We start from the raw sequence: 144,179 nt of genomic DNA, 5'->3' as shown, positions 1-144,179 counted from the left end.
CTTATACATGTAAAGCTTTACAACATGAACACACTCACATTACAACATTTCTGAATCATATTTTTTATTAAAATTATTTACGTGTTTTCTTCCTGATACAGTATAATCTTCTAGAAAGATGAGCATGTCTCTTTTTTTATGTCTCTCAGAAATAATTGGGAAAATACCCTGCATATGTCACTATAAATGACTTGCTTGTTGACTAAATATTGTAAAGATTGCAAAGATTTAACTTGGATGAATGTGTAGCTGTTACTTACAACTTGAAAAAAAATAATTTTTAAAGAAAACTACTATTACACATATTTTAAATAATTACACAAAAGACACTGGACTCAATTATAATCAAGACAAAGTTACATATAGTCTTGACAAGATTACATTAAGTTTGTGAATAATAGTTCTATAGCAATTTATAACGAAAATCTGGACTGTAGTATGTCATGGAAACTGAAGATGTTCTTTCCCAAAATATACTTCAAGGCATCTACTAGAGACAGACTGTGAGCATGAGTGCAACAGAATCTAATCCAAAATATCACTACCTCAGTTGTGATGAAGTACATTGTTTGTTGGATAAAAAAGAATTGGTGAACCAAATGTACATATAACCTCTTCACAGAGCAATGACTAAATGCTCAGTCTTCACTCATTATATACTAAGTGGAGGAGAAGATAGTCCTACTGGTTTTAGAGTCTGTTGACTCATCCACAAAAACTTCCAACCAATAATTCTATTTCTTTACAAATATATTGAAAGCAGATTGATAGTGGTTTCAGCAATGTAGTCAAAGCTCTGGCTATATGTCTTGAAATTTTCATGGATCATAACACCTCTGCAGAATTGTGACCAAATGATTATATCCACTGCATTTGCCAAAAATAAAATGACACATAAAATGTCCTCAGGAAAACTATTCTCTTAAAATATCTTTATAGTAATGTCTAGGAGGAAAAGTCTCTTCATTTAGCAAATGTACGCTTGGTAATTAGGAGGCTTTTTCTTTTTATGTCTAAAAATAAAATTATGATATTCATTTTAGCGCTCTGCACTGTTCTTAGCTTTTATATTTTATTTGGATGACAACAGAAACAAAAAAACTACAGATTTTCTTTAAAATGTTTTTGATGAAAGCTTAATATATTATCAAGAATCTAGATTTTATAAAGCTATTCATCTGATTGACTATACTGAAATATTATCCTTCTGTTTTAGCAATTGCTTTCTATCTAGCTGAACAAGCAACTAAAGAAACCATAAGAAAACAATGCCATGCATAATTGTTTTTTCATTCTTGTCTGTGTCCAGGCATAATCAGCAAACTTCTCAGACATAAATAATTAGATACTTCATAGTGTAATTGTAATTCATCAGTTTAGACTGTACCTTTCCAAAAGTTGCATTTTTTGTCTACTATGCTGTTTAGATTCCACTGGTGTGCTTCAAAAAATACTGTAAGCTTCAAAAAGAATTGATTATTTACTTTTGCACTTGCTTTCAAAATTGTATATCCAATGTATCATTCTGGTTTTATTTACAAAAGAAGCAGGAAAAGTGTGCAAGCAAATAGAGACATTTAATAAAATATCACGCAGTTATCTTCCATTTATTTTTCTTCTAGTGATTTGTAATTTAAGTAACAGTTTCTAACCAGTAGAGTTGTATACACCTTTCCTAATATTCAGAGGCAAGCTGCTACGTGACAAGCGTATAGATTATGAAACTAGATCATGTAACTTCAAGGTAAGTAAACTGTTTCTCGGGCTATATTGTTAGTGACCCTAATTAGCTACTCAGACATTTGCATAGATTATCCATTGTTTGATGTAAAAAAAGGATGATTATATATGACAATTTGTACATCTAGCCCTTTATCTGCAGACTATTATATTTGACACCGGGCTTTATTGAAACTAAAAACATTAGTTTTAAGTAATTATATCCAACATATTTCAAAAATATTTTTCTTCAGATAGATTCTGCTGGCATACGATAAGATATCATTTCTACTTGATCTTAGTTACAGAATGTGCACAAGCATGATTTCACATTGCAAGTAAGTCTTTAATGTGCCACATCGTCTTATATTGCTCTCAAATTAAATCATGGACATGTGGTGGTTTATGGATAAGTATCCAAGGGCACAGATTATTTCTAAAGATTACACACAGCTGGAAAAACTACTCTGAGAAACCGAAGTACTTTCTAAAATAAGTTTTACAATGTCTTCTTATATTTTCAGTCGGAATTATCAGAGAAAACTCATGAACAAATATGCTTCTTCCCTGTGGGGATTGAAAGAGGTCTGGAGGGTTTTATAAGCTTCTGAGATGTTCAGGTTTATATAAGAATTGCCAGACCCTAGACAGAGCTGTGATATCAAGTGCTTTTTAATATGGTGCAGTATATATATTAAAGAAATGTGATATCAGTTTCTGAACTGCCTGTGCATATCAGAATTGTGTTTTTGAAGTACAATCTAGCATGGCCACAAGTCCTACAGAAATAGAGTGGTTGTTGCCAGTTTGTTACTTGAAGATGTGATGATTATTTTTGAAATGATAGAAGTGCCTTCCTTGTTCTACAACTGTAAGTTTTGATGTTTTTCAGTAATTTATCCCTTGAACTCTTAAAAATTAAGTCAAGCTTACCAGAAGATCCAGATTTTCCTGTACTTGTGGTTGTACATATAACATTAATTTTGTAAACAAAGTAAATTCAATACAACATATTCCAGAGAATGCTGAAATACTGTATATTTCCCCAGTGTTTATATCATTATTTTGATATGAGAGTAATTTTCGGTTTTGGGAGAAGAGGGATAATGTGTTTATGTGGTAAAGTTCATTCTTCTTGATTTTTGTAGTTTTAGTCTAGAAACCAAAATATGAGTTCTAGATAATCTTCACTTTATGCACAACATGACAGATACATCTCTTTGTTCTCACTACTCAAAAATCATTTTAAAAAAGAATTTTTACCACCTTTTACTTTGAGCATTTTTCCATGTTTTCTATGCATTTGGCTAGTAAAAATGGACCCTCTTATTCATAAATTTTTGTTGGGCAATTTTATAGATATGGAAAATATTACTATTCAGTTTTCCAGTCACATGTGCTCTAGTATCATCTTTGCAATGGAAGAATCACTGGTAACAATCAACTTGTCAGACTTAAACAGTAGACAAAAATGGAAAAGATTAAAATAAGTCCAAAGCGGCTTTTATTTCTGAAGTTTGCCATTAGCAACCATTAGCATTTCCTGTATTTCATTATGTGTAAATGATATCTAAGAGCATAAAGTTCTTTCATGAATTTTCCTGAGACTTTTTTTTACTTTTATCTCATATGTTGTTTTAATCAATAAGAAAATTACTATACAACAGAATTCATTGTTGCTGTTGAAAACAGACTCACACAGCTGCACAGCTATATAGATTTTGCTTTGGAGGCCTTCAGCTTTCACTGTGCAGCTGTGAGACTTTGTTTGGAACCAGAAGGGTTCCACTCAGCATCCCCAAACTGTCTGGGACCTTTGGGTCATGGATCAGGTCCTGGTTGAGCTCTGCCCAGCAACCCTCAAATACCTGGGAGCCACTTAGTGTGAGTTTAAGGACTCCACAGTGAAATTTATCTGGCTTTGCAGCTACAGGACTTTGCCTGAAAGCTGGTAGGGCCAAACCCAGCATCCCCAAACAGTCCAGGATCTTTGGCTTGTCACTCAGGTCCTGGTTGGCACCGCCCAGTGATCACCAGGTAGCTGGGAGACACTGAGTGTTGACTGACCCTTAGCTATGAGCTGAGGGCCTCCACAGTGAAGGCCCCCTAGTTGTGCAGCCTTAGTATGTTGCTCAGAACCTGGTACGGCCCCACCCAAAGACCCCAAGAAGCCAGGGAGCTTTGCTGTGCCACATGGCATGAGCTGAAGGCCTTCCCAGTGTACTCCACATACCATTCAGCCTTACTACACCACTCAGAACCTGGTAGGGCCCTGACTAGTGACCTCAAGCAACCAGGGAGCTTTGGTGAGATGTGTGAGATGAGATGAAGGGCCACTCGGCACATCCTCCCCATATGGGGAATCTTGGAGTACCACCAGGGAGTGGTTAGAACTGCCTAACATCCCCACTCAACTGGGAAAACTCCTTTCAGGACAGACAGCCATCCTCAATCCAAAACACAACTGAGACTTTGCATTCACCTGTCCCAAAGGAATACCGAGAAATCACAAAACAAAAGAACAAAATGCAATCATAGACCTCCAGCCCATCCCAAATAAGCCTAGGAGACATGAACAGATATGAAAATGTAAGCCATACATCTGAAACTTCTGAAATGATAGCAACTGAATTAAAGAAACAACTCCATGAAGGCATAAATGAACTCAGATCAAAAATAATCTCCCAGGTAAAAGGAGAAATAATAAACATAATGAAAGAAATGCTGGACACATCTAAAGAAGATACAGTTTTTAGAAATAGAAGAAAACAGCAAAATGATTGAAACCTTGAATGAACAATATAAGAAAGAGCTAGAAAGCATGAAACAGATTCAAAGAGATAGCTAAGAAATCAAAAATTCCATCAAAAACTGGTAAAACTACATCAATGAATGCAAAGATAGACTTCTAGACCTCAAAGACAAGATTGCTGCTAGTGGGAACAGAAAAGGGAACATCTTTTAAAAACAACAAGGAATCAGAAAATGATAATTCAACAGTTTCAAGATGATGCAAGGAAAAATAATGATTGATACATGTAAATGAAAAAGGTGACAATACAAATGATATAAAAAGATTATTTACAGAAGCAATAGCCAAAAATTTCCCAAACATGGGAAAGGAAACTGATATATAGATAAGGGAAGCATATCAAACTCCAATCAGCCATAGCCAAAACAAATCTATACCCAGACATATAATAATCAACATCCCAAAAATTCAACTTAAGAACAGAATATTAAAAGGTGTTAAAGAGAAGATACAGATCACCTATAAAGGAAATCCCATCAGAATCACAGTAGATTTCTCAACAGAAACCATCATGTCAAGAAAAACATGGAGTTAAGTATTTCAAATCCTAAAGTAAAACGACTTCTAACCCAGACTGATGTACCCTGAAAAACTATCCTTCAAAATTGATGGAGAAATAAGATACTTCCACAATAAAGAACAGCTGAAGAGCTTTATGACCACCAAGCCAATCCTGCAAAGAATACTGAAAGATACTCTAGATAGACATAAAAATAACCATGACTTCAAGAACACCAACAAAAAGAAGCCACTAAGCAGCACAAACAATTAAACACAGGAGAAAGGTAAAGAACCAACAGCACAAACATAACATGACAAAAATAAGCCAATATCTGTCACTTATAACCTCAATTCACCAATTAAAAGAAAAAGACTGGCAGAATGAATCAAGAAACAATATCCAATCATATGCTGTATACAAGTAGCCCATCTAATACAAAAGGAAATTCATAGGCTGAAAGTCAAAGGATGGAAAACAATATTTCATGAAACAGGAACACCCAAAAAAGAAAGGATAGCTATTCTGTTTAAAGACAAAGTGAACTTTAAACCAAGAATGATTAAAAGGGATAAAGAAGGTTACTACATACTAGTTAGGGAAAACTTCAAAGGGAAAAGATAATAATCTTAAATATACATGCACCAAATATGGGAGCACCTAGCTATGTAAAGCAAATATTAATAGAAATGAAAAATCAAATAAGCAATAACATAGTTATAACAGGAGATCTTAACATCCCATTGACACAAAGAGACAGATCAACTAACAGAAACTCCACAAAGAAATAACAGAACTAAATCAAACTTGTGAACAAATGGACTTAGTAAACATGTACAGAGTGTTCCACCCAACAACAAGATGTAAATTCTTTTCAGCTTTACTTGAGACATTCTCTAATATAGACCATATACTACCCAATAGAACATGCCTAAGTAAATGCAAAAGAATTGAAATTATTCCATGCATATTACCTGATCATAGTGCCAGGAAATTAATGACAAAAGAAACTGGAAAAACTCCACAAATACATGAAATTAAAAATACATTTCTGAACAATCAATGGGTCACAGAGGAAATTAAAGAAGAAATTAAACAATATCTAAAAGCAAACAAAAATACAAACACAACTTACTGGAATCTGTGGGATGCAATGAAAAGAGTCCTTACAGGGAAATTCATAGCAGTGAATTCCCACATCAGGAAAACAGAACAAATACAAATAAGCAATTTGATACTACACCTCAAACATCTAGAAAAAGAAGAGCAAGTCAAGCCCAATGCCCAGGGAAGGGAGGAAATTATAAAGATCAGAGCAGAAATCAATACAATAAAGATGAAGAAAACAATGCAACGAATTAGCAAAACAAAGAGTTAGTTCTTTGAAAGAATAAATAAAATTGATAAGCCCCTAGCCAACCTTATTTTAAAAAGGAAAGAAAAAACATAAATTCATACAATAATGAATGAAAAGGGCAAAATCACTACAGACCCTATGGAAATACAGAAGATCATCAACAACTATCTTGCAAACCTTTACTCTAGAAGTTATATAACTGCTGAATAACCCAATTACAGTTAATGAAATTGAAAATGTAATTAGAACCTTACCAACAAAGAAAATCTCAGGTTCTGATGAATTCACTGCAGAATTCTACAAGAAATTCAAGGAAGACTTAATGCCAACACTCCTCAAAACCCTCAATGAAATTGAAAGGGAAGCAAGTCTCCTAACTCATTCCTAGAACCAAGTATGACCCTAATACCAAAACCAGAGACAGATACAATCAATAAAGAGAACTACAGGCCAATCTCCTTAATAAGCATTCATGCAAAAATCCTTAATAAAATGTTGGCAAATAAAATGCAACAAGTCATCAAGAAGATTATATATCATGATCAAGTAGTATTCATCCCAGGAATTCAGGAATGATTCAACATATGCAAATCAATAAACATAATACACCATATCAACAGAGACAAGGACAAGAACCACATGATCTTCTCAAAAAATATAGAAAAACTTTTGATAAAATTCAATACTCATTCATGATTTTAAAAACTCTACAAAAAATAGGAATAAATGGTCTCTATGTCAATCTGATAAAAGCCAGATATGATAAACCAACAGCCAACATCTTGCTAAATGGACAAAAACTGAAACGTTTCAATTTAAAGTCAGGAACAACACAAGGATGTCCATCACCATTCCTATTCAATATAGTGCTGGAAATATTAACCAGAGCAATTAGACAAGAGAGAGAAATAAAAGGAGTAAACATAGGGAAAAAAGAAGTTAAATTATCTTATTTGCAGATGACATGATACTCTACCATTGAAAGACTTCTAGATGTAATAACCAAATTCAGTAATGTAGCTGGATTATTTTTTAGCTGGACACTAAAAAATAAATAGTATTCCCATACAAAAACAACACATTCACTGAGGTAAAAATAAGAGAAACTACACACTTCACATTAGCATCCAAAGAAATGAAATACTTAGGAATTAATTTTACAAAGAAAGTAAAAGATTTATTCATAACTACAGTGCTCTGAAAAAAGAAATAAAAGAGAGGGGCTGGGGATTTAGCTCAGCGGCATAAGCGCCTGCCTTGCAAGCAGACAGTCGTGAGTTCGATCCCTGGTACCGATAAAAACGAAAAAGACAAAAAAAAAAAAAAAAAAAAAAAGAAATAAAAGAGGATCTCAACAAAACTGAAAGACATACCTTGTTTATAGATAGGAAGAACAAACATTATGAAAATGGCCATTTTCCCAAAATTGTTATACAGATTTAATGATATACCAATTAAAATACCATTAGTATACATCACAGATCTAGAGAAATCACTCCTAAAATTCATCTGGAACCAGAAGAGACCTAGAATAGCAAAGGCAATTCTGGGCAACAGAGGCAAAGCAGGAGGCATCACAACCCTGACTTGAAGTCATACCACAAAGGTTCTGTGATAAAATCAGCATGGTACTGGAATAAAAACAGACCTGAAGGTCAATGCAATATAACAGAAGATATAACCACAACTACAAGCACCTTATCTTATCAGCCACCTTATCTTTGACAAGGGGTCAAACACATTCACTGGAAGAAAGAGAGCCTCTTTAATATATTATGCTAGAAAAACAGGCTTGCCATATACTGAAAACTAAAACTAGACCCATGTCTATTACCATGCAATAAACTAAAGTCAAAATGGATCAAAGATCTACATATTAAAACAGAAACACTTAATCTTCGGAAGCCAAAATAGGTAGAAATCTTGAAGACATAGGAGTGTGCAGAGAATTCATGAACAAAAATCAAACTGCATAGGAAATATTTCAAAGAATCTACAACTGATATCTCATTTTATAAAAAGTTTTTGCCCATCAAAAGAAATCACAAATAGAGTGAAAAGAAAACCTATAAATTGGGAAAAAACCTTAGTCAATTGTTTCTTAGACAAATGACTTCTATCTAAAACATATAAAGAATTTTTTAAAAATCAGGCCCCCAAAATTCTAAGACCTAATCCAAAATTGGGCATCGGAGATGAATACACACTTCTCTAATGAAGAAATACAAATGGCAAATAAATACATGAAAAAATGTTCATTATCATTGGGCATTAGAGAAATGCAAATTAAAACCACACTGAGATGTCATCTCTCTCCAGAAAGAATAGCCAAGATCAAGAAAACCACCAATAACAAATGCTAGAGAGGCTGTTGGGATAAAGGAACACTTCTGCACCGTTGGTGGGAGTGTAGACTGGTGCAACCATTGTGGAAATGAGTCTGGAATTTCTTCAAAAACCTGAGATTGGAAGTCCAATGTGACCCAGCTATTCCACTTCTGGGCATATTTCCAGAAGAACTGAAAACATCATACCACAGTAATATATGTGCACCCATGTTTATAGCAGTACAATTTGTAATAGCTAAATCTTGGAAACAACACAAATGTCCATCAACAGAGGAATGGACAAAAAAAATATAGTATTTTTTTTATCAGTACCGGGGATCAAATAAATGTAGTATTTTTATACAATGGCATAGTACTCAGTTATAAAGAAAGACCACATTGCGGTTTTTATAAGTAAATGGATGTGACTTGAGACCATACTCATAAGTGAAACAAATCAAACTCACATGTGTAAATACTGTATTGTCTCCCTAGCATAAGAAACTGAAAGAGAAAATAAGCTAAAAAAAAAAAAAAAAAAAAAAAACTTCTGTAGATTTGCGAAGCACAAGAAACTGCTCAAAGAGGAAAAAATAACTCAGGTAAGGAAAAGGAAGGAAAAAAGAGAAAAGAAAAAAGATATAAATTTGTACACATACACTTAAGATTACTAAGATGATTGTACTATTAATTCTATTAGTTCTTGGAACAAAACAGTTAACATCTGTAGAATTAGATCAATTTTGCATGACTGTATCTGACAATTTGAGTAAGACTTTTGAAGATAGTTATGCAAAGCAACCAAATTTGTTATATTCTTACCACCTTGTTTTGAAAGCCTACATTGTTATTGTTTAGTGCTCTTTGTTATAGTCATTTATTTGACTCATTTCTTGTTTTTCCTTATACTTTGTTTTGTTTTTCCCTCTAATACAGAAATGATTAATGTACATATACAGCTTTATATATGCCTAGAACTTCACCTAAAGAGTTTACAAGAATTGATTTTATTATGTGTGATGGTATGAAGAAAGTCAGACATCATGGTAGCCACTGATAACTTCCTATCATTTTGCTTTGAAGTCCAATAGTGCTTTTATTCTTGGTTTTGATTGGTTTTAGTCTGTTTTCAAATAGTTGATTGCAATGTGTGTGAAGGTATGGACAGCTATTTTGTAAAAAACAAGAGACATTATGGTAGCCATTATTAATTTCCTAAGTCTGGTTTGAAGGCCAATAAGGTTCTCATTCTTTTTTGTTTTGATTGCTTTTATACTATTTTGATTTGTATTAACTTACTCTGTGTGATGGTATGGACAAATATTTCGATGAAAACAAGAGACATTATGATAACCACTGTTCATTTCCTGCTGTCTTTTCCTGAAATCCTGTGTTATTTGCATGGTTTTGCTCTGACATGCTTGGTTCTGCTGTTTTGCTTAGTTTTGTTTATTCTCTTTAAAATTAAAAAATGTGTTTAAAAAAACAATGTAAAGACACTGAAGATATAAACTCTTCAAAGACACGTGAATATAAATATCAAATATTTCCTAGTTAATTACAAGGATTAAATTTCAACAGAAAAAGAAAATGTGTTTTGCATAATACCAAGTGAGACCATGGTAAAGTTGTAACAACATTTTTGCTTCTCTGAAAGAGGGCTTCACAACATGAGCACTATTGATATTTGGGTCCAGTTCATTTTTGTTATGATAGTTGTCCTTTATACTGTAGCACATTTAGTAATATCTCTGACCTGTACTTACCAAGTGCCTTGGTCTGTGTATGTGACAAGTAAACGGATTGTCCTGATATTGACAAACATTCTCTTCAAAAAGTTGTCTCTGAAGTTACAAGTATGCAGTGTGGCATCAGGGGTGGGGGAAATCTCCTTGAGAGGGTGTCTCTAAGATCTTGTTTTGAAGTCCTATATCATTGTCAGTGTTTTTTATTGGGTTGGGTTTCATCTCTTTTGTTTGATTACGTTAAATCCAATGGCAGGCGCAGCTGTTTTAAAGATAGCAAGACATATTATGGTAGCCATTTTGGACTTACTATAGGCTTGTTTTGAAGCCCTTTATTGCATTCACTGTTTTGTTTTTATTGTTTCTATTCTATTTTGCTGTGTTTGATTTTTACTATGTCTGAAGTTATCTGCAGCTATTTTAAAGACATCAAAAGGCATTATGGTAACTATTATTGATTTTGTAATGTTTTGAAGTCCTGTATCTCTTACCCTGGTTTGCTTGATTGGTTTTATTCTGTTTTATCCTCCTCTTTCAAAAAAAATTCTTGAGAATTTCCATTTGTTTTAGTTTAGATGAATGTCCCCCAAAATCCACATATTAAAAGTTTGGCCCCTAGAAACTTTTACTGGCAGATACTATGCATCATTGGGAGGACAACCTTGTGAGAAGTCCATAGGTTTTTGGGAGCACACGCTCAAAGTTATTATGGACTTCTAGTCTTTTCCTTTTTCTCTGTCTTTGCTTCCTCCCTCATCAGATGAGTAGTTTCTTCCACCATGCACTCCCATCGTGAAGATTCATGTATGTCAGAGGCCTAAGTCAGAGGGCTACCTGATCTTTGACTGGATCCTCCAAAACCATAAAACTAAGCATTTTTCCTTTGTAAGTTAATTTTTTCTAGCATTTTACCTTAGTAATAGAATGCTGAGTAATACAATGATGTCTGACACTTCTAACATTAAGGAAAAAGAAATAATTAAGATCTAGGTTTTGAAAAATCCTAGCAGGTAGTGACATGTAAATGCTCTTTCAAATCATAATAGAAATGTCAATTTATTAAATTAATATATTTTCAAGCTTATCATTCAATGTATCTTCTTTGAAAGAACTGCTCAGAAGAAAACCCTATCTCATCAGCTTATTCCATATATCATGCAAGTCCTTTAGCCATCATCCTTACCAAAGACATGGTTCTATAGGTTAAAAAAAGATAAATTCATTATGTCTGGTCTTGCTTAATGTAATTCTGTCAAGGTCACTGATTAATCAGTAAATATTACTTCTCAGCCAGAAACTTCTAACCACATTCTCCAAAAAAAACCATGAACATATCAGGTCAGATAGACTAAAGTCATTCAGTTTAAGTTGGAACTCTTAGTCAACTCTAGTAAATCCATGTAACCCTATAACACAAGAAATTACTTCTAAACCTCACATACATTCTTGTAACATAATACAAAATAATTCCAAATCCTTTTCTAAAAAAAGTGTTTTCTAAATAGAAAGTGTTTTATTTATATAACTTTATTTTATGATGATATATATTTTAACAAGACTTTGAAATGCATTCATATGATAATAAAATTACTATTGGTGCAAGAGAGAAAAGGGAAAACCTACTCAGAATAGATTTAAAGCTTAGTCCCTTTTTAAAATTTTCATTATTGTCCAAGTTAGAATTTTAAAAATCCTATTTTACTTAAAAATCAGAATAAAATTCTATAAAAGTGTATTTTTAAATACTCTTTATGTCAAAGTGTGAACTACTAAAACAAGCGTGCTTTTAATAATATTGACTCTAATCTGAAATGTTTCTATATGGATATATGTTGTAACAATTATTTTCTAGCATTTATTGGATGTTCTGCTAAATATTTTACCTACAACACTTCATTTAATCTTCAGAATAACATTATGTTTTATTAATTTCATAATTAATTTGCCCAGTATCAGTGAGTAACTATTAGAGTTTAGAGCTGAATTTTCCCGGTCTTGGCTACTATTCTTAGAAAAAATTAATAAATTTATGTATTATATCCAAAGGCAGGTTAGAAAAGATAGAGTATTTTTTGGATCAAATCTCTATAGCTAGTTTATAGAACTAAAATGAAATTCTTAATTTCACTTATGTAAAGGACAACCAAGTATTTCCAAACATAGTAAAGTGCATCAGGCTTCATGTTAGGATACTCACATGATTTGTTAGGTTCTCATCACTTCATGCTGTTCTTTATTTTAGCCCTCATGAATGGTACTGCTTTGTGTTATTATATGAGACTGATTGAATTTTCTATCTAGGGCCAGGGATTTAGCTCAGTGGCATAAGCCTTGCCTAGAAAGTGTGAGGTCGTGAGTTCGATCATCGTTATAAAAAAAAAAAAAATCTATCCAAAATAACAAGAAAGAATTGCAAAGAAAATTATGAACTATTAACTTATACAAACAATATGATATGTAAGCACTTTTAAGAGTGTTTATGTTGGGGCTGGGGATTTAGCTCAGTGGCATAAGCGCCTGCCTTGCAAACGCGCGATTGTGAGTTTGCTCCCAGTACCGACAAAAAAGAGTGTTTATGCTTACCTTTGTAATTTTGGGTTCCCACCTCCTCAAATTATTTGCAATCCCATTTAAATGGAGTTTAAGAAAGTTAATATATAGGGCTAGAATTCAGAATAGTGACTTTCTTTAGGTGACGCAATGGGTATTAAACTGTAATAAAGAGAAAAGCAAAATGCTTGCATTCTTGAAAACATTATTTTAATCTGTACTGAAGCCACTTGGAAATATATATATTATGTTTTAAACTTGAGTATTTTGTTATATGTTTGTTCTCCTACAGCATAGTATAAGTAATTCCAGATTTCTTCTTAAACCTATATATACAGGCCCCTCAGGTCTATATTTTATAGTTGAAAATAAAATATATTGATGTGTTTATATCCATATTCATCATTATTCTATGTTCGATCACCTGATGAAGAAATCAGTCAAGAAAAGTAAAACCGTTTATTGCTTTTACTGGCATTGCTGACCTTTACTTCTTTAAGGGGGAGCCAGTTGCCAATCAAACTGTCTAATCTTAGTGCATAGTGGTAAAGACAGAGCTCAGACAAAATGAGTGCTTTTACTACAACTACAAAAACCTGTATAAATTGGAAAAGGCAATCTAAGTTTGAACTAATATGTTTAATTGAATGAATATGTTTACTTTGCAAACTAAAATTTAAACATAAAGTTGGCTGTTTTCCAAAGTAACTGAGAGTCAATAAATGACGTATCTGTGCTGACACATCCTTAAATTTACACGTAGGTGCAAAGAAACACAAGTAGTCAAGGTACTCCTTAATACCAGTAAGTTGTGAGATTGTACCTACTATCACGAACTTTTAAAAAACCTAAACTCAAATAGTGTCACAATACCAGTAGAGTTTTAAAAAAAAGAAGTACAATAAAAATTCAATCAAAACATCAATGCTTTACATAAGTTAACTTATGAAAAGGTATTCATGTAAAATAGTTTTATTAACAAATAGTGCTTTGTTCGTTGGATATTTCTATGGAAAAAAAATTTTTGAGCTTGACCACTACTGGATGGCATAATTAATAATTAACTTCATGGTTAAATGAGCCAGATGAAATCTCTGTTCTGGTCAGCCCCCCTATAGTATGTGTAGTTGAGTCTTCCTTACCACTGAATTGAAGCTGCAGCCTACCTACTTCAGGGTGACAGGAGTTTCAGGGCTCACTTCCATTTTCCTGAGCCCTGTACTGCAGAGAGATAGACACCCCTGGGCCACCCCTACAGAGTTGTGCTTAATGAAGGCATGTTGACTACTTGATATTATTAGGCAACCCTAATTATCCCTTGATTAATTTTAGCTTAGTGAAGAATCCGTGCCAGGAAGCTTCTGTACTACAGCTCCTTGGTGCACTCAGGTACTTGTATGTTGTCCCTCCAAATAAAAGGTAAAGTAATGATTGTATCTTTTACATGCCCCCCCCCCCGCTTTCTCTCTCTCTCTCTCTTTCTCTCTCTCTCTCTCTATCTCTCTCCCTGTGTGTGTGTGTATCCCTTGTCCCTCTAAAGAGACGTTTGCACAGTGGGTCATGTGTCCTTTTCCCTTTATGTGAGCTAGTCATTTTGTTTGTTTGTTTATTTAAGTTTATTGATATAATTTAGGTATACATAATGATCATCACATTCATCATTGGATATTTGTACCTGTACATGCTGTACATGATATAACTTGATTCGTTTTTTCCTTTCCCCTCCCCTCCCTTCACCCTTTTTCTCATCCTTATTTACAAAAGATTTATTTCCATTTTTCCTTGTTTTCTCATTTTTTTCACTTTTTCCTTCCTTTCCCATCCCCTGCCCTTGTTCCCCTTCCCATTTGAACATTTTCTTCCTATTTCACAATATCTTTTATCCATTTTGGCTGTTATTTACACTTTCAGTTTCTCATGCCAGAGAAATAACGCAGTGTTTACACATGAAGGAGTAATTATTTTCACTTAAGAGTACAGTCTCAAGGTGCCTCCATTTACTAGAAACGTCTCAAGCTTATCCTGCTTTGTGGCTGAGTAGTACTCCGTTGTGTAAGAAAAAGCCACACCTTCTTTATCCACTCACTACTTGATGAGCATTTGGACTGTTTCCAAGGTTTGGAGGTTAAAAACTGTGCTGCTATAAACATGGGTGTGAATATGGAGCTGTGATATAATACTTTTAATTCTTTCAGGAAGATATCAAGAAGGGGAACAGTTGGGGCAAATGGAACCTCTAGTCTAGCTTTGTGAGGACTCTCCACACTCATTTCCACAGTGGCCGCACCAGTCTACACTCCCACCAACAGTGGAGAAGGGTTTATTATTTCCCACAGCCCCACCACCATTTGTTACTGGTTAATTTCTTGATAATAGTTATTCTTGCTAGGATGAGATGGAATCTCTGTTGTTTTAATTTGCAAATGATTAATAATGTTGGACATTTTACAAATACCTTTCTCTACCATTTCTATTTCTTCGTTAGAAAAGTATCTATTCATTTCAGATGCCCATTTTTGGAGTAGGTGTTTAAATTTGAGGGATGTGATTTTTGTGTGTGTATGTTCTTTATATATTCTACATATTAGACCTTTGAGGAACAGCTGGAAAAAATTTTGTTGTTTCTTCAAATAAAAAACAAGCTTTTAAACACAGCACATCTGCTTTTCCCCATTCCAGTCCCCTCCTTTCAAACCCTCTTCCCCTCCGCAGTCACAATTTTTCATTTTCCGTTTATCTTTCTTTTCTCATTTTTTCCTACCCTTTCCTTGTTTTCTTTCTCCCTCTCCTAGTTCCTTTTCCTTTCGAACAGTTTCTTCCTATTTCACAATATCTATTGTACATTTTTGTTCTTATTTACATTTTCAGCTTATCACATAGAGATAATGTGATATTTATACATGTGTGTCCAATTTATTTTACTTATGATTACTGTCTTAAGATCCATCGAGTTAGCTACAAATGTCTCAGTTCTATCTTTTTTTTATGTCTCAGTAATACCCATTATATATATAAAAAAACTTTTATTCCATTGGCTGAGTCCCCTTATCTGAAGACTTCTTGCCCATTTTGGAGCAGACAAATTTCTTGCATGACTTCTCTGCTTTTAAAATTGAATATATAAGATCAAAATCACAATGTGAGAGAAAAATATTTTTACCAGAAAGTAGAGTGTGAAATAAGAGGCTGCAAACACCTCATATGAGGAAGAAAATTTTCAAATTCAGTATTGATGAAGTCCAGTATTGATGAAGTCCTTTTTATTTTTAATCTATTTATTGTAGTTTTGCACATAGATCTGCCATTAATCACCTATGTCCAATGTGTAGAAAAATTTCATTTTTCACACTTTAAGAGTTTGGGAATACAATCACCTATGTTTAATGTGTAGACAAATTCATTTTTTACACTTTAAGAGTTAGGAAGTACAACTGTCTTTAGAGATTGAAAGTTGTCACTGATATTACCTATAAAATAATAAAAATTAGAATGCTTTTACCATGTCTCTGACTTTACAGTCTGTGAATCAAAAACTGAAGACATCTGGATGAATTTAAGTAATTGTGAGACTTATGAAATACATCAATGAGGTTCATGAAGTGGGAAAACCAAGCACGTATCATTCTCATGTGAGAATCACAGCCCTTGCTGATGCTCAAACCGTACTGTATTAAATAGAAATCTGGTTCTCTCCAAATATTTGTGGTTTTTACTCAATCCAGATAGAAGTTTTTAAGTGCTTTGTATGAAAATAATGTGAATAACAAAAGGGACCAGGAAAGCAAAAGGGAAATAGTATAATAAAATTTTAGTGGGTTTGTATGTCAAAAATTAAAAAACAGTCTTTAAGCATTTGCACCAAGTTGGACACTAAGGAAAGAGAGGTTGCCTAGAGCACTTCAAGTACGTTTGCAGATGTGCCCTGCAGAAGCAGTGAGTAGACATGCCATCTTACATGAAAAATCAGAAAATATGTTTTTGAAAGCCCCAGTGTTTACAGTTCGGAGTAACTCAGGATGTTAGCTGGTAGATAATAACACAGCTATTTCAGTGACTTATTGCTGGCATCCATTCTAGTTAAGCCATGCTGGTACTGCCCTGGGTGGTGAAGACTGTGTCTCCTTAAGTGAGCAAAAGTGCATCCTCCTTATTCACATCACACATGTGCTAAATTTGCCTATGCACTATGATGCATCTGTAACCCCAAAATTAATACTCCTAGTGCTTTTCTGGTCATTCACGGACATGCACAGAGAGAGGCAGCTGGAGTTTCCTGTCAAATATTGCCAGAGGATGACAAGAAAGCCACTGCTCTCTTCCTGTTTAAACTCTCAGTCAGAGATGACCAGAGATCGGAGATGATTGGAGAAGGTTTAATGTAGTGCAGAGAGCTCAGCTGTGTGGCGAGGGCGCGTAAGATTTGAGTCCCATTTCAAATGATTAGAGGGTGGCCTCTGGCAAGTTGTAATCTTCTGGATCTCATTTTGTCTCTTGCAAAGTAAAATTGAAAAAATGCTAGAGAAAAAAACCCAGAAATGTACCACAGTACTTTATATAGGATTTAAAAAAAAATCAGTGTAAAATATGGGTACAGTATAATTCAATGATTCAACATTTGTTAATTCCATATTGGCAGCAATTATAAGAAACAAAACTACAGCAAGCGTCAACCAACTGTATAGAAATACATTTTTATAGTCATATCTGGCATATTTCCTTCTATTACACAATTGTTTATATTATATGTAATTATTTCACAAGGTTTTCTATAAACTATGTAAATTCAGATTGAAGAAAATATATAAAACTTTGTCCTATGAAAAACTATTCACCAAAATAATGCTAAATTATTTTACAGCAATGTAATTTCATAATTAATAAAATCAGATGGTTTGGTTTGTTTTTCTCAGTACTAATTTTTATTACTTTTTTATCCTTCCTCTTGTCTTACCAAAATACAAACAGAAATCAACCCAGAAGTGCATACATTAACAGGACTTCTAGAGAATATACCATCTTAAAATCGTGCTTTTCTGCTTGTCAATCTAGAAGAACTTTTCCTGGCAACTTTCCATTTGTGGTCTTTAACAGACTCTAAATCTTTGGAGCATTTTATTTAAAGTTGTTTATGACCAGCTTCCAAAAACAAAGAATGTCAATTGCACTACACTTGGAAAAGAAGTTATTTGTCACTATAGATTTCTTATCAGATCTAGCTTGCTTCAGAAGAAAAGCCTTTTATTTTATGTGAAAAATGACTTCTGATTTGATTTAGTGGCAAATTTTAATTTAGATTTGCGAGTTTCATTTTCTTCTCCTTTTCACTGATATGAAAAATATCCCAACAGTGCAAAAGTGCCTGTTTGCTATAAACAAAAGCAGAATCTAATACAGGACAAAGTTAAAAGCAATAAATGGGTAATTAAACCAGATGCGGTCATTTACCCCTGTAAACCTGGCACTAGGAAGGCCGAGACAGGAGGATCACCACAAGTTCAAGGACAGCTTGGACTACATAGCAAGACCCTGTTTCAATAACACCAAAAAAATTTTTTAAAGTAAATAAAATGAGTGATTAAGTTATAATTTTTAAATGGGAAAATGTTTATAAAATAAATCACATATAAAAATCTAATTTTCAGGTATTTCTATATATTCTCAATTCTACCTGGGTAATTTTAGTCACTCACTTTTCAAGATATGCACTATTCTTATGGTTAAGGCTTAAGTCAAAGGACTGTGATTCTAATTTTTATACTTAAAAAGTTATTGATAAAGATAATGCTCTACAATGGTCTAATGATCAGACATTTTCTGGTAGATACACAAATACAGAACAATAGTGGAAACAAAAAATGCCCAGCAGAGGAAAGAAATGGGATCTATGGAATGGATCCAAACAGAAATCCAAGAGATGAAAATCTCTACCGAAATTATCTGCAACAGACTGAACAAAGGAGAGGATAGAAGTTTAGATCTTGAAGACAGAATTGCAGCTCGTGATCATGAAAAGAAAGATATCTTAAAAATAGAGAAAGATTATGCAAAATTAATCCTATGGTTCCAAGACGAAGCAAAGAATAATAGAAGATTAATTGGAGTCAGTGAGAAAGCTGGAGCCAGCAAAAATGCCAGAAAATACTCTTCACAGCAATAATTGCAGAAAACTTCCCAGGCATGAATAAAGAATTTGACATCCAAATAAACGACACATATAGAACTCCAAACAACGTGACCAAAATAAAACTACTCCAAGATATACGACCATCAAGATTCTAGAAATATAGTACAAGAGCAAAACACTCAAAAGCTGTTACAGAAAACAAACAAATCACCAATAAAAGGAAAGCCCATCAGAATCATGCCAGACTGCCCAACACAAAATGAAGTAGAGAATAGCTTGGAGTGAAGTATTTCAAGTCCTGAAAGAAAACAACTTCCAATTCAGATTGATATATCCTGCAAAACTATCTTCCAAATTTAATGGCAAAATAAGATACTTTCATGACAAAGGACAAATGAAGAAATTTATGCCCACCAAACCAATAATTAAAAATATTCTAGACAGGGCTGGGGATTTAGCTCAGCAGCACAAACACCTGTCCAGTAAGCATGAGACAGTGAGTTCAATTCCTGGTACAAAAAAAAAAAAAAAATTCTAGCCAGGTAAAAATGACTGCAGTTTCAAGAACAACAGCAGAAAGAAATCACCAGCAGGGAAAGCAATTAGACAGAGGGAAAAGCAGGAAACCAACAGCAGGAAAGTATCATGGCAAATATAAGCCAATACTTAGCAGTTATAATCATCAATGTAGATAGCCTCAATTCACCAATCAAAAGAAACAGACCAACAGAATGGATCAAGAAACAAGATCCAACTCTATGCTCTGTACAAAAACATACATAATTCAAAAAGAAATTCACAGACTAAAAGTCAAAGGTTAGGAATCAATCTTCCATGCAACAAGAACCCAGAAGAAAACATGAGTAGCTATTCTGTTTACAGACAATATGAACTTCAAACCAAGAATGATTAAAAGAGATAAAGAAGATATGTACTTGTTAAGGAAAAATTTCAATAGAAGAGATCACAATCATAAATATGAATGCACCAAATAAAAGAGCACCCAATTATATAAGACATGAGAAATTATTATTAATATTATTATTAATTATTGGCAGTACACATAATTATTAACAGACATTAAAAATCAAATAAGCAAAAAAACAATTATAACAGGAGATCACAATACCCCATTATCATAAAAACATAGATAAACTAGACAAAAAATCAGCAAAGAACTATCAGAACTGAGCCAAGACTGTGAACAAATTGACTTAGATGTTTTCACAGTATTCTACCCAACATCGGAATACACATTCTTTTCAGCTGCAAATGTAATGTTCTCCAGAATATACAAATTACTAGCCCATAAAACATGATTAAATAAATGCAAAAGAACTGAAATTATCCCCTACATATTGTCTTATTATAGTGCAATGAAATTGGAAATTAATGGCAAGAGAAACTATAAAAACTCCACAAACACATGAAAATTAAATATCACCCTTCTAAGCAACCAGTGGATCACAAATGAAACAAGGAAAGAAATTAAACAATATCTACAAGCAAACAAAAATATAAATACAACTTACCGGACTCTGTGGCACGTAATGAAAGCAATCTTCAGAGGGAAATGCATAATGGTGAATTTTCACTTCAAAAAACAGAACAAGCACAAATAAACAACCTAATGTTAAACCTCAAGTTTCTAGAAAAAGAAGAGAAAGGCAAACCTAAAAGCCCTTGTAAGGGAGGAAAGTATGAAGACCAGACCAGAAATGAACTAAATGGAGATCAAGAAAATAAAGCAAAGAATAATAAAGAATTGGTTCTATGAAAGAATAAATAAAATTGATAAGCACTTAGACAACTTTATCAAAAAAGGTAAAGACTCATATTCATGTATTGAAGAATTAAAAGGGTGAAATCATTACAGATCCTGTGAAAATTCAAAAGGTCATTAATACCTACATTGAAAATCTTACTCTCATAGGATGGAAAACACAGAAGAAATGGACAGGTACCTTGATATATATGAATTGCTAAAGCTGAAACAAGAGATTATAAAAGTTCTGAATAACCCAATACTAGGTAACATGATTTAAAATGTAATTAAAAACTTACTAACAAAGAAACTCCCATGACTTGACAGATTCAATGCTGAATTTTACAAGAAATTTAGAGAAGATTTAATGCCAATACTCCTCAAACTCTTCAATGAAATTGAAAGGGAAGCAATATTCCCTTACTCATTCCTGGAGGCAAGTATTACTCAGATACCAAAACCAGAGAAAGACTCAACCAAAAAAGAGAACTACAGGTCAATCTCCTTAGTGAACATAGATGCAAAAAAAAAAAAATACACAATAAGATGCTAGCAAACAGAATGCAGTAAATCATCTCATGACCAAGTGGGATTCATCTCAGGAATACAGGGATGGTTCAACATACACAAATTTAAAAATGTAATACAACTTACCAACCGAGCCAAAGCAAAAATCACATGATCATCTCAGTAGATGCATAATCTTTTGATAACCTCTAGCACTTGTTCATGATAAAAAAAAACCTACAAAAAATCTGAGTAGATGATCTTTATCTCAATCTGATAAAAGCTATCTATGACAAACCAACAGCCCACATCACATTCAATGGACAAAAACTGAAAGCTTTAACTCTAAAATCTGAAACAAGACAAGATGTCCACTATCGCCACTCCTATTCAACATAGTTCTGGAAACATTAGCCAGAGAAATTAGATAAGAGAAAGAAAAAAAGGAGTAAGGATAGGAAAGGTAGAAATTAAATAATCATTATTTACAGATGACTTATATACCACAGAGAAGAGCCCAAAATTTCCAGCAAAAGATATCTAAATTTAATAATCAAATTCAGTAGTGTAGCTGGATATAAACTCAAAACTCAAAAATCAATAGGATTCCTGAACACAAATAACAAACTCATTAATAGAAAAATCAGGGAAACAAAACCCTTCCCAATAGCATCCAAAAAAAAAAGAAGTATTTAGGAATCAATCTAACAAAGGAAGTAAAATATCTATACATTGAAAATTTTAGTACTCTGAAAAAGGAAATTGAAGAAGATATCAGAAAATGGAAAGATATCCCTTGTTCATGGATAGAAAGGAACAACATAGTGGAAATGGCCATACTCCCAAAATTGTTATGTAGTTTAATGCAATCCCGATGAAAATATCATTAATATGCCTCTCAGAACTAGAGAAAACTTACCTAAAATTCATGTAGAGCCAGAAGACACCTAGAATAACAAAGGCAGTTCTGGGTAACAAAGGCAAGACAGGAGTCATCACAATCCCAGACTTGAGCTACTGTGATAATATCAGTGTGGTACTGACAAAGAAAAACAGACATGAGGACTGGTGAAACATTAAAAATTCAGGTAGAAGTACAAACAGTCTCAACAAAGCTTGTGTGGGTCTGGTTGAAAGCAATACCTTGCAAGTTTTCAGACCCAGCAGTTACAGTGTTGTGTCTGATGATCAAAATCCACCTCTGGTTCTATGTTGTGAGTACCTCTTTCCTGGACAATGAAAGAGCCACTAGAGTAACGAGTACAGCACCAAGATAGAAGTGGAAATCTCATGTAATTTAACTATGGAATGTTCTTTCTCTTCCTTTGTTATATTGTGCTATAAATGAGTCACTGGTCTCACTCATTTTTCCAAGGAGGGGACTCCAGGAAGATGTGACTGACAGGTGACAAAGTCATATTGGGGGCTTCCTTTGGCAAACCTGAGATAGTCTTTGATCACAGGTCAGGATTAGGATCCATGGCTATATATCAGTCATTCACTATGTCAGTCTAAAGTCACATTCTCAGACTCTTCCCCGCTCTCATATCCTGGCCCAGGAGCCCTGTGTCCCACCCCTTTCATATTAACTTATTACTTTCTAGCAAACCCCTTATTTTCCATCTATCATCCTTTGGTCCTACATCTATATCTACTACCTTTGGACTCCTGAATGCATTGACTGGACGGCTCTTCATGAATAGTTATTAATTACCCATTATTGAATATCTAGGCTTTTTGACAATTGTAAGATAACTATCTTAAAATTCTAATTGGCTTGTATTTTTAAGTGATGGTATTTGTACCACATCTGTAATGACCCCATAGACTAATTGCTTCTCAGGCCTAAGGTTTAGAAAATACATCTTTATACTGATTTCCTGAATAATAATTCCAATCTTACTCTCACATGACAGTGCAGTATTTGCTGGATTTTTTTTTTTTTGACTTTTCACGTCTGCTTGATTTGCTGGTGTACACTGTTATAAAGTGACTCATCCTGACAATGCTAACTAGCCATATGATCTGATACAAGTTAAATTGCTATCAATAAAAACTTTTCTTTCCCATAGATACTTCCCCAATTGAAGTTTCATATCTAATTATAATATTTATAAAACTCTCAGAAATTTCAAATACTCACTGAAGCACAAACCTATAATGACGGAGAAAAAAGGCTTTAAATCTAATAGGAATTTAAACCTAGAAATTTCAATTACTCTGGCAGTGGCAATTTTATACATAGGTCTGGAGGAAGAAAAGATAATTTTCTATAGAGTGCAAGATTGTTTTTAAAAGTAAAACTTTGTTTAAATCTTATGTTTCTGCTCCTTCCGTGTCTTTTAGATGTCAAAATCCCATCTGTATTTGGGATTAGTGCTCCCTCCTTGAAGCTCTTTCTAGTGCAGTAACCTAACATGCAGAGCAAACCTATCACGACCTCCTGAGGTTGTGTTGCTTACTCAATCCACTGCCATTAGCCAGAAAACTTATCTCTGTTCTCCTAACCCAAATATCTCATGCTTACATGGGAGTGTAATTGGAAGGCTGGCTTTTAGCTCTTAGCTCCCTTTGGGGGTTATTTTTGTTAAAAGCACATTGTTTTTCCCGAAGTCATGCCCCTTCCCAGAGCAGCTCACATGTAATAACTGACCACAAAAGGTATGAGGAGCAGCACACACATTGTTTGGGACAAAACTGAACATATGTCCAGCTTTGGAGTTTGGCACAATCCTTCTAAATAAATTGATCATATGATAGTTCTGTTTTTAATTTTTGAATTTTTTCATACGCTGTCTGAAGAGGCCACACCAATTCACATCCCAACCAGAAGTGTACAAGTCTTCTCTTCCCTCCACTACGTTTCTAACATTTGTTACTTCTTGATTTGTGTGTGTGTGTGTGTGTGTGTGTGTGTGTGTGTGATCCTTACACATGTGAGGTGAAATCTTGTGTTTTACATTTGCACTTCTATTCCAGTAATTTTAAAAAGAAGGGAAATTTATATGTGTGTCACCAAAGGATTATGCAGAACAATTGCAAAAAAAAAAATGTCTGCTTCTGAACACTCTATAAACAGTGCCTTTATTTTTGAAGCTAAAACTTACACTATCTTTACTGTATTTTCAGTTAAACAACTTAATTTTTCCAGACTTGTTATTATACCTTTGTATCACAGACTTTAGCATCAGGAACGTTGTGAGACAAAAAGCAGAGAGAACACCCATTAAATATAGATAATTTTAAACTTTATCAGACAATTTCTTGCCATAAAGAATTTATAACTTTCTCATTTCTAATCAAATTCCCTGCCATAAGAGCACATTCTAATTAGGAGTGTCTGCTCCTAGCAGGGTATTCATCCCAGACCAATGTGTGGTGAAACATCCTAATCCATTTTAAGCATGTAATTTGTTTCTGTGCTCAGATTCAAGGCAAAGAGCAGCTGGATGTCTTTGGAGAATTTTCTTACACAATGAGAGCGCATTAAGTCAAAATAGGAATTCGTTAGGTGAAACGAAAGATCTTTAATTAAGAAATATTAATCTAGGACATGCAGTGAGCAAGATGAAAGACCACCTGTTCTAATTGTGCTTATTAAAATGGTGCTTATTAAAATCTGCTACCATCTCTATCACATTTGTTTATAGGCTTAACAACTCTCCTTTCTGAAAATCAAAAGTCAGGGATTTGTTTGCCTATCTGTCCACTTACTTATTCATACTATGAATGGACATGTATTTATTAAATAAAGTAGACCTATTTACTCATTTATACTATAAATATTAACTATTTTTCAACAAGGCACTATACTTTTTTCTAGAGTACCAACAGATACAAGCCTTCAGTCTTGTTTTCAAAAGTTGATAGATGGTGTAAAATAAATTTCAGGGATTCTTTAAGGTCATTTTTTTTTGTTTCAGGAAAAAAAGAATAATTTATAGAATAGTCTAGCTTTATTCCTAAAATAAATATGGTAATCAAATATACCTACTACATTATTGTTGCCACAGTTTGTATATTGTTGTATAACCACAAGAACTGAGAAAATACAGACCATTTATGAAGCTTGTACATCTATGCCATAGTTGTCTGTGTTCCAAACTCAGTGTGAAAGAGTTCTGAATGGTCATTGGTGCTATAGGGGGAAAAAGGCACTATTCAAGTTATTTCAAAGGAAAAATGTAAAATAATAATTTAAATGTCAATAAATGACTCGTAGGAGACAGGTAACAGACGTGTACACACACACACACACACACACACATGCACACTAAGAGACATACACGTGGAGTTGAAAACCCCTTCCTGTAAGATCCATATTTTGACTTCATTTTATAACTTCCACTTCAAGTTACAATAAATCAGATCGCCTGTTCCTGAGTGCTTAATTGTTCATGATCTCGGCTGACTTTGCCCTTGTCCTCTCTACACCTTCACTTCATCTCCATGTTCCCAAATCTCCATGACGAAGCAAGAGCACACTCTGAGCTCGAAAATATCACTCTTGCCAAAGACAAAAAGGTGCATTCCAGTGACCCAAAGGAGACAATTTCTAAAAGGAAATGGGAGGGGAAACCTGGGGAAGTGAGAAGATGAAAGACAGGGAGGGAAGGGAGAGTAAAAAGTACCAAGATGCACTATGTATATGTATTAATACCCCATGATGAATATATTCATCCTGTATCCTAAATACATACTATTAATAAAAAATTTAAAACATGATGTACTGCCATTCTCAAACACACACCACACACACACATGCATGCACAATGTTCTCCATACTGAAGTGGGTATGGCCAGTTTCAGATTTTAAAATGAATGAAACTCCATACACCTTTCTACATACAAACATGTAATAGAAACTATTTACCTCAGTAAAGCATCATCAAAAGATACGGCTTGTGTTTTACAAGTATACTTTGTTAAATGCAGAAGTTAGATTAAACTTCTGAGAAAAGTCCCAGATTCAGAGTCTCTGCAGCAGCTGCTGACTACAGGTGACATAATTGGAGGGGTTCTACTATGACAGAGCCTCAGGTGTGGCCTGCTGAGCTGAAACACCCATGTGGGAACAGAAATGCTTTCTGTGGGCCCCAAAGAGATATAATCCAGCCATTTTAAATGCAAGTTTGTTCTGGAAACAAATCTCAGAACTGCAGTGATGACAAACCTGATACTAGTGTTACAACAAATGAGCAGCACCAAAGGAAGGCTGCTCTGCCACATGTCATCAGAGATGTTTATCCTTGATTACTGCTTAGCGACACCGTCAGCCTCATTCCGTCCCTCTGTTATAAAAGCCTTTGTTAAGAGATTTTTGCCTGTAAACAGTGTATTCTGAGCTCATTTTGAGTCAGCACAGCATAGGAGAAAGTTATAAATAATGCATGCAGTTATGCCACAAAATGGTTTGAGTGTGTGCAAAATGAATGGTCACATTACATAGAGTTTGCCAAAGGTTTGTTTACATTTGTTAACAACTGGGTGACTGCTAAACATAGACACATGTATAAATATTAACCGAGACTAGTCTTTCAACAGATCATACTAATTATGGTGCTGTAAAATAACTGAAAACCAAGAGACTGCTGTCTAGTTTACAGAGAAAGCATGAGCAGACTCTGAAGACAACGTACTTAGCATATTCATCATGCATGTAGACTCATACGAGTCTATCCCTTTAATGCTTAAAGCTGTGAAAATATTTCCTCAAATAAGAGGTTTCTGTTACCTTGATAGGAATGTGTGGTTTATTCTTCTGAAAACCTAGTAAAATATTTTAACATATTTCTTCACACTGAAGTTTGGGAGTTCCCATCACTAATACATGTTACGCTTTTGTTTTATGGTGAGATAATTATCATATTGTTGACTAGTCACAGTTATCTTACAAGTCAAATTTCTGCAGAATGTTAACAGATAATAGAAAGTTTGACAGGGAAAAATTCAAACCAAGAGAAATAGCACTTTAGCCTAACAACCATAACATTGTAGTAGATTTCGTTTATTTTATTTTTATTTTATTTCTTGGTTACCTTTGTCTAATTATAAGATATTAAATGATATAAACCCTTGTGTAAATTGTTACCTTTTAATAAAACTAAGGTAGAATTGTGGTAGATATACTTCATAGGTTATTAATGTCTAATCACTAATCATTTGACTAACACCCTCCAGACTGTCCGGTGCTTAGGTATGCATAACTTTTAGAACACAATTACAGGATAATCACATAAAGATAAGCATGGAAAAGAATCTATGTTATCTGGCTTGTTTCTCCTGTTGGACTGGCAAGGTACGTGCTAATCTTGATCATCTATTTTACAAAGTCTGGAAAAGCTTAATTATTTTCTTATTTTGAAGCCAGATCATTTTAAAGAAGTATCTCTTGAGATCACATAGATTAACGAAGGCAAAAAAGGTAACAATTTGTAAATCAAATTGGTTTTCTAGAAATTCTACCTTTGCCGACATTTCAGTTTAGCAAACTAAACAATAAATGTTTATCTTTTCCCACCAAAATCTTGATTTTCTTTGTCCTAGAGGAAAAGAATGATTCATTTTATTAAGAGTAATCCCTTTATGGGAATGTTATTAAAAATCATTTTTGATTCTTTATTGCTTTGTTTCCTTCTTTCCCCTTTTGGATATATTATACCTAAGGAAGTATATGATTTGAGCTATGATTTGGGCCTGTTCTAAGGACATACCCAAAGGTTCATGTGTGGAAACTTGGTCCTCAGTGTAGCAGTGTGAGAGATACTAGGGTCTTCAAGGCACAGAGTCTAGTGGAAGGAGTGTAGGTCACTGAAAGTGCTACCCTCAAAAGGGATTAAGGTACCCCAGTTAGTCATAACTGGGGTTTGTTACAAAAGAGCAAGACTGGCGCCTCCCTAGCTTCTGGTTTCCTACTTCTCCATGTGATGTTTTCTTCTCTCACATGCCCCCACCATAATGCTACTCTGCCATAAATGGCATTATGTCATGATGTGGCCACAAAGGTAGCCCCTCACCTAGAACTGACACCATGCTGTTCAGATTTTCAGCTTGCAAAATTTGAGCTAAATGAAACTTTTTGTTTACAAATTATTCATCTTTAATGCACTTAGTTTATCAAACTACTTGTCTATTTGGCCTAACACAGGCTATAAAATGTGAATAAAAACATGTATCATCCCCATATGATATAACATGCTGTAACAGATATGAGATTCTTTTTTTCTTTATCCAATTGGCAGAAGGTGGGTTATCATTTTCCAACTTCAGAAGTTCTAAAGTTAGGTTGGAAAAACAGTCATAGCCATGAAACAATTAATGCATGAAACAGTGCTGTTGCTGAGGTTTTTTTTTTTTTTTTTTTTTTTTTTGGAAGCAACGAAGTGGCTCTTCGAAAGAGTGAATTTGAGCGAGGCTAGGGATGTTTTATAGAAGATGGGTAGTTAGTCAGGATGAAGGACCAATCGATCTAGAGTCAGGAATACAGGCACAGAAAATGTTTTGTAATATGAAAATTTTAATCTACTTACAATGCTTGCATCCTTAAATATATAAAACTGTTTCATTAGACAAGATAAAAGATTCTTCCCAAGGTAAATAGAAATATTCCTATAATTTGATCTTAGTGTATTCTAAAATTTTTCAAGTTTTTCAATATTTTATTACATACTGATTGATTTTAAAAAGAAAGACAAATTGATTCTGACTGAGAAAAACCTTAACATTATTTTTCTTTTAGGGAACAATTATTTCCCAAATTATAAATATGTTTTTAGGTTCATAAAAGGGATATTACACTATCAGAAATATGCAAGTAGCAGTAGATTTTGTATTTAAAACATAATTAATTTGACATCATAATGAAAGCTAATTCAATTAAAGGTCAGTTTGGATGCTTGAGAGTACCACAAAGGCAAAATCAGTTTGTGCTTATTCCCTGTCACATCTTCAACCTCTTTCGTAGGTTCTGAAATACACATGTATCAGGTACTCCATGAATGCTGAAGGGATAAATATGTGATTACCATTATAAATAGCTTCAGGTAACAAGGAAAATTAAACAAGTACATGATCATTACCCAAAGTAACTTTGTGGAAAGAGAATAAAGCCTGCTTTCATGAGGTGTTCTTCAATTCAGGTGAGATTTTATGAAAAGGGAACAGGATGGGGAAAAAATATAGGAGCAAAAGGAAATTTTTATTTGTATAATGCCAAGATTTAAAGACTCTTCTGTCACTGGCTGACAAAATTTGCATTGTAGACCCTCAATTGATTTTACATTTTGGGTTCAAATTTTAGTGTGAAACTTGATGTGCAAACATAGAAATCATTGACTTTTACCTGTTCATATATTAGCAACAAAAAAAAATTTTTTTCCAAAGTTCAAATTGGTGGACTTCCAGGAGAACATGGCAGACAGATAGCAGCAGCTACTGAGGATCTCTGAAAGACCCAGCTTAGAATCCAGGAATGGTGCCAGTGAGGAATCCTAAGAAAGAGGAGATATACCCTGCTGACCCAAGAACAAACTGGGCTGAGAAAAACCAACTGGGAATGCAATCCTAGTGCTATAACAGGAACAGATAAAGCCTCAGTGTGGAAGTTGGAGCCCGCACCATTGGAAGACGCGATTTGGATTTCCTGCCACAGCTGCTGCGTCTGAATTGGCTCGGCAGGGAGAGAGACGCACAAAAGTTCTGAGAACGGGAATCAGAGAACAGAGTTGAGAGCAGGACAGGCGGGGAGCCGTGCATCGACCGGCGGTGAGTGAGGGAAACTGGGACTCTTCCACAGTCCAGGAGGCTCCAACAGAGGACATTCTGGGCCAGGCAGACTTGCCGGAACAGGGCGCTGTAGTGACCTCAGTCACATATCCCCCTCTCAGGCAGAATTGGTGAGCAGTGCCTAGCCTATGTGACGCTGCTGGCTGAGACCCAGTAGGCTAGCACAACCCAGGTCCCAGAGCCTGGAGGTGCATGCTAACAGTGAAGCCTTCAGTAGGTTGACCTGGAGGGGTGGGCCCACATAGGCTGCCCGGTCCGTAACTCCCTGGTGCAGTGAGGTGGGCGGGAACATCTAGCCGGCGCAATTCAATCAGACTGTGGCTGACAGGGAAGGAAGCTGGGCCTCCTATATACGCTTGCATATATAAGGAACAAAGAATATGGGAAGAGGCAGCAACAAGAAAGGGTCCTTGGCCTCCAATCCTGAGAAACAGGCAATAGCAGACACCGCACCAATAGACATAAAGCGCTATCTCCAGAGCCTCTTAGACGAGTTCAGGAATGAAGTTATTAATAACCTGAAGCTAGACATAAGCAGAATAGTTAGAAAAACACTAAGCACCACCTAAGAAAAAACAGATGGTGGAATGGAAAAACAGAAAAAGAGGGGAGAATTGTTTGATGGAGAAAATAGAGAAATCATAGAATATGTGAAGCAGGTTCAAAGAGATTACCAGGAAATTAAAAACTCTATTGAAAACTGGCATTACAGCTTGAAAGAAACTAAGGATAGATTATCTGAACTGGAGGACAGATTTGTAATATGGGAGCATGAAATGAAAAACTTCTTAAAAATAACAAAGAAACAAACAGCAATAATACAAAGACTAGAAGATGATAAGAGGATCTATAACTTAAGAATTAAGAACATAGAAGACAAGGTAGGGACACAAACAAATGAACTACAAAAGCAACTCACAGAAATAATCCAGGAGAATTTTCCTAATTTATCAACAGGTAAAGATACTAAGATGTATAAAGCATACAGGACCTCAGCCACCTACAACCCAAACAGAGCTACACCCAGGCATATAATAATCAAAATACCAGAAATCCAATATAAGAACAGAATATTAAAAGCCGTCAGAGACAAGAAACAGATCACTTACAAGGGAACACCCATCAGCATTATAGCAGACTTCTCGGCACAAACCATCAAGTCTCGAAGAGCGTGGGGGGAAATAATTCAAGCTTTGAAAAATAATAACCTCCAGCCAAGATTGATATATCCTGCACAACTATCCCAGGAAATTAATGGAAAAACAAGGTGCTTTCAGGATAAAGAGGAACTAGGGGAATATGCAACCACCAATCCAACTCTACAGAGAATACTGCAGGATATTCTAAAAAAGAAAAATAAGAAGAATCCAGAAATAGTGACAGAGAGGCCACAATGACTGGAGCAGAAAACAAAATGAAGAAGACAAACTGACAACTAATGACAGAAAAAGAGCTCAACAGAAATGAGGCAGAGAAGATTGGATGATAGGAACAGCTATTTTGGAGAAAATGATGACATAATAGGTAATGCTGATTTAGTATCATCTTGTTTTGAAGTCTCATCAAGCTTTTGTTCTTCTGTCTCCATTGGTCTTAACATGTTGTATCTTATTGGATTTTATTATATGTGATAGTAATAACAAAAACTTTTATAGACAAGGAGATTATAAAGAAACCATTGTTCATTTTCTGTTAGTTGATTCTAAATACCCTGTAATAGTGTCATTCTCTTGAATGGTTTTACATTGTTCTAATATATTTGATGCTACAGTATACAAAGTTATACTCAAAGATTTCAAGGAAAGAGACAATATGGTAACTACTTTTATGTCAGGATTATCTTGTGGTGAAACACTATTTTGCTTAAATGGTTATGTTTTGATCTGCGCTGTTTTGTTGTTATGCCCTCTTTTATAATCTCCATTTTATTATTTACTTTTTTATTTTTATCCTTTTAATTAAGGGAAAAATAAATAAAAATAGCAGGATATATTATAGTAACCCACTTTGATTTTCTATTAACTTGATTTGAAGCCCTGTATTGCTCTCACCATCTTGTTTTGGCTGATGTTCCTGTATTCTGTTTTGCTTGATAAGTACCAGGTTCGAAAGTTTAGGCAACAGCTGTGAAGATAGTGGGATTCATTATGACACCCATTCTGGTTGACTATTATCTACTTTTGAAGACCTATAATGTCTCTAATGTTTTGGTTTTGTTGGTTGCGTTCTTCACTGTTATGTTCAATTTTATTATAACTGATGATATAGGCAATTCTATTAGAGATAGCGGGAGGCATTATGGTAACCACTGTTGACCACCTTGTATTATATTTTTGCATTATCTATTATGTCCACCCTTTTGATTTGACCAACTCTGTTCTGTTATGTCACATTTGGTTCTACTCTCTTCAAAAAAAAAAGTAATAAGAACTGTGGGAGCAATAAAACCCAAAATGTGTAATAGTCATTGTACAAAAGAGAGGAAAAGAAAGTGCTCTAAACGATATAACTGCATGTATATTTAAGTGTATAAGATAGACAATGGTATTACTGAGTTTTGTTGGATCATTGAACAGAACTGTTTGCAGTCTCACTGTTTGAATGTCCACTTTATAAGCTTTAATTTTGTAACTTGAACAAATATTTCTAAGATGACAATATGTAATCCATTAACTAGTGATTTCCTACTGTTTATTTTTTTTCTGAAATTCTGTATAACTTGTGCCCTTTTTCTGCTTTTTTTCTTTTTCTCCTTAAATAAAATTTAAAAAAAAACAAAGTTCAAATTAGCTTTATCTCAGAGGATCTAATTTCATTTCCCATTTGATAATAAACATTTTGGTATTTAACTAAGCACTAACCAAGTGCAGAATTCAGTTAGCCATTGTATTATATTCAAGTAAATTTTTTTATTAAAAAATAAAGGAGATTGAGATAAAAGAGGACATTACAACACAGGTCAGAACAGAACAATTTAAGCAACATAGTGTTTCACCACAAGTTAACCCGACATAACAGTAGTTACCATAGTGTCTCTTTCCTTGAAATATTTGAGTATATCTTCATATACTATAGCATCAAACATAACAAGACAGTGTAAAACCATTGAAGAGGATGAAAGTATTACAGGGTATTTAGAACCATATTTATCTTGGTGAAGACAGTAAGGAGAAAACAGGCAAATATGAAATGGTTCATTAAGAAGGGAAATAAGTGCCATCTAAGTTAAGAAAATAGTGTTCTAATATTTTAGGATTCACAGCCACTGGCATAGTCTTGGATAATAGCACAGAGGAAAGCAATGGACCTTCAAAGAAAGACATGAATTCTCATGATGAGGAAAAGTTAGTGTACTTGTAAATGTTGGAAAGCAGTTAGGATGTGAGAATCACTGAGTCCAAAATAGCCATGATGTGTGTGGAGAAAAGTATAGATTAACCTCCCTAAGAGAGGCTCTTTCTATTGTGTAGGGATATGATGGGGAGATTACAGTTATGTTCAATAAGTGGAAAGCCTTAGATGACAGCCTAGGCTTTTAAGACACTTCTGTACGCTGTGGTTGATGATATGATGAAAAGGGGCATTTTGGGGCCATTGGATCAGGTGTGCAACAGTTGAGGTGGGGTGAACAGGAGGCAAGAATTAGCTGGAAATTTCTTATAGCAAACTAAGCACAAGACAGTAAAAGCTATAGCTGCAAGGGCAGCTACAAGTCTGAAGAGGGGAGATGGACAGGAGTGGCATTTTCAAAAAGAAATCAGTGGCACTTTTTGATTGGTTGAACTTGAAGGAGCACTTTGATTTGTTTCAAAAAAGATCACAATTACAAGTTTGGGCACCACTTAGATGGTTGAAGATCACCTAAATTTTACTCCTTATGTCTGAATAAACTGTTTCCCTTTTCCTCCTCCCTAGCTAACCATTTATGTCCAACTGCTGCCATCTATTTAAAGACTCATCAGTTCTTGGAAAACTGCATGAGAGCTCTATGCCATGAACTGGTTCTTCATTGGAGTTCTGGGACATTTATTTCTCTACTAGAGAAATCATTTGTTAATGTCATTTTTACATATTATAATAATTTTATATGACTCTTTCCTCCCTAATTTCACCCTTTATATGTAATAAGTGTTAGCACTGAATCAAACAGCTAACTAGTAAAAAATAATACTAGTTGTGGAGCAAAGATGGTGGATAGATAACAACTGGCTACAGAGGCTCCCTGAGATAGTCAACTTAGAATTCAACATAATACAGCATGGGGAGCCCTGAACAGAGGGAGATGAATTCTCTCATCTCAAGAAGAAATTAAGATGAGAAGAACCAACCAAACATATAGTCCTGGTGCTATTATTGGAATAGCTAAAGGTTCAGTGCTCTGCCGCAGCAGGTGACTTGCCAAGCCATCCAAGGTCCTGCTACAACTTGCCAAGCTACCCAAGGTCCCGCCACAACATCTGAGGTCCTGCCGCTTCAACTCACTGGAGGCGCAGTTACACTGAGATTGGGGGTCAGCAAGCGAAACAGAGAGTTGAGTTGGCAGGGTGCCTGCATCGACCTGTGGAGAGTGATAGCAGTGGATCCATTCCATAAATAGGGAGACTCTGGCCGATGACATTCTGGGATCAGGCAGGACTGGCAAGTACAAGGGACAGCAGTGACTTCAGTCAGTTGCTCCATTCCTGAACAAGATTGGTGGAGTGAGCTAGGCCTGGGACACGTGACCTGGCTGAGACCCAATAGGTTATCTGAAATCAAGTCCCTATGTGATGGCACACACTAAACCGGTGAAGCCTCAGAAGTTTCATTGACCTGGGCGGAGGGGGTGCAAAGTAATACAGTGTAGGCCACAGCAGCTTGACTGATCTGGAAGGGAGGGGCCAGCATACACTGTCCCTTTCTGCAACTCACTAGCACCCTGCAGTGGAAAGGGTCATCTAGCCAGCGCACGTCAGAATTGTAACCAATGAAGAAAGAAACTGAGGTCTCCTGGAAGAAGCAAAAAAGATGGGAAAAAGAAGCAACAACAAAAAGTCCCCAGGTCCCAACCCTGAGAACATTGACCCAGGACAAAGGAGAATGAGAACAGAAAACATGCAATATCAGATACGGCACCAGTGGACATAAAGAGATATCTTTGGGACATCATAGATGAGTTAAAAAGTGAAATATTTAGCCAATTAAAACAAGACATAAGAAGATTAATAAAAGAGATACTAAGCACCCCTCAAGCAGACACAGATGGAAGAAGGGAGGAACTCAAAGGACAGAACCATTTGATGAAGAATATAAAACAATATAGAATACATGAGGCAGATTCAAAGAGATTACCAGGAAATTAAAAACTCTATGGAAAGATGGAAAATCAACTTGAAAGAAACTAAGGATAGATTATCCAAACTGGAGAACAGGTTTGCAATGTGGGATTATGAAAGGAAAAACTTTTTAAAAATAAAAAGGAAACAAGCAGTAACAATACAAAGGCTAGAAAACAACAAGAGGATTTATAACGAGATGTGAATGAAGAAGCAGAGGTACAAGCAAAGGAACTACAAAGGTTATTCACAGAAATAATTAAGGAAAACTTCCCAAACTTAGGAAAAGGAAATGATATTCTGATATATGAGGCATACAGAACTCCAGCTACCTACAACCAAAACAGAGCCACACCCAGGCATATAATAATCAAGATCCCAGAAATTCAATATAAGAACAGAATATTAAAAGCTGTTAGGGACAAGAAACAGATAACCTATAAAGGAAGGCCTATCAGAATAATGGCAGACTTCTCGACACAAATCATCAAATCAAAAAGAGCCTGGAGTGAAACATTCCAAACCCTGAAAGAAAATAACCTCCATCCCAGATTGATATACCCTGCTAAACTGTCTCTAGAAATTAATGGAGAAACAAGATCTATACTATACACAAGTTCTATACTATATACAAAGTTGTATTTTTATTAATACTGTTATGTACTGATATATTCAATTATACTATGTCTGATGATATAGCCAATTCTATTGGAGATAACAAGAAACAACACAGGAACCATGATAGAACTCTTTGTACAATGGTCTTATTTTTTTTTTATTTCATGTGTTTATACAAATATGTTTTGTTTTGTCTTGCTTTGTTTTGTTTCTCCCTCTAATATAGAAAGGATATAAATACATGTTAAGACTCATGCATGTGTAGAATCTATAAGCGATTTATGAGAACTGATCTTATGACACATGATGAAATGAACAGATACTCTGAAGAAAAAGAGACACTAAAATACCCAGTGCTGACCCTGGAGTGTCATAATGTGAAAACAAGCAATAGTATTATTCTTTATTCAGAATGATATTAGCCTGCTTGGGTTTATTCAATCTCAACATAATTGAAGATATGGATAACTGCGTGTATATTTAAGTGTATAGGACTGATAACCATATTGCTAAGTTTTTGCTGGATAGTTGAACAGAACTGGTTGCAATCTCATTGTCTCACTCCCCACTTTATATACTCCATTTTAGTATCTTGAAAAATTATTTGTAAGAAGACAATCTGTCATCATCAACTAGTGATTTCTTACTGTTTATTTTTTTCTTTGAAAATATGTATTATTTCTACCCATTTTCTGTTTTGTTTAGTCTTTCTTTAAATTAAATTAAATAATAAAGACACACTACATTACCCAGTGCTGATCATGGAGTATCATGATGTAAAATCCAGCAATACTATTATTCTTTGCTCAGAATGATTTTAGCCTGCTTTAGTTTGTTTAATGTAAACATAAATGAAGATACGGATAACTGCACGTATGTTTAAATGTATAGGATTGCCAACCATGTTACTAAGTTTTTGTTGGACAGTTGAACAGAACTGTTTGCAGTCTCACTATTTGAATTCCCACTTTTTATGTTCCACTTTTGTATCTTGAAGAACTATTTGTAAAGCAACAGTATGTAAATATCAACTAGTGATTTCTTACTGTTTATTTTTTTCTCTGACATATGTATTATTTTTACCTATTTTCTGTTTTTGTTTAGTTTTTCTTTCTTTAAATAAAATTAAAAATAATACTAGTAAAAAATAAAAACACATATGAAGAGGTAATTAACATAAATAAATGCATCCCTTTAACCACTGCACAGGAAAATGTAATTCCCAGAGGGTACAAGGGCATTAGCCTACTAGTAATAAATCTTCAAACCCTTAAATAATCTCTTATAAAATTTGAAGCTGAAATTGTTGCTTAGGTATTCAAGTGTTATCCATTAAAACAAGCCAAGAAAACCTTTAAAAATATGGCAAATATCCACCATTGTAAATGAACAATTAAAAAGCCTTTTCTAAAAGTCACAAAGGAGCTAAACATTTCTGATACTGTACAAAGAGAAACAATTCAATGATGTCTTTGTGCTGCTCAGAATATCAAACAAAGCTACTTTCTGCTTTTTAGTTTGTTCTCTGGCCCTCTGTAAAAAGTTAGCACAGAAATTGCTTTGTGCTCAGCAAAAACCAACCTGTTAATTCCAGTGACTGGAATCACTGAAGGTCATAAGGTAGAAATCACCTGCTGTGTCACATTGGCACAATTCAGAGATTTCCTCTGTGCTCAGCATTTATGCACTGGTTTCTTCCTGTGGAACATGTATTTCATTTTCCAATGGCCTACTCTCGATTAACTTGCATGTGATAAACAATAGCTTCCCGAGAATCATTTGGATTTGTAGCATGACATTAAGGGATATGAAAAAAGGTCTGATAAACAAAATACACACAAAGAAGTCAACTTAAAACTCTAAAATAATGACAAATATGCTAACCTCAATATTGTATTTCTTTTTTATTCTTTTTCTTTTTTGACTTTTATTAGTTCATGTTTGCAGTATACAGTGATTATATTCACTGTAAAGAATTATTACAAGTACATAACACAGTTCAAATCCTTTCTTTTTTCTCCCTCCCTCCCTCCATCTGCTAAGTTCATTTATTTATTTTGCAATCCCTTATAAAGTTAACTATCACATACACAGGTTGAGAACCAGAATAATAGACCAAAGAACATATAAAACAATTGTAACAAGTTGAGGCACAGTTTTAGATACATAGTTTGCACTGGATGGCAGTACCATTTTTCTCTTTATCCTTTTATCTGTCTTTTAACTCAACTTGACATTTTCATACAAAAAAACCACGTGCTAGTTAAACTTGTTATTTGAATTATTTCACTTACCTTGGTCTCAAGGTACAACCTTTCTCTATAAATGCTCAAAGGTATCCTTCTTTATGGCAGAGTAGTACTCCATTGTACATAAGTATCACATTTTTAAATCCATTCGTCTATTGATGGACATATAGGCTGTCTCCAAGACTTAATTTTTATGAATTATGCTGCTACAAAGATGGGAATGCATACATCACTGTGGTATGATGTCTTTAACTCTTTTGTGAAGATACTAGAAGAAGTATAGCTGGGTCAAAATGCAATTTCTAGTCTTAGTGTTTTGAGGAATCTCCATACTTATTTCCACAGTGTTTATATCAGTTGATTGTCATTCCACCAAAAACTCAGAAGGGTTCCTTTTTCTCCACAGCTTCACCAGCATTTGCTATTTGTTGATTTCTCAAAGGTAGCCATTCTTTTTGGAATGAGATGAACTCTGTCATGTTTTAATTCATGTATCTTGAATGTCCAACAATGTAGAACAATTTTTCATGTATTTTGTGCCTTTTGTAGTTCTTCATCTGAGAAGTGTCCATTCATTTCAGATCCCCCCTTTGGATGGGTCTTTACAATTGGGGAGTCTAATTTTTTGGTGTTCTTTACATATTGTGAGTATTAGTCCTTTGTCTGAGGAGGAGCTGGGGAAACATTTTCCTGTAGGGCATCTATTCATTGTGTTAGTGGTTTCTTTTGCTCTGAAGCTTTTTAATTTGATGTTATCCCAGTTATTGATTCTTGGTATTATTTCTTCTGCAGCAAAGTTTTGTTCATATCTTTGGCTACACTCATGTCATCAAGATTTTATCTATTTTGTCTTTCAGTAGATTATGTGTTTTTATTCTAATGTCTACATCTTGATCAATTCTGACATTAATTCAATGTATGGTGAAAGATACAGATCTAAGTTCAACCTTCAGCATGTGGGTAACCAGTTTTCCTAGCACCATTTATTAAAGAAGCTATCTTTCTTCCAGCGAAGATATGGCCCCTTTGTCAAAAATAACAGCCAACTGTGCCTGGAGTTATTTATCTATCTTCTATTCTGTTCCACTGATCCATGATCCTGTTGTGGGGGGGGGGTTGTTCTTGTTTTTGTTTTTGTTTGGCTTGGGTTTGGGTTTGGGTTTTTGCTAATAACGTACAGTTCTTATCATAGTAGCTTTATAATATAACTTGAATCCCAGGATTGTGAAGCCCCTAGACTCATCTTTACTGCTCAGAATTGCTTCTGCTATTGTAAGTCTCTTCTGGATCCATATGAATTTTAGATTGTTTTCTCCAGTTCTTAAAAAATGTTATTGGTACTTTGAGATTGCATTAAATCCATATAAAATTTTGGAAGTATTATTATTTTAATTATATACATGCTGCCTATCAAAGAACAGGAAATATATTACCATTTCTTTATATGCTCTCCAATTTCCCTTTTCAAAGAACAGCTGTTTTCATTGTAAAGGTCTTTTACTTCCTTGGCTAGGTTAATTCCTAAGTCTTTAATTTTCTTGATGCTATTGTGAAGGGTACTGTTTCCATAATTTCCATCTCTGCACCTTTGTTATTAATGTACAGAACACTATTGATTTTTGAGTGTTGACTTTGTATTCCCCTATACTGTCAAACCTGGGTATCAGTTCTAGTCTTTTGGTGGAGTTTTTGGGATCTTCTATTAGAAAATCATGTCATAGGAAAATAATGATAATTTAGATTCTTCCTTCCCTATCCCTATGTGTTTCATATTTTCCTCTTTCAAATTATTCTAGCTAATATTTCAAAAACTTTATTAAACAGAAGTGGTGATCATGGGTATCCTTGTCTTGTTCAGGATTTTAAGGTAAAGACTTTTCTCCATTTACTATGATGTTGACATTTGGTTATAAGTGGCTTTTATTAGGCTGAGTTAAGATCTTCTATACCTATTTTCTTCAGTGTTTTCATATATTGGATTTTTAAAAACATACTTTCTGTGTTTATTGAGATGACCATATGATATTTGTTCTTGCTTCTGGGTATGCAGTGTGTTTATTGATGTCCATATGTTGAACCATCCATGCATCTCTGGAATGAATCCTACTTCATCATGTTGTATGATTTTTTTGATGATTTGCTGCATTCTGTTTGCCAGTATCTTACTGAGAACTGTTGCATCTGTGTTCATTAAAGAGATCGGTATTTTTGGTTGGCTCCTTTTCTGGTTTGGGAAATAGTATGATGTTTTCTTTTGGGAATGACTTTGGAAATACTGCTTCCCTTTCAGTTTCATTAAAGTGTTGGAGGGCTACTGGTATGACATTCCTAAACTTATTGTAGAATTTGGCAATGAATACACTGGAACCGGTACTTCACAGTTTTTTTTTTTAATTCTTTAATTTCACTGACTGAAATTCATCTTTACTCAGGATTTTTGTATCTTCTTACTTCAGCTTTGGAAGTTCATTTGTATTTAGGAGTTTTCATTTTTATTAGAGTACAGGTTGTAAAAGTAGCTACTGGTAATCTGGGTTTCAGCAGAATCCATTATGATTTCACTTTTTTCATTTCTGATTACATAGGTCTTTTCTTTCCTAAATTTTTTAAGATTAACTGAGGGTTTTCTCAATTTTACTTAATCTTTCAAAGAACCAAACCTTTAATTTATTGATTCTTTATATTTTTAGATCAATTTCATTAATTTCTGCCCTTATCTTTATGATTTTCTTCCTTGAACTTGCGTTGAGTTTGGATTTATTTTTGTTTTGTTTTTCTAGGACCTTCAGGTGCATCATTAAATTGTTTGAGCTCATTAAGTTTTTCTGATGTGGGAATTTACTGCTATTAATGTCTATCATAGGCTACTTATATTTTATTCTATAGGCTCTAGTATGTCATATTAGCATTATCACTTAATTATAGAAATTTTCCAATTTCTTCTTTGATTTTATCTGTGGCTTATTGTTAAAGACAATATGGTTTAATTTCCATGTGTTTGTATAGTTTATGTGTTTTCCTTTGCCACTGAATTCTAGTTTCATTGCTTTGTGATCTAATAATATGCATGGTATAAGTTCAATTCTTTGTATTTACTTAAGCATGCTTTATTGGCTAGTATAGTGGTATCTTGCTTCATGATTTTAATTTATTCCAGATATTTTGGGAATTATGGCCATGTTTGTGTTTGTGCAGGAAAGATGGCAATGATCATATTGGCCTCCTAACATAGAGTTTGCAAACAAAACAAAATTTTGCCAAGTGCTTCTGTTTGCAAACCAAATTGTTTAAAAAACAAGCATTCATGAACTAATAAGGTACCACCATGTATGGGCTATTTTGGAGAAAGTCCCATATGTGAACTCTCCATTTGAAGAAAAAAATGTGTATTCTCTTTTGGTCAAATAGGACACTTTGTAGATATCTATTAAGTCCATTTATTCAAAGGTTTGTTTCAATTATGTTATTTTTTGTCTGATTTATCTGTTCATTTGTGACAGAGGGATACTGAGGTCCCCTATTACAATTGCACTGGTGTATATATGAAATTTTATATCCAGTGTTTGTTTTAGAAATTTGGGTACACCAGTATTTAGTGAGCATATGTCTAAAATTGTTAACTCTCCCTGTTGAATTCTTTCCTTAACTAATATATAGTGACCTTCTCTGTGTCTTCTGGCCAGTTTTAGCTTGAAATCCACTTTTCTGAAATTAAGATAGTGGCTTTGTATTGTATGAAATAGTGTTTTCTGTCCTTTGATTTTTAATCATTGAGTATCTTTTTCAATTAAATGTGTCCCCTCTATGCTGCATATTGTTGGGGTTCCTTTCTTGCTCCTTTCTTCCATGTTGTGTCTTTTGACTGGGGAATTCAGAACTTTCATGTTGAGAGTTATTACTGAGGTATTGAGTTATTCTTGTCATTGCATTATTTCAGTGTTGTTGATTCTCTCATTTTCCCCTTTTACTTAGCTAGTCATCCTGCCAGGTGTATTCATTCTTTCTAACTTATTGAGATTTTCAGTTTCATTTTCCCTGTCTTGGTTACTTTTTTTCTCTCATTATTGAGACAAAATACCTGATGCCCAAAGTTAGGGAATAGAAGTTTTATTTCTTCTAGGTTAGAGGTTTCAGTCCATACTTAGTCAGCTTCAAGGTAAAATGGCATAGCTGAGGGGTAGCAATTCACAGTGGCTACAAACAGCAAGCATGAACAGCAAGAGAGAAAAAGACGCTGGATCACTGAGCACTCTCAACCTGATTGCGAGGAACAGCTTCTCTGTGCTGCCTTCATTCTGGAATCTGGCATTGCCACCACCATTTTTGAACCTCCTGTGGCCTCTTCTGCCACTCTGGAACACAGCACTCTGTGGCTTTCTCCTTTGAACAAAGTCTTTCACTCTTTCAGTTTTGAAGCTGAAAAGGGTGGAGACCCACTGCTTGCCAGGATGCCCTCAGGCCATCTTTTTTTATTCCTCTGTTCCTTCTCAGCAATCAAGGCCTCAGCTCTATCTTTAAAGTCCACAACTTTCTGGCTAAACTCACAATGTTTTAAATCATCCTGCTGCTCTCTTTGCTCTTGATTCACAACATAAATCTGACTTAAAGCCCCCAATCATAGCCATGCCATTGTCTCAACATTAGATTGCCTTGAAATTTCTTTTGCCAGATTTATCAGTGTGTTGCCCTTAATCTCAGCCACAGGCAAAGTCTCTGGCCTTGAGCAAAATGCAGACCAACTCTCTGTCAAGCCATAATACACATCATATGTAGTCTAACAATCAATGCAGTCCTTTTTCCCAGCAGAAACCTCCCAAGCCTGGTCTTTACCAGCAGGCTTTCTATTAGGTTTCTTATCTCCTAAGCTCTGACTAGAATCTCCTCTACAGAGTGGCCTAAGCTGTTCCAGCTCTATGCATTCACGCAACATCTCTGAACCTTTCCAAACTCTTCCCACAAGCCATTCCCAAAGGCTCTTGAATCACATGACCAAGTAAGTCACAGCAATGATCCCACTCTTCTGGTACCAAATTCTGTCTTGGTTACTTTTTTCTCATTGTTGAGACAAAATACCTGATGCCTAAAGTGAAGCAAGGGAAGATTTATTTCTTACAGTTCCTAGAGGTATAGTCCATACTCAGGAGGCTCCAAGATAGGATGAATGGCTTACAGCCATTCATGTCCACAGCAAACAACAGGAGCAAACAGAGCGAAAAAAGGAAAGACACACCTTCTTCCTATATTGTATGTTGGCTCTGCCCCTAGGTGGATGCAGCACTCACACAGCCAATCCCAGCACTGGATTACAAACTAATCACAAATACTAGATTCAGCTTCATGCATAATTGCATGAAGCTTGAGGAGGCCATCCAAACACAAACCGTAACAGTTCCCATGATGGACTTTGGGAATTTTATGTATAAGGTGGTATGGTGAGGTTCTCTTTTAGTCATGGTGTTTGGTGTTTTGTAGGCCTCACTGTCTTAATTATTTTTCTCACTGCTGAGGCAAAATACCCAATGCCCAATTTTTTTTAAATTTTAAACAGGATAAATCCAATGTAAATAAAATAGAATAAACCAATCAAAATAAACCAGTATAGGTGATACGGACTTCAAAACCTTATAAAACCAACAATAGTTAACATAATGCTTTTTATTGCCTTCAAAATAGTGATAAATATCTTCAGACATAATAAATATCAAACAGAACAGAATAGAATAGAAATAGTAGAAACAATCAATGCAATAAAGGACTTCAAAACAAGCCAATAGTAAATCCAAAATGGCTACAATAATGTCTTGCTAACTTTTAAATAGTTGCTCATGCTATCAGATTTAACATAATCAAACAAAACAAAAGATAATAAAAACCCAACCCAACAAAACAATGAAAATCATATGGTTTCCAGGCAGATCACTTCCAGGTGAGGCCTTATTCTCTTCCCTCATAGTCCACAAATGATGCTGACTCACAGAGAGAGGCTTGGGTCTCCCGAAGCCCAAAGTTAAAGGGGAAAAGGTTTACTTAGTCCACTATTTGGAAAAGTTTCAGTTCATAATTGGCTGGCTCCAAAACAGCCTGGCACATGGCAGAGGGGCAACAGTTCATGGTGGAGAAGAGAGCAACAAAGGGTTTAACAGCATCTTTTTGCCCATTTTATATCATATCTGGAATTAGGGCAGTGTCTAGCCAATCGGTAGACTGATTTAGCAATCACATGCCCTTAATTCTAATATCACACACTAGATTCAACCACTTCTGAAAAAGCCTAAAACTGCATGAGGCTTTGGGGGGACATCTAGACACAAATCACAACATTTATTTATCTATATGTTTATTTTTTATTTTTCTATATTTAAGGAGTTTCTTGCCATTATTTCTATGAATAGTTTTTTATTCTATTGGTGATGATTTCTGATTTATTCCAGTTATTTTTAGATTACTCTTCTTTGAATTATCTAATAGTCAGATTAATTTTTCATTTTCTCTTGCTGTGTTTTTTAAAAAAAATTATTGTAAAGAGACTAAAACAAAAGAGAACAGAACAAAGCAAATCAGAACAGAACAATGCAAGCAACACAGCACTTCACAACCAGACAACTGGACATCAACAGTAGATACCATAATGTCTCTTTTCTTCAAAATAGTTGAGCATACCTTCACACACAATAATATCAAACATAACAAACAGTATAAAACCATTCAAAAGAATGAAAGCATTACAGGACTTTAACACCAAATAACAGGAATTGAACAATGGCTACTATAATATCTGATTTTCCTCAAAAAATTTGTCTATACCATCACACATAATAAAATTAAATAAACCACAACAGGCTAGAACCAATCAAAACAAGAACAAAAGCATGGTAGAATTTCAAAGCAAGATGATAGTAAATCCACAATGGCTACCATAGTGTCTTGTTTTCTTCAAAATAGCAATTCATACTATCACACATAATAAAATCAAACAAAATAGAATAAAACCAATCAAACCAATAAATGAAAGCATTATAAGACTTCAAAGTGATATAACAGGAAACCATGATTACCAATATATCCCATTATATTCAAAATAGCTGCCCCTGTCATCTTACAGCATAGAATCTAACAAAACAAGACAAAACAAAGCAAAACCTAACAAAATTGTGTAACAGTGCAAAAGTTCAAAATACAATAAGAAATTGACAGCAGCTTCCAGCTTTCCCTTTCAGGTATTTCCTTCCCTTTGCTCTTACATTAACTATTTTGCTTTTGGATCCCATTAACTCCTTCTGTTTCTTATGCTTAGACTCATGCTGACACATTGAGTCAGAACTATTTCATCCATGAACATGGTCTCCACTTGCATCCATTTACCTACAGAAGACTTGATATTATTCTACATTATAGCTGGGTAGTTTTCCACTGCATGAAAATACCATATCTTTCTTATGCATTCTGCAGTTGATGAGCAAGTTACTCTTGCTTCCCCCCCCCCACCCCCTTTGGTTTCCTGCCACATGAAACACTTGTTTACTCTCCTTTGATTTTCAGTTTATGAATTTCCTTTCAAGTTAAATGTATTTCTCATGTACAATGAATTGATGGATCTTGTTTCTTGATCCACTCTCCCTGTGCTTCTTTTATTGCTGACCTGAGGCCACCTATATTAATAGTTACAACCGGCATGTGTTGGTTTGTCTCTGCCCTGCTATTCTCTTGGTTTTGGCCCACCACTTTTCCCCTTCATTCAATTGCCTGCCTTGTTTGGAGATCCTCCACTGATTCTGTTTCTGGAAACATGGTCAGCTTTATCTCTCTCTAGAATATCCTTAGCACTCTGTGTAGGATTGTTTTGATAGTCATGAATTTCTTTGGTTGTTCTTTATCGTGGAAATACCTTGTTTTGCAGGGTAAATCAATGTGCGCTGGAAGCTGTTTTCTTTCAGTGTTTGAAACACTTCACTCCAAACTCTTCTTGACTTGATGGTTTGTGTGGATAAGTCTATTGTGATTCTGACTGGTTTTCCTTTATAGGTGATCTATCTCTTTTTTCTAACAGCTTTTAATATTCTATTCTTGTGCTGAGTTTCTGGGATCTTGATTATTATATAGTTGGGTGTAGATTTACTTTGGTTATGGCTAGTTGGAGACCTATATGCCTCACTTCTCTGCATGCCAGATCCATTTCCCATGTTTGAGAAGTTTTCTTCTATTACTTTCGTGAATATCCTTTTAATTTCATTTGTGTTGACCCCTGCTTCTTCACCTACACCTATTACTTTTACGTTATGCTTCTTTGCATCATCATGCAGGGATTGGATTGTCACTTCCTGATTCCATGTTATTTTTAAGAGATCTTTCCTTTCATGATCACTATCTGCAATCCTGTCTTTAAAGTTTGAAAGTCTATCTTCAGTCTCTTTCAAGTGGTTTTGCCAGCTTTCCACTGAATTTTTAATTTCCTGCTCTCTCTTTGAATCTGTTTCATGCACTGTAATTTCTTCCTGCATTTATTCAAGGTTTCCATCATTTCCCTATGCTCCTCTTTATTGTCTCTGTCTTCTTTAGACCTGCTGAATAATTCTTTCAGTATGTTTGTGATTTTTCTTTTATCTGAGACATTATTTCTGATTTGACTGCTTTTCTAGTTTCAGGAAGTTGCTATCCTCTCAGAGATTTCATGTGTGTGACTTCCATTTTCTTCCATGACCATATCTCCCAGACTTATTCTGTGTGGGCTAGAGATCTGAGTTTGCCTTTTGCTCCTTTATCTTGACATTCTCCTGAGTTCCTCCCAAAAACCTGGTTGTGGGGCCCCATACACTTCCTGTGTTGGCTGCCCCTAGGCAGTGTAGGGGGATGAGACAGGGACCTGGATTCCTCTAATTCCAGATTTACAGGGAGATAGCAGGGTGTCGAGCAGGCTTCTGTAGACCTATGCAGTTACACTGTGGCTTTGCTGATGATCAGAAGTGCAAGGAGGTGGGAATGTTTCTCTCAGCCTGTGTGTCTACACTGGGACTCCCATGATGGTGGCAGACACACAGGAGTGTGTTTGTCTGATTCTGAGAGTGGATGATGGAACCAAGTGACCTGTCTGAGGGAACCAAGGGCCTCCAATGGTGGCCTTGGATGCACAGGGCTTACCTGACTGTGTGTCCCTGCTCCTGCTGGCTACCTGCAGGAAAGAGCCTTCTGGTGGCAGCTCCCTGAGGCTGAAGGCTATCTGCTGGTTCTCTCTTCCCATGCTGGCTACCTGCAAGATGTGGCCATTTGGTGTTGGTGCACAGCAGGCAGAGGTGGACCTGTGGTCTCCCTTGACCCACACTGGGTGCACAGAAAAAGGTGCCTTCTGGTAGTGGCACGTGACAGGCAGAGGCCAATTTCCTGGTTCTCTCAGCCTGCACTGGGCATGAAGAGGAAAGGGCCTTCCAATGGTGGTACCTGGCAGGCAGAGACAGATCTCCTGGTTCTCTTGGCCTGCACTGGGCATGTAGAGGCTCTCTTGATGTTTTAAAGGTATTTTTGAATAGTTGCTCTTCAAAGGCATTTTCTTCTGTTTCTGAAATTATGTCTTCACATTGGCCCATGCTGCTTCCTGTATTTTTAATCTGATTTTTAATTTCCTGGATTTCCTATTGAAACTTTTTCATGCATTCTAATTTCTTAGTGAACTGATGATCATCTATGGTGGTTTTTAAAATTTTTTTTATTATTCTGAAGGTAGTAAAATACAACAGAATAAGACAGAACAAAGCCAATGGAGACAATGCAGTGAAACTGGTACAGAACAGCAATTTACTGGGATAACAGTAATAAGTACCATAGTATATCTCATTATCTTTACAATAGTTGTCCTTTCAATCATGTATAGCAAAATCAAACCAAATACAGAACCTTATAGAACTTATCAAAACAGAATATTGAATAGAGCAATAAAATTAATCAGAACCAAGCAAAACAGTGGTAACAATATTTGCCTTCAGAGACATGGTAAAAGGAAATCCCCCATATTTGCTGTATTGCATATGGTCAACCTCCCAAGAGAGGGTCAGACCTCTGGCTCCCATTTGCTAAGGGTGGAGGGGGGGATGGAATGTTTGATTCTCAGCCGGTGCACCAGTAGGCTCATGGCTATTTACCAGGGAGGTGAGCAGGTTGCTTTATTTTCCATCGTCCCAAATTCCAACATGGCATGGATCTCCATAGATGCTGGCTGATTCATTCCCTGGGGCAGCCACTACTTGCCCAAGCCATGGCTGCTTACCAGGGAGATGAGTGGGTTGCTTTGTTTCCCAGTGCCCTAAGTTCCAATGTGGCAAAGATCTCAGGAGATCCTGGCTGGTTCTCTCCCAGGCCGGCCGCCACTTGCTCAAGCCATGGCTCTCATCTATGTTTTATATTATTCTGTTTAGCTCATCTAACTTCTATTAGCATCATCTGAGAGCTCCTACATCTTTTTAGTTATTATATTATTTCCATTATACACTTAGTTATAGTTTCTCTAATTATACTGGGTACCTTTTTGGGCTATAGTCTGACCTCCTTTGCTATGCTTTTGAGTAATTCAAATGGGTGGTTTACACTTACCCCTTGGTGGCACCAGACTTACTCTGGGGGAGTTGGGCATTTTATTGCCTCTTTTTCCCATGTTTCCATTATGTTTGTTTTCTTTTGTGCTAAGTTTTATTAATGCTTATAGTGAAAAGACTTTGTTGTTAGTAAAAAGATTTCTTTACTCACTTTTCAGGGATATATCTTGGGTGGTATAGTTAATTCTTTGCCACAGCCTCAAGATTCAATTGCCTTTGTTATTTGGGGAAAGGAAGATGCAATGTAGTTAATCAGCATCTTCATATCTCTGCTAATTGTAGAAAAAGAATGCCACACTAAATAGATAGTTAACTAGCAAAAGATTAACATAGGTTTATGGTTATATTATTAGAGATTTTAGGTTCTGAGAGTGGGAGAATGCAAAAGAAAAACTTTGAAAACTTAAACTCTGAGATATGAAAAGGAAGACAGAGAAGTACAAAAGATCTTATTGAGGAGTAATAGGCTATAGAATTAGGTCTATAGAATTAGGTAAAGGTAGGATAAAAGCTGGTAAAAAAATAGAATATAAAAAGTGAGAAATAAAAAAGATTATACAGACAGGAAAATAAGGGAGAAGTAATTAAGAGGAGAAAATTTAAAATGGATAAGAGGAAAAATATAGAAATAAAAGAAGAAATATTTTTAAAAGAAGAAGAAATATAGATTAGAAGCAAGGCTGAAGGACAAAGGAAGATGACCCAAAGCTCAGGAACATGAAGGAAGAAAGAAACAAATTAAAACAAGAACAAAATAAAAAAACTAAAAACAGTGTTCATATTCAAAAACAATTAAAAGAAAACAAAAACAAAGAAAAAAAAGAAAGAAATTTCTCTGTGATTTCAAGTCTGTGTCTGTCTTCTGAGGTCTAGTTCTGTGGCAGTACTATTCAAGGTGTGAATCTGCCTTCTCTGGTAAACAAAGAGCTGGTCAGAACCCAGATCTGTGCTGAGTAATCATGAGTAAACTAGCAGTGGGATCAGGGCAGGCTGTTGGTTCTGGACTTTAAAATTCATAGAAATTAAAGATGAACTTAAGACTCTGGTCATGGGGGTGAGACCCAAATCATTTAGCTTATAATGTTCTTGGTGTCTTTTAGTGATCTGACCTTAGATCCCTAATCATGGACTTCTCCCAATGTTGTCCATCATATAGTCACTGTGTGAGTTTAACATTGGAAACTTTGAGGCTGCTTTGAATTCCAGGTTCAGATGGCCCCTCCACAGAATAGCATATGAGCAAACACTCTCTCCAGGTATATGGCAGATGCTTGGACTGGAGACACTCACACACACACTCTCCACAGGTACTGGTGTATTTCTCCTTGAAGGCCTCTGGAGTTGCTCACTCTCACCGGGTCTCTTTAGGTTCTATCTTCATTTCCCATGAGCCAGTAGCTGGAGAGACAGTGGATATCACTTCTTCCTTTTTCTACATTGTGATCTGTCTCTTCAGTTTCTCCATAGGGTATGATTTTCTGTCAGATCCTTCCTGGGTTCCAGAGATTTACCTCTTTTCTTCCCCAAATCATTATTTTACAGTGTCTAGATTCCAGGTGTTGGAGAAGCTGATTTGTTGCTCTGTACCACTCCACCATTTTCTTGGAAGCTCTTAATATTGTATTTCATAAAGACATTTTTAAATACAAATATTGGGCTGGGGATTTAGCTCAGTAGCATAAGCACCTGCCTTGTAAGCAGGTGGTCATGAGTTCGATCCCCAGTACTGATAAAAATAAAAAATAAAAAAAAATACAAATATTTCATGGTGAAAAACAGCATGTAACTTACATTAAGCAACCTAGAATATTATAAAAATATCACTGTATGAGTTTTAATGTAAAAACAGGAAATCAATCAGCATTAAGAAAAGGGCAAAAAACCCCCAACAAATATATAAAGATTCATGACACATTTTAAAGCACAATTCGAGAAATTCTTTGAAAATCTCTTCACTAAATGTAATGCTATCAATTTCATCAAATTTAAAATTTGGATAATAAAAATAGAATGTTCAGTGGCAACATTTGTAAAATACTTCATTATGCTTTGTTTATATTGTCTTTATTCTTTAGTAACATGATGACAAGTATATTTTTTGTAAAAATATATTTGTAATAAATGAATGGCTAAAAATTTGAGAAAGTAAAGTGACCCCAGATTCTTGGTCTTTTTATGTCAGTGTCTAGCATTATGGTCCATTATTAGTGCTGCATATTCAATTTACCATTCACTGCAGTCTATTAAATATCAAATATTGCCAGAGAAAACCTTGTGATTAAATAAATTACATGAACTTGAAAAGGAAATTTAGTTAGTACTTTTTTGAAAAGCTGTAGGAATTCCAATAAGCTCTCTACAAAATGTGATATTTGTTCATTACCTTGTATCTAACACCTGTCATACCTCTGGCAATCAATTTTATTGAAATAAAGTAATAAATAAATAAACACACTAACAAAGCATATGTACTGGTGACATTTTCCCATATCCTTTGAAATCCATTTATTTTCAAGTTTATGTTGTTTCTGAATAGGTGAGATTGCTGGAATTTTATATGCCAAGTAACTGAAATGCTAACATTGTGTGCATTTTTAGTATTTACAATACAATTAAAAAGATTTTATTTCTAAATATTTTCATTGAAAAGAGGAATATAGTAAGATGCCAAAGGTGTACCTTTTAAACATCTGTCTTTATTTGTCATTTTTGAACTATAGATGATTTCATCCATGTCCAGAAATACAGCACTGTGATTTGGAAGACTCTTTAGTTGGAAATAAGATATGCACCAAAAGTACAGGAGACCTGTGAAACAAATTTCAGTATACTATTCAATTTCTCGATTTCTGAAACATAAATCGCTAAGATTTAAGGAAAATGTTAACTTTTCCAACTTTCACTTGAAGTTTTTCTGCATCTCCCCTGGAGAGGTAATGGACCATGGCCCTCTAGATCAAATTTCTTTATGTGAATGGGAATCCCCAGTGTTGAGCACTTCCTCACCTCTATGGACACTAAATGTGCTCCTGAGGAATTGGCCTTGGAGGAAGGATACAACATATCATTGAAAACTCACTAGAAAAGCTTTTTTTTTCTAAAATTTTTCAAAATACTACAATGATATATTTTAGAAAATATATTCTTACCTTCCCTAATGCATTCTTTTATAAGCTAGAGTTAAATCTCAGAATATATCATTTAAAAGATAAACTATATGTTTTTTGGAACCAAGATTTAAAAAAAAAAAAGCAGATAGCCATCATTAAAAATGTGCTAGTAATATTTATTCAGAATGATTGGTTTTGCCATTTTATAACATCCCCAGAGGTCCAGCTATTAGATTTCCTGAAGAATGAGCAAATGTTCCCATCTTATCTAGGATACAAATAGCCTACAATTTTTAAAGGTTTTATGCAGATTTTTATTAACAGCTTATGTCTGTATATTTTTCACTTGTTTACAATTATCCTAACTTAATAAATGGAGAAATTGGATGTATCTGCCCTGGCATCAAGCACTTCAGTACACAAATGAGCATGACCACTATTTCCTGGCAAGATCGTTAAACCCACTCAGTGACTTCATGCTCCAGGTGTGGGTTTTCCGAGGAGCCTGTCTCCATCACTGAATGGATTTTCCAACTGGCAAGAGCCCAAGGTGCTTTTAGAAATCAACATAATGAATTATTCTGTTACCAAAACCAACTTTTAAAATTGAATTATAATTGATATACCATAAAATCCATCATTTTTGTGTACAATATAGTGTGGTTTTTTATTATATCTACAAAATACCTTAGAAAGAAACATGCACACTTCAGCAGTCCCATACATTCCTCTCTTCTTCCCAGCCCCTGGAAATCACTTATTGACTCTAAACACCACACAATATTTGAATGAAAAATTTTTATTGGTTTACTGTGATATTTGTTATTTTGGCTTATTTTTTAAAAACAAAAACAAAACATTTTGGAAATAACAAAAGCAAAACTTATTTTTAATGAATGTTGAACAGTAGAAGGACTATTTTCTCAAGGAAAAATAAAAAGTAAATATGCTTTCTTGGTTCAGTTTCCTAAAATTATTTCAATAATTTTATTAATGCCATTAAAGAAATCTTCAAAAAATTATATCATTTTATCATAGGAAGTTCATTAGACTAATTGTTAGAACAACACTAAACATAATCAAACATAACTTGCATATGAGAAATTTCTTAAGAATTGGAATAATAATTTGTAAAACATTCAAATATTAGATATTTTATAATGTGTTTTTAAGAAAATCAAATGCAAATCTGTTAATAATTTAAAGAATGGAAATTCAAGGGTTTTTTTAGCATTGTCTTCATTTAACTTAAAAGAAATTTACTTTTTCACAATAAAATATTAGTCTGGTATTAAAATAAAGACCATTTCAATAATACATTGTTTTGCTTTCTAGCTTTGCTGATAAAGCTGTTCTAAACATATTCTGAGTTCATTCCAGTAACAACACATGGACTTTTCAAAACAGGAAGCTGCACTAGTAGAAAGCAGTTCTCACATGTAGTATTTTAGTATAATGGTAAGATCCTTATGGTATAGAGAAAAGGATAGGGGAGTGAAGTAGAACCAACAAACTTGAGAACTAATTGAATATAGAAGACACAAATCGCTAGGATAACTCCATAACTTGTCACTTGAGTAGGAAATACACAGGAGAAAATTTGTCAATATGAGTGGAGAACTGACTAAGCACCTGGCTCAAAAAGTTTAGTGTTAGCCATTTTGCCTGAACTTGTTTTAACTCTGAACCAGGAATGTGAACAGCTGACTTTATTACTCAGAGGAAAGACAGAGGATGGCAACCATGGAAAAATATTTGGAAATAGCCCACATAAAGTTTGAGAAAAGTAGAAATTCTAGATGAAATCATCCAAAGTACTTAAAGAAAAAACAAGTAGGCTAAAAACAAATTAATAAGGGAGACAACTAGGGAAGGTCAAATGGAACCCTGAAAGCTACTGAGCTTGATCCAATTTTTCCACATTGTATTCATAAATTATAACATCACTTTGTACCCCATAAATTAATGCAATTATAAACTGTCAAGTTACAAAAAATAGAGAATAAAATGATATAGAAAAAATAGAGTGATGGCACACAAAAGAACTCAAGTTTTAAAACTGGGCAATAGAAATAAATGAAACAGAAAAGTTCCCTAAAAGGGGGACTAAAAAGTTGATATTGAAATTGCCTAACTGAATACCATTAGTACCTTCAAAGAAAGGTTTTGGCACTGATGGAGATGTCAAGTGGGCATCTACTTACTTACTAAAGGCTGAGGGGAGGAAATGTGCCATTGACAGTGATTAGCAGGCAGAAGATATTTCAAGTCATTAAGTCCGTGTGAAATTAGAAATTAACTGTAGAAAAAGAAAAGATAATGTTAGAACTGAGTCCTTTGAGCCAGCCAACTTTAAGACATAGAAAAATAGAGGAGGAATTAGCATGGAAAAGTGAAGAGTCCAGAAAGATGAAAGTGGAGCCAAAAAGGTTACGAGGTTCTCATGGAATTTGTTAACTTGAATCAGAGAAGACGGAGTAATCTGCTGTGGCTAATGCTGCTGTCAAATGAGATGGAGACTTGATCATCAGAGTTCACACTTAATTACCAGGGTTAGTAATCCTAGTAAGGAGAGTTGTCTCAGTAGAAAGGGGTGGGGAGCATCTAGTTGGAGTATGTCATGAAATGCCAAGTCAACAAAGATGAAGAAATCCTGGGGAGACATTCCTGAGTTTTATTTATTTTTTATTACTAAAGTACCGTGATAATGAAATGTAATGTATGATTTTAGACTACAGTGAAACAGGCGACAGTATCTAAATGTAGACTATACATTGAATAAGAGTGTTAAACCAACAATTACTTTTCTAATTTTGATAACTTTACAATAATAATGAAAGAAAATATACTTGTTCTCAATAAAGACACAGTGAAATATTTAGGGGCAAGTGGCATAGTATCTCCACTTCTCTTTAAAATGGCACAGATAAAAGAAATCACATACATGTGCATTACACATAGATGAATGGAAAAATAGAAAGATGAAAGATGATTAGATAGATAGATGACAGACAATAAAAATGGAGCAAAATGTAACCAAATGATATTTCTAAATATAAGATACTTGAGAATATCTTTTACAGCTTTAATTTTTATATTTAATGAAAAATAGATTTTAAAAGTACCAAAGAAAAGGAGCAAAAGGGAGAAGACCAATTTCTTTCTTTCACTTTATTTTTTTATCGGCACCAGGGATCGAACTCATGACTGCCTGCTTGCAAGGCAGGTGCTTATGCCACTAAGCTAAATCCCCAACCCCGAGAAGAACAATTTCAAAAAGAAAACATAGCAACTCTTACAAAATAAATATCCTCATAAAGGAGAGAAAGGAAATAGAATAGTGACTGATAGAAAAAGAACTAGACTCACATATAAAAAAACCCAGACCTAAGGATCAATGGAATAGAATAGAAGCTATAGAAGCAATCAGTGCTCAATTATGCTTGACAAAGAAACTAGACATCTACACTGGAAGAAAGATAGCCTCTTTAATAAGAGGTGGTAGGAAACCTAGCTTTTCACATGCTGAAGATTAAACCAAGAACCATGTCTATCACCATGAACTAAATTCAAATTGAAATAGATCAAAGTTTTAAATATTAAAACAGAAACAAAGGCTGGGTATTTCGCTCAGTGGCATAAGCACTTGCCTAGCAAGTGCAAGGTCCTGAGTTCAATCCCTGGTACTGAGGGAAAAAAACAGAAACACTTTGTACTTAAAGGAATAAAAGGAAATAATGAAAATAAGCTTTTGTAAATGGGGAGAGAAAGAAGGGTTGAAGGGAGAGAGGAGAATGGAGGAATAAAGAAGATATATTGACAAGTATAGGTACAAATTCTCTATGATGAATGAAATTAGTAAGTATATTAAGAATGTACAGGAAGAGGAGCAAAGATGGCGGATAGATAACTGGCTACAGAGGCTCCCTGAGATAGTCAACTTAGAATTCAACATAATACAGAATGGGGAGCTCCAAACAGAGGGAGATGAATTCTCTCATCCCAAGAAGAAATTAAGGCAACTTGCAGAGCCATCTGAGGTCCCACCACTTCGACTCACTGGAAGCGCAGTTACATTGACTTCAGTGGTCAGTGAGCCAAACGGAAGGCTGAGTTGGCAGGGTGCCGAAATTGACCTGTGGTGAGTGATGGGAATGGAGCCATTCTATAAATAGGGGGCTCTTGTGGATGACATTCTGGGACCAGGCAGGACTGGCAAGTACAAGGGGTAGCAGTGACTTCAGTCAATTGTTCCCTACCCAAACGGGATTGTTGGAGTGAGCTAGGCCTGGGTCACGTGACCTAGCTGAGACCCAATATGTTATCTGAAATCAAGTCCCTACAGCGGTGGCACACACTAACGACTGGCCCAGTGGGGCCTCAGAGGTTTGGCTGGTCTGGAGGGGAGGCGACGCAAAGTGATACAGTATAGGCCACAGCAGCTTGACTGATCCGGAGGGAAGGGGCCAGCATACGCCGTCCCTGTCTGCAACTCACTAGCACACAGCTGAGTGAAGGGTCATCTAGCCAGCACACATCATAATTGTAACAAACAAAAAAAGAAACTGGGGTCTCCTGGAAGAAGCAAAAAAGATGGAAAGAGGAAGCAACAATAAAAAGTCCCCAGGTCCCAACCCTGAGAACTTGGACCCAGGACAGGTAAATACAAAGGAGAATGGGAACAGTAAGCATGCAATATCAGACACAGTGCCAGTGGAAAAAAAGAGATATATATTCGGGACCTCATAGATGAGTTCAAAAGGGAAATATTTAACCAAATAAAGCAAGATATAAGAAGAATAATAAAAGAGATACTAAGGAGGAACTCAAACAAAGGACAGAACCATTTGATGAAGAATATAAAAGAATATAGAATACATAAAGCAGATACAAAGAGATTACCAGGAAATTAAAAACTCTATGGAAAGATGGCAAATCAGCTTGAAAGAAACTAAGAATAGATTATCCAAACTGGAGAACAGGTTTGCAATGTGGGATTATGAAAGGAAAAACTTTTTTAAAATAACAAGGAAACAAGCAGTAACAATACAAAGGCTAGAAGACAACAAGAGGATTTATAACTTGAGAATAAAGAATGTGAATGAAGAAGCAGAGGTACAAACAAAGGAACTACAAAGGTCATTCATAGCAATAATTAAGGAAAATTTCTCAAACATAGGAAAAGGAAATGATATTCTGATATATGAAGCATACAGAACTCCAGTAACCTACAACCAAAACAGAGCCACACCCAGGCATATAATAATCAAGGTCCCAGAAATTCAATATAAGAACAGAATATTAAAAGTTGTTAGAGACAAGAAACAGATAACCTATAAAGGAAGGCCCATCAGAATAATGGCAGACTTCTCAACACAAGCCATCAAGTCAAGAAGAGCCTGGAGCAAAATATCCCAAGCCCTGAAAGAAAATAACCTCCATCCCAGATTGATATACCCTGATAAACTCTCTCTAGAAATTAATGGAGAAACAAGATGCTTCCGAGACAAAGAGGAACTTGGGAGGGAAATTTGCAACCACCAATTCAACTCTACAGAGAATACTGCAGGGTAATTCTAGAGAGAGAGAAAAGTACTAGGATTCCAGGGACAGTGGCAGAGAGGCCTCAATGAATGGAGCAGAAAATAGAATGAAGAAGATAAGCAGACAACTGATGGCAAACAAGAACATAACAGAAATGAGGAGAGAAGATTTTATTCAAAACTGATATGACTGATAGTATCAAGTCTGAGAGTATAGGCAACTACACTGAAGATGACAAGACTCTATGATACATATTCTGGTTTGATAACTTCCTGTTTTTGAAGTTGTATACTATATACAAAGTTGTGTTTTTATTAATAGTTATGTACTCATGTATTCAATTATACTGTGTCTGAGGATATGGCCAATTCTATTGGAGATAACAGACAACACAGGAACCATGATAAAACTCTTTGTACAATGGTCGTATATGTTTAGTTCGTTTCACGTGTTTATAGGAATATGTTTTGTTTTGCCTTGCTTTGTTTTGTTTCTCCCTCTAATATAGAAAGGATAGAAATACATGTTAAGACTCATGCATGTGTAGAATCTATAAGCAGTTTATAAGAACTGATCTTATGACACTTGATGAAATGAACAGATACTTTGAAGAAAAAGAGACACTAAAATACCCAGTGCTGATCCTGGAGTGTCATAATGTGAAACCCAGCAATAGTATTATTCTTTGTTCAGAGTGATATTGGCCTGCTTGGGTTTATTCAATCTCTACATAATTGAAGTTACGGATAACTGCATATCTTGTTTAAGTTATAGGATTGATAACCATATTGCTAAGTTTTTGTGGGATTGTTGAACAGAACTGGTTGCAATCTCATTGTTTGAATCCCCACTCTATGCACTCCACTTTAGTATCCTGAATAACTATTTATAAGAAGACAATCTGTAATCATCAACTAGTGATTTCTTACTGTTTATTTTTTCTTTGAAAGTATGTATTATTTCTACCCACTTTCTATTTTGTTTAATCTTTCTTTAAATTAAATTTTAAAAAAGACTCTACAGTACCCAGTGCTGATCACGGAGTGTCATGATGTGAAATCCAGCAACACTATTATTCTTTGTTCAGAATGATTTTAACCTGCTTTAGTTTGTTTAATCTAAACATAAATGGAGATATGGATAACTGCATGTATATTCAAATGTACAGGATTGACAACCATGTTACTAAGTTTTTGTTGGACAGTTGAACAGAGCTGTTTGCAGTCTTGCTGTTTGAATTCCCACTTTACATGTTCCTTTTTTTTTATCTTGATCAACTACTTGTAAAACAACAATATGTAAACATCAACTAGTTATTTCTTACTGTTTATTTTTTTCTCTGAATGTATGTATTATATCTACCTATTTTCTGTTTTGTTCAATCTTTCTTTAAGTAAAATTTTAAAAAAAGAATGTACAAATATAGTCAACTTAAAAAAAGAAATTAAAAAAGATGTATCTAAATAAGATTAGGATTTATTTTCCCACCTCATAGGAAAAAAAAAAAAGCAAGATGACTTGCAGATGAAAATATTCCTTCAGAAAAGATAAAAGAAAGTTGGTGAATAGAAGAGAAAGGGGGAAACTGGTGTGATGTCCACAAAAGGATGTCTTATACCAATGGAAAGACTGTCTTTTACAGAAATGAGGATACTTCACCTATGCAACTGGATTAAACATTTCTGAGAGGTAAATACAAAGAGGAAGGATGCCAACCCTACCCGTGGCCCTTGGAGACCTGTAAAAGGGAAACAGTATTTGCAAGGGATAAAGAAGTTCTAATTAGAGCATGAAAGTCAAGCCAAAGTACAGGGAATATTCAAACAAATGAAGGAACTTGTGTTTGAGGAGGCGCAGATTGGCATAGGAGGCAAGTCCAGACCAGTCCTGAGAAATAAGAGGCAGCACAGGGGCTTGGTGTCTGGAGTGAATGATGAGTGAAGGGCTCTGAATTCCTTGCTTGCTGAAGGGAAAAGGATGGATGTGCAGTCCTATGGGTGACTGCTCCTGCTCATAGAAGCCAGTGCTACGGTAAGCAAGGGGAGAGAGATCTCTGTAACTAGACGCTCTGGGAGGGACCTGAAACACAAACGGAGCAAAGACTTCCTCTCTCTAAAGACAAAGTAAAGTGACCAGATGGAGGAGCAGTCTCCTGTGGAGCACGAGGCTAAAAAGGGCCTCTTCTTTTGAGGCATAAAATACACAGCAAGTAGTACAATCATAGGGGGTGAATCCCAAGAGGATGGGAGGCCTCTTCTCTCCAGCAGTGCAGAAAATGACTGTGGCTTCATCTCTTAATTGATGTCACTGTCCAACTAAGATAAGGATGCATGAGCGCCCCTATAAATATATCTGCATGGACTCAATTTTCTCTGTACAGTAGGAAACAAAGTCACTAAGGGTTGGAAGGTGAGAGAGAAAAAGGGTTTCAAGGGGTCTCAAGGGAAACTCATGAGAGTTTGGGTAAAGCCACAAGAGGAACATGAAAGGTTGATGGACAAAAGCATGGAAGAATTACAGTAATGTAGTCAGAGACAAGCACAGGGTCAAAGGACAAACAAACTCCTTAATATGTGAGTTGTTAAAAGAATGATTTGTGTTTTCTCCCAATGGACGTAATGGTAAGTTTTGTTAAAAATTGTGACTCTTCACTTGACCATCATTGTTATATCCATTATTATCTTAAAACTTTGAACACAGGTATGTTAATCATTTAGCAAAAGTCAGCAGAACAAAGTTTATTAGCCCTAGTTTTCTCAGCCTGTTCATCCCCCTTCACCACAGGAAACACCAAGATAAGAGCAATGAAAGTAATTGTCAGAGACATCTGCTTACCTTATCGGGTTCCGGACAGTCAGCTCCTCATGCCCTCCATCTCTGCCTGGAGCAGCACTTGGAATCTCCTGCCAATGTCCTGCACATAGTCATCTGGGGCCCAGGAAAAGCAGAGCCTCATGTGACTGAAATAACACAGGTAATCATTCCTGGGGCAGAACAGCCTGTCAAAACACGAAGATTTCTCCAAAGCTGGGAAAACAGGATGGAGATAGTCAACTGGACCCCAGCCCACATCAGTAGCTATTAGAACTGGTCTCCACTCCATTATTCATTATGACAGTAAGAATTGAACCTGGAGCCTTCACACAGATGTCTGTACTCCTTTGTGAGCAAACTAGTCCAAAACTTTTCTTCAGAACACACCATTCTGACTACTAAGCTGGAATCTTTCCCCTATCTTCTCTCGTACTTTCTGATCAAAGCTTTTGCCTATAAATTCAGACATGTTAGTCCTAATTTTATCACTAGACCAAAAGCCAACAAACACTGACAAAAGGAGAGAGCTGAGGGTTCCTGTAAGCTTGAAGTTTACAAGTACTCACAACATACATCTGTCTGGCTTTGGTGAAATACTTTCTTCAAAACAGTGATAAAATTGATTTCTCTTGAAAACTGAAAAATAGGCCACTTGGAAACTACGACATTGTTATGCATTAGTGCCATCAACTCAAATTGCTATAAGAAGCCTAAGGACCAAGAAAAAGGCAGAAACATTTATAAAAATAAAAACTGAGCTATAACCCAATATTACAGTGACATTTGGTAAATTGATTGTCTTCATCAGTTAAAGAATCAAAGAATAAATTTGTTTTACCATTTGACAACATTCTTTATTAAGTTCAATAACCTTAAATCTTATATTCATATTTTTAAACTTTGAGTAAAAAAGTTAAACTGCTCTTACATTTTGGGAACATTATTTTATATTTTCAGACATATTTATATTTGGGATCTTCCCTGGTATAAGTCTGAGCTTATTTCTGTTTTTTTATTCCCCATAATTTGTTACACTTTTACAACTTTATTTCACCCTTTTCTTACCTAATACATTATTCCTCAGCAAATATTTAGAGAAATAGTTATACAAAGAAAATCTAAATTGCAGATCAAAACAATGCCATTAAAAGTAAGACATAGCAGTGGGACTGTAAATTATATTGTTTTTATTTAATGCTATAAAGAACGTCCAGAATGCAGATTGGAATTTGTGAGGACATTTTCCTCAGTTTGTGGCAAGAACATCATGTGTATTCAGGGAGATTTAATCACGTCGTTTCACTGAGACATAAGCATAGAGCTGATACTAAATGTTTCCCCATATACAATGATTATAAAATTACTTAGAAAATTTTGCATTGATCTACATGATAAGGACATCCTGCTTTTTAATTTCTCTTTAAGATAAAATGTTATTCTTACAAAATACTTGAAATATAAATGATTAGGGCCATAAAATATTCCTATGAAATAGAAACTAAAGTTAAAAAGTACTTGTATGAAATACAAACTATGTTTTATATTTAAAATAGTAACCATACAATTCAGAAATTATTTTAGAAAATGAATTATACAATCTCTAACATTTTCATTTGCAATATATTATATTCTATGCTATATGATAATCTTTAATATTCTGTATGTTTCAAATGTAAATGCAATGTTTTGATATACTGCCTTATTATTTGCTAGTTTCTGTTCCCTTTTGTGCAATCACTCTTTACTACTAAAAATATGCAAATATTTTAATAGTTAATTTATTCTGATACATCATATGGAACAAAAGAGCAGAACTGTTCTTGTAATTTTTCTACCTACATAAAATCTTATAATGCTATAATTTTATTTGTAGATAGGCTGTGTTAAGGGTTTATCTTTTAAACTCTAGAGGTACCACTTGAAACATAAAGTAGTATTGTTAGTAAAGTGAAAATAGATATAAAACAGGATACCAAAAATAAATAAACCTAAATTAAACCAAAAATAAAAGAGGGTAAAGAAAGTATGAAACACACACGAAACAAATATTACTATATTAGACTTATACCCTACTGTATCAATAACTACAATAAATGTTAATTGTCTAACATTTAAATTTTAAAAAGATCGACTTTCAGTTTCCAGTCTGTCATGTAATGAACATAACAAGTAGTAATCACTCTGTCCCAACAATAAATAAAAAGCTGAACCAATTGAGAATCACCAACTTGTATTAGATCAGTCAGAGAACAGATGTTATCAGGAAAACTGCTGCCCCTCAAGTTGGAGATAACAGAGTAGGACATGCCGAGAATTATCACTGATCAGAACAGGAAACCTCCATGAGAACAGTAGTGCTGCTGGAAAACCTGAACCTTAATTAACAAATTGCTAGAAACCTAAATAACCTAATCTCAAAGAAGAAACTAGATGAGGATTAGATAACAGGTTAAATAATAAGAATTAAAACCTATCAAAATGTGTGGAATATAGGTAAAACACTGCTATATTTAGAAGGAAATTTAAATTTGATGCAGTTATATCAGACATTGTGAACACAAAAAACCATAGTACATAAAAGTAGCATTTCTCATTAAGAAAGGATTATTTAAGCTGTCTTCACATATAGGGGATAAGGGACAGCAGTGTGGCACAGCAGAGTGCAACCTGTCAGGAAGATGTGAAGTGACATATTGCCAGGATGCTGGAAAATGAACAGAGGAGGAAAATTTCTGAGAAAGAAGGAGCCTGAGAAAGGGCAGACAGGCTGCGCTAGGATTTGAGATATTGTTGGTAGCCTAGCTGATGTTAATGTTCAGCTAACGCAGAAGTTCTACTGGGAAACGTGACTGGAACAGAGCACATCGAGTTGAGCATCATCAGGTTGGGAACAGCTTATCTTTCCTATGTCTACTCATAAGGAACCTGTGAGTCAGCATCCCTTCGGTAAACACATGCAACAAAACACTCCTGTAACCTCTCTGAAGGAAAAGTTAACGGAGATAAATGCAACAGCCTGGTATGAATCACAGCGACTGCAGAAGAGGAAGATGTTTCACGAGTATCAAAATGAGCACAGGCTTTTCCATACACAGGTTTAGTACCCCACAGAAGGATCAATTGCTACATGGCAGGTCTACCTAAGGCAGCTCCATTGACTCTTCTTCACTAAATCCAGCCAGCTTGTCTGTGAAAAAATAGCCCAGCTGCAATATTTCAAGGAAAAATCTTGACTTTACAAATAAAAGATTGCTGTTAGCAACACACACCCAGCAATATGTTGTCTGTCTGAGAAATAGTTTTGTACTTGTATGTGTTGGTTGGTCCTGGTTCACTGGGTCAAGGCTTCTAATTGAAGCTGAACATGTGATAGAGTCAATAAACAGAATTTACCATTGTCAGAGTCATAAAACAATCTTATTTTTCCTAATTCACAATTAGGTTCAAATAGCAGCAAGTGGTAATCAGGAGCTGCAAATGTAACTCAGTTACAGAACCAGAGGATTTGATGAGGTATACAGTTTTCCCCTCAAGGCTAAAAATGTAATTATGAAAACATCCCAAACTGAAGAAAAGTATTGTCAGCTATTTCCATGAAAGAAAAAAGACCATTTTTTTTTTTTTTTAATTGGTGCCAGGGATCAAACTCACGAGTATCTGCTTGCAAGGCAGGCACTTATGCCGCTGAGCTAAACCCCCAGCCCCGAAAAAAGACCATTTAAAGGTAAATAGATTATGGATAAAAGAGATACATAATTAAGCTGCATTTGCCAACGCAAAGAGAACAAGTTATAAACCAAAAATTAAAACATCTTATTATCAATAAGATATGGCCTTCATTTTTTAAAAAAAGATAGCATTAGATTGTTTAATTCATGTCTTCGATTAGTTCATTGGGATGGTTAGAGATGTGTAGGTATCAGAAATGAGTCCTGCCTCTGGCTCAGCCCGACAGAAAATCTAAGAAAAAGACTGTCCTATATTTTATAAACCAAGGTCTTCTACCTAGATTCATACAAACTACAAAAAGCACTTAGGGTTTTAAAATTGTTTTGATCTTAAATCTACATCACTCTGAGTCCTTTTGGTAAAATCAGCATATTAATAACTTGTACTTTTACAGGACTGGTACAAAAATCAAATAAGACAGAAAGAATTACATATATATATATATATATATATATATATATATATATATCGTACCCTGCGTGGCGCCACCCAGAAGATGCTACTACAAAGCATTATATACTTACAATGCCCTTTTTAAAGCTCTACACTTAGAATTCAATTCACAATCACTAACTGAGGCCCATGATGTGTCGGAGACTCTAGGAACAGCTGGGGACTCAACATGCAAAATCCCTGCCTTTGAGGAGCTCACAGTCTGGACTCTGGAGGAATCAGATAATCTTGTTTAAGCCTGAGGAAAATGCTGGGGCAACAAAGGAGAGGAATTTCTCACAGAGAAACTACAGTCTAAACTAGAAAATGGGTAATATCATCTGTGCCTGGGATTCTGTACTTTAGCGGCCTTTCCTATGCTTTGATGGGTAACTTGAAATGATCTCATTTGGTTTATTATTAATCCTTTTGTAGTAAAGACTTTTTTAATGAGGACAGTGAGGCTTCTAAAAGATAACTTCATTATAATTAAATGACTTGACCTTTGGCCCATTGTTTCAACATAAATGGGAAACACTAGCCTTCAGACTCAAGAAGTGCTCAGCATTGAGCAGTATTAGTACATGTAGTATTTGCAGCAATAAAAATGAAATGCAAGGTCATTTGGGAAGTAAGCTATTTCATATCAGAAACACTTTGAAGGAAGAAACTGAAAATCAAGGGTCACTATTGCACAACTAGAATTCTGTCAAAACCAGGAAAACAAAGTAAGTCAATCAGTTTGCCTATGTAAGTTTTACATTAGTAAACTATCCAGTACCAAACCTATTAGCTATTCTGGGATGATAAACCTCAGGGGATCTTGTCAGTTCTCTGTGAGAATGTCAAATAAGCTGGCATTTATGTAACTCTTTACCACCGCCAGACTACCCCCATAAACATGGAAAAATGATGAGCAGTCCACATGGGCTAACATCAGAAGGAATTTCTGTCTCCCATTCCCCAGACATACTACACAAATGCAAACACACACGCTCACACACACACACTCTTACAGCGCAGCTGCAAGAACAGCAACACACACAGTGAGAGGAGCGAACACCATCACTCTGCCATGCAGAAGAGATTTTCTTGAGCATTTTCTAAAAGTTTTTTTAAATTTCACTAGAACATGCTTGCAGTGCAAAAGGACTACTGTTATCAGGGAGTGCTGGCACAGGTACGGGATGCATCTTAATTCTTTTCCTGAGCATTTCTGAAGGATCTTCCAGAGGTGATTAAGCAAAATTGCTCTGTAGTAAGCAGAGGTCAAAGAATTCCTCATCACCGTTGGGAGGCTGAACCAAGTAAAATTGTACCTCTTGCAAAGGATACAGAGAGAGCAAACCATCCCCAGAAAATGAACTGAATTCCAGAAGACAACCTTAAAATTCCGAAACAAAGCTTTTCAGAACTGTGTAGACTGAATATTGTGCAGCCAGGGATTTAGCTCACAGCACAGGGCCTGCCTGGCAAGCACAAGGCCCTGAGTTCAAGTCCAAGTACCAAAACATTTTTAAAAAAATAAAAATCATGTTCTAAGTAATATTTTAAGTCAAATCTCATGATCACAGGAAAATTTTTGAAACAGGTTATAAAATGGATATTTTCTTAAGTATACACTTACGTTTCTACATATGTTTTCTTAATGTTTCATATTTATACAAGGTGAAAATCTGCATTATATATTTAAAAACTAAATACTGTGATAAAAAATTGGCATTGACTTTTGCTTTATTTTCTTTTTCTTTTTTATTTTTTAGATACAGGCTCTTGCTCTGTAGTTCAAGCTGGTCTTGAACTCGCTACGTAACTCAGGCTGGCCTCACAGTCATGGCAATCCTTCTGCCTCAGTCACCTGACTGCTGGGAATAAAGGCATGCACCACCACACCTAGATGAGTTTATTACATTTTGAAGGAAAAATAGACTTATAGAAATACACTAATGTTACCCATTAGTTTTTAAATAGTGCATTTACTGCCATGAATATTTTTAGTATATTAATAAAAAAGTGGAATAAAAGAATAATTTTCTCATTACAAATGAAAGATTGGAAAATATATTAACATATGCTTCTTTCCTAGTTCACATAAAAACAACATAAACTATTTTGTTTTCTTTTATTTTGTTTTAAGGCATAAAACCATAAAAGCAAGCATATCAACTGAGGATTTTTGAAGGTGAAATTGAGTGAATGAACGATAATGAACTAAGAGAACAGTTCAAGCTCATTCAAGGCTGGTGACAACAAATCAAAAACAGCATCTTTTTTTATTTTATGGATTTATTATTGTGCAGTGAAGGTCCAACCTAAGGCCTTCTGCACTGTAGCTAAATCCCGTAACAGAGCTCTGCCCCCAGTTCAAGCAACATGATTGGATTTATTATTCTCTAGAAGTGAAAGTCAGAGGCCTCGTTACTGAGATACCAAGAGGAGATGACAAAGTTTTCCAGATGAACACTGAGACCACTCAGACTCTTCTCTGTGATTCATAAAGCGCAGGTAGTATATTTATACCTTCCATAAAAAAGTAGGACAGGAATTTGAGAAAACCAAGGAAAAAGACATAGAAATATTGATATTATGGAATCCCGAAAGAAACTATCTCACCTGTTTTTAAACTATAGTGAAGTTGATGAAACTTGCCATGGAACTTCTAATCAATATTTAGGACCCTACTCTTAACTATAAGCACAAAGCCAGGGATTATCACATTTTAGTAGGAACAAGCATGAGTAAATAATACAAGCATTAAATATAACCAGTTTCTGAGGAGAAGGTGCAGAACATAGTGGGAGATCAAAATGGAAACACTTAGCAATTATGTAGGAGAAACAGTCAGGGGAACGAGCAACATGAAAAATGCTTGAAGTCAAAAATATGTAAAAATATTCCAAAAAGCTAGGAGAGGCAAGTAAAAAAGCCAGCGGTGAGGTGATTGTGCATGGATGACTTACCAGATAGGAACTGGTTCAGTTGAACATAAAATAAAGTACAGTTTAGATTAGCCTAAATAAAAACACAACCAGTTGAAACGCCCCAGAGACCTTTGGAAACCTGTGCAGGGCTCTCATTTCTTGTTGAGTTACAATTCATTGTGTATCTTTTTTCCTTGTAATTTATTTAATCTCACTGTTAAAAGACAGCTGCTTTACACAGAAGTTCTAGAGTGAAGAGGGGGAAGAGCAAAGGGCAAACGCCTCAAGCAAAAAGCAGGGCCAGGGAAAGCATCTCTGTGAAGGGTGCCCCTAGAAGCTCTACTCTGTGACTTCTGTTATACTGCACTGGTCGAAACTGTGCCACAGGGCCATTCACAGCAGCAAAAATATGTAAGATTTGGGGGTTTGTTTATTTTAAGGTGTACTCATTATTGCTCTGATTGACATCAAGTTGTAGTTGTAAGAAAGAACACAATGGTTTTGGATACACCATGTAAGAGATAATTTTAAAAACAAGTATTTCAATACTAGTCTTGAAATTCAATTCCATGTGTCATTACCTTAAACACACACAATGGAAAAGAACTGTAACTTAATAATCGTTCTGGGTTGCTTCATGGGTGGTGACGACTTTAAAGAGTGGCACATGCCTGTGATCCCAGAGGCAAAAGGATCCCAGGTGTAAGTCCAGCTATGGGAAATTAGTGACTCAGTGAGACACTGATTTAAAGACAAAATTGGTTTAAACAGGTCTTGGGCACTAGCTCAGTACAAAATCTTGGGTTCAATTTGCAGGACCAAACAAAACAAAACAAAAATCTAGGGAGCAAATTTGAGGTAGAGCGTAAAATGGAAAATAAGTAGGGACTGGGGATTTAGCTCAGCGGCATAAGCGCCTGCCTTGCAAGCAGGCAGTCATGAGTTCAATCCCTGGTACTGATTAAAAAAAAAAAAAAAGAAAGAAAGAAAAGAAGCAGCTATCTTGCCATACCTTCCAAGGAACTGTTTTCATATACTCCAGAAATTTTATAATACAAAATTTGCTTTGAAATCTCGTAAGTCTTGAATATTGATGAATATATATGTATATGTATATAATATACATTTCTTTTTACGTGATAATTCTTATGAAATATGCAAAGCCTGACAATGAAATATACTAAAGTCAATGAAAACTAAGATTTAAAAATTGCTTGATTGGCTCTTTGTGGACTATACGGGAAGAGAACAAGAATTCACCAAGAAGCAAACCCTCCATGCAAACCAACACCATGTGCAGGCTGCCAACAGTGAGGGGACAACCAAATCCCAGCTCCTTCCAGCACAGGGGCTGTGAAGTAAGGCCCACCCCTCCCCCGTAAGCAACCAGTTGATCTGGAGAAGCACAGGCTGCAATGATAGGTATTGAGGTGAAATACAATTTGATGCTTGTGGTGTTTGGTGTTTCACTGACTTTGCAGGTCTAGAGCAGGTGGTCTGATCATCTATTCAGAGGATAACGGTATACAGTGTGGCATCTATGGAGGACCTCCTTCTGAAAGTGGTAGCCGTTGTTAATTCTCTATTATCTTGTTTTGAAGTCCAGTATCATTTTCATCGGTTTGTTGGACTGGGTTTTATTCTGCTTTGTTTTGTTTGATTTTGTTATATTTGATGGCATCATTTCAAAATAGCAAGATATAATATGGTAGCCATTTTGAATTTACTGTTTTGTTTTGAAATCCTTTATTGCATTGTTTTGTTTTTATGGATTCTATCCTATTCTGTTCTGTTTGATTTTTACTATGTCTGAGAGTATCTGCAGCTATTTTGAATACAACAAGAAGCATTATGGTAACCACTGTTGATTTCATATTGTTTTTGAATTCCTATGTCACTTATACTAGTTTGTTTTGATTGGCTTTATTCTGTTTTACTTTGCTTGGTTTTATTACCTTTAAAATAAAGTTTAAAAAATAAAACAATTTTAAAAATTGCTTTTTATTACAAAAAATATTGCATAATATAGTATCACCAGCCCAATACATATATATCACTTGAAAAAATATATTTGCAAAATACATCTATTTTTTACTTTATATTGCTGATTTTTATCATTTAAAGTTAAGGAAGAAGAGAACACATAATTGATTCTTTTATTTTTCAATAAGTCACTCTTTTCCATTTCCATCTGCTCTGCTTACTACTGTGACTTCTGTGAATATAATGATGGAAAGATGGTATAATTAACAAAATTCTTCTCTCATTGCATTTCTCACAGAAAGGTATAAGCATGAACAACAGCAGTATGGGCAGATATGTCTCTAAACATAAGAGATATTATTAAGAATAAGAATTCATAAATATCAGTACTATAGATTGCTTAGCTCAATGCAGTAGTCATGAGCTGAATGTGTGTTTCAGATAATACACTGAGAGAATGAAACATATCTGCACTTACTAAAAGGAAAAGTTTATTAAAGGGCAAAAGTTTTATATCTAATGTAAAGGTTCAGCAAGATTTGACATTCATTTTGGATTGTCAATTAAAAAGGGCAACATTTGTGAAACACGTATTGTCAGACTAAACTGTTCATTGGAATATCTTAGAAGGCTTTTGTATAGCAGATTGCTGAACTTTTCTCAGAGGCATAGATGCAGCAGGGTGTGAGTTGGCTCTGGGGACCTGTAGTTCCAGGTGAGTATTAGAGACAGCAAAGAGACAATGATTAAAGCTTTAACAGTCTACACATTTTATTATGGCTCAAATTTGTCCTGAACGAGAGTAGTGGGAGAGAAGATGGAGTCAGTTACCCAGCATGAAAGTTTTCAATAGGCAGTGACTTCGTCTCCCAGGGGCCATTGTTAATAGCTGGAGACACTTTTGGCTATGGCAACTTTGAGAAGGGGAGGAGCCAGGGAGGGAGTTGAGAGATAAACTCTACTACTGGCATCTAGCAGGTAGAGCCCAGGGGTGCTACCAAACACTCCATAATGCACAGCTCCAACTCCAAAGAATTATTGGCTCAAAATGTCAGCATGTCAAGAACATCCTAATAAGAAGAATAAGTAATGCACATAAAAATATGTAATACGTGACATAAAGATTTAAATGTCAGTGGAAATATATCAATACATGTTATAACAAGTCTGAATGGGGTAAGTTAAGATCAGCAGGTAAAGGACATTTGGCTTTACAAATGTATAGAGTCAGGCATATTTCAATACTTGTAAACATCATGTAATGATTAAATTAGGTATCTATCGCCTCAAACATTTATCATTGCTTTGTGCTATAACATTCAAAATCCTCTCTTCTAGAACTTAGAAATAGTCAGTACATTATTGCAATGGAGCATCAAAATTTACTCTTTTCATCTAATTATAACTTTGTACTCATTGAACAGACTTCTCCATCTCCCCATCCTATCTCCTTTTGCCAGCCTCTGGTAATCACCAGACTTATCCTAATTTCTCCATGATTTCTTAGATTCCACATATAAGTGAGATCTTTCAGGGTCTGTCCTATTTTTCTCAGCATAATGCCCCTAGCTTTACCCATGGGGTTGCAAATGACAAGATTTTATATTCCATGACTATAACGTATTCCATTATGCTTATATACTTTGTTTCCTTTATCCATCTGTTCATTAACAGGAACTAAGGTTGATCTCATATATTGGCTATTACGAACAGGGCTACAATAAGCATAGTCATGCAGAAGTATCGTCAACATACTGATTTCATTTGTTTTGAATATAGAAAACTAGCACATGGACTGCTAGATCATGGGGTAGGCCTATTTTTACTTTTATGAAGAACCTCCCTATCATTTTCCATAATGTGTAAGGGTTCACTTTTCTCCATACTCTTGTCAACTCTATCTTTTCTATAAGATCCATTCTAACTGGAGTGAAATGATATCTCATTGTGGTTTGGATTTGCTTCTCCTGATGATTAGTGGTATTGAATATGGTTATAAATACCCACAAGCAATTTGTAAGTCTTCTTTTGAGAAATATCTATTTGTATCTTTTGTACTTCTTTAATCAGTTTATTTATTTTTGTTTTGTTTTACTATTGATTTGAATTGTTTATATTCCTGAACATGAACTTCTTGTGGGAAGTTTATACAAATATTTTTACCTTTTTGTAACTTGTCTCTTCCTTCTGTTGATTATTTCATTTGTTTTGCAGAAGCTTGTTGACTTTGATGTAATTCCATTTATCTGTTTTTGTTTGGGGGATCTTATCCAAAATATCCTTGCGTAATTTTTGGATACTTTCTGGTTTTCTATGAAATTTAGGGGTTTTTTTTCTAGTTCTATGAAGAATGATTATAAAGCACTATGGAAAGAGGGTAGAAAGAGGGTGAAAACAGTTATGTATACATACTGACTCCTCCTGATGTATGCAATCATTATGCACAGCACACATGCTACAAAAGGAAAATTTAAAAATAAGTGCAAAAATATATGAACAAAAAAAAGGAGTGAAAAAGTTTTACCTGTAAAGATGGTTCATAACCTTTAATGTACAGGACTTTCCGGGAAGGCATCACTAATGGGGTAGCCACACGAAACCCTAAAACCACACGCAAAGCGTGTATAGGAGGGTATTTAGTCTGGAGAGGAAACAGAAGATGTTAAAATCCGGAAGTGAGATCTTGCTGGGTGTGTTCAAGCGGCACCCTGAAAAACTACAAAACAAAGAACAAACAGAAATGTTAGCGATGAAATCAGAGCAGCAACAACACACAAAGAGATGGTTTAGAAAAGTAACCATGGCAATAATAAGGAACATGGATGGAAGAAGACACACTGGAGGCCAGGACACAAGCCAGAAGCCAAAGCGCTTTCCAGAGAAGAGATGCAGCTAGCACATAGATGGGGTGGAGAGAATGAAGACGCGGAGAGGTAGTCAAGTGTTCATTAAGTACCAAACTTATCTCTGAGAATACACACGTACACACACACGTACACACACACCTCTTTACTTCAGGCATGAAAACATGAGGCTGAAATAAAGGGATCTCTCTCCCTTAATTTGCTTTAATTCCCATCTCCTTCCTTTTGTCTAGCCAGAAACTACGCCAAACAGGGTTTCTTATAATGATGAGATTCAGATTTTCCAGCCAGATGAGAATGGCTGCCAGTTGTGGTTGACATTTTTAAAGTGTGACAAGTCTTCCAGCTCACTAATGGATCTGCTCCTAGCTGGAAGATTGCCTTCCATTTCCAGCACAAAATGGGACATAACACCTGGCATTGTGTGTGAAAGAACAACTCGCCTGTTGGGTTTTTAATTTAGCAACAGCTCAGCCTTTTGTCGAACTTTAACTATAGAATGTTTGTCCTCCTATGTATTGTTGCCTTTTTTATGACTGTCATTAAATACTGAAAGTGTCTGATGCGGTAAAGCATAATAGGCAATGGCTATAATGGGGTAAAAAGTTAGGTGGAAAAGAAAGATGATTACTGAAAGCTGTCATAGAACTTCCTGCTATGACTTCACAACGTTTATAAAGAAGAGTTATCATGGGCCCTTTTGAACCATACACTACTAACAAGAATTTGAAGAGCACGGGTAATGTTATATCAGGGATATCAAATATAATCTTTAATTTATTGTATGGCTTTGCTTCATAAATTGGTTTTTAAAAAAGAGAAAACATGCTTAGAGCAAGCATAAAGACAAACTGGATGAAAATTAAAATAATTGAATTTAGATTTAAAAAATAATTAAATTCAGTTCTGTTCCCAAGTTCCTGCCACGTGTCAGACACTACCTAGATTCTAAATTTTAGAGATAAACAAGACAATCTCTATCCATTTAAGAGTGAGCCATCTTGAAAAGGCAGATGTACAACTAAATAATTGTAAGAGTTTGAAAATGGAAGGTACAAAAGTGGCAATGTTTAAATTCGACCATTAATTGGTATTGATCTGCCAATTTCTATATGAATAAACCAGAGATCCAACAGTGGAATTCACATTTCCAACGTCTGAGAGCTGACAAGTGATAGATTCAAATTTAAATGCAAAGCCAGTCTAGTGGCTTTCCTCTTACATATAATTTTTGGTATTTTCCATTCTTATCATATGATCAGCAAATGTTTATAAAACCTCTACACAAGCAAGTCATCATATCTCCTTGAGTCTTCCATTCTTACAAGGGCATCCCAGGGTTTAAATCTACTGAATTTTTATTCTATCTGATTTCAAATTTCAGAATCTATATACAAACCAGAACAAAGTTAATGTAACCACCCTGTTATTAAATTTAATGAAAGAATCCATATCACATAGAATAGTTTAAAAAATTAAAGTTTATGGTGCCTATCTTAAAGTAGGTGTTCAAAATGTTAGCAATAATTATTGTCATTGTCATAAAAATGCTTTCATTTACATATAGGATGCCTGTATTTTGGCAGGGCTATGTTAACTAAATATACAGAAAGAAGAGCCCTCAACAGAGATGGCAATCTAGAGCCATGAGCACATACCAGGGATGAATAGGATCTGTGACTAGCCAAAACAGCTATTACCTGGAAAGATCCTCTGCAGTGGTGATGCCAAAAGGTATTTCCAGAATGGATTCGGAGGGACTTGTATGTCACTTGAATCTATAAATGTCAGTCTGATTGACTTTTTTTCAAGGACATTTCCTAAAAAAATAATTGATGTAATATTTCTGACAAAGGGGTTTTTTTTTATGTTTTTGGTTTTTAATTTCTGTTTTTTGAGACAAAATGTCTCCATGTAGTTCAGGCTGATCTTGAACTCATTGTGTAGCTCAGGCTGGCCTCAAACAATCAGCAATCTTCCTGCCTCATCCTCTGAAGTATTGGACTTACAAAAATATACCACCTTGTCCAGCTGGAGATTATTCTTTAAAGCTGATATTTATTTTCTTTGATCTATAAGCAAAGGTTAACACATATATTGTTATACAAGTATATTGTTATATAAAATTTCCAGATATTTTCCCAGAATTAGACTTAAATGAAAAAGAAATATGTTTACCATATTAGGGTTTGGAAATGAATTGTAATTCATGACAGGCAAGACATAACATCAAATAAATAACTTCAGAAGTATTAGATGTTGCAAAGTTGAAATGTTTCCAACATAAGTTTTTAAAAATATTTAAAACATAACTTATTAGACAATGATCAGCCTGAAAAATCTAATTGCAGCAAACAGTCTGCTACAAAGATATAAGGAATATTTTGTTTTTAAATAAGAATCTTGTGAAGTGAAGCTTCTTAGTAAAACCTCATATTGTTGAGCTTTAATATGAAGAAAGTCTACCTCAATGGGTGTAAACCAAAACTAAGATACTGTTGAAAACTCTATCTATCTACCTATATATTCTCCCTTTTACATTTAAAAAAATAGAAAAGACAGCTTGATGTCAACAAATACAATAAATATTCCTCATCCAATATCAGAATGTGACTATATTAAACCCATGTAAGGGACTGGGGATTTAGCTCAACGGCATAAGCGCCTGCCTTGCAAGCAGGAAGGTGTGAGTTCGATCCCCGGTACCAATAAAAAAGAAAAAGAAAAAAAAAAACATGTAAATCTTCGTTTACCTAATTTTTGAATGTTTTCATGAATGCTATCCTTAAATGTATGAGATCATTATGTTTATAGTATGATCTCCCATGGGCATTTTGTTTGACTTCTTATATATGTACTTTGTATATTATGTGTGAGTGTGTGTGCATGTGTGTTCTCAAGCAGAAGCATACGCTTTGATAGTAAAATATAGCCAGAAAAAGTGAACTATTTTTGGAGAAGAACTCATTTTTAATTTAAATGTGGGCTTTATAGACAAGAATAAGAAGCTCTGATTGCAGCTAATTTCACCAAATTAAGAAGAGCCCACGGGGAAAACTGACTAGTAACAATGAAACGCAATCAAGTGTGCAACAATATTGATCTTCAAACACAAGCCTGAGAGATAATAAAATACAGTTAGAAAAGCCCATTCATTTTTATTATAAGGATATGGCAGATGCTGTTTTAAGGACTAGAAGAAAACAAAAGGCCCATTGATCCTCACATCTGATACTGACAACACTGTATCCATGGAAGTCTCCATAGTTTGTGAGTTTGTTTATGTCCTCAGGCAGGGTGCTAACCCAGTGTTGGCACTCAGCCACTTTTATCTGAACAGAATCTCACACATTAAATATTTAGGTTTCAGTGTGTAAGGATAAGGGAAGAAAATCAAATGGTTTCTAGGGATGTGTGCATGGAGCATTTGCCAGGTTGTAAACATGGCATGTGTAGAAAGTTCTCTACCACCCACTGTAAAGTTCCTCTTAGTTTTTCTTTGATAGACAAAAAACTCCTGAGCAAAAAAATATGCTAAGTAGACATACAAAAACAATAACTTGCAATAAATGGTGTCTTAACTCTTAAACAAAAATATCATTTTTAGAATGGGTTCTTACAGTAGAGAGTTGTTTAGCCTAGAAAAGGATGCTTTCTGTTCTTCCTATCGTTTCTTCTGTTTTAGGAGCAGAAAGTTGTTGTTGTTTTTGTTGTTATTTTTGAAATAGAGTCTTGCTAGGCTGTTCAGGCAGTCCTTGAACTCTCTGTGTAGCCCAGGCTGGCCTTAAACTCCCAGTGGTCTTGAACTAACAACGATGCTCCTGCCTCAGTCTTCAAAGTACTGGAATTACAGACAGGCACCACCACACCTGCTAGAAGCAGAAAGGTTTTAGGCAGAGGAAACATGAAGATATCTAGAATGATTGGGAATGAAGAAGGGTTATTTCAATAATAAAATGCTAAACTTATTGCCCCTAGAAAATTTAAGTATTTTCATAACTATTTTTATTTCTTTATTCATTTAACAAAATTGTGTTGAGTCATAATGGGGCATAACTCTATTCCACCTATGACTCTGCAAGTCTGGAAAGGTTGGGTCACCTCCATGAGAGAGCACTGTTCTATTTTCTCAATATATTTCTAGTCCTGTTTTTTTATTTAACTGTTTGCCCTTACTGTCTTTCACAAAGGTCTTAGAACAAACATCATTTCAATAAAATACCTAAATTTGTTGAATGGTGTCCCCTTGGGAAAATATGCTCCCTTCCCAATGATAGGTGTCACAGAGTTACCACGCTTTTAAGGAGAGACAGAGAAAAACAGATTTTAAAAACTAGATGAACACCAGGTGTGTGGTGCATGCTGTAATACCAGCATTTGGGAGACTGAGGCAGGAAGATCACCATGAGTTTGAGGTCAAGCTGAGCTACATAGAGAGCTCAAGGCTAGCTCTCTGGGGGGCATTCTCAGGTGAGAGATCTGGCCAAGATCTGGGTGAACAGTTTTCTACACTGAGGAAACGCCAAGTGCAAAGGCCAGGAGGCCACCACAAGCTTGGCATATTCAACCACAAGGAAGAAGACAACTGTGGCTGGAATGTAGCAAGTTATTAGAGAGTGAAAGAGCTATGATAGGAGATTAGGTTGAAGATGAAAGAAAGAACTAGAAAGGGAGAATATACACGTGAGAGCAGAGACTAGATTTTTTGTTAAATACCATAAGAAGTCATCAAAAACAAAGAATGCTAAGGTAATTTAAATTTTAAGTGACTATAAGGTATTGTACCCAAAGCTTATAAGACAAACTTACATCTTTTACTTGCTTTTTATAGAAATCATATGCCATTTCTTTTTTACATAAGTAAGTATATCCTCCATTCATATATTCCTTCCAAAATAGAAATAACTTTTATTTTCTAGTAACAATTACCTGAGGTCCTTTGGGTACTAATCTTCTGAAGGACATGTTTTCATAATACTTTGTTTTCTTTCTAGATTAGCTATAGATTCAGGTATATCTATAATTAGTAATTTGAATAATTACCACTTTCCGCTTTTACGAACTGTAAGTGCACATTTACCCGAACTCTCAACACATATATGAGATGACAGAGAATATTTTAACAAATTAGTTAATTTTATTCATTGGCTATGAAATGAATACATTCCTAGCTTTGAAACTTCTGTGACCTACATTTTTGTATAGCTACAGCTTTTTATTGTTGAGTAATTAAAGAATGCTGAGTTTCAAGACCAGATTTTATTCTACACACAAAAAAGCCCCTATTTGCCTAAGTCTTTACCATGGATGTATAAGTCTTTACCTTAAGCTTCTGTCTTGTTTCAATGCAAATAATATCGACATTTAATTTTAAGAAGTCCTCCCTAATCCGATTGAGTTATGTCCTTCAAAAAGTAACTCAAAATTGTGATTTTATTAAGAAATGGGATCATTAGAGATATAGTTAGCTCAGGTGAGAGCACACTGAAGAAAAGAGGGCACCTAACTCAACATAACTGATGCTCTTATTTACAAAGAGGAGGAGGAGGAGAGAGAAAGAGAGGAAGAAAAGAAGAGAGGCAAACACAATCCCAGGCAGAACTCCAGGTAGAGATTGGTGTCAGTTGAAAGCTACCAGAAGCCAAGAGAGAGGCAGGAACAGATCCTTGGTATACCGCAGAGGCAGTATGAGCTTGTTAACACATCAAATTTGGACTTCTAGCCATGAGAACTGTAACACACTAAATTTGTTTTTCTAAATCTCCTACTTCATCATACTTTGTGACACAGTCGTAATAAACTATACAGAGACTAATCAATGGTAAACTACACTTAAATTATCTGAGTACATAATGCAGAGATCAATCCTAATCTCATTCCGAGGACATGACTGTGATCCTCACCATGCTGTATGTCATGTTACAGAGATAAGAAGAGGTAAAGGAGTAGCTTGCTGTTTTAAATACAGGATGTCCAGTTAAATTTCAATTTTAGAACTCAATGCTTGGGACATAGTTATTCTAAAGATATGTATATGCACACCTTCATATAGTTGAATCTAAATTCAAATTTAATTAAACAACTTTTCCTTTGTTTGCTAGATCTTGTACCCCTTGAAAGGAGACCACCAAGATGGAAATGTTCTCATGGGGCAGGGGAAGGAGGAGCAAATGCCTTTATTTCTTTTGAGAATTTGCTCAGATAGTTGATGCTTAGCAGGAGTTGGCCGAGTAAAATGGAAACAATAAATTCTAACTCTTTCTCAGATCTAGTGATGTCTGTTTGAAAAAGGTAAAACAAGTTGTCGAGAGAACCAGGGAAACAAAAAGATTAATTTCCAGAAGGTTGCTGGAAAATACTGGCTAAAGTCCCCTTGGAAATGAAAGATGAAGGCGAATAAATTCTCCTGTTGCCATTACATGTCATTCTGACACTATTTGTTAGTCTAGTAGAAATACTACTGCAAAGTAGCAAAGATTATAACTAACAGTGTGGTAGAAGGAGGAGGCAAGAAAAAATATTTTAGTTCTTACTTACTACTAGAAGGAATTCAGGAAAATTTTGAAAGTACAATACAGAAAATAAAAAATTATTTTAAGAGCGCTAAAACAACCTAGAGCAAAATTTATTGGCATTAATAGAAGAGCAGATGAATATGTCTACTCTCATTTGATGTTTGATAGAAAAAAAGATGATATAAAGGCTCAAATTTGGATAAATTCATAAACTGCAAAAAAAAAATCCTGCAAATGCTGGCAGATATTAAGACTGGAAACCCCAAGATAAATTAGCCTCGGGATAATTAATAGAAGATGTAAATTACTCCCAAAAAGGGGGAGACAAGAAAAATGAAGTTCTCAGCCAGCAAAGCACCAATAATTGGGGAGACTGAAGGCAGATATGTTTGATAATGATACTGAAAAGCCTGAACAAGAATTTTGACTTCGGAGATAGAACTACTTTCCTAAATTGCAAGATTCAGTGTCCAGGATTTAATTAATTGTCAAGATTAAATCCAAATTTTGGTTAGAATGATCTCAAACAATAATGCTACGAAGAACTTCTTCATTAATGCAGGAATGAATCCAAGTGAAGCCAGTTATGCACAGAGTTTGCTTAATACACAGTAGCTCTTACTTCAGTGGAAGAGGTACTTTCTTTTTCCTGCGTCAGTCTCAACTGCCTTTCCTTGTGAGGACCTACAAAACTGGAAGTGACGAATAAATGATTGGAATCAGTAAACGCACATGCCAGGGACAGCATGAAGTGTTCTAGGAGACTGTTGCGGTCAAAAATACCTTCAGAGTTCCCCGTGTGCTGAAGACCTAAGGTCCTCACCGAAGGAGGCATCTGCCCTGCTGCATACTTGAAGTACAAGGAGAATGTCAAGATCAGGGCTTCTGCTGATGCTGCGCACTTCTCAGGCTGCAGCACCACAGACGAGAAAGCCTGTGTGGCTTAGTATCAGGAAATGCCAGAGGGAGACAAAAAAAAAGTGGAAATACCGAAGAAAAAGACTTTAATTCACAAAGAAAAGGAAAAGCAACAAGTCAGTGCCTTTAGGTCTGGGCCATGATGCAGAAAAAAAGCTTGCAGATGTGGGAGGATGCTTGCCACTCAAAGAGGGAAGAAAAGAAAGCGTTCCGCTCCGTACTCCTTGCAGGAGAGACACAAACCTGAGTATATCCTGGATGCATATACACACTTGTTCTTTCTGCTTCTTTTCCAGCAGAAGACAGACACAGTCCCTTCCCCTGGGCTTAATGTTCACATTTATTAAAGCTACAGACATTAATTTTTAAGGTTTCAAAGAACAAAAATGTCAGTGTGGGTACGAAAGCATGAACACCTTTCAAGGTCATTTTAAGAGGAAAATTTTTATCACATGACTGTGTGTTTTAAAATGCATTTTGGATCATCTACTACCGTAGATAACATTTATCAGAGACTTGAAAGTGGGCCACTGTGCCTTTTAGTCCCCTGTTCAGCCACTAGGCGCAGCTAAGTACTGTGGGGGGCACACAAATGAACACCATAATGTGGAGCCTACTCCCTTCAAGCTGTGAGCCAGGCTCTCTCAATTGGCAAAACCGAAACAAAAATTAAACTGTAATTTCAGATTAAAACAAACAAAAGAGGAAGTGCCATTCATCAGAAGTTAACTCCTGTTAACAGGAGGGCTGAGAAAAAGCCCAGGTCACCCTGGAGGATGTCTACACTGGTGGCAACTCTTGCTGCCTGCCCAAAGGATGCTCAGGTCTATGGCATGGGGTAAGGATGTCCCAGTTGGAGCAGGACTGCTTTAGCACAAACAGGAAAATAAATACAAATAAATAAATAATTTGGGTTTATGGGCTCACTGCCATGGTGTTCATGAACTCGGTATCTCTCACACTTTTCCTGGCACTTAACTGAATGGTGAAGGAGAATAAGGACAGAGGACAGTGTCTCTAACATAAAATATTTTCAGTGTCTCATGTTTCCATCTCAAAGTTAATGTGAAGTTTTCTTTAGAATGAACATTGTACTCATGTTAATTGAATTTAGAATGAGATCATTAGTTGTCAAGGAAGTGCAAATGAAAATGACAGTGAGATAGCACTCTGCACCCTTTAGGGTGCCCGTGAATGAAAACATTCACAGCAAATTGTGAAGAGGATACGGGGAAATTGGAATCTTTAGAAAGTACTGATGACAATAGTTTGGAAAATAATCTAGACTTCCTTAAGTGGTTAAATACAGTTTTCTTTGACCCAGATACATGTTCCCAGGTATCTACCCAAGAGATATGAAAACATATGTCATGGAAATCTGAATACAACTGCTCATAGGAGTATTATTCTTAATAGCCAAAGCAGAAGCATGTTAAATGTCCATCAACTGACATGATCAAATAAATGTACATCCATACAACAGAATATTGTTTGCCTATCAAAAAGAATGAAGTAGCATTAGATTCCATGTCATAGAAGAATCTTGAAAATGTAAGAATCCTGTTACAAATGACCATGTATTGTATAATTCTGCCTATGTTAAATGTCCAAAATAGCTAAATCTACACACAGAAAATAGATGGGTAGTTTCCTTGAGCTAGGAGGAACAGAAGAATAGGGAAGTGATGGACAAAGAATACCACATAACTTTTGGGGGGTGATAAAAATTTGCTAAAATCAATACTGGTGGTGGCTGCATAGATCTGAACATACGAAAAATCACTGAATTGCATTTAAACACATGGGGTATATTATCATATCTCAAAAAAGCTGCTATAAAAATAAAATTTTTAAATGTTATGCTTTTATTTTCAACTCTAAAATTATAAGTACTTAATTCAACAAAGGCAACTGATATAGAATTTTGTAAAGAAAAATATAAATTTGTCCCTGAAATTTCAAAGATTAGCAGGTAAAATATGCTGTCTTTTAATAAGCTTACACAATAATGTATGTACTCATAGATTTTATATATATATGCCATCTGTTTTCAAGAAAATTAAGGGCTAGGGATTTAGCTCAGTGGCATAAGTGCCTGCCTTGCAAGCACAGGGTTGTGAGTTTGATTCCCAGTACAAAAAAAAAAAAAAAATTAAATATTACTAATACTTTCTACAACTTGAAAAATAGTATTTTTAATATCCTCCCCATATATTTGTAAGCCCTCCTTATCTTTTCAGTAAAACTCATACTTTTTTACCACTAACACACAGCAGTATGTGTCATCAAATGAGAGCAATGCGTTACGTGGCTCAGGTTTCGGTCTTCCTCACATCCTGTAGCCTCTGGGTATGAACGGGTGGGATGTTAGAGAGGGCACAGAGGAAGTCAGGTGGCAGCCAGGCGTTCCACACCATCCCCGTGTCCTGACTTCCCGCACCAGCTGGTTCGCAGCACAGTTCTAAGGCCACAGCCCAGCTCTGACAGAGGCTGCTGCTCTTTGTCACCCTGGAGAAGCTGCAAGGCCGACTATCCCTGGATGATCTCTTTTTTTTTTTTTTTTTTCACTGTTTAAGGTTTGTTTGGTGTTGCACTTGGTATGACACTTGGTTGCATTGTTCACAGGTAGATCTTTCCTTTTTACATTTATGGCAACGAACACTACTGATATATATATAATACACAAAATAAAATCCTTTAAAACAGTTATGCACAAGACATGCAATATTGGATTTATGCACTGGATCCCGGCAGTGACCAACTGGGAAAGGTCAGGCGAGGCTCGGTTGGGGCAGCTGTACAGCAGAGTGACACACATGGGGTTTGAAGGGCAACTGCAGCCTGTGTGGCACTGGCCACGGTGTCTCAGGGACGTGGGCTAAGTTACACTACCCAGTTTAGGACTTTGCAAGTGAAGCACCATCTGCCCTCAGGACAGGACCTGGGGTTTTGTGGACCATTTCTATTTCTAACTTTGGGAACCTGATGGTTTTCCCCAGGCCATCTTAACAGTACTGCTTCAACTGCAAGTCAGGTAAAAAGAACTGGCACAACCGCCAACTAAACCCTCCTGTCACCTAGTCGCCTAGACAGTGACCTGGTGATACTGAAGACTCCAGAACTGCAGCTCCTTCTGGATCCCCCACAGGGTATCTGCGCTCTTCTTCAAACGGGCTTCTTCAGTGGGAGTCAGATGATCTCCCCCGTCTCGCACGTATGAGGCCAGGCCTTCTTCCACACAGAGCCGTCAGTTAGCCAGATCCAAGACGCCTTTTTATGCTTATGAGGCTCCCATAATTGTTCAGCTTGACATTCTTATCTCCTCTCGACTTCTACCACACCTCCAGCACTGGGCAGGAGACAGAGAAAGTCCAAGTTCACGGCCCAGTTGTCAGCAATAAAAGCCTCCTCCATGAGCTTCCATTCCTACCTGATATGAATTCTTTTCAGACTTCACAACACATGCAAAGAGGCAAGCAGGTATACTCAGGAAAATGATTATATTTGTAACTTCAAGGTCACAGAGCTAATCAATGCCAGAACTGGATTGTGATATATCCTCCATCCATATTTAATAATTTTCTGCTCTAATGTTAAACTCTGTTATGTATTAAACAGCAGTCCAAAATGATTATTGACGAGGATATTTTGAAAATGCTTCAGTGTAACAATTTTATCAGAGGAACTGAATAAAGAGACTTTACTTTGACATCCTCAGCCATTTCTAATAGTTCATGTTTTATTTTAGTATATCTACTTTGCCACCATTCTATATTTAAATAAAGTGTTCAGTCTATACTTTCACTTCATACTTTTTCTTTTCATATAACTTAATTTTTTGCAGATATGTTAAACTGTCTTCAGGTTTTAGGTAAGATTGCAATTATAACTTTTCAAAATCTAAGTTTTGGTGGGTCCAGACCATAAAATTACATGAGAAGAATGGAGAATCTAGCCATTTAATCACTCAGATTATCAGCACTTCTATAAAAAGCTTTTAAATGGCAAGAAGATAAAATGTTAAGTGTGGATAGTAATTAGTTGCCTTTATCTCTTGTGCCAGGTTTCAGATCTCACCATACGGGTGTTTGTGCAAGATTAAATAGCTATTCAAGTGTGTAATGAGGTATAGCTACTAAACTGTAGATCAGTTCTGCAGAAACTAAATAGGTAAGTTGTTTGACAGACTTAGTGATTTCACTTATAAACATATTTTGAGCCATGTAACAAGATAAAACAAAATTCTTTTTGTAGGTTACAAAATAATATAGAGAAAAGTAGAAAAGAAATTTGGAAGAAAATAAGGTGTCATTTCAAAATATCCACTAGAGGTAGAGTGAATCAATACTTGATTTGTTCAGAACATCCCAATTTAAGCATTAATAATTAATATTAATTCCATTTTACTCTTCAAAAATATCCAAATTATAAATTATAGGACCACCTTATCTGGAGTGATTTCTAAATATCTATTATGCAAATTATCATATTAAAAAAGCATCCAAAATGGGTCACTGAAGCTGACATAGAGGATTATCTGATTCATATTTTAGTCCTACACTGTGATATGCTCAGGTTTAGAAGATTTGAGCTGTCTTCTGCAGAGCTGTGATGGTAAGTGCTTATATGTTTGAGGAGGAGACTGCGATAGAAAACTCAAGGTTTGGTGCTATGAAGCAAGATCTGTTCCTACTTCACTCAGACCCCCAGTGATGTGGAATTGGAATTGAAAATATCCTGAGACTAATTTTAAGTTGGAATAAAATCAATATTTTTAGGAGCAAAATGTGAATTTTTAGGGAAAACAGAAAAGGTGAATATATTAATTTGTCCAGGGTATATTGTTAAATGCCAAAAATACACAGCAAAACATAAAGTAATATTCTATTTCTTGAAGCCATATTCAATATTTTGACATGCCTTTTAAGAGCATGAGAGATTATATACCAGTTAATAATGGTATTATAAATTGGATAATTGTTCTTTTTGCATTAAATGTGATTACATGCTTAATGCTCCTTCTGTGAGTGTGTGTGTGTGTGTGTGTGTGTGTGTGTGTGTGTGTGTGATGTTCGGTCACACAGGGATTTCTTCTTGAAATGAGAAAACACACAAAGCCCTGCAGACTTTAACTGCCTAGCAGGCTTCACATAAGAAATCCATGGAGGATGGGAGTTTCCGTTCAGCAAAGACAACTGGCTAATTAGTGGTCATAGAGTCAAAAAGATTTTCTTTCTTTTTATTTCTGCAATGAAAGACTTTCTTATCACAAGTACTTTGTAATCAGAAAATAATGGAGCTGTGAACAACAACAGAATATAAGCTTTTCATTTATCTTCTTAATCTTTCTTAATCTCCAGCCCTTAAAGAAGTACTAATAACACCACACTATTAAAAGATAAAGTGAAGAAAATGATCTCCTGTGGCATATACTCTCTGATATGTGTGGCCTTTGGCTGGTCCACGCCACCAAGTTCTTTTGTAAATCTGAACAAATGAAAATGAGTTTCAAACTAAATCAGCAAGTTTTAGTCTTTCTTAATTCATGACTAATAAATACAACTAAAAACACAACCAAGTCATATAAATCCTATAAAGCTCTGAAGCACTCTTCACAGATCCAGACTTCCTCTAATCCAACTACTTTACTGAAATATTGCATATTAAACTGAGTTAGACATATCCACAAAAATACTGTTGATATTTTCTAGCAGTTTCTACTTAAATCAGTACCACTGTCATCTACCTGTTTGCTGAATAATCTTAAGAGTTGTGACTTCAAGTAAAATATCCGAAATCCAATCTGTTATTGTTTTAAGTAGACATAAGAAGTTTGGATCCATATCTTAAAACAGTGTGCAAAGTTCAAAATAATTTTTTGACAGTATTGGGGATTGAATGTGGTCCTTTCCACTGCACTACACAGGAAGCCCTTTTTAAAAAACTTTATTTTGAGATAGAGTCTTGCCAAGTTGCTAAGTTTCCCAGCCTGGGCTCCAATTCACAATCCTCTTTCCCCTTGCCTATCACAGTGCCTGGATTGCAGGTAAGCACCACTGTGCCCAGTTTAAATCATTAAATTCAGTGGGTAAGATATATACATGTCTTAGAATCTCATTAACTTCAATGTTCTACAACCTGTGTTCTAGACAATCTCTTTTCATTAGGGTGACCTTTCCCAATAATATATCTTTCCACATGAGAAACATTAAGAGTAGATAAAAATATCTAAGAAAAATCAAAGCCAAGGTGTAATATTTTGTATTAAAAAGAATCCATAAAAATTAAGCACTTTATGTAGCCTAGGTATCTAAGATTAGTACACCAAGGAGAATAATGGTTTTAACTTTATTATGTATAAGTCATAGTTGATTTGTATGTATAGTTTTCAATATCATCTGCATGTCAATAACTCAAAAATGCACATATGTAACTATATCTTTACCAAAGTTTTTAATATTCAAGTATCTATTTGACATTTCTACTAAGATACCTAAAAACATATTTCAGAAACAAGGTGTTTGAAACTTCATTTCTTACTTCCCCCCAAGTCTGCAACATTCCCTCCCCATTTCAGTTGATGGCAAGTTCCACTTCTGATTTCATTTACTTCCACCATGATTGCTCCCGTCTCCATGGCTCTTTCTGTCTTTATTCCCCTGGCCCACAGGCTCCCAGTCCTACATTATCTCTTCCACTCCTCTGTTTTTCTGTCTTCTCAAACAGGGCCAGCAACTCTCCTTTTGACACTCAGCATTAGTTCTGCTCATGACCTAGAACAGTGATGGTGAGCCTTTTAGCACTTTCAGTGTTAACCAGTGACCAAGTACAGCACGTCGGTTTGCCACCACTGACTGAAAGCTTCCTTTCTTCCATCCATATCTCTCTGGCAAATTTCTCCTTTATATTCTTATTCAAATACCACCACAATGGAGCTTACCCTGCCCAGTCTATTTAAAATTACAACTCATCCTAAACTCCCAGTTGCTCTGACCATCTTCTATTTTCCTTCTACAATACTTACCACACCTTATTATCATATAATTTACTTTTTTATCATATTTGGCATGTTTTACTTATTGGAAATAAGTTCCTCCACTAGAATGTAAGTTCCATAATGGGAGTAAATACCTGGGTCTGATATAGTTGCCACTTGTTAAATTTTTATTACGGTTGAATAATTAATATCAATAATAAATTATACTAAATTAATAACAATATTATATATTAATCCATAAAGGTATGGATTTGCCTCTGTCAGACCAAACTGTGGTTAACTAGTAATTTCTAGAGTAAAATATTATTGTTTGCCTCCTATATCAGTTAGCTTCTTCAAACAGAATTAACAAAACAAAGTCAGATTTTCATAGTATATTTCATTTTGATGGATTATATGTTTGAAGATAATTGCATATTCCATAATAATTTTAGGAGACATGTTAAGCTTTAGAAGCACATTCTTTATAAATCTCACTTGTTATATTCTCTGTCATCCGTGTAATCTTTCAAAAGTAACCTCTAAACTTGTCACATACTTTTGCTAGCTAAAATAAAACATATTTTAGCTCCTTTGAGATTAGGACAAAGCCAACATACCTTAATGTGGCATCAAAGTCCTTCATAAGCACATTTCTGCCTGTTATCTGGACTCTACTTTTGATGCAATCCTTTCACTTGAAATGTAAACTCTACCTGAAATTGTTATTATTTTTCTTGCATTTAAGTTTCTAAATATGCTTCTCCCTTTGCTTAAATCACTTCATACTAATACCTATTCAGCCATTTGATCACCTCCTAAATTTTCACTTTCCTTCTTTCCCAGAGACATCTTTAATTCAAGAACTGAACAAAGTGTCCTCTGGGTTCTCATAACTTCTCGTGCACTATTCTCTCCAACTAATTATCTAAAATAGTGCTGGAACCTGGAAGGTTTGAAATAAACACTTGCTGAATATATAAATAAATTTTCCAAAAAAAGAAAGCAGTGAATCTGAGTCTGCAAATTTCACTCTCAACAATTCTTTTCACTGCCCTATTCAGCTGGCCTAAAATGCCATTGTATGACAATGATACAAAGGCCCTTCTTTGCCCGTAACAATAATTCTCAAAATAACACATGCACTTGTTATGTCACTAGATGGTTTTATTATTGCTTTTGAAGATGTTTCAGCACATAAGTATCTTACTTTTGTAGGATTGCTGACATCTTGTAGAAATTTTTGATAAATATGCAACACAGAGATGATTTTGCTTCTATTTTACAGATCTCCTGGTCATTTATATACTACATTTATTTCTTTATGAGCTTACTTTACTTCATTTTTAGTCCTCAAATTCAATGACCAAGATAATGTAACAGCATGAGCACAGAAAATGACCTCTCCTTGAAAGAATGCCATTTCCACATAATATTTATTTCAGGGCTTGCTGAGAGATGAAACTGCTCTTCGATTCCTTCCCCTTAGTTATCAACTGACAAAGCAATTCCTGATGCTCTATTATTTTTTTTCTAAATGGCTTTTTCTTTAATTTCTATTCATGCCTTCTGATCTAATTAGTATAATTAGCCTTGGACACACAATAAGCAAAGCAAGAAACAAGAACGGCTCACAAAATTCCATTTCAATAGCCTGCTTTTGTTTCATAGACTTTATGGGTCTAAGTTTTCAGCTGTCTTCAGAGCTCATAACCTTTAATCCTAACATCAATCTCAGTGTTCTATTCAATTACAACTACTGTCTATTGAGAAGCAGTAAAGGTTTCAGAGGGTTTGTGGGAACATGGATGTTACCCCATTCATTTTCATTAGTAAAAGCAGAGACACAAATTTCACTGAAATTGCCAAGAGTGCTCCTGCTGTCTCTGGGTGATTTATTATTAGACATCATATTTCTTTTCAAAATATGGTTAAAAGAACTCAAGAAAATCATGTGATGGTTTCACCTGAAATATTATATAATTTTGCCACCTGTGCACTCACGTTGCAACTAAAATACCCATAAAACTGTCACAAGAAGCTTTGCATGGCAGGAGGAACAGGAAACAAATAACTAGGCCACAAACTAACATAGTATGTAACGTAGTTCACGACTGTGAAGGTGATCCCAGAGGGTAAAGTATGTGTGTTTTTAACTGACAGCTTGTCATACCAAAAAAAAAAAAAAAAAGACAGAGAGAGAGACAGAGATAAGAAGAGAAAAAAAGAAAATAGTTATTTTAAAATCAAGTTGTAAAAATTTTAAGCACTATATCCAAATCAAAGGGCATATTATAATTTGTAAAATCAATTAACAAAATTGTTAGACTGTGGAGCCAGACTCAATGACCCATCCCTGTCCCTGAGGGGCCTGGGCAGCTAATTGCCTAACAATATTCAAGACTTTCCACACCTGGCCCGACTTACCTTTCACGGCTCATAACCCACAATGCCAGATCAGGCCGCCAGGGCCATTTCGCAATCCACACTCAAAAAGCAAGGTGTCTGCCCAGTGTTCCCAATCTTGGCTGCGCTTTAGGATCACCTTGGGAGCTTTTAAAAATTATTTCTAGACTCAGGTCAGGCTGATTTAATCAGAATCGCTAGGCGGGAGCTTTCCAGGTGGCTCTGATGAGGAGTTTGTGCTGAGTGCCGTGCTTTCACCACCCTGAAACACTTCGTTGTCTTCTGCCAGGGAATCACTCTCACGCTTTGCTTACAGAGCTCCTTCAGTCTGCTTGACTTGGTTTCCCCAGGCTGAATTTCAACATTGCTTTCCTGATGGAATCCATATATTCTTCTACCCTTTTCTAAAATCCATTCTCGAGTGAGGTAGATCAGCTGACGACTGGTCACTCATCTGCACTGTATCCTGCTTCTGCAGAATTGCCTTCAACCATCACCTTTGGCTAACACAGTTCTATTATTATTATTATCATTAAATACTGGTGAGCGAACTCAGGATCTTTGCACTAAGCTACAATCCCAGCCTTTTAAAAGTTTTTGGTTTTGCTTTATTTCATTTTATTTTATTGCTTTAAATTTGAGGCAGGGTCTTATTAAGTCGCTACACTGCACAGGCTGGATTTGAAGTCATGGTCCTTCTACCTCAGCCTCCCGCAGTGCTGGAATTATACAGGTTTCTGCCACCACACCTGGCAAATGAATAACTTTGTCATGCTCTTCCTTTTGACAAGTCTTTCATAAATTGTAAAGGTATTTTCAAGGATGTGAGACTATCGTCTCTATAGTTTTCATGATAAATTTCCAGGAATGTTTTCTTCTAATTCTGTATTTCTAAAAGACTGACATTTCTCATAAGCAGTAGGAACTTTTTGAAGCTTGTGGACATTACAATCAATCTTCTCTTTATAATAAAGCTATTAAAAAATTTAAAGGCAAAGCGTTACCCCTTTGTGGGACAAGCAGTCTTTGCAAACATGCTTTTTCCTATTATATCTGACTGTTTCAATATTTTCAACCTACATTTCCCATATCTATTGACCTCAAGTTCAATTTGCTCTCTTGATGTTTCCTCCTTACCAACTTATTTTACCTTGCAGTATATTTAGAATAACGTGGCTCAAAATAACTCATAAATGAATATAAAAAATTTTCCAGTCAAGCATGATGGTGCATGCTTTTAATTCTAGCACTCTGAGAGGCTGAGGCAGGAAGGTCACAAGCTTGAGCCCAACATAGGCAAATTAGTGACTTAGCAAGACCCTGTCTCTAAAAAAATCAATAAAAAGGATGGAGAAAGCAGCTCAGCACTAAGGCCCTGCGTCCTGTGTTCAATCACCAGTACTACAAAACAAAAGCCACATATTCCCTTCATCTCCAATATCTGTATTAAGATTATCTCTTACTCTCTTATATTCCACTGCCACTCTAGACTGTGCCCCTAATTTATTCTACTTTGCATCATAAAGTAAGTTAAATCTCTCCCTCTGCACTGTAAGTATCTAAGAGGCCAAGGAACATGCCTTACTGATTATGGTAAAATCTACAGACATTAACATAGAAATTGGTAAAGAAATACTTATCATATCACTTGTTTGCTCCTAAGAGTGAAACAACACTCAATTTTGGTTCCAAATTTGTCATATAATAAATGGAGGCTTTATACATTTTATCGTTGGGTCTCATTTTTCTAATTATAAAAGAAATAATCAAAAGCAATATTTATCTCACAAATTGTTAAGATGCTGTTAATACTTGCTAAATAACTTTAAATGGCAAAATCCAATCTACATGTCTAACAAGTAAAGATCTAGAAAAGTCTTAGCTGTCAACCTGTCCACACTCATGCAAATACACACACACATACACACACACACGGTGAGCCTTGGGGAATGCTTGAGACTATGGTCGAAGAGAAATGAGAATCATTAAAAGTCTTCTTAGCCAGGATCACATTAGGGATCATACTCCAAGAATCATGAGTTACCACTCCAGGATTTTAAGTAGAGATGTAATAAAATCATACGTGAGATGTTTGATGTGGACTCTAATTTTTGTGTGCTGGAAAGGACTCTTACAGATCAGGACGGGGTACCACGAGGGGAAGCAAAGGGATCTTGCTTAAGAACCCACTGCACTAAAAATGGGCAAACAACCTGTTATGGTTGATGCATTGTGTCAACTTGCGTAGTTTAGAAGTTTAACTGAGAGACTCAGCAGGGAGCCAGGATTCTTACTTTGTAAATATCCTCATCCTGTGCAGAGGAGGGCAAGGAGATTTTGTTAGTGTTCCGCCTGCCCTGGAGAGGGGTGGTGGTTTGTGTACAGTAGAAGCCAGGAGAAGAAGTTTGTTTTCTTGTTTTGCTCTGGCTGCAGCCTTGCAGTGTTCCCCCACTGCCATGCCACTCTGTCTTGGAACAGCTGATTATGTACTGAAACCTCTAAAAACTGTAAGAAATAAACCTTTTCTTCCTTCATGTTGGGTGTCAGGTATTTTGTCTCAATAACAAGAGAACAGTAACCAAGACTCAACCTCAATTTAAGGTAATCTTACATAGTGGTCTGCCTGTGCTAGACTGAAAGCAATCTTTATATTAAGTGCATTGCATATGTGGTTCCATTAATTACTTTGAAAGCACCTTCACAATATAAGTATAAAGTATTTTCAAGCAAATATGTTGTCCTTTCACAATATTTACTATATCGGCATTCTTACAAAATAAAAATATAATTACAGTTGAACTTCATCTTTTAAGAAGAAAAAATGCTTGATCTTCTAAAGCTCAAAAATGAAGGATTAAAAGACACTCAAACTCTCCCTCAAAGAGACCAATACTTGCTGGCCTTCAATTTTTCCTTCTAGCAAAAAAAAAAAAAAAAAACCACCTGTATCCTGCCCCACCACTAATTATGCACTCTGAGGTGAGGGATGTAATGTGGAGAATTGTGGACATGTGAGGTGTGACATCCAGGTGAAAATGCCAGAGCCTCAAGGAATGAGAGAATCTCCTAGTCCTTAGCAGCAGCAAAGTGCATAAGGAGCAGGATAATGACAGCAAATACAATACAAGGGCAAGCACAGTGTTGCAAGAAGAACACTGAATTTAGCCAGAGAAATTGGGATCATTCACAGCATTATCATTTTCTAACTGGAGGGCTTTTAGGAGTTAAGCTGTAAACTCAAGTATTTCACTGGAAAATAAAAAACATCACCCTTGCAGTGCTGAGATAGGAAATTCGGGATTGGCAGACTGACAGGGGAAGTGAGCGTGATCTGTCAATTACAAAATCCCGGGACACGTGTGCAGTACAGTTCCCACAGCCCTGCGTGTCAGTTTTAGATAGGAGCAGGTGGACATACCGGACATCGCCACCAGCTCTGTTCCTGCACCCTTTCTTTCCCTCTCACACTGTAGAATGTACTTCCTTTACCACTTCCACTTGCTCCAAACTCCTTCTGAAGAACACGTTACTTTTCCTGTCTTTAGTAAATGTAACCTTGTTACATTTTGTGTTTGTCCTCTTCTTTGTTTAGGACAGAAAGAATATGGAAACCACATCTAGAAGAAGACTCCAGCACCCCAGCTCCTGGTAACAGCATTGGAAAGGAAATTAATGAGAGGACACATGCGGAGAATCTAGCCTGGCCTGGCACCCTGCTGTTGTCATGATGATTACAAAGGCCCCCACTGTGCCCAGGTGTGCTCAGAAACTGATGCAAATGACTTTGAAACAACTGCATTGAACATTCATTTCATAACTTCTTGTCACTTCCCAACCTTGTTCCAAATTGTGGTTCCTTTGAAGACTATCCAGGGTTATAAGTGAATTCTGGCCAAACTAAAAAGCTATAGATAGAATACCTAAATATAAGAGAAAGCAAGAAGGGGGGGGGGGTAAAGAGGAGAGGAAGAGAGGAGGAGAGGAGAAGAAAAAGAAAGAAAAGAGGATAGGGAAGAGAAAGCAAGGGAAGGGAAGGGAAGGTGATGGCAGTGGAGGGGAGGGAAGGGGAGGGAAGGGGAGGGGAGGGGGGGAGGAGAGGAGAGAAGAGGAGAGGAGAGGAGAGGAGAGGAGAGGAGAGGAGAGTGGGAGGGAAGGAGGAGAAAGAAGCAAGTGGGAGAGGAGGAAGGAGAGAGAAAGAGCAAAATAAGATTTCTTCCATTTTTCCATCTTGCCTTTTTCCTTTTCTTTTCCTCTATTTTCTTTTTACTTTATCTCTTCACTCGCCCTGTCTCTATTGTTTATCTTTTCTTCTCTCTCCCACTTTCTCTCTCCATCCCTTTCCTTCCTTATAATAAGTATTATTCAAGGTATTTGCTTTCACAAGCACTAGTTAGCAAGTTTATTAAAGCAGTTTTGAGAGGTTTTCTTCTGTGTAGATTTCTTCTTTCGCCTATTAGATTCTTATATCTTCAAAGAATTTTCTATTCCTACCTTAAAATTGTCCTAAAATCTTACATTTTCTACAGAAATCTGCTTGCTTGTGATAATTCCAAACATTCTCAAATTCCATGGGCTTGAGTTACACAGTACTTAGTCTCCACATTAAACTACACTGACAGGAAGAGCACAGGAAAATTCCTGGAATGCACTGATGTGGGGATTACATGTGAATTACCAGATACATAAACAAGCTACCTAAAAAGTAAGATTATATTCTTATGTGCCTCCTTAAAGAATCTCCCCTATGCAATGATTAACTTTTGTTTTCTCTGTAGAATATCCCTGTTAGACAGTATTCTTGCTTTAGGAATAATAAATAATGTCACTGTTACCTCCAGGGAGGAGACCACCCACCAAAGCACTGCTACCCTGTAGGTCCCTGAAGGATATAAACATTGCCGGCAGGCCAAAAATGGGAACTCCTGCATGTGGTGAACTTGGAAAGCCATGTAAGCATGAACTGGACACTGTCTCAGCCCAAGCAGGGACTTCGCCACACTACCTTCTCCCTTCTACTGAACCACAGGTGGTTTCTGCTTGGCCATCTAACAAGATAGAAGGTAGCACTAAGCATGAGAATATTCATGCTTTTCGTAAGATTATCACGCACCAGAACTTTAAAAGGTAGAAAAGAACAGGGCATAATCAGAAATATTCCAAGACACAGAGTCCTAAAAACAAAAACAAAAGACTTCACCTCTTGACTGATTGTTCTGAGATTTGAACATGGTCTTTTGATGAATTCTTATCTCTTATTACAATTTTTATGTCCCTCCCTGATGACTAGTGAAGAGAAGAACTTTTCATGCACTTATCAGCCATTTGTGTGTCTTCTTTGGAAGAATCTCTAATCAAGTTCTTTACCCATTTTTAAGTTCATTTCTGATTTGCTGGTTGAGTTGTAGATATAGTCTTGCTATCAATCTTTGCATATCACATCTTGATCCCATTGACTGACCAGTAGGTGGAAATTTATTCTAAACCACACCAAGAAAACCCTTCTCCAAAATTAATTTGGGACCCCCAAATTCAAGCCATCTCTTCCATCTGAAACTCTATTGTTTTCTCTTGAGTTTAGGAAAGTCCTAGAGAGTGAAAATAAAATTTCCACAGAGAGAAAAAGAAATGTCAAGTATTAGTTACATCTCACAAGTCAGTCTTTTCCAGAAGAAAACATTAATAGTCTTCCTATAATAACTGCTTTTCAAGTTTAGCTAGTTTTATTTGCTTCATTTTGTTTATTTAACTAAGAAACAGAAACGAAGCGCCTAGTTTAAACATCCTTGCTCCTCTTTCTCCTCTGCTCCTCTTTCCTCGTATTGCATAGCTCTTCACTCCTGGAGGAAAGAAAGGACTGGGATTTCCTAAGTAGATGTTAGGCATCATGATTGTAACAATGATATAGATGATGACAATGATGCAGCTCGCATGCTGATACTCACCAATGATGTTAGTTTAAATAATACATCAGTGAAACTGGCACAATTTGTCTTCTACGTTTACTCTTTGTGTACCCAGGAGAGCAGTGGTCACCGATGGTCCCTTGCTATGCCTGTGTCAGCAGATAGAGGACAGCATTGTGTGTGACTGTGTCTTACACAGCTCTCCCCAAAAGCACTCGCATTCTAACTTCTGAAGTTTTACATCCTCATTGGGGGTATACCCGGTTGTTTGGTAGTCTTTTTGAGTATTAGCCATGTATCTGCTAGAGCTAGTTAATATAATAAAGGTTAAAGTTTTAATATGTTAATTACACTACTCAGCATAAGAAAGACAAAGTTCTCTAACGGTGGGTAAGATATTCTCTAAGATATTAAGAGCCTGTCCATGCAGGTTTTTAAACAGGCTTGCCAGATCACCATCCAATGGAAAACTTCCAGAATAGAGATGCATGGTGGGGTGCCTATTAAATAGCCTGTAAAACCTCTCTTTTCTAATTTTAGTTAAGGATTAAATATTGCCATTATGCAAAGGAATGATATCATTAGAAACTATCTCAAAATCTACCTCTGACATTATGCCAGAGGGTAAGAATAACTTTGCCTAAGTCTAGGATCTCTCTCACCCAAGCAATGTGTGCTACACTCAGTCAGAAATTATCTTTTATGATAATCTTATTTGTATCATTATAAGTATTATAAGCTCAGTAACAAAATTCAAGCAGACTTATAATGCTTGACATCAATTAGGGGTAAAAGAATTTGTTAAGTATTTGAACACGTTCTTTGTAACAACAAATACATTCATTGTTCTATATGTTGGTATCTTCTACAATACATACAATGGAATTGTAGTAGTTTATAATCTTAAAAAAAAATTTTTTTTTTTTGAACAAAGGTCTCACTGTAGTTCTAATTGGACTTGAACTCACAATGTAGCCCAGGGCTTGCCTTAAGCTCTCAGTGACCCTCCGGCCTCAGGAGTGCTGGGATTACAGGTGTGGGCCACCATGCAGGACCATATTCTCAATTTATACTTACTTCAGTCTAAGAGACTGGTAACAATACATAGCTATTTGGGATAACAAGATAAATTTTATACTGGTTAATTCTGTATTCTCCTTTTACTATCCTTGATTTATTTTTATATTACTCAGGATCCCGTAGCACAGGAAAGAATATTCAAGGAACAGAAAATGAATTTATTCGCTAATTGGTTTGAGGAACTAAAAAGAATGTTGAAGGAACTCACAAAATTAAAAGAAAAACAAAAACTTGGAAATTAAAGTTCAGTACTACTAGGAACTTTCCCCTTATTTATCTGCCTCATATTTCCGCTTGGCTTTGAAATGTAAGTTGACTTGCTTCAATAGTAGGAAAGGTGAACGCTGGAAAATCATAATTTACAGTCCTCAAGCTTAGCGACCCAGGAAAAAGTGTTTCATTTTTTAAGCCTCCAAATGTCCAAAAAAAGCCCTGATTGGCCCCAGTTGGCCCACATGCTCACTGTGCAGGCCAATTACTGAGTCACTGGGATACAGTGCTATTACTGAATAAGCTATTTTGTTTTAGAAAGCAAAAGTTTCTGAGAGAAGAACTGAAAAGAGATGCATATTGTGCTGTCCATATAAGAGCAGTGCATTAGAGCAGTTTAAAAACTATCATTTTAGTCCCCTCAGTGCTGTTCAAAACATAATCATTTTATGCAAAGGCCTGATCCAGTGACTTTTATAGAAATACTTCCTCCAATATACTAATATTGTGTCTGCCATTTGGTTATAGAATCCTGTGGTTATCTGTCTTGTCACAATGAATGTAGATTATCTACATTCTTTCCAAGAAATGAATATTGTTGGAAACTTGAAATAGTGCGTGAGGGGTTATATGACTCCTCATCACTCTCTGCTGTTAGACAGAACTGAAATGGAAGCCTTCTTGTGCAGCGCCATGGAATATCACATACAACTCCACCAACACTCCTCCAGCAGAGGCTCATTACATTCATGCTCAAACAGTTCATGCCCGATACCTTGCGGCTGATACTTAGATTTAATGCAAAGCCGCGTTTGGGCTGAATATTGCTTGGTATTTTCTATTTCTTTTTCTAGTTAATGCTGCAATATAAAGTATAGTATTCTGACTTGACAATCTCTCAACATCAGGAACAGTATGTACGTCTTTTGTGCTAAAATAATGCATCTTGCCTTCTAGCCATAACATTCTACATTGTTTTCTTCTATCTCTGAATGCCTGCCATGACCTCTTTCAGTGCTGTTCTCCATTCTTTCCTGCTCTTTGGGGCTGCCAATTCTCCACTGCCTTATGAGAAACTTGACCTGCAATGCCTGGTTCGTATTACGGATGTCTAGGCCACCCCAGCATCTAATCCCCGATAGTTCATCTTTGCCTTTCGTGACCTTGTAGCTGAACTTTTCCCCTGCAGCATCCCTGACCAGAACTAAATTCTTGACAAACTCATAAAGCAATTGATTTTTTGTTTCCTTGGTTTTGTCAGTTTTCTCCTGGAAATAAGAAATCTTATATACGTATGCGTATTCCACTTAACAAAGTCTAGCCGCTTGGAGACTGAATTTTAACACTTGTTACAGCATAACTTTTACATTTTGTGGTTTTAATCTCCTTGTGTTGCCTTCTACTAACAGATATTTTAAATTTCAAGTACTGTGATTCAAATTCCTTAGAGAAGAAGAAATATATCAATAGCTGTTTACTTGTAAGTCTACACGTGCCAAGTGGAGAATGACAGTAATCTCTTTAAGGACTCGGAAGAAAAAAGGAAATAATTAGATTTGTTTTGTTGTGTCATGTAAAACAAAATGAAAATGCTGCTTTCATAAGAAATGAAAGCAACAATGTTTTAATTTATAAGGGAGATAGCAATTATTCTAAAATAAAACATTTCCCCCAGAACAAATGTTAACATTTTTTTCTTTAATAACTTTCTTAGCCTACAAAAAAGTTACGTCCTAGGTGCCATATGGGCTTGGCTTTATAATGTCATTGTTTTTTGCGGCTCTGTAAAACTACAAAGAAAACAAAACAGTAAATTGTATTGACCAGGATTTCATGCTTAAGCCTGCGTTTTATTGTACCATTATCCCAGAACAAATTGAGGCACAATATTTTAATAGTCCAGACACAATATTATGGAACATATGAAAGGATGTCAAAAGTCACTCTATAGTTTTGGCAAAGCAGATCAATATTATATTTTGTAAGTTTAGTGGAAGAAGTACTTTTATCATGGTTATGTTCTTCAAAATAAGATTTATTTATAAAATGCATAAAATGAATACTATTTATTTTAAATCTATTGCTTTTAATAAAAGGTTTAGTACTTGGAGTTGTTAAGTTTAAAGAAGAGGAGGTTCATACTCACACTTAAACATATACAAGACCTGTTGGAAATGAACTCTCCATTTTAACAACAATTCTGTTAAATCATTCATTATTTAACAGGTGACATCCTTTCAAGCACTTCCCATTCATTTCCTACAATTATAACAAGCTGAAGTAACTGTGTTAATATCAAATATAATAGACTTCAGAACAAGTGACGCTACCAGGGATTAAATAAAATAAACATTGTATAATCATAAATGGGTTAATACATCAATATAAGGAAACAAGCCTAAACGAATGTCAACTAATTTCAAAGCTTCAAAATGTATAAAGCAAAAACTGGCACAGGTGTTTTCAACATACCTCTCAGGAATTAACAGAATAGACAGAAATTACTAAGGGTATAGATTTCAACCATAGTGTCTACTAACTTGGCCTGCCTGTTTCAGACAAGTTTCACTTAACATCAAAATACACATTTTGCCCAGGCCTGGTGGCACACATCTATAATCCTAGCGCCTAGAAGCCTGAAGCAGAAAGACTGCCTCAAGTTCAAGGACATACTGATACATAATGAGTTCAAGGCCAACCTGAACTCTAGCAACGCCCCATCTCAGAGCAAATAAATAAAAGAAACAACATACACATTTTTTTTCAAGTGCACATGGACCACTCACTAAAATAGACTGGTAGAGTCTCTTTTTCGTTAACATTGTTTGGAATTTAACAGTAAATTTTCAATGTTAATGAAAAAGCATAGGGGCTGGGGATTTAGCTCAGCAGCATAAGCACCTGCCTTGCAAGCAGGCAGTCGTGAGTTCGATCCCTGGTACCGATAAAAATGAAAAAGACAAAAAAAAAAAAAAAAAAAAAGAAAAAGCATGTGTTTGTTGGATTATCTTTGGATGCTGATTAGTTCTACTAATCTTACTTTTTACTACTTCATTTCTAGTAGTATACACTAAGGAAACCAAGTCTCAGGTTTGAGTTTGTTAATCCTATAAATATCTACCAGCAAATATCAATCAGTAGATGCTCTACAAGAATGTCATGCAAAAAGTTTTATTCCGAGGCAGATACAATGACATTTCACTGATAGGGCAATAGCATTCTTAATTATACTGGCTTACATAGTCATTATCCAGAGAAAGCAAAATTAAAGGGATACCTAGACTTGAGGACCTAAGGGGTGACTTTGACCTGATGGGAATATGGATCCTAAGAAATTCTTTTAGGAGTTGTGTGTGGTGGCATAATCATAGCTATGTGGGAGATTGAGGCAGGAAATCATAAGTTTAAGGCTAGCCTGAGCAACTTAATGAGAACTTGCCTAAAAATAAAATAAAAGGGCTGAGAATGGAGCTCAACAGGAGAGTACTTGCCTAAAAACACATGAAGCCCTGGATTTAATCATTAGCACTGAAAAACAAAAAACTAAGAGCAAGAAATTCTTATTTCACATTTATTCAAGGGCATGAGAGCTTGTAAAATCTCTTTTAACTACCGTATATTGCACTGTTCATTTCACCAATGAAATTTTCCCTATATTCTCTGTGCCTATTCATAATTCTTGTGGTTTAGATTTACATATTAACATTAGAAATCCTGCTACATCTCTCAAGTATTATATATTAAAAAGAAACTGTTCAAATGCTAATCAGCCACCTCTAAGAGGTAAAGTCAAATTATACCAATTATAAATTATATTATCTTATTAAACAACACCATTTAAATAAATATGCTAAAACATTTTAAATCAAATTACTAAAAATTATCTTGTGATTGAATTGGGTGAGGGATGTAGAGGCTTATATCAATAAATTTAGAAAGCTGTAGGAAAATCCAAAATCTTGTGAGTTTTGTGAAACTGACAATGGGGAAAGAAAATTAACTTCTTTCTGACATTTCCTTCTACCTCTTTTAATAACTAGTCTCTCACTACCATTCTAGTTTTCCTGAGAACAAAGAGCAAGTTGGCCATCTGTAGGTAGTAAAACTTACCTTTTTTTAATATCATTAAAATGCTAAATCTGGTAAGTGTAATAATAATTTTTAAATCAACATTTGTTTGACAGAATAATTTAAATTATCTTAATTTTAGAAGTGCAATAAAAATATTCTCATTATATCACATGTGAAAAAATCTTGCTAACAAAAGACATATTCTTAGCTGCAATTGGGTTCATCAATGTTTTCTTACTTAAATCATGAACAGTTACATCATTAGATAGCATTCATCTGTCTGAGGCATTTAAGAACTGCTCATCTCCCACATCTCAATTTTAACACCTACCTCTTTGTTCTTCCTTTTGTATATGCCAAGTTTAGCTCATCATTCAACTTTCAGAGATTTTTCTATTTATAATACTTGACAAACTTTTTCAAGAATTTCCTCCAGGGGTACAGATATAATTTTTCTATGAAGGTTTCTGCTTAATCTTTAAAATACATTTGGATTAAAAAGTAATAAGAACCGTGGGAGCAATAAAACCCAAAATGTGTAATAGTCATTGTACAAAAGAGAGGAAAAGAAAGTGCTCTAAACTATATAACTGCATGTATATTTAAGTGTATAAGATAGAAAATGATATCACTGAGTTTTATTGGATCATTGAACAGAACTGTTTGCAGTATCATTGTTGGAATGTCCACTTTACAAGCTTTAATTTTGTGACCTGAACAATTATTTCTAAGATGACAATATGTAATCCATTAACTAGTGATTTCCTACTGTTTATTTTTTTTTCTGTAAATCTGTATAACTTGTATCCTTTCTCTGCTTTTTTTTCTCCTTAAATAAAATTTAAAAAAAATACATGTGGATTTCATATATTAATATGCAAAAATGAATCAGTCATTTTTGATACAAGTGTTAATTAAAACTTCATTTAATCACCTTTGTTATGTATCTTCCCAAACCTTTAGTTTCTCTCTGTGTACGCACTCACTTGGAATCAGAAACTTAAGAGGCAACACCTAGAAACGACACTTAGAAGTCATGATGAAGGGTGAAGAAAATGTACTGTGAGCTTACTGCTTTTAACAAGTGGTCTTACGGGCTGTATCACTCTCTTTTAGAGCGTCGAGCTCAGTAAGAAACAGAATCTCACAAGTGAACATTTTCTACATCAGTGCATTTTCTGCATCTCTATGGGAGAACTGCTGCACTCAAGGATCTCTGGGGTCTGTCTTGTTCCCAAACAGTCAAACTGCAAGAATCTCTCCCAGGCTTATCCTTGGGGCGACCCTGGAAGCATGAGGACTGTGTATGCATTAAATAACCCACTGAGAAAGAATGACTGTTCAAGGCAGCTTGGTACTGCTCTTTTCAGGTAAGTTGCTTTCTCGGATGTTGGAACAAGAAAGAACTGGACAATACAGGATGACAAAAGCTGCAGGAGATGATGCAGAAGTGGTCACTGTCCTTGGGAAGAACACTGAGTGCCTAGAGGTAAGAAGCAGGACACAGACTTTGATTTTCTTTTACAATTTGTACCATGTACATATATTACATCTTTTATAAAAAATATTCATAACAATTTTGAGACATCAGAAAAAATTAAATGTCTCTTAGCCTCATTGATTATAATTTTATTCTTACTCAGAAAGCTCTGGTGAAGTTCAAACTCTCACTACACAAAGCTCCAGTGCCTGACACTGCTTCCCAGCTGCGTATTTGTTTGCCCAATCTTTGCATGTGAAATGAGAGAAGTTCCAAGATGTGAAGGCCAACATGAAGCTGCTACATCACATGCACTCTGCCTTGTTGAAGGAGAGAGAAAATGTCTTTCCTCAGATGGGTAGAAACAATCTTTAGGAACTATAGATGTCTAAGACCTATCATGACCAATGTTATATTTATTGCTCATTTGCATCTAAATGGAAACCAGCACTAATTTACCTTTTAATTTATTTAAATTTATTATAGAATTATGCAAATAAGCAAAAGGAGCATCCAATGAGAAATGAATCAATCTAAGCTATTTTTGTTAATACACAGCATTGTTTCTTTTTCTTTGTTTCTTTCTTGCTTTTTTGAGTTTTTCTGTGTTGTTTTGTTTTGTTTTTTCCAATAGAGATGAGGTCATAGTTCTGTAAATTCTTGAAGGATCAAAGTGAGTTCTAGTGCTTCCCGACACAAACTTGTAGGAACCCACTTTCTGGACCCCCTTTTGTACCTCTCAGACAACAGCTTTCTTTCACTTAATAAATTCTTCCTACTCTTAACCTCTGTTGCTCCTAGAATTCAATTTGATTTTAGAGAACACAAACTCAGCATCTTAGACATTTAGCAGGTTGAGAATTTCACTGCCCTATATCATTTGGAGGTGTTCCACCCATATAATTAGATGGAGGTAAAGGTTTACTTTTGTTTTATAGATCCTGGATTGTGACTCACTTCGGTAATCAACATTTTTATGAGGCTATGTCTTTGCCCATTGTTTAGAATTGATTGTGTTTTGTCTCATACAATTTTATTAAAATGATAATAAATTTCAGTTGAAAACATGGGAAGGTTATAAGGTTATAATGTTCCTTTAATGGGACATTTTATTCCAGTTTCGTATATGTTGCATTTGGACTTAGTTGCTGAATTTACTAGTGTTCCTTGTTTTACGTGTTTGACTTGTTTGACTGCTGTGGTTTCTCATCTTGGGTGGCAGCTCTAGAAAACATAATATTAGAGCATCTCCTTATGGGCTTTGCTATAAAATGGTCTATCTATGAAATACAGTTCATATTTACAAAATATACATGCCTATTAATAAACTATAGAAATCCTTCCATCAGTTAAAAGATCTTAGGTTGGTGGCTGTTCTTGAGGTTTGGAGGACCGGTTTCACTGAGACAGACTGCCTCTGACCCGCCTCTACGCTCTAGAGGAAATGCTGGGCCTGTTCTACTTTGGCTTCCTCTCTAGTCTGATCTTCCACTGGTGAGGAGGCAATCTTAGCTCTTGGGATTCCCCACTCTTGCATTTCCAGGCTGAAAATGACCACTCAGGTATAAATCATCTCAACAGCTCACTGTGAGCATGAGAAGAGACTTCCTTCCTCCACCCTTCTAATTTTTCCTACTTGTTGTACTTTCCTCTTATGGAGGCATGTAAGATTAGAGAGGAAAAAAACTGAAAGTGCTCCAATCTTTTCCTCTTATCCAATAATCAAGTCCCTGGGTCAAATGAGACATTGGAATTTGCCCATCTAGGAGAACACACATAAAATGATTAGCGTTCTGGGCAAGTCTCCCTCAGGAGACTGAACCTGAGACACAGTGGAAAGAATTGACATCAGAAGGAACCATTTCCAAAGTACCACACTTACGGGAGCACAAGCCTCAGGGAGCCTAAGGGAGGATCTCCAACCTTTCCTCTTCTTTTCCTAGGTCTAGTTATGATTTATGTGCATAGGAGAACACACTTTGTTAACAAGTTGTGGACTTTGAAACCTTTCCTGTAAACTTATAAAGCACTAGATAATGATTTTGTTCAGGTTTTTACCTATCTCTTATAGAATTCTGATGAATAGTGGTTACTCTGCCAGCTAGTTAAATGTTCTTAGAGCAGTTGCCACTCTCAAAGCAGAGGACAGATTTCACTAGCATCTTCTGATGAATCTCTACTGAAGCCAATAGCCTATGGAATGGTCACCATACAGGTAGACTCCCTTTTGGAGACTGATTTCTGGTTTCATGGACTAAGAGACACTGAGAATAACTGAGGTGTCATGGCCAGGATTGCTCTCTGGTGGATTCCCAAAGCTTCCTTATTGGAAATTGGCTTCTAATCACAGAAAAATCTCCACTTACTGATCATATTTTCTGCCTTTCCTAATATGTTAGAAATCCCAACTTTTCTTCAATTTGTTGGGAGTTAACTTTAAAACTACCTTGTTCTCAGACTGCCCCTTCCTCTCATCAAAATAAAAACACAACTCGAATTCTAGGCCTCAATCCATTTAAAATGCTACGTGGGTGTCTTTTTCTCATTAATAATTTGCTCTTTGATAGATACATAGATGTCTTACTGAAAGATGTCACATCACTGACTAAACTCCAACAGACTCTTCAATAGCTAATGTTAGCTCAGCTTAAAGAAAAGGAAAACTCCATATTCCACCCTAGTTAATACTGGTAAAGTCTCTTCCCTCATCATCTCCTTCCCTAGGACCAATTTGGGAGGAGCCAAGCCCCATGATCTTGTATACTCTATCAGCTATCAACATAGCAGGGCTGAGCTCCTGGATACACCACACCAGGCTCCAGTCTTGAGACCCAGAGACTGCAAGGTTAGAGGATACCATGCAACACATTGAGGCCTTAACTAACGATACTCAGTGGAACTTACATGACACCACAACTGGTATCTATCTATCTATCTCTCCTGAATGAAGAAGCAAAATTAATGAGGCAAACAATCCTCCAAAATTAGATGACATTAGACATTCTAATAGCAGCACAAGTGGGTACTTGTGCAATTATAAAGGCTAAATGTTGTGTATATTCCTGATCCTTCTCCTAATGTCTCAGTAGCTGTTCAAGATATTAGATGACAGGTTAATGCCATGTCAGATTCTAAAGTCCCTGGACCTTCTCCTTATCCTCTTTATGGAAAGGTATTTTTGGCAATTCTTGGGAAAAAAAAAAAAAAAACTTTATTGGCTGTATTTATAACTATCCTGTTGATTTTATTTGGCCCATGTGTATTTCTTTCTGTGGCCTTTCTCTTCCAGACTTAAAGTCATACATCTACCAAGACGAGAACACCTGACACCAATTGAGGGTCTTTAGATAGACTCTCTGTGGAGTATCTTTGACCACCAATCACATCTATGACCCTCTTCAGCTACAAGTAGCCAGATCTGTCTTTCCCCCTGGCCCCTTCATGGCAGTAAGGGCTACTTATTCATAGAGGCTATTATCATAGTTAGATAAGTTACATAGACATATTGTAGGCAGTCAGACAGAGGCGGGTCCTTTAGAGGTCAATGCAAAAGACAACTGTGACTGGAGGTATATTCACTGGAGACCAGGCTTCAAGAAAAAGAGTAATTACTCAGCCATATAGGTCCCCTAGGGAGGAACAGTGGTGATTGATCATCTAAGTAGGCATCAATCACCTTGGAGTGGAGGATCAAACCTCCTTAACCAACCCCTTCCCAGAATGTCCTTCTCTGCCTGTGTACAATTGCTACTTGACTTGTGACTTGTTTCCTCCACTTAATCCCCATTCAATCAATACTACTCAAGTAACTATACTTGTTGTATATTTACTGGTTGACCATAGTTTTATCCCACCTCTCACCTATCCTATGATTTTCCACTGGATCAATATTACCTAAGTGACTATATTTGTAATCTTCTTGATTATTCTAGTTCTGTCCCATGTCATGTTAAGCCCACCTCACCTTATGATTTTGCTCAACAAAACACCTTAATTGGGATTGGTGGGCAATCCACTTTCTGGAACCTCTTCTGTCCCTCTCAGACAAGATTTCTTTCTCTCAATAAATTCTTCCTATTCAAAAGAAAAACCCACAAACTTAATTTCAAAATAACACTGACTTAAATATTAGGAGAAAATTAGGGAAGCACCTTCTCAATACACAAACACATATATATGTATTGTATCCCAAGGAAACAAGAATAATCAAACTGCAGACAGTCCCTGTTGTATATCACATTATGTGATCAGTTTGTGTAGGGCTGCTGGGATTCACACACTTACTCACATCAGATGTACAGCACAAAGCTAATGAAGTCTTTTATGATGATCTTGGATATGAGTAATACATCTTACGGCTCTGTTAACCCCACTATGTGGTTTTGGGTTTTATGGACTTGGTAAATTTGGCCACCCAGAGACATGAATGATAACAAAAGATAGTCACATTTAGGCTGTGTTCCTGGGTCGGTATTGGAATTTAGATTCACTAATGTTACCTTTATGTATCTCATGAATCCCCTAGATTTTGTTCTAATGAAGTTCTGGTTCAGCAGGCCTACAGCAGAAGCTGAGAGTCTGTATTTCTAACAATGTGCAGCTGATATGGTTGAGCTTTGGGTGCCACTTTGCACAGCCAGCCTTTACATTCCTGAAGATATATGGCTGCCTAGCCTTTCATACACTTTTAATTTCAAACATGAAATTTTGAAAATCTGAATAAATGCAACCATGTTGTTTATTCAAAAAATAAAACTTACAAAACAATCACAATAAGGTTTTGATGAAGTCAGCATATTGTGTAGGCGTTCAGCAACTAAGTACAAACCACAGGTACTAATGGAGCACCCTTTAGGAACCTTGACTTAAAAAGCTTTTTTATCATGCTCACCATGAAAATTACTTGTTCTGCCCCTTACTGGGTATAACTCTTCATGGAATAACTTGAAGCTTTACTGCAAATGGCTTTACAGAATTCCCATAACAAAATATTTTTTTCTTTTTTTAGATGCATTGCTTCTAAAAGGCAAAAGTAGGACAAAGTGAACCCAAGCATGACCTGTGTGATGATTTTATGAAAATATTAAAAATAGATCCCTTTGCATAGACAGAGGTGAAAAGTACTCCCTCTGCATGGATGGTGCTTTACCCAAAGCGAAAGGGAGAGCTTCTTTGCAGGTGTACCTCATGCATGGCTTAAAGTATGGAGCTAATGTTGGATTTGTGAAGGACACAGTTGATCACCACTGGGGTAGTCTATCTAAAGCTCCCAGCCCATCCTCCCAAAGGGGCCCAGACCAGCAAGGAAATTCCATAGAAGGTACATAGTAAATTAGAGAAAACAGTTTATACAAAATCCTCTTTTTTCTATTTATTAAAATTTTCATAGTGGCAAGATAGTCCTGGGAGCTTGGGAAAACAAAAGATTTGAAGAACTGGGAAGTTTCATCATAATTTTGTCTTGGAATGTGCTCGTTGGTCTCTGTGTCTGATAAAGTGTTTGCTTTGTGTTATAACCTGAACTATGTCGCTTCACCAAAAATCTAATTCCTAGTACCTCAGAATGTGACTGTGATTTTTGCCACAAGATTTTTTTAAAAAAAGAATTATGTTAAAAGGAGGTGCTTAGGGTGAATCCTAATCCATTCTGATGTCTTTATTACAAGAAGCAATGTGGACATAGATACACACAAAAGGAAGACTCTGTGAAAATAAACTGAGTAGACAGCTATCTACAAGACAATAAGGCTATGAAAAAGAATCAACATCTTGATCTCAGACTTCTAACTTCCAGAAGGATGAAAAATGTATTTCTGTTATTCAAGCCAAAATCTACCTGCAGTGTTTTACTATGGCAATGCTACCAGACGAAACGCCTTATGTCCGCTAGACCTCGGTAATATTGAGGGAAAGCCAGAGGTGAGGCCAGAGGTGTGCACAATAATCATACCACACCATGTCCTGCATTCTCTTCCAGCCCCCCCCCACTTTCCCATCCAAAGTCCACACAAATTAAACAGCAACAGATTTAAGGGAAAAGCTGCAAACAGAAATGGTCCTTGAAGTTTGCTCCTTTAACTTACGATGCTCATCTTCTGAACGAAAGCCAGAAGATGAGGACTCACGGACTCTAGTCATGGGGTGGGCTAAAGAATAATGTTTCGTTGAATACAAAGCACTATATTGAAACCTGTGCCACACAGACTGTTAAAATAGAAAAAATACTGGAAAATAGAGCCCAAAATTCCTTTTTCAACCTCTGGTTTAGAAGAAACTTTGATATGTAAGGAGTGACTATTTCTCCTTGATCAATCTTGGATGTTTGAAGGGAGGGCAACGTTCATTATTCACTTTTTATTCCACAGCCATTTAAGTTCATTGCTGCCAAGGAGATGAGAGACTAGCTCAATGATTTCTAATTAAAAATACAGAAAAAGCTAAACTGACTTCATAAAGATGTCATGGCAATGTGTACGTTAGTAAATCACAGTAACTCTCTGGATCTCAGCAAATCAGCATGATTTATCTCTTCTCGAATTTTTATGTCAGGGTATGAGTTCCCTGCATACTTCAAAGGTCTACTTGATTGTAATTTCAGTTTTTTGTATTTTTTTTTACCAAATAACACTTGTAAAGTAATGCATGCTCTTCCTCAACAACCAGAGAGCAAACTTCAACTAATTATTTAAAGTATAGTAGCCTCTGATGCTGTTTTGACAGCCCTCATTCCAGAGCCCCCACTCGGCCAAGCTTCAGTTTCTCCTTCTCTAAATACTTTCCTCCCATTTCCTTTGTGAAAAGAGTTGACCAATGGCATGGAACCACACCTGTCTCTTCCTGACTCACCCTATCCCTCAGCTACTGAAAAGCCTTGAGAAAATTCATAAGTCATCAAGCACTGAATTAAAACTCTCAATAGGGAAAAACGGGTTTCGTTATAAGCAAGCCAGAAGACAGATTTGTCCTCCATTATCTATGCAATGCCAGATGCCTGTACTGTCTTAGACTCGTCACTAGATTCAGTGATGCCTGTGTCTTCATCGAAGCTGCCTATTTTCACACAAGTTGAAAATAAATACCATCTAGGCCTTGGTTAGATAATTTATTTGCTTTAGTTCACTGTTTAGTCACCTCTTTCACCGTTAGCCTCAATCTACACCCACTCTTGTTACCCACTGTTAGAATGAACCATTAGTTATTTCTTCATTGGGTCCAGCCTATGTATTGATAGACAGGGTTTCTATTATGCTATTCTTGAAACTTACATGTGTATTTGAATTATATGGATATTTCATTAAAATTTAGATTCTATTTCAGTATGTCTGGAGTTCAGCCTGAAATTCTGCATTCCTGACAAATTCTTATATAATGCTAATGTTACAGATCTCAGGTCACACACTGGTTAAAATAATCTATTGTCACCCTTTGTAGTGTTTGGAGTCTTCAACTAAAAACTCTGGAGGTTAAACCATACTAGCTATACACAAAATGGCCAAATTAGTTTGTCAAAGTAATTACTGAATGCTTACCACAAAGTTCCTAGTAAAACATTTTCATCTTAGCTGGAGTAATGGTTGATACATTGTGTCAACCTGAGAATTTTGGAAGTTTAAGCCACTCAGCAGGGAGCCCAGGGTCCTTACTTTGTAAACATCCTGAGCCTGTGCAAAAGGAGGGCCAGGAGATAGTGTGATTGCTATGCTCACCCTAGGAGAGTGGTAGCCTGCTTACAACACAAGGGAGGAAAAGATCCTTGCCCTTCCCTCTTTGCTCTTGCTTTTGCTGTCTGCAGCCACCTTGAACAGTTGCCCCTATTCCATGCCATCCTGTCTTGGAGCCAGCTGAATACTGACTGAAACCTCCACAAATGGTGAGCTAAATAAAATAAACCTTGCTTCCTTAATTTTGGGTGTCAAGTATTTTGTCTCAGCAATGGGGGAAAAGTAACTAAGATAGCTGGGTAGATATTTTCTAAACCATCTGGAACTTCATGATCTTAAAGACTTCTTTCCAAGATTTCCAAAGGCTTTCAATAGCTCATCAAAGCATTTAATATCCCTTCTATGGTTTTGCATACCAGGTTTTAATACAAGAATCATAATTCTCCACAGATGAGGTTCAAGCCAAAACAGTCTTTTTGGTGTACTCAAGCTGTTATTCATTCCACAAAAAACCTTTTATATGCTAGTCACCATTCTGTGTGCTATTTACTACTGACAATTGGAACACAGGCAAGGTTCACCTCCCATCAGGATAAGACATGACCAAGAAGAAAAAAAAATAAAAGTAAGTAAATAACTTCAGGTAGTGAAAAGTAAATGATGAAAACAAAACAGCATAATTAGAGGGTGATTAAAATGTACTTCAGAGGAGGTAATTACGGAAATCCTTTCTATTGTGACTCCATAGAGTGAGTTAGAAATGATGACAAGTCAGCCATGAAGAAACTGGAAACCACATTCCAGTGGTCTAATTTTCATGATTTACTGTGTAAACTTCCTTTTGAATGTTCTGTATTCAGTGTTCTAAGGCTATGCTGATTACTGTTGATTGCCAATGTGACCAGATTACAAAACTCCCAGAGACATGATTAGATTGTGAGGACATTAACTGTATCCATTTGTTAAACCATTGATGAATTTATAGCTGAATGGGCTATTAGGAGTGGGGCTTACTTAGAGGAATTGAGTCATGACAGTGCGACCTTGGAGACTGTATTTGGTCACTGGTCCCTTCCTTTCTGGCTCTTTCCAAAATGCTTTGCTTTCTGGCCACCGTGAGTTGAGCAGCTTTGTTCCACCACATTCCCTCACCACCCATTTATACCCTGAAGCCAGCTGGCCATGGACTGAAACCTCTGGAATCATGAGCTACAATAAACCACAGCTCCATTGTGACTGTCAAGTATTTTGTTCAAGATACCAGAAACTGACCAATAGAGTGGGTCTCGTAGAATGTGTCAGGAGATGTCACTTTGTAAATCCAATGGGTGTTCAATTATCTCTTCACTTATCCACATTCTTAGCTCTTTACAAAACAAAGAAGCAAAGATTAAGACTGACATATGGTGGCTGGATTGTTGAAGACAAAACCCAGCATGTAAGAGTAGCTTGCTATAAGCAGCAGAAAACTGTACAAGGACTATTTTTATCAGGCTTCCTGGTAGAGAGGAAAAATTCACTTTGATAAGCACTTACTGAGCACTTGCAATATATGGAGGAGGCATGGAACATAGAGATGAATTTGATGTGGATTTTGTCGTCAAGGAAAATACAAAGAAACTATAAAGTAAAATAAGAAAATGAGAAATAAGAGATGTGATGGGAAAAATCACTCTGAAGAAAGGGTGATCAATTTCACTGAAGAAAAACTGTTGATATTCCAGGAAGAAGTTAGTATTTGCCCTAAGCAGTGAAACATGAAACATGAGGCTTCATATTCATAGACAGAATTAAAGGCCACACAGCAAGAGGAGACCAGTTCACAAGCGAGTGGAAGAAAGAAAAGAGGCCTAAGACTGAGTTCTGAAACTGAATTCTGAGACTGAAGACTGAGTTCTGAGTTCTTTGAAAATGAGAACACATATGAAATGGAAATTTCAACCATATCAAATAATCCAGTGAGATAAGGAGTGAAGACTTACTTTTAGATTTCACCTTGTATAGGTAATTGGTGACCTCAAAAAGCTGTTTCAGTGGAAAATAAAAGGATTTGTTGAAATGGGCTGAAGAGAAAAGTATAAGAATTAAAGCCTGGCATGGTGGATGAGGCTTTCTCAAAACTTAACACTGCTGTGAATCTTGGAGATGCTACTAAAAGACAGTTTCTGATTCTTCAGGATAGGATCTAAGAGACTGTACTCTTAAGATCTAAAGTGTTGGTGAATCATAGTTTTAGTATTAAAAGAAGAGCATCTTTCAGGAATTTTCTGTAACAAGGAGCAGTAAAAGGAAGTGAGGGAACATAGTCGCCGAAGGAGAATGCAGAGTCCCGGAAATTAATTCTGAGATTCATACCATGAAGTATGCTTGTACATCAAAGGGAGAAGTGAATCAGAAATAAATAAATAAATCAAAATGGAGGAGAAAGGGGGAAATGCTTTGAGCAACGACCCTGAGTAGTCAAGAAAAAACAGCACCAGGTGGTACATGGAAGGAAACACAGACAGCTCATCTGTGTTATCAGGAAGCAACGTCCAGTTCACGGGTTCAGATGAAGATGAATGGGATAGTGGAGGGTGTACAGGTTGTCTTCCGATTGTTTTTATTTCTCAGTGTAAAAGGATATTTATATGATAGGAATAGGGAAAAAATGTATACAGTGTGAGGAAAGAAGGGGCAGGAAGTAATTGTGAAAAGTAAATTGGTAAGGGAAGTTTCCCTCTACTTAATCAAACCCTACTGGCTCCTTTCATAACATGTATTTTCTCCTTTTCTCTCTCTGTCTCTCTCTCTCTCTCTCACAGATTCAACTAAAGGCCTTCTTCATACTAAGCATCCACTCAACTATGCCCCCTGCCATAGCAATGTTTTTAACACTTGGCTGTAGTTGTAAAAATAAAATAACTAATTTAATCTGTGCACACATGCTCAAATCATTAAAATTGCTTCACTATAATATAGATAAATAACTCGTAGCAAAATAACATGGGTTACCATATTTAAATGTTCTGAAAAGATAAAGAAAATAATGCTCTGGTGTGAGGGTATTAAATTAGGGAAAAAAGCCCCTCCACAAACAGGCTCATGCCCCCTAGGGGGCGATACTGCCCTCGTTGATAATTACTGCTTCACAGGCCCAAAGGTCCAGAGACTTGCCATTGTAATCCCATGGGAAATTCCCTAGCACAGCTGCACAGTTTGCTCGAGTGCTGGGACACCAGTTCAGAGGAGGTAGAGTGATTGTTAACCAGCCTGGCAGATTTATTGGCAGAATAAATGGACAAAAATATGAAGCCAAGAGGTTTAAAATCCTCTTCAAAATCCTAAAAGAACTTTCAAAAGAAAAATTTTTTATTTGTTGTCTGGTGTTTTATTTTTAAATAATGCTTAAAATTCACTAAGCAGTAAAAACCTGAATAGAAACAAAGCTATTTAGAGACTCTATTGATCTCCTCCTTTTTTGTGTGGGAATAATCATCAGTTTCATATAATACCAGTTAATATGGTATAGGAATTGTACTGCCTTCCTAAATTTAACAGAAATAACTGTTTCTGAAAACACATTTGACCTGAAAGGTTTCAGAAAAAGGATTATGATGTACACATGTAAGGGTACAGATAAAATATTAAGCAATGTAAGCTAAAGTATACCAGATAGGAAATGAGAAAATGAACAATCAAGAAAAAAATTGAAAAAAATCCAGGTAGGGTGATGCACACCTGTAATCTCAGCACCCAGCAGACCGAGGCAGAAGGACTGCCGCAAATTCAAGGCCAACCTGGGCTACATAACAATTCCTTGTTTCAAAAATCCACAGTGTCCCAAGCTCCTTTCCTCTGGGGTAGCGGCAGACACAGTCTTTCAGACCTGCTCTTCTCCTGTTTCTGCTGCATGGCCCCCTATTCCTCACTTGCCTACTTTGCCTTTACTGCACTTGTAGTGCAGACAAGGCAAATTTGACTTTACCCTGCCCCTTTTATACCCGCACTGCGGCAGCACTGGAGCTATTAGTAGCATCTAGAGTGAAGAGTGTAACACACATATAATAGAACCACGAGAATATGTTAGACATAGGCCAACCTGATCTGGGGCGTGGAAGTTCAGATGGAGGCAATCCTGTGTGGAGGTCCTGCTAAGGGCCTGGCAGGGGTGCAAGCCACTGGGAGGAAGGCAAGGATCCCTAAGGCAGAGCGGGAGGCTGCGGCCAGGTCACCTTCAGAGAGAGACGCGTGGATTTCTGCTAAAGGAAACAGGCAGCCGTTCGAGGAAATGGCAACGCTCTGCTTTCTTTTAATAACATCACATTTGTACTTTTTCATGCTCTCAGTGGCATGTGTTAAAGTTCACCACTTAATTGCATCCAACTTACCCCTTTTCCTTTATTTTTAGCACTTCCGTGTCCTGTTTAAGAAATCTCTCGCGACTCCTAGTTTAAGAAGATATTCTCCGGGGCTGGGGATTTAGCTCAGCGGCATAAGTACCTGCCTTGCAAGCAGGCAGTTGTGAGTTCGATCCCCGGTACCGATAAAAATGAAAAAAAAAAAGAAGAAAAAAGAAAAAAAGAAGATATTCTCCGGGTTTCCTCTTACAGTAGTGATATATTTAACCTTTTATAAGGAGATCTAAAATTCACCTGGAGCATCTTTTTTGTGTACGGTAAGAGTTAAGGGTCAAGATTCATCCTGGGCCCCGCGCTTTGACTCCGCCCCAGTTGCGTCATTGCTGAGTCTCCAAGGGCTGCCGCCTTTGCTCACTTGCGCCTTCCTTCCGAGCCCTTTTCTTAGGTCAGGTTATTGCCTGCATGGATCTAGAGAATGTAAGAGCTCTACTCTCTTACATTCTGTCTTTTCATCATTTCTACAGACTTTCTTCAAAATGTTAAACGCTGCAAATTGAAAAGATGGATGTAGTTGAAAAATAGTTCTCATATAGGGCATTCTGACTTCACTTTCTCAGGACCCAGGGAAAGAGCTGAAGTGCTATGCTTTTAAGCCATATACTCTAATCTGTTTAAAGCACAGTTGACTTTTTAGCTGAAGACATAACGCATCTTCAAATTGAACAGCTTGATCACTAATGTTCACATATTTATCTATTTTGATCCTTTTCTAACCATACGTATGCAAACTATTTAAAGTTGCGTTTTTCAGACCTTTTCACCGTAACACAGTGATGGTTGTTACCCATTAATTGGTTTCAACTCAATTTGAAAAGCATATTTAGATCCTAAAATCCATAAAAAGAAAAACAAAACCTATGACTATAAATGATACACATCACTGTATATCCCAGAACTATTTATTTTGTACATTTTTCTTAGCTGGAATAGGCTGAATCAGTTTAACTTACAAGCTGATATTCATCATTTATTCTCACCACTTAGAATATAATACAGAAAAGTAACCAGTCAGGCACTTAGAGCATGCCTGTAATCTAGCTCTTGCACAGCCAAAGCAGGAGGGTCATCAGGAGTTTGAAGCCACCTGGACACTGTCTCAAAAAGAAAAGAAAAGGCACCACAATTTCTACAATTTTCCTATGGAGAATAGATAGACTTCACAAAGCTCAGAGACTTCAAGGTGCTGCAAAAGTTTTTCTCCTGCAGAAATGTGTATTTTATTGATTTTTTACCTATCACATTATAGAAACAAAATACAACTAAAGATATAAAAAATGACTGATTATGTGATTATAATGTAAATTCCTTGAGACCAAGATAACTCAAAATAGAAAGAGATAGCATTGAGCTTTCAAAAGAAAGTATTTCTGAATAGTGGTACATCTCAATTTGAGCTTTGGAAAGGATATAGATTTAGAATCTTGGGGTGATGTACGGGTACATTTTATGTTAGGAGTGATAGAAAGGAGTATATTTCAAAGCATAAATTGCATTTCTGGGCTTAAACTGGAATTACATTGTAAAGTACAGTCCGTGGTTTAAATAGGTCCTAAATGCAATATGATATCCTGGATTACATTCTGGAACAGATAAAAAGTGCATTAGAGAGAAAACTGATGAAATCCAAATAAAGTCTGGAGGTTAGTTAATAGTATTGTACCACTGTAGGAATCTTAGTTTTAGTAAATGTTTATTGGCTGCGTAATTTCTTAAACTTAGAGAAAGCTAGGGGAAGTATATACGGAAAATCATATTTTTAATGCATCTGTAAATCCAAAAGTATATAAAAACTAAAAGACCTCATCTGAAATTGATTCAAAAACTTGGGAGTAGAATATGAGAAATAATATAAAATTCTTTAGAGCAAGTTCAGAAAATCACTTCCAATAGATGCAGTTTTAACAGGTTCTTTAGCAGAAAGGCAAGGAGTGTTTGGGAGAAAAGAGGTTACATAAGTCATTGTCTTAGTCTTTTTTAGGCTTTAACGGAATAGACTGGGTAGTACACAAGGAACAAAAATTGGCTGTTCACAGTTCTGAAGGCTGAGAAATCCAAGACCATGGTTCAGATGATCTGGTGTCTGAGGAAGGTCCCTTCCCCACAGAGGACACTTTGTACATGTCCTTGCGTGGCAGAAGGATACAACACTCTCAAGCACTCTTTACAAGAGCACTCACCTGGTTCATGAAATCATAGCCCCTGTGATCTGCCACTTCCTAAAAGTCACACCTCTGAATATCATCACATTGGGAGTAGATTTCAATGCATGAATTTGGGGGAAACACAGATATTGAGACACAGCAAAAGAGAAAAAGAGAATCTTATGAAACTATAAAAAAAACTTTAAAAAATAAATTTAGGGACTGGGGATTTAGCTCAGCAGCATAGCGCCTTCCTTGCAAATGTGTGGTCGTGAGTTCGATCTCTGGTACCGATAAAAACGAAAAAAAAATAATAAAATAATAAAAATAAAAAATAAATTTAACATTAACCAATCATTGTCAAAGTCTGAGGCAAATCTGACATCTAAAAAGCAGATTTTAGCTTCAATATTTAAGCTTATGGCTAAATTCTGATCGAGAAAATGAAATATGACAATATTTATGTGACTCTAACTTTCATCTGAAAATCATGAAAACTTCTGAAAAGGTATGATGATGTGATGATACATTTCATTCATTTCAGCTTGAAGTAAAATGAACTCTTCATTTAGATTTTGAAAATAAAAATAAAAACAGATGAATACACTGTAGTATGTCCTCTTAAAAAATAATACTCTACTAAGATATCAAATTCTAAGTAGACTAATATGTTAATTTCTGGGAGGTGCCTCCCCCTATCAAAACTAAAATACAAGAAAGTTAAGTTTAGGGGCTGGGGATTTAGCTCAGCGGCATAAGCACCTCCCTTGCAAGCAGGCAGTCATGAGTTTGACCCCTGGTACCGATAAAAACGAAAAAGACAAAAAAAGAAAAAAGCAAGTTAAGTTTGACAGCACCAAGTCTGTAATCCCAACACTCAGGAGGCTGAAGCAGGAGGATCACCCTGAGTTTTAGGTCAGCCTGGACTATGTAGTGAATTTAAGGCCAGCCTGAACAACATAGAGCTTCTCCAACAAATAGTAGTAATAAGAAGAATATGCTAAAATAAACTTTAAACAATTGATTGGACTTGGAAAAGTTAACTTTACATTTAAATCTTGTGTCAGGAGGGTGAGGCTTGGGGCCTTAACTCTTCCATAAACTTACTACTTGTGTGGCTTTAAATAAGGCATTTATCATTACTGACTTTTTATTTCCTCATCTATAAAATGGATATTAACAATTCATAAGGTGGTTATCAAGATTAAACATGTTTGAAAAGGGTATTATAAATTACAGCAAATAATGTGACAGTTTTTTTAAAATAACAATAAAGCTATGGCATTTGTAAAGTATCATAATTCAGTGGAAAATGCTATATTAGATCACAGTATGTTAGAGTTCTAATCTGTGTTTAACACTTACCAGTGTGCAAAATTTCCTTGTGTCTCAGGGTTATCACTTTAAAATGTAACATTCTAATAGTAATAGTAATAATAACTACTTTATAAATTTTATCTCAAGCTAAAAACATTAGCTTTCCATATTTGTTAAATCAAATAGAGATAGCCTAAGCTCCAATAACGAAATAATACTTTGCAAGTTCAAGGTTAGTGAACATTTACAGACAAAGCACGTTTTCTTTTCGTATCACATTCTCCTGGCTCTTAGGCTGAAAACTCAAGTGCTCTCTGTGGTTCCCAGGTTTGGAGCTGAGCCTGGATCCTCTTGCTCTTCCCTCCCGCCCAGCCTCCACACTCCAGGAATGGTAGTTTTCTCTCTACCACCCCCAGGGAAGGACTGCCCTCCAGGCTGATTCTTCCTTTTGACACAGCTGGTCCAGGGAAAATGTCCCCAAACTTCCAGATTCTCCTATTGTGAGTTCTCACAAGATCAAGCAGGGATCCTTCATTAGACTAATAATAGGCAAATTCTGCAACATTTTAAAGCACGATGATTTGGATATTTCGTTTGTCAGAAACTTTCCACTAATTTTAATTTTTAAAAATAGTCAATGAAAACATTACGAGTTTTGGTTCCTGAGTTTTGGACACCCTTTAGAATTGTCAGGGACTAGTGAGTCACCTATCTTATCCTACCTCTGGCCCTGCACTTTTAGCCTGCTAATTCTAGAAGCACATTGTCTACGACAGAAACACAAATCTTGTGTAGTCAGTGAAGTCCTGCATATAGTTTTTGCTAGAAATAAACTGGTTTGCAGACCATATAAATGATCAAAACAGTTTTTGAAACTAGCACTCATAGAATTAATCTGACTACAATTTTATCAGTCCAAAAAATACATGTTGCAATACATTGTCCCGCTTGGTCAACTTCAAAAAATAGCCTAATTCCTGCTTTTATTTCACTGTGTAATTGATTTCCTAACACATTTTGAAGAAATTAAATTTCCCTAGAGATGAGATCAGATGACAACAGATGCATTTATTTATTTTAGCTTACTTTTAAGGGGCTGTGTAAAGGAAAGTTAAATCAAAATGGGATAAAAACTAATGCATGTGTAAGTTGGGGTGGGAAAGAGATTTTAGATTTTTAAAGGCATTATCTCAAATTCTCCACCAGATCACATTTTTACAGGAGCCAAGGGAGCAGACAGAATCAGTGGTAGAGGAGGAAGTAGTGATCTTGTTCATTGTGTGCATTGTTATAGCGATTAGCCAGTGATAAAAGCAGGGTGTGGTTTTGATGATTTGAGGTAAAGAAAGACTCTTGCTTTTAGTGTGTGTATTCACTTTAAAGACTTGGAAAGAATGTTCTGCTTAGAAGTTTTTTAGTTCATTTAAATCATATTTTTTATTAAAATCCAAATATTAGTATTTTTATCACACACACCAAAAAAAGAAATTAAAAGAAGTCTGGGTGACCTGAGAACATATGTGTGTCGTTTTTCAAGACCACCACAAGGAACTATAGGGACCAAGAGAAGAGCAGTTTTAAAAAATTATTTGCTTTTAGAGTTTTGCTGTGAATAGTATGTTCTAAGGTAGCCTTATCTAACTTCTAAATGAAGGAGGAGCCATTACACTTGATGGGGGAGTCCAGGGAATAACAAATAAAAAATAGTTTACATATTTTCGCTACTGGAAATTATTTGCTGTTTTCCAACCTCATAATTGAAATCTATTGAAAATAAACAGCGAAGAACTGCTCTCTGATATGTGAATCGTACAAAAGCTTCAGGTCAAAATTGAAGAGATTCTTAAACATTGATTTGGTTTCTAATAGTGCGGGTGTATTTATACAAACGATTAAATTTCACTAGACTACGGCCAACGGTGAGCGTTGGTTGACCGACGTTCCAGAGTAAATTGTTACTTTCCAGTCACATTAATGGGACGAGGGGCAGTAGTAGGAATTTATCTGAGACTAGGAGTAGGTTGAGATGAGGAATGGAGATGATGGGAGAGTGTAAGCGATTGCGGGCGTGTGTTCACATAAACTGTTATTTCCAGTGATTAAAAACTGCCTCTTCTGCTTGAGATTCACTTCATTGGTGTCTACAATTTAAATGTGGCTGCACACACACCGCTTGCTCTCGTTAGACAGATACCTGGGTGCCTACTGCGTGCTAAACCCATGCCTTTGGGATTCAGAGGCTATGGCCTGTGGGGAGGCCTGCGAGCACGAACTGAATTGGCCAGGTCCCTCGGGGAGACTACCAGGGAGTGCAGAGTCCCATTCTTTCTAGCCAAGTCCCTCGCCACGCCTTCCATGCGGCCCCGCCCCTCGATGGCCACGCCCCTTACGGGCCCCGCCCCCGCCTGGCCCCGCCCTTCACGCAGGGTTCCGGTGACCTGCAGCATCACCAGCAGCCGGAGTCCCGGGCGGAGCACGAGGCCGCGTAGATCTCAGCGGAGGCGCTTGGGTGTCCTCGCCCTTTGGAAGAAACTTCGGAGGGGCTCGCCGCAGCCTGGGTAAGTCTTAGTTCCTGGCCTGGTAGAAAGTGGGGTTTGGGGGCCTCAGGCCTCAAACCACGTGGCGGAGCGGCGCTGGGGGAAATGTCCTTTAAGTGATTTTTTAAAAGTTCTTGTTTCAAAGCTTAGTGTACGTTTCATTCCATGAGGTGAGTTTCTAGGAAAATGTTCAAATGCGTGTGAAGACAACAGACCGCGCTTCCCTTTACTTTGCATTAGCTGTGGTAGTGACACCCAAATTACTCCAGGAGCAAAGAAAAAACCCAAAGGCAGCTGTTGATGGCTGTTCCCCTCACCCGCCGCCCCTTAGACCACGTGCCAGTAAATGCAAAAGGTTCTCAGCCAGCATGGTGGGCTCACCAGCAGTCCTAGCCCTCTGGGAGGATGAAGCAGGAGAGTCTCAAGTTCGAGCCCGTCCTTGGAGACTTGGCGAGACCAAAAGTAAAAATGGAAGAGGAGAGTTGGGGGTGGGAGTGGGCTGGGGATGTCTTTATGAGCTAAGGCCCTGAGTTCAGCCCCTAGGCCTGATGGGGGGAAAAGTGGGATTTTGTCTTAGTTCCTGCCCTCCCAGCAGTCTTTTCTAGGATAATTAAATTGTTCACTAAGGCTTTCTTTTTACCGTTGTCCTCCCCAATCCATTCTCCTGTGTCGTCATTGGGCCCAAGCCAGAAGTCGCTGTCCCTTTGTGTGAAGCCCTGTAATGGTTCCCTCTGGCCAGGAGCGCGATGCAAATGGCTCCCGGTCCACATCCTAGCTCGGTCCCCTCTGCTGCCATGTTGGGTTGGGAAGATGGCGGCCTCTGCCCGCCATGCTGGGCGCTCTGGGCTGCACCCTGGCCCTGTGCGCCTTTCCTGCCAGTCTGAATGTTACTTATGCAGGTTTCAGTCCAGTGTCCCCTGCTTGCAAATCTCCCTAGACGTTTCTTATAAAAGCAACCTCTGATGTTTTGAAACTATTTTATTTACCACTGAGTGTCTTCCTCCATAAGCAGAGTCCTGTGGTGACCATGAACTTTGAGTCTTTCACTGCTGTGTGTCCACCATATAAAACATTAATGGGTACTAAATATTGGTGAGATGATTGAGTAACTAAATGCGTCCCATGAAGTATTTCTTCCGACAGTTGGAGAGGTATAAAATTGGGTTAATCAACAATGCTTTTTTTCTTTTGTGTATGTAGGGTGTACAGTACTAGGTACTAGGGACTTCACACAGAGCTACATTCCTAACATTTTTGGGCTCTTTATTTTTGAAGACAATGCTAGGTTCAATTTGGGATCCTCCTGCCTCAGCCTTCCAGAGAACTGAAATTACAGGCATAATACACAACATGCAGCAGTGTATTAATTTAATGTTCAGATTTTGTTGTCCCACGTTTACCAGTAAATTCAGTTATTTCCGTTAACAGAGAGGGCTTGTTATATATTGCTTTCTAATAATAAATTACTAAACTTTCATTTCAGTTTCATATATAACTCTCATAAACTTGCATTATTGTAATAAAAGAATTGCTTAATTCTTTGGAGATCTAACAAATAAAAAATCTATCCTAGAAAAGTAAGGTGTATACATGAAACTTATTAAATTGAACACACTCCTGTCTTCTCACTTATGATCTCTATGGGATGTCTTTCTAAATAGCACTTTGCAACGTTTTGAAATTTCTATATCGTATGTCTGAAATTCCGAATAAATTCTTAATAAAATAGTGTTACATGACTGCTGAATCAGAAAACACTAGCACAATAACTAACATGTGCTTCAACTTATTTCATTAGACTGTTGTGCTGACTGCTGGGACGTGATAAACAAGATAAGCGGGCCATTTGCCCTCAAAACTCAAGCCTGGAAGGTAAGGCACACCTTAAATAAATGGTACCAACAGCTGTAACTTGTATCAAATAGGGAGCAAGAGGGAAATCTAGCTCAAAGAATGGTGGTGAGTTCATGTAACCTAAACAGTCTGGGAAGGTGAAGCAGGAGGATCACAAGTTAAAGCCCAGATGGGCAGTTGAGTAAGACACTGTCTCAAAACTTTAAAAATGACTGGGAATATAGCTTATTGTGAAAGTCCTAGGTTTAATCCCTAATATGAAAAATAAGTAATCAAGAAGGCCCTGAGAAGTGACATTTAAGCAAAGATCTGAAGTAGAGATGGACAGCAGTGTGTGTGTGTGCACCTACAGGGGCAGTAAAGATGAATGGGTAATGTTTCAGCACCAGGACTGGGCTCATCTGGTACTTTATTGGAGAGAGTTTATTATGGCTGAAAGAAGAGAAAGAGATGGTGAGAAATACGCTTAGAGAAAAACCAAGAAAATCAAACTACAGTTTTAAATAGACTAATTGAAGGAAAAGAGGCTTTTGTGTTTGATCCTAGTAATTATGCTCCAAGGTGCTAAGATTTTGTTTGTTAAATATGCCGGCATAGTCTCCCAGTTTTATTTCGCCTTTTTAAGGACACAATAAACTGTAACATTTTCAGTAGTTTTTTTTATCAAACATTTCAAAAGAAAGATTGTAAACTCTTCCCTTAGCTGAAACATGTTTTATATGTATTGTGTTTATTTATTGCCCGAAGTGAATGGCATGATTGTTTTTTTAAGATGTTCTTTTTTAATGTGGCTATTTAAAAGTACCTTCAATCTGTTAATTTTCACCCCACCAATTTTACATTTGGCCTTATTTAAATAGCATTTAATTTTTGTTCCTGCAGCAGGACATCACAACAATAAAGAAAGAAATCTTTATTTATGAGCAAAAAGGCTCTTAGAAAAGCAGCAATAACATCATATTCATGCTGTAACTTTTTTTTTTTTTTTTTTGTCTTTTTCGTTTTTATCGGTACCGGGGATCGAACTCACGACTGCCTGCTTGCAAGGCAGGCTCTTATGCCGCTGAGCTAAATCTCCAGCCCCCATGCTGTAACTTTTAAATGGTCTTACAGTCCGATCCCTTTTGTTGTTTTTAATTTTGAGACTGATTGTCACTACATTGCCTAGCCTGGGCTCACACTTGAAATCCTCCTGCCTCAGCCTCCCAAAGCAGCCTTCACCTTGCTTTTAAGTTTTAAGGAAAACAGAAGGAATTTTCAGGGCTAAATTTAAATTATCTTGGCCATTTACCGAGTGCTGTGGATTTTTTATATTATTGCTTTTTTTATTTTATTTTAATTCATTTATATATTTTTGGTACTGGGCATCAAACTCACAACTTGGTGCTTGCCAGGCAGGCACTTATGCCACTGAGCAGCCCCAGACCCTATGGCCTTTTTAGAACAGTGCGCCGGCAAACCACAGTCGAAGGGTAAAATCCAGTCTGTCCCCATTTTATTGTAGAACAGCTGACCTTACTCCTGCACATGTCATCTGTGAATGTTTACCATTGCAGCTACAGTGCTTGGTGGTTTGCAGAGATCAGTGGACCCCAGAACTTTACTCTGGCCCATTACAGAGAAAAAGTGGTCATTCCTTGCCTAGTAATGTAGCCAGATCCAGTACACATTTGTAGAATAAATAAAAGTAATGAAACAGCACCGTTTTGTGTAAACTTTCAGATTTGTTGCATCCCATGAGAACAGAAATATCCTGACTTCTTCACTTGCTTTGTTTTTTAATTAGATGCCACTTAGCTACCTCTTTAAAGGGTTGGTTGCCTGAGTGTCTATTTAAAGTCCAAGCTTCTACTTTCTGACAGCCCCTATGCTATCTACAGCACTTGCCTTCTAGGCTTGACAGACATAATTTATTTATCTCATTATCTCATATGTTCAGGCATCGGAAACTTAGCTTTTTTTGCAGGGTGTGGCCTCCAGTAGGGCTGGTATCGTAGCGGGACTTAGTCAGTATGAGGAGCTAGGTCAGGTAACGCTTTTATACCAGAGTAATACCCAGGATTGACCCATGTCTTGTGCCAGAATTGTCTTAGGAAGTTCATCAGGGAATATGTAAATTTAGCCATTCATATTGGAAAGTGTGTTCTAAACCATTTTTTGAGGTTATTCTCTGATGATGGCTCTCATAAGGTTATTATCATAAAGCAGGTGTGTGTTGAAGCCAGCTTCCCTGAGATCACAGCTGTCCGCAAGCAACTAATCCCTCCTGGTTTTAACCTTCAACAAGGCAGTCGGGGAACAATATGAATCGGCCAGTGGAGAGAAGGGCCAGGACTGGTGGCCAGAAAGGCCAGGGTGGACGAGTCCTCGATGGAGCAAAACCAGAGCAGCCTTGGGCAAGCTCAGTCTCTGTAGCAGAAGTGGAACCAGTTCCTGTGACCTGGGCCCCATGTGACAGAGGCTCCTGCCCCGAACCTAGCCCTCAAGCCAGTGGAGAGGAGGAACCCCCTGACTGCTACATAGAGTGTGTAATAACAGGTCAGTTTTCTGAACCCAGCCTGAAAGAAGCTTTCCTTCTTAGATCCTTTGAAAACCTAAGCGAATGTTCTTTGGGATACATGAAAGATGATGCGAAGCAAAAGCCCCTCCCACTGAGGTGGGCTGAAGAGGATGCACACCTCTGGGATTCCAAGTACATGGCAAGCAAGAAGTCTCCTGCTGGGGGAGTCCCTGGCACTGACCTGTCAGGTCCTAAGGAGCTCAGAGAATTTGCTAATAAGAAGCTCCCTCAAGATGAAGACCAGGGCGCTCCAGAGACACTCCCTTGTCCTCACATTGGATGCACAAAGAGGCTGCGGAATAAAACCTCCCTGCGGAAGCACCTTGTGCTGCATGCGCCCCGACGCTTCGTGTGTGCAGAGTGTGGGCGCGCCTTCTATGAGAGCAGCAAGCTGTCCCGCCACTTCCTGGTGCACACAGGTGAGAGGCCCTTCCAGTGCACCTTTGCAGGCTGTGGGAAGCGCTTCGCCCTGGATTTTAACCTCCGCACCCATGTGCGCATCCACACTGGGGAGAAGCTCTTCGTCTGTCCCATCCAGGGCTGTTCCTCGAAGTTTGTACAGTCCGGCAACCTCAAATCTCACATTATAACTCATCAAAAGGTGAAAAAGAACCAGGACCGGGTCCTCCAACAGGATAAGCATTAACAGTGATTGTAGGAAGCATTGCAGCCCTGGAAGGTGTATTTTTAGTTTTATTTAGCTGCTCTGTACTTCGTGATACTGTTTGAAAAATGCTGAGTATTCTACTGTGTATGTATATCAGAGAGTCAGGACAAATATACTCCAAAAGCGTAATGTAAGTATTAGAGTTACTGGATATAATACTTATTTTTGCTTGCTATCCACATGAAAATAATTTTGCAGTTTCCAGTTGTGACTTTTACCTTTGAGAAATGTACTTTTGGGAATGGGGATTTAGCTCAGTGAATAAGCCCCTGTCTGGCAAGGGAAAAAAATGTACTTTTGAAACAGATGATGATTATCTCAGAGAACGAGTATTTTGCAATAGAGAGTCAATTAGTGGATAAATGTTTATGATCTTGATCATTGTATCAAATTATGTTGAAGTTATGAGTGGTTGATACTGTTAACCCATTTGAATTTATCCTAGAATTTCAAAATAAAAGGATATAAAATGTAGAGGTATGCTAAACCTGAATTCAGGTTTGCATTAAAAAGACACTCCCTTTTTGAAAAAAAATTGTTCTTAAAAAGTAGTAAAACATTGCAAAAACTTAGTATTGGTGAAACATGGACAGAAAGTCCAAGGTAGATTTATTATTCGTGGTAGATTAAAATGCCCATTGTGACAACCACTTTGAAAGTTGTTTTGCATAAGTACCCTATTAGTTTCCTACAGCTGCCACGGAGTGACAAAACCTGGGTGTCTTAAACAATTAGTTCCAGAGGTGACTTGGCCAAAAATCAAGCAGTCAGTAAGATTGGCTTCTTCTGAGGACCAGCTTTGGAAGGAATCTGCCAGGCTTGCCACCTTGGCTTGTGGTAAACATCTCTCTGTGTGACATGCCACTCTTCCTGTTTTCCATCTTGTCCATCTGGGCCTGTTTCTGCTCAGATTTCCCCTAACAAGAACACTACTTATTGGATTGAAACCCTGCTAATGACTCCATCTTACCTAGATTGCCTCTCTAAAGACCCCTTCTTCAAAAAGGTCACTCTCTGAGGTCTTATGAGCTAGAATTTGAATGTGTGAATTTGGAAGGGACACACAAATGCACAAGTACATTATTTTAGATTCAATTTTTTTCTAGAAATATGTGAGCTATATAAGTATTTTTCCAGGTTATTAAATGAATCAGTTTTGATAGTAATAAATTCATGACCAGTGTCCACTAAGAAACAGTTTGCATCCATCAGGCTAGTGGTATTAAATGGAAAATGTACATTTTCAATTTCTACAAAAGATAGGAAAGAACCACACTTAGAGGGAAACCACAGAATAAAGTTTGTTTTCCACAGACAGGATCTGGTGAAAACTGGGCTTATATTCTTTGGAAGAAAATTCATTCAAGTGGCTAAATATGTGTGAGAAGGAATCACAGGTGGCTGATATAAATACAATCCCATCTATTTTCAGGATTTTAACTTACTATGTATGATTGTGAGTCTTGGAATCACTTTATCCTGGACATTAAATACACAAGCCATCAAATTTTGAATGCATTTTCTACTCTATTGATACTATAAATGATTAACTATGGTATAATTAAAATATCATAAAATCAAGAATAGTTAACATTTAGTTGTAATAGTCAGAGCTTCTTAGAAGTTACGCTAATACTATTTAAAATCTGTCAGAAGTGAATCTTGGGTCTCTGAGAGAGAAAATGAGCACATAATTCATTTGCAAATTCAAAATTACCTCTAAGTCAATTGAACTCCAGAGAACAGAATTTTAAGATTGGAATTTGATCAAGATGATGGAGCATATGTTCAGTTTTTGCTTTGGCTATACTAGGATTTGGTCCTCTGGATTTTGACGTTAGGGTTGAACTAGGACTTCATACCTCTGGAGACATCAAAACAAGCAGGTTTTGGGCTACTGTAAGCTCTGGACTGGGAGGAAAGGCAGCATGAGGGATCAAGATTAGCTCTCTCTGGTCAGATGTATAAATCTCCTTCTGGAGCTGAAGTATCCAAAACCTATTGTATAATATACAATTGTATCTGAATTTTGAGACTTACTTAAATCCTGATTTAGGAAGAGGATGTGTAGTTACTTAGTGAGTTTCCTAGATGTGTGTCATTTTTTTCTTTTCTAGAAAAGAAATAACACTGCTAAGATTGTAAAAGGAAAAAGGCAAATAGAAGCAATGGAAAAAGAAAAATCCCACTTCATGTCTTCTCATATTATTAGTATTTTAAATAAAAACATAAGATGTCACCACAAATCGAGGGAAAACTGAGCAAGAAAGTAAATCCATCAAGATTTTCACATTCCAGGTACTGGCATCTAATACCAAATCAGATGAATCAGTGTTTGTGTTTTCAAATTGATACTTGACTTTGTCCCAAATTTTTTTTGTGACCAAATATTAATAATGGAGAGTTAACACCACAAAACTGTTTCTACAAAACAGAATCTTAATATTTTAAACATTTCTATATATAGCTGAGATATATGATATATTGCTTTGATAAAGTGAAAGGATTACTATAAACAATTAACCTATATATCACCTTCCTGAATGCCTGCTAGGGCTGGTGCACAACTCTAATCCCAGCACTCATGAGGCTGAAGCAAGAAACTCACAGCTAGAGGCTGGCCTGGGCTACATAGTGTGTTCAAGGCCAGCCTGAACTATATAGCAAGACAATACAATGCTGTTAGATTTATGAACTCTCTATTTCTCTATCACCCTATCTGTGGTCACTATGTTTATCTTCTATATATTCAACAGGTTTTCTTTTGGATATAAAGTAAGATCATGTATTTTTTTTCAGTATTTAGTTTGTCTTAGCATAATGCTCTTCAAATTTATATGTATTACTGGGAATAGCAATAGCTTTTTTTAAAGGATGAATGATAGATCTGTTGTACATATGTATAAATTCATTCATTGTTTTGATCTGTTATGTTTGGTCTGTTATGCATCTGTTGATGTAACAGATTTCCAAATCTCAGTTATTTGAATAATGTGTAAATAAGTGGACATGCAGATAATCTTCATGAGGCAATGACTTGGTTATACAGTTATGTGTGCAATAACTGATATGTGCTCGTCCTGATTTATTTTTTGAGGGTCCTCCATGGTCTCTTGCACAGTGACTGTCAATTTACATTCTAAAGGATTATGTGAGTTCTTTATTTTGAGGATCTCATATACATGGTTTACAAATATTTTCTTCCAGTTCATAAGCTGCCTTTTGATTTTCTCGATTTTTTTTTTTTCCTTCCTTACTGTGCAAAAGCTTTTCAGTTTGATCAGCCCCATCTTTATTCTTTGCTTTTAGGCCTGAGCTTTTGGTGTGAGATCAAAAAAAGAAACAAAACACATTGCCAAACCAATATCAAAGAGCCTTTTCTCTGTGTTTTTCTTCTAGAAGTTTCACTGTTTCAGGTCTTTAGGGTTAGAATTTATGTTCATGTGTGGTATAAGGTAACAATGCACTTGCATTCTCTTGCAAATGGATATCCAGTTTTTCTGTCCATTCTTGACAAAGTTATCATTCCCCAGTATGTCTTGGTGGCCTAATGAGAAATCGACAAATGTGCTTGGATTTATTTCTGGGCTGTCTATGTATTTGGTGTTGTGCTAGTACTGTTACTTTGATTATTGTAGTATTAGAAATGCTTGATTTGAAATCAAGGAATGTGATAACATTGTTTTAGCTATTCAGGGTCTTCAGTAGTTCCATATAAATTTTAGGTTTTTTTTTTTTTTTCTTCTGTGAAGTGACACTGGGATTTTGCTAAGGGTTGCATTGAATCTGTAGTTTGCTTTGGGTAGTGTGGATATTTTAACAAGATTAACTCTCCCAACCTATGTAGATGGGCTTTCTTACCGTTTATTTGTGTCATTTTCAATTTCTTTCAATGTTGTTTATAGTTTTCAGTGTGTAAATCTTTCACTTCCTTGGTTTAAGTTTATTCTGAAGTGTTCTTTTTTAATGCTTTCAGAAATGGGTTTGTTTGTTTGTTTCAGAGGGACTATCACTAGTGTAAAGAAATGCAACTGATTAAAAAGCTAAAAATCTTAAGCCAGAGTCCATGACTATTTTATTTGTTAACATTAATAGATTGGCCATAATTAGTAGGCATTTAATAAACTGGAATGAATAAGTGTATAAAACAGTAATGTCTTAGAACATAGTAAGGCTATAAAAATTAAATTGTATATAATTCACACATGGATAATAAGACTTTTTTTTTTTTTATATAAAACCTGATTGTTTTGTCTACTGTGGTTGTAATCCCAGCACTCAAGAGACTGAGGAATGTGGATTGCTATTAGTTCAAGGCCAGCCTGGAGTATTTAGCAAGAGCCTGTCTCAGAAAACAAGCAACAAATCTGATTGTTCTGAAATAAAAGTGAGCAACTTTACTATAATAATAAGATATGCTCAATAAAGGAAACAGTACAGATACTTGTGTTTGTGCATATGTATGTCCTAAACACAACTCCATTTGAAATTGCAATAATTGTCTTGCCTCAGCCTCGTGAGTGTTGGATTACAGGTGTGTGCCATCATACCTGGCTTCTACAAAATTTTATCACTACACTAAAAAAAAAAATTTTTTTTGAGACAGGGTCTCATGTAGTTCAGGATGGCGTTGAACTCTCAGCAGTCTTTTGTTTCAGCTTCCCAAGCCCTGGGATTACAGCTGTGCCACCTCACAACCTGATTCACAGAGATTTTTAAATTGTATTTGATCATCTTTCTTGTGAAAATAGTTTCATTATCTTTATTTTTCTGTGTATCTGTCAGAGATGGAGGATCTGTTTACCTCCCAATATTTTAGATAATGAAGAACAAACCAATGTTAATATTGTGATCAAATAATTTAAAATGTGCCATGTAACTTACATAAAATGTGCACAGATGTCTCAATCGTATATGATCTTTGTATTTCATCCAGAATATAGCTACAAGGTACATGAGTGAGGACAAGAATTTTCAGAATTCTATCTAAAACCAGATTTGTCAGGTTTTTATATTTTGCTGCCGGGTAAATGCATGAGCAGAAATCCATGTGTGCCTGTATTTTAATTGCACTGGCTCTGACTGAATAAATTGCATGATTACATCCTACATTGGACACAGAACAGTGCAAGTTATATTAAAAACCCATTATATTTGCATCTCTGAGCAAGGGACTATAATTAAAAGGCAATTGGATGAAATTAGCTTTAAGAGTACAAGAGTTTAAGCAAGATTTGGTAAATGAACATTAATGGTTAACATGTGGTTTTTATTAAGTCTTCCTTTTTTTCCTCTCTGACCCAGAGTTAAATTTTTTAGATGTCAGTGGGCTAACTTGTAGAACACCTGTACAGAGTTTTGCTTTACCATATGGCTAAAGTTATATCCATAAAACAAGCCAACATAATTTTTGTGACTTCAGTAAATCAAAGGTATTAGGTAGGTTACAATGATACCCTGGGTATTAATAAACTATTCCTAGTGCTCCTAAGATCTTAGTTGTATGTCGTAAAAAGCATATAGTACTTGCTCCCCACAATTCAAAATGCTGGTCATAAAATGCACATACAAAGCAGAAAACTAATAAAATGAGAATTTGATTATCATCATTAAACAAAAAATTTGTACACAATATGTATAATAGCACTTTATAAGAAAATTCATTGCATACTGTGAGAACTCAGCATGTTAATGGTATTTTTGAGGGAAAGCTTGTAAGTTTATCAGATATATATTCATAATAGGTATATTTTTGGCATATTAAAGATGACTGTAAATTACTTATTCATTAAGAGTTGGAGTCTCTGCACTAACTAGCTTAATGTTGCATTTGTAGGTTATAAAATTTTGTATCAAAATTTGTACAACTACAAGTTCACAATTGAAAAATTGAGTTGAGAGCCTATTTCCCTTTTCTTGGGGATGACTGGATTGGATAGGGATTGATTTAAGGAGTTGTGTCAATTCCAGACCTAATTTTTTAAGAGCTATGATAGCTACTACCACAGCCTGGGCATATCCAAGCCACAGCCCCAGGCCTTGTGGGATAAGAAAATGAGAACAAGGCGTAGTGAGGTGACAGTGATGAGGGAAGGAGCCATTTTGGAAAGGACATCTGTCCCCAGGCACTTTAGGTGAGACCACGCTAGTTGGACACAAACTGCTCAAGTGATCTGTTCTTGATCCATAAAATGCCGCACAAAATAACATGGTTGCTGTAAGCTACTGAGTTTGTTACACAGCAACAGTGAGCAAACTGCGCTTCAGATTTGTTGTCTTTCACTGCTTTTTACATGGGTATGTATACACGTATAGACATAGGTTATCATAAATCTAAATCGACAAGCTCTCACTTACCATATACATTCGTCCCTCCATAGCCACAGGCACCACATCCAACTGCAACCAAGCTGCAAGCAGTCTAACTTCAGCAACAGTTAGACTATGATGGTTGCTTTTGTGCTATGCACAAGCTTTACAATGTACATCCTTTATTAAATAGTTATTATACTGCAGTATTTAGGGGGAAATGACAAGAAAAATAGTGCAGATGCAGTTTTAGAAATGTGTCCTCAGGCCTGGTGGTGCACACCTGTAGTCCCAGCACCGAGGAGGCTGAGGCAAGAGAATGGCAAGTGAGAGGCTCACCTCAGCTAAGTAGTGAAATCAAAGCCAGCCTGAGCCACACAGTGAGATCGTATCTAAATAAATAAACCATAAGCTTTCAGCCTGAAGTTAGTTGGATCTACAAATGCAGAACCTGTGGACATGGAAGTATGTAATTTTAGTTACTGTATCCTAACTTACTTTCGGACTCATACTCAGTAAAATAGATCTACTTGTTGGGATATCTAAAGGAACTGCAGCAGCCTTTAAGAAAACTAAAACCCATTTCTAAAGGTTAGAGAGGAGAAACCTTCACTAGGGAAGAAGGATTTTCCTTCACAGAAAATGTTCTGCTATCCTGGGTGGGTCACTTTTCCCCTGGAGGATCCCACTAATTAACGCTGCCACCGCTGCTGTCTTTCAGGGGCCACTCTGCTTTAACACTGACCCCAGCTGTACCGCATAGGGCTCCCTCCATTACTCAGCAATAAAACTGACATGAGGCTGAACCTTAAAAGCAAGAAAATAACACAGTGTAGCTTGTTTTCTAAGGTCATGGGCATACGATTCACCTACTTCAGAATCCTGAGTTCAGAGTAAAAGCTATGATTCATGTTTTCCTGAGACCTGGCTTAGCTTTCTGATTAAGGACCCAGTTTTTCATGAAAGTCTGTTGTCACACAGGATGTGACACCCAGTTTCACATACGCTGTAATGTACAAAGCTCAGCAGCCCCCAAATGGATGAGAAATGTACCATGTTCCTTAAGGACTTTTCCTTCTAGACGGCCTTGAAGGGATTGAAAGTATTACACTATTGAACTAAAAGGTCTCTAGAGAATAGAGAAGAACCAGGAGGGAGAGAACTTCGCAGAGTCTGGTGGGGTACAGATTCTGAAGGCTTTATAAACTTTCTAAAAAGCTGGAACTTTGGTGGTCTGTAGAGTAAGCGTAAAAGAGATCAAGCAAGTCAGTGACATGGTCACATTCACTTCTGAGTAGTCATCTGGGAGGCAGGGCTGAAGATGGACTCGTGAGAAGGGGGACAAGCAGCAGTCTCCATAATCCAGAGGAGACATAAGTCTTACTGAACTTCTATCTCCAGCACAGGCACAGAACACAGTAAATGATGAATGGATGTTTAAATAAATGCTTGACTAGACATAACTAGCAGGATTCCCAAGATGCTGTAAAAATAGAAAAATGACAGATGCACTAAAATTAAAGCCAGTGACACATGACAGTCAAAGGACAAATAATCCAATTTAAAAATGCCCAGAGAGCTGAAATAGACATTTCTTCAGCAAAGATACACACATGACCCAAAGATGCTCACCCTTTGTAGTCATCAGACAAAGGTAAATCACCTCCACAATCAGATACTACTTCACACTCAGCAGGCTGGCTACAGTCCACATTGCACAGAATGTGGAGAAATTCAAATTCTGCACTGCTGATGAGAACTGCCCTGGTGTTCTAGGACTCTGACATCAGAAGGAAGCCACAACATCTTCATAGGCCATAGACACAAAGTGTTGCTTACAAATGTTAAGTCTTTTATTACTAGATAGACTTGGATGAGGTGAGAATGGCATGCAGAGTATGCATGATTTTTCTAATTTTCCCAAGTCCTTAATTTGTGATTCTCTTCTGAGACAGTAAGTAGGGGTGGGGTTTCATGACTGTCCCCTTGTGTCTTTTTTTTTTTTTTTTTTTGTCTTTTTCATTTTTATCGGTACCGTGGATCGAACTCACGACTGCCTGCTTGCAAGGCAGGTGCTTATGCCGCTGAGCTAAACCCCCAGCCCCCCCGCTTGTGTCTTGACCTACATTGTGCAAACTGAAGCAGGTCTGGAGAAGCAGTGTAGGTTTAGCAATAGATGTATTCCAGGGGTATGAAAATATGTCTCTTTTTTTTCTTTACCTTATCAATTTTTATTTATTTGCAGTATATAATTACATTTTTTGTGGGGAGTTGACACGTGCATAATTTTAATTATTTTGTCATCCCCTTTTCCCTTCATCTCTTGGACCTCCCATTTGCAAAATCAGCACTTACTATCTTTTATTGTGCTGCGTATGTCATGTACTAAATTCTGTCCCTCAAAAAGTCCTAATTCCTAACACCTCCAAATGTGATTGCGTTTGGAGAAAGGAACAAAAACATATCTAAAACACCAGACATGGTAATACATGCCTGTAATCCCAGCTCTCAGAGGCTGAGGCAGAAAAATTACAAGTTTGAGGCAGGCCCAGCCTCACTGGGTACTTAGGGAGTTCAGGGTCTGCTACCTAGCTAGACTCGGCCTGAAAACAACAGCAAAAATGTATTTAGAGATAGAATTTTTAAAGAAATTATTACATTATAGCTGGTCGTGGTGGTACATACCTGTAATCCAGCACTATGGAGGCCCAGACAAGAGGATCAAAGACAGTTCAAGGCCAGCCTGAACTGCATAGGGAGATCCTGTCTCAATAATAGTAATAATAATAATTACATTAAAATGAGGCATTAGGATGAGCTTTAATTCATTCTGATGTGTTCTTTTAATAAAGGGGATTTGGACCTATTTTTTTAAAAATGCAAGGGATTTGTATACATACATACAGAAAGGTCATGTGAGAACACAGCAAGAAGGTGATGGTCTAGCTACAAGCCAAAAAAGAACCTTAGGAGAACCCCGGCCAACACCATGAGCCCAGAACTCTGGTCTCTACAACAATGAGAAATTACATTTCTGTAATTACATAATAAATAAACCACCAAGTCTGAATATGTTGCTATGGTACCGCAAGCAAACTGCTGGAGTACTTTGTGGAATTAGCTTCTACTAGGAAAAATGTCATGGAGATGTAACACAATACTAAACAGGCAGGGGATAAAGTACCAGGCGAGAAATGCAAGGGATTGTAGATGTAGGCAGGGACTTTGTGCTCAAGAAATTTCCAAACTGTGCTTAAAGGATTTTATGTAGAACCCAAAGGCATTAAAGGTTGAGCTTTAAGTTTTGGAATTCGTTTTAATTGTGCATTTTCATTGTAGGAACTGAGCCCTTTTTGAGAAATATGCCAAAATATAATACATAAAAGATAAACACTAGCTAGATGGACCTATTTTGGTCAGTGTGTTCTTTAAATAATCAGTGAGTTTAATCTGAGGAGCAGTAACTCAAATTTGTATGTTGTATCAAGCATTGGGTGACCTATGGAGTGCATGGGAAGTAGGGCGGAGGAAACACTTGGAGAACGTTCAGTTTAAAAGTCAGAAATTTCAAAAGCCTGAGAGAGGCAATCACTGTAGAGATAAAAAGAGACAAAACCAAATATCTAGGTACTCTGATCAGGCCATGGTGATGTACAAGAAAACATCTAGTATGATCTTGAGGTTTCCAGCCGGACACAGTGAGTGCTTTGTGATGTTATGAGAGGAAAACCAGGAATGCAGGAACAAAAGCCTGAATGATGGACTGCATGATAATCCATAAGAAGAACATTTAATGTCATTTCCCAAAATTACATTGAAATTTACAGTACTCTTTAAAAAAAGAAATCAAAGAAGATTGCAGAAAGATATTCCTTGCTCGTGGAAAGAACCAACATTAAGAATATGGCCATATTTTCAAAATTGTTAAACAGACTGATCAAAATACTACTAACGTACCTCACAGTTCTACAGAAAACATTTCTAAAATTCATCTGGTACCACAACAGACCTAGGATAGCAAGGTCAGTCCTAGGCAACAAAAGCAAGACAGGAAGCATCACAATCCTTGACTTGAAATTATACTACAAAGCTACTGTAATAAAATCATCATGGTACTGGCAAAAAAAACTGACCTGAGGATCAGTATAACAGAATAGATGGTGCAGACAACCACAAACACACTCAGCCACCTTATCTTTTGCAAATGGGCCAAACATTCACTGGAAGAATAAATAGCGCTTGAAAAGCTGGCTTTCCACATGCTGGTGACTAAAACTAGACACATGTCTATCTCTATGCACTAAACTAAAGTCAAAATGGATCAAAGATGTAAATATTAAAATAGAAATACTAAATCTACTGGAAGACAAATTAGGAAGGTATCTTGAAGACATAGGAATAGGCAGAGAGTTCATGAACAAAAACCATACTGCAAGGGAAATACTTCAAAGAATCAACAACTGGGATTTCATCTTATAAAAAGTTTTTGCACATCAAAAGAAATCACAAGTAGAATGAAAATAAAACCCACATATTGGGGGAAAATTCTTTAACCAATTGTCCCTCAGACAAAGGACTTCTGTGTAGAGCACATAAAGAATTTTAAAATACCAGGACCCTCACAATTCAAAGACCCAATCCAAAAATGAGCATCTGAGATGAATATACACTTCTCAGATAAAGAAGTGCAAATGGTAAATAAATATATGAAAACATATTCAGCATCATTAGTCACTAGAGAAATGCAAATTAAAACAAAACTGAGATTCTATTTCACCCCAGAGAGAAAGGCTATCATTGAAAAATTATCTAATGGGGTTGGGGGTTTAGCTCAGCGACATAAGCACCTGCCTTGCAAGCAGGCGGTCATGAGTTCGATCCCCGGTACTGATAAAAAGGAAAAAGACCAAAAAAAAAAAAAAAAAAAAAAAAAATTGTACTGCTAGTAGTTCATTGAAAGAAACAGTGCTTATATCATTTGATCAGTTTTGCATGCCTATATTTAATAATTAGAGAAACTATTTTGAAAATAATATGCAATATAATAACTATTATTAATTTCTTATCTTGTTTTGAAACTATGTAGTTTTTAAATTTTTTTTTGTAATTCTCTAAAATAAAATTTGATACAAGCAACCATAAGTCGAGAGAAAGTGTTTTAACAGGTTAAGTGTAAAAAGATGGCATTATATATCCAATTCCTTAGCTGGACTGTTAAGTCTGAGGAAAATCAAAATATATAGACAAATAAATTATTTCCTCTCTAGTAGTCAGGTGCTTATTTCTGGAAGATGGACATGCTCCAGCATGTCTAACCAAATTTTTGAAATAATTAGGGATTCAAAGGCCTGCTATCTAGAAATTTTTCTAGCCAAAGAAATAACCATAGTTGTAAAGCAGCTGACAAGCCATTTATTAAAACAGCAGCCAAGTAATGCTTCTCCTTGTTTCAAGGTTACATTATAAATCAACTTAGAGGGGCAAAAAACCTTGTAGGAGACCTGTAGGAGGATGAACAGACATTTTAAGCTATAAAAAAGTCCTAAAGTGCATATCTTACTCGCAGAAAGAATGAGATTTAAAAGGATGATAATTAACAGAAATTAACATAGCTGGCATCCAGCAAGTTTCAATTGCAAAGATCATATAAATTGATTTATAGTGTTCCCATGTGACTAATGAAAGTAGATTGGTGACCATATTGTTCTAAATGATTGCATTAGAGAACATTATTACTTTCAAGAAGCTCTCGTTAATAATAAAATCATTATCATCAAAGAATAAACAGAATAATAATTTTCAGAATCAACATGTGAGATTTTAACACTCATAGTTATTATTAAATATCCTTCAAGGTAATTAAAAAGAAAACTCTAAAGAAGCACCAGTTTTGCTCTTTATTTTATTTTTCCCTTGGAAGAAAGAAGGAATTCAAAACCTTCCTGATGTCAGCACTTAGAGAAAGGTTAATTATTCATAGAGAACAATGAAGAGGAAGAGCTAGATTTAATTGGACACATGCTTCTCACATTTAAAGATAGGGGAGTAGATAATGATGTCCCTTTTGTGTCCTTCCAAAAGAAATATAGAGACCTGATAATGTCTCAGGTAAGTCTTAAAGGAAGAAAATGGAGAGCTTGCACTTTTGCAAATCACTCACTCATTAAAAATAAGCTTAGCAGAAATGTACTCTCAATAAAATGTGATCCTCCTCCCATAGAGCTTAAATACTTACACTGGTAAATTTGACATCCTTATCTTCCAGAGATCAAGGGAAATTATTACATGTAAAGGTCCAGCTAGAACTCTGAATCAAGGGAAAAGTTGAGACTTAAAAAAAAAAATGTGTCACAGAACATTTCATGCATTAGTTATAGTAGAGGTGGTGGTGGGGTTTTTGGTTCCAGGAATTGAAGTGATGACCTCACACTTACCTGGAAGGCTCTTACAACGCTGAGCTAAATCCCTGCCCCGTTCATTAATTATGGTCCAGACTTGTACAGAAATAGTGACAGTAATATTTTTTCTCAAAGCAAGTACACAGCATCAATTATGTGAAAAGAGAGAAATGTATTTTTTGTTCCTCTGTATTTCCAATGTCTAGTTTAGTATGTAGTACACGGTACATAGATAAGGACTAACTATATTTCAAATTAACTACATACTGGAAAAGTCAGTTCTAAGAAGGAACAGATATTCTTGGATTAAGAATTCACTCATCAAATACAAATTCCTTATTGAAGTATTAATATAGAAAAAATGAATAAATCATAAATGTACTTGTGTATCTCTTACCCCTTCCCAGACTTTACTCACCCTCTCCCAAATGGTAACAGTTGTTCTGACATCTAACACCAATTTTTAAAATGTTTTATTTTTAGTATGTTTGCAGTACACAGTGATTATATGCATCTTAGGCAGTTGGTACATGTATATATGTCCCCTTCCTCTCCTCTGTACCCTCTTCTTCCACCTTGTGGTACCCTTCTCATTTGAAAAAGATCTAACACTAATTTTACTGTTGGTAGCATCTACGAAATTTACAGAGTTTTGCCTTTATGAACAGTGCTATGATGAATATTCTTGTTATATCTTTAAAGAACAAATGTGCCCATTTCTTCTCTATAGAACTAGAAGTGGAACTGCTGGTTTTTTGGACATGGATCTGATCAACTGTTAAAAATGTTTCAAAAAGTTCTTTATAACCTGTCCCTTTATGTGTTTCAAAAAGTTCTTTATAACCTGTGTGTGTGTGTGTGTGTGTGTGTGTGTGTGTATGTATGTGTGTGTGTCTGTGTGCATTTATAGCAAATATATTAGTACTTTGCCCACTTGGTGACTTTGATTGTCATCATCTTAATGGTCTTTGATGAACAGAAATTCTCTATGTACTTCAGTGATTGTTCATCAAATTTGTGTTTAATAAGAGTACTTGTTAGATATTGAGAATAATAACCTTGAATAGTAAGAAAGATACTTTGCATGGATCTATGTTTTAAGAGATGAAGTCATCTAAACAAATAGATTTGATCAATGTACAGATCTGTAGTCTATAACAAGGCTTAGAAATGGTGTAATATAATCCATCAATAAAAGTTTTCAAAAGCTACAATACACAGAGCAATCGTAGAGGAAAGTTTTAAAAGTAGGAGTAATGGTTGCACTTTCTGTCAGCAATGAGGCGAAACACAAGTCTTCCTCCCTGCAGGACCTTGCAAACTGCGTATACCCAGATACAAACTCTCAAGTCTTTGTTCATAAACCTCCCTCCCTCTCACTGAAAGTGTTCTTTCTTTCAGTAAGTGATACCAGACACTCAGGTCAAAACCCTTGAAAGCAGCATTAACTCCTTTTGCTTTCACATTCCACATGCAATTTATCATCAAGAACCGGACTGTCCTGCTTTCCTCGTGGGCACCAGGCTAACTGAAGACACTATCTTTAAATCCAGTCTCTAGTAGTTTTCCTGCTTCCGACTTGTCCTCTCAGTCTCTTCCTCGGAGAGGAGTTTATTATTTAAAGCGTGAGTTAAATTATACCCATGCATGGCTGTGTGCTTTCTTTGGGAGTCCCAACACATCGGAACTGAAACCCAAGGTTCTTTGCATGGGCCACCGGTCCTGCTGGATGTGCAAAGTTCCCCTCTCCTGACACTGTAACCCATCACCCTCACCTCCTCCAGCCACTGGCGATCTCCGACTCACCATCTTCTGCCTGAACCTCTCTGTCAGGTCTCGGCATTGCTCCTCATGTTTCCCTTCATTCCCTTCCCGCCCTAGTTACTTCCTCATTTCCCTTTTTCCCAATCAATCAAAAGTTGCAACCTCATGCTATTAAATTCTTCTCTTCCCTTTCCTGGTCGCTATCTGACATTGCATATTTATTTGTGTCTTTATCATCCATCTTTCCCTGCAATGCTGCCTATAATTATTTTCTGTTTTCTTATTTTTAGTATTCACATTACAGAAAAACAATGCCTAGTACAGCGTAGCTCTCGGAACCTATTAGGGGATGACGGGACAGTATAAATTACTCCTTAACTACCATTGAGTGGGAGTCAGTTAGCTCAGATTGTCCAAACGTCAAAATTGTCAAAAAAGAGAACGTCTAACCAGTATGGGTTGTTCTTGACTAATGGCATTTTGAATTTTCTTCTAAGAAATGGCTTCAAGGGAACATAAAACAAATTTTTATTCCTATATTCACAGGAAATAATCATTAGTTATTAATATAGGAAAAATTATTTCTTCAATATCAAGCCTTTATCTCATTTTAGGCATACGCTTTGTTACAAGATTTCATATTATGACAAAGAAAATAACAGTTGAAGTAAATACTCTAATATGTTACTTTCACTTCTTTAAAATTCGATGTGTATTTTTAAAACTTCTAGAATGTTCTTTTTTTTAGTTCATTGGTCCATGTCTGTGTACATGTTTACATTCCTTGTGGAAAGTTGGTGCATGCATATAACACACCTTAATTCCTTTTCTGTGCTCCCTTCCCTTCCTCCACCACTGTTTCTTGGCCCCCTTACTTATTTTTTATGGGCACGTGCTTACGGTACATAAATATTCATGTTGCCTGTGTGGAGTTAGTGCGTATACACAGCATAACACAGCCCGCTTCCTTTCCTTCATCCCTCCCCCTTCTCTCCTTCCCACTCTGTTCTTAATAAATTGAAAACACTGCTTGCAAATGTGTATTATCTTCTATACCCTGAAACGATAAATTCCTTCCTCCTCTTTAAAAAACTTTGTTCTCTTGCCTTACAGAGTGAAGAAAAAGCAAAGCAGTAGACCCTGTCCTAGTCTGCCTAGGAAGGAAATTACACTAGTTAGTGTACTAACATGCCAGTCAGTCTGTGTCTCCTGTGCTTGTTTTCCTCCCTCAGGGCTCAGCCCAGGTCTACTAGTCCTTCCCGACTGTGTTCTTTCTTGTCCTGGAATGCCTGAGCTTAGGCTGATGAAATTCCCTGTTGGTGTATAGCCTGCTCATCCTCTGTATTCCAATCTTATGTGCTTATCGAGCTCTCGTGCTTGTATCTTCTTACGCCAACTCCTCTTTCCATCTTCTTAATGTGCATTTCCCTTCCACTCCCAGACTTTTCTTGGTCTACACTGTCCCGCATAGTCCCAGGTGAACTTGAATCAAATGTGCCTGCTGAAGGGCCTTTGCATCCACTGTTTTCCATTACTTGTGCCTCGAAATGTTCCAGACATCCAGCCCACTGTGTCTGTCTCATAAGCTTCATTCAGTTCTTGCTCAGCTAAAATCTTTCAAGAAAGTTCTTATCTGATACTTTTAGAATTGACTTCAAGCTCCTTCTTCTGTCATACCTCTATGTTCTCTTTCTGCTTTAATGTTGTCCACAGTGAAGGTTTTTTATTTTAGAGGGCAAAACAAAACAAAAGGATAGAAATGACACAGAATTTAAAAAAATAGTAGGAAATTAACACTAGTTAATATATTGCATATTGTTATCTTAGAAGTTCAGGTTATAAGGTCTAGCCATAAAAAGTGATCAAACAGTCAAACAGTGACAGCACAAACTGTTCTTTTGGATGAACTAGCAGAGATCAGTAGTATAGTTACCTATCTTCAGTAGTATAGTTACCTATCTCAAATATATATATATATATATATATATTTGTATTATGTATATATATACATAATACAGTTATATATGTATACCTGCAAACATATAATCTTTTCCTTCTTTTCTCCTTTCCCCTCTCCCAGTTGTTCTTTCCATAGTGCAGATTTAATGGTTGCTATCAAATAAAATGAATATGTGACATTTGTTTGCATTTGGCTTGAAATAAATCCAAAAATACATTTTTGAGGTAATCAGAAAAACTTGAACACTCACTTGATACTAGTTGTTATAAGGAAATTATTAACTGTTCAAGATACATATAGTATTGTTAATTATGATGTTTTTAAATTCATTCTTAACAAGGCATGGTGCTGCACACTTGTATTCCCAGCACTCAGGAGTCTGAGGCAGGAGCATCACCATGGGCTCAAGGCCAGCCTAGGTACATAATTCAAAGTCAGACTAAAACTGCATAGCGAGATCATGTCTCAAAAATCAAAATAAATAATAAATAAATTTGCCTTAATACTACATACTAATGTTTTAGTAGATAAAATTATCATGACTGAAATTTGTCTGTTTTTTTTTTTGTTTTTGTTCTTGTTTTTTGTCTTTTTCCTTTTTACTGGTACCAGGGATTGAACTCATGACTGCCTGCTTGCAAGGCAGGCGCTTATGCCGCTGAGCTAAATCCCCAGCCCCGTGAAATTTGTCTTTTAAAAAAAATTCAACAGCAAAGAGGTAGAGAAAAACTTGGCCTTGTCATTTGAACAGCTACTTTTGCCAATGATGGGTATGCAAAGAATGCTGTATTTTTTTTCTACCTTTGTATGTTTTAATTTTTTTATTTTTATTTTATTTATTTATTTTTTTTTTGTCTTTTTTGTTTTTATCGGTACCAGGGATCGAACTCACGACTGCCTGCTTGCAAGGCAGGCGCTTATGCCACTGAGCTAAATCCCCAGCCCCTAATTTGTCTTTTTCTTTTTAGACAAGGTCTCACTAGGTAGTTCAGGCTGGCCTTGAACTTAATATGTAGCCCAGGCTGGCCTCAAACTCCTGGCAATCCTCCTGTAGCATCCTCCCAAGTGCTGAAATTACAGGCACGCGCCACTGCACCAGCGTGTTTAAAATGTTTCATAATAAAAATATATTAAAAATCAGGATGCAAGTGGAAATGCTATTCATATTTCTCACATGAATAAGCATTCTGTAATATTCACAATTGACAGAAAATAACAAGTTGTAATTTTACCTTTGTACAGACTTGGGACTCAAAGATCTTTGAACCATGCTCTGAGGCAGTTTGTATACAATGCTTCTGAGTTTAAAAGGCAGTGTCATTAAAAAAAAAAAAAAAAAAGTTTTAACAGGTGCGTGACAGGAGCAAGATTTAACAGGACACACTCTATCAGCCGTAGGAGTCATGAGCATGGATCCAGCGACATGCATGCATCCTACCTTATAACCTGTTTCTGGGGGGAGCTGAATGTGCTCTTCAGCACAGGCCGGTGCAGAGGCCTGGGGAGGGGGGGAGAATGCCTGAGGCACAGAGCATGCGGGCTTCACCATCCGCCTTCCCATGAGCCAGCACAAATGCTCCTTTATCACTTTTATTCAGAAGTTCATTATACAAATAGTCTCTTAGTAGCTGACAAGAACCAAACAAGTTTAAATCCTAACAAATGGCTCAAGCCAGAATATGCTGACACTTTTATAAGGAAAAATAATTTATAATAAACTGCATCTCATCTGCAATTGTAAATGATAGTTCTGAATGCATACACACAACAAATTAGGTTAACTTCCGTGCAAATTAAAACTCTTCTGACATTTATTTCACATGCTAATGCACCTAAATTATACTCCTAGAGGAGTATGTTCAAAACCATCTAAATTATTTTATTTTGGCTCTGTGGTAGATAGCCTTAAAATATGGCTGCCAATGGTCCCACCCCTGGGAAGACACTCCTTAAATCAAGAGCAGTTTCTGTTTCCTGTCTGCTTCACTCTGGCTGTACTATGACTTTCTTTTTACCCTATTATAAGAGACGGAACCCAGAGCCTTTGCACTGAGGTACAACTGCAGGCTTTTTTAAAAACCTTGAGACAAGTTCTTGCTAAATCACTAAGTTACCCAGGCTAGACTTGAATTTATGGTCTTCCTGACTCAGACTCCTGGTGTACTGGGATTACAGGCACACCAGGCTTGCTTCTAACAAGAGAACTCCACAGAAAAGATATCCTAGGACTTCTGAGCATGGGCTTTAAAAGGAAAAGATGCCCTGGCACTGGCTTCTGTCTCTAAAGAACAAAAACTACTGAAGAGAAATCCTGGGGGCTGAGGGTCCATCATGGATGCTCCGCGAAATTGATCTCCACTTAAATGAAATGAAAACCCTCAGCCCAGGGATTGAGAAGTAGAAAACCAGCTCAGCTAAATTCAGGATCATAAAAAGAGAAAAATCATAAACTTTTGTGTTTTAGGTCACTAAGTTGGAATTTTTATTACTCAACAACTGATAAAGTCTCTAACTGTTTCAAGGTAACTGACCACCAAACTAATACATTTGAGTGTCTAACATCAGACTACGTGAAGTTTATTTCAGAGAAAGGCATTTTGGAGGGTAATTTTTCATTTTCACAAAATGTTAAACTCTCAGACAATTTTTTTTCTCTTTTTTTGGTACCAGGGATCAAACTCATGACCTCACTCTTGCCGGGCTG

The 144,179-nt window shown here is 36.3% G+C and overlaps 1 protein-coding gene and 1 long non-coding RNA gene across 3 annotated transcripts; one reads left to right on the top strand and one right to left on the bottom strand.

Moving 5' to 3' along the window:
* Positions 1-86,233: 86,233 nt before the first annotated feature.
* On the bottom strand, positions 86,234-114,190 carry LOC134472592 (uncharacterized). Its single transcript, XR_010042477.1, has 3 exons — positions 113,939-114,190; positions 113,650-113,806; positions 86,234-86,554 (listed from the first exon to the last, which is right to left on the bottom strand). It is a non-coding gene; the product is annotated as an uncharacterized LOC134472592 (long non-coding RNA).
* Positions 114,191-119,847: 5,657 nt separating this feature from the next.
* Positions 119,848-127,260, top strand: Zfp42 (ZFP42 zinc finger protein). 2 transcript variants are annotated; one of them, XM_063234627.1, is made up of 3 exons: positions 119,848-119,984; positions 121,762-121,835; positions 124,026-127,260. In XM_063234627.1, exon 3 carries the CDS (start codon positions 124,121-124,123, stop codon positions 125,021-125,023), a length of 903 nt encoding a protein of 300 aa, XP_063090697.1. In that variant the 5' UTR covers positions 119,848-119,984; positions 121,762-121,835; positions 124,026-124,120; the 3' UTR covers positions 125,024-127,260. The 2 variants fall into 2 exon arrangements, with proteins under 2 accessions (XP_063090697.1, XP_063090698.1); XM_063234628.1 differs by having other exon boundaries at positions 124,023-127,260.
* The last annotated feature ends 16,919 nt before the right edge of the window (positions 127,261-144,179 follow it).

The sequence above is a fragment of the Cavia porcellus genome, unplaced genomic scaffold (genome assembly GCF_034190915.1).
Source record: "Cavia porcellus strain 051 isolate PalLab524CR breed Dunkin Hartley unplaced genomic scaffold, mCavPor4.1 scaffold_24, whole genome shotgun sequence".
Taxonomy (NCBI): Eukaryota; Metazoa; Chordata; class Mammalia; order Rodentia; family Caviidae; genus Cavia; species Cavia porcellus.
This window is presented reverse-complemented; position numbering and strand designations above follow the sequence as displayed.

Excerpts from the sequence above, each read along its gene's own strand:
- Zfp42 (XM_063234627.1), top strand. The coding sequence starts at position 124,121 with ATGAATCGGCCAGTGGAGAGAAGGGCCAGGACTGGTGGCCAGAAAGGC.